General features: G+C 36.3%; 1 protein-coding gene across 3 annotated transcripts; it reads right to left on the reverse strand.

Moving 5' to 3' along the window:
* Positions 1 to 58,790: 58,790 nt before the first annotated feature.
* On the reverse strand, positions 58,791 to 115,584 carry Bche (butyrylcholinesterase). Of its 3 annotated transcripts, XM_090338484.1 has the most exons (5): positions 115,509 to 115,584; positions 106,413 to 107,940; positions 70,390 to 70,556; positions 68,765 to 68,869; positions 58,829 to 58,915 (listed from the first exon to the last, which is right to left on the reverse strand). In XM_090338484.1, exons 2-4 carry the CDS (start codon positions 107,930 to 107,932, stop codon positions 68,811 to 68,813), a joined length of 1,746 nt encoding a protein of 581 aa, XP_090194610.1. In that variant the 5' UTR covers positions 107,933 to 107,940; positions 115,509 to 115,584; the 3' UTR covers positions 58,829 to 58,915; positions 68,765 to 68,810. The 3 variants fall into 3 exon arrangements, with proteins under 3 accessions (XP_090194600.1, XP_090194619.1, XP_090194610.1); XM_090338474.1 differs by lacking the exon at positions 68,765 to 68,869 and having other exon boundaries at positions 58,791 to 58,915; XM_090338493.1 differs by lacking the exons at positions 68,765 to 68,869; positions 70,390 to 70,556 and having other exon boundaries at positions 58,823 to 58,915.
* Positions 115,585 to 144,179: the final 28,595 nt, after the last annotated feature.

Consider the following 144,179-nt stretch of genomic DNA (forward strand, 5'->3'; position numbering starts at 1 on the left):
TGATGAACGAATGATCAGGAAAGTGAATGCTTCCGATAGGCAGGAACAGGCGACTTGGGGCTGACACTGAGGAAGAGCAGAAACACTGGGGAGCCAGCCCATGGGCTGGGATGAAAGCTGGAATGAAGACCAACACAAGGCTTGACTTAGTTTCCCTAGAGTAAAGCTGTGCCACAAACAAAAATTCCCATCATGTTGTCTTCTGAAACAGTCATTACTTTCCTCACAGGGATCTTGGTCTTTATTTTCTAATAGTTAACAGCTTGAAAATAGAGGCTTAAATTATTAGGCTCTTTTTCTGCCATCAAATGAAAAAGAAATCCAATCCTTGTTATCCTTGTCTTAATGGAAAACTACAAGTATGACCTTGGATTACAGTGGATTTCCAGACTTACTTAACTACCAAATGCAATGTTCTTGAATTTTCAGGTTGTCAATAATTTCTAATTAACTTCAAAATGCACTTGTGTCTTTTCTCTCTTCCCTTTGGTGGCCATGGGGTATGAAAACAGGTGGAGGGGATGTGGCTAGGAGGGATCACTACTGCACTGTTGGTGGGAGTGCAAACTCATTCAACCACTATGGAAAGCAGTATGGCAGTTCCTCAAAAGACAACATAGACCTCCCCTATGACCCAGCAATTCCACTACTTGGCATGTACCCAATCATCCAGAAACAAGGACATACTAAACCCACCAGCACAACAATGTTCATTGCAGCACTATTTACCATAGCAAAGATATGGAACCAACCTAGATGTCCCTCAGTTGATGAGTGGATCAACAAGATGTGGTATTTGTACACAATGGAATTTTATGCTACTGTCAGAAAAAATGACATTGCCCCATTTGTTAGGAAATGGAAAGACTTAGAGAAAATCATATTAAGTGAAGTAAGCCAGACTCAAAGGAACTTAGGCTCAATGGTTTCCCTCATTTGTCATAATCAGTACAAACCCTGGGCTCTCCTAGGAGAGATTTGCAATAGAGCAAAACCTTGATACAAAAGGCCATATAGTAGGACGCTAAATGAAAGGATCTCTAGGATATAGAAACATAAGCCATATAATGAATGATTGTTATTCTTAAGGTACTAGGTTATCTTTCATCTCTTTTTGCTGTCCCTTAGTTAGCTCATATTGTTACAGTATCTCACTGTAACATATATCAGATATCAGATATATCAGATATATTTGTATTTGGTTATTTGAAATTGGATAAGGAAGGGGGGAAAACAAGATGAGGGTTGGGGGTGGGGGGAGGGAATTGGGGACCAAGACATGTGAAAGGGTATCAATGTATGGGAATTAATGCACCATCTATCTGGCAAATGTCATGTAACCCTTTTATTAATTACAATGAAAATATATGAAAAAAAATAAAAAAAAAAAGAAAACAGGGCCCTGTACTTCTAAGGTAGAGGCCCTGTCTTTGTAGCCATGATCCATATAACATCTCATATTCTTTTCCAAGACTTTTCACAGAATTCTACACCCCTTACATCTCTTTGAAAGCCGAGATTACATGTGTTCACCACAGTACCACATGAGATGGAGCTCTGTCCTTACAGTTGCCACCAGTTCTCTGTGTGTTTCTGAGTACTGGCTTCTCAAACACAGGGAGAGGGTATGCTGCTCCAGAATCCAATATGGGGATGCTTTTCCCTCACTGGGTCATTCATTCATGAATGGCCTCCATTTCTCTAGAATCGTTTTGATTTTAGCCTGTTTCTTATACTTGTTGTGCATTGGAAGGGATGTAGTATGAAAACTTTTAACTACAGAGAGAGAGAGAGAGAGAGAGAGAGAGAGAGAGAGAGAGAGAGAGAGAGAGAGAGAGAGAGAGAGAGAGAGAGAGAGAGATTGGGATTGTGGCTCACATTTTAGCATGACTCCATTGGACAAAGCTATCAACTGAGAGTGAATTTAATAGTGTAAAGAGGATCTACATAGTGTCAAGAGGAATGAAGAGTGTAACCAGTTCACATCACAGGGTAGAATGGGAGTCAAATGCCAGCATTTCATTACCTCGGTTAGGAAATGCAAAGTGGAGACTGGAATGTCTGTTTCTATGAAAAATTGAGAAGCAGGCACTGTGGCTTGTGTACACAGCTTCAGCATACTTTTAAAATTCAGTGACACTTCAGTAAAGGAGACATTTTCTGTATTTTAAGACATGGGAGGCACTTTGGAGTCTACAGATGATTTTCTTCTGGGGATTAGTGTTACATTTGACCTAGAATTCGTTAAGTGCTGATTTTTTTCAATGTTACAAAATGGTTGAAAATCCGTTAGCTCTTCTGAGCTTGTAATTATCACTCACTCAAGACTTGCTTTCTTGCCCTAATTGTGGAGACATAAAGATCTCACTTTCTAAAACTTCATTGAGGTAACTTGGGAAGAAATGTATGCAATTAAGGTCAACAAATATTACTGAGGGTCTTCTGAGTCTAAAGCTAATCATTTCTGCATATGGTATCAATTCCCATACTCCAGTTATAGTTCATTTATTTATCCGCATGTTTGGATTTTTTACAGTGTATGTGGTTGTGTAGATAGAATTTTGTCTTTCATTTGAAATATCAATAGATTTAGGGAACAATTTTCATCTTCACTATATTCTTAAGAGAGTTTTTTTCCTGATTTAAAAAAAATATAGAAATCACAGGGTGCTGATGGCCCACAACTATAATCCTAGCTACTCAACAGGCTGAGATATGAGAATCACAGTTTGGAGCCAGCCCTGGCAGGCAGATCTATGAGATAAGTACCTGCAAGTATCTAGCAAAAACCTGGAACTGGAGTAGAGAGGGCACAAACGGTAAAGCCAAAGGGGAGCAGGAAGCACTAAGTGTAGGCCTTACTATTATCAATGAAATAAGCATAGAATTCTTTCTGGACCAGACACCCATAGCATCAATTTTTGGCTCCACGGCCATGAAATGGATTTTAGGATGAGAACCATTCAACAAACATCTCTGCTTAACTTTTATCACAGCTTAAGGTCCCCTGACTCCCGAGATAATGGTTGTGATTGTTGGCTCCTTCTCCTATTACTTGTCTTCACTGAGAAAGACTCCTTCTCGCCTGAGTCCATCAACACTGGTCAATACCATCTTACAGATGATGAACCTGAAGGCCAAGGGATTAAATACTTGCCCGTGAATGACTTAGTTCATCTGAACATCAGCCAGAATTCATTCATATCTATTTGATACTAAAACCCTTGAGTTGGCCTTTCCTTTTAGATAAATATTCTTAATCTTTCTTAAGCTTTACTGCCTTCCATGGTGATCATTATAATTGAGGTTTGGTTGATTTGATCTGGATTAATTCATCCTTTCTTTGCTGTTTTAATAAGGACCATAACTCACCTTTTATATTTAATTCCTCAGAAGATTTAAGTTTCAACACTTCCTTGGTCTTCTTGTCTGATTTTTGAAGAAGCTGATAGCCCAATATTTGCATATTTACCAGGATGCAGGGTGGGGGGAAGGTCAAACTATGCAACCTAGGGCACTGCAGATGAAAGCATTCACTCAGCTACACCTCAGTCCCGACAAAGACCACATCCATCTTCTTTCTCTCTCTGCAGTATTTTCTGACCAGCTTGGCTGTCAGAAGTATGCTTCCCAGAAAGCTTCTAGGTGTTAGTAACAAATTTCTTCTGTCCCTCTGTGTGTGTGTGTGTGTGTGTGTGTGTGTGTGTGTGTGTTGTATGTGTGTTCACAGCTAGTCTTAGCAAAAGGAACTACATTTTGTGTATGCTTTCAAACCCACTGCAGCAATGCCTACAATATCTATTTTTAAATTAGGAACAGAAAAAGGATTTTGTTAGAAGGCTATGTTGTCATTTATTTTATTAGCCAAAGGCTGAAAAATAGGCTCAGAAAATTGGATGCTCACCAAAGAGCGTAGGTAGGGAAAAATAATGCCAAAGCCATGCATCAGGAATGGAAGCCATGCATCAGGAATGGTCGGATTGGGATATTACTCCTGGCACCAATGCCACTGTGTGCTCACAGCTGTCTCCAATGCAGAGCTGGCACAGTGCTGATTGTACAAAAAATATCTCTACAGAATGCAGTCACTTCATAATTCAATTCTAGGTGTATAGCACTATAGGATTAAAATCCAAGGGTCCACCTTCCAACCAGTGTATCCCTCTGGAGCATGTTCGACTGTCATCTGAAATTAGGCTATAAAGTGATTACCAAGAAAGGACAACACATCATTTCTCTTATTCTTATGAGCCCCCATGCAGCTCCCCCCCCCATAGCCCTGCCCACAGGTCTTACCCACACATGTAGCCAGGAACATGACATTTAGTGTTGATAGTGTGCCAACCTCAGTCAACAAAACTGCATTCCAAGTGGGCATCCATTCCCACAAACCCTGAAGCTGGCACTAAGAGACACACAGTCATAGTCAATGTTGATTACAGGTAAAGTATGTATATAGACAGTACACTAAAAAACAAAAGCTAGCTTCCCAATTGCCACACCTTATCAGACATCATTAATTTACTAGGAAAGCCACTTTATCAAGTTCTGCAACATATCTGTCAGATGTGCAAATATCAACACAATGTCACAAGAAGCATGAAGAAACCCAGTAAGCTAGCAAAATAGGCAAACATCTCTAAAGGAACCAATAACTCTCTAGTAATAAACCCAGACAAAAGGAAACCAATAAACTGCCTGGAAATGAGTTCAAAAGAAAGACTAAAGAAACAACAAAATAGAAAAAGATAGAGATAGAAAATTCCACAAAATAAAAATGACAACACAATAAACAAACGAAAACCTTAAAAATAGAGATGATAATAATAATACTAAAATCAACTAAACAGAAATCTTAGCTCAAAAGAACACAAAAAATGAAAGCTTAGAATGCAGCCAAGAGCCTCAATACTAGATTCAGGAACAATAAAAGTTTATGTGCTTTCAGTCTGACTTTTCAAAGTAACATCGTCAGCCAACAAAAAGAGGAAAGAAAGCCTATAAAACTTACAACACAGCATTTAGTGAACAAACTTGCACATTATGAGTGTCTCAAGGAAAGGACAAGAGAAAAATCATAGGAAAACTGAGAGATGCAATAACTGCTGAAACTCTCCCAGATTTTGAGGAATATACAGAAATCTATTTCCTGGTAGCTAAAAGGCCTTAAATATAGTTAACCAAAAGTTTTTTTTCCATTTTTTAAAAAGAGGGCAATTATAAAGAAACAGAAAGAAAATAATAAAGCTCTGTGTGAGGGTGGTTCTTTTAGAGTACCAGAAGAGTTCACATCTGAAAGCTTACACACAAATCAAGAGAGAATAGAAGATATAGTAAACTCTAGGAAAATAAAAACTGAAACAAAAACGGGATGATACTGCACCCAAAATAAACGTGCTCATTATCAGCCTTATGTAGCTGTAACTTCTCTGTACCTCACTTTCATAATAACAATATAAGTATATTTTTTAAAAGAAAGAAGATCCAAGCAATTGGAGATTTCTCAATGGTTACTGTCAAACTTCTAAGGGAAGTTTCAGGGAACATTTCATGATACTAGTATCTACAATCAAATGGGAAACCTAGCAAAAATAGGTACAATACTGGGGAAAATGACCCAACAAAATATATCATGAGGACATTAAAAAAACTGTGTCAGAATAATAAAAAATAATGAGAGTGAGACTGTGATAAAGGAATTCTAACAAAGAACAGAACAGGATGGCCTTACTGCCCAATAGTCTCTCTAGGTCTCTGTCTCTGTCTCTCTGTCTCTCTGTCTCTGTCTTTCTGTCTCTCTCTCGTCTGTCTCTCTGTCTCTGTCTCTGTCTCTGTCTCTGTCTCTGTCTCTGTCTCTCTCTCTCTCTCTCTCTCTCTCTCTCTCTCTCTCTCTCTCTCTCACACACACACACACACACACACACACACACACACACACACCAAATAAAACCCTTAAAAGATGGGGCAGGGAGTTTGGCCTAGTGGTAGAGTGCTTGCCTAGCATGCACAAAGACCTGGGTTCGATTCCTTGGTATCACATACATTGATAAAAGCTGGAAATGGTGCTGAGGCTCAAGTGGTAGAGTGCTAAGCCTTGAGAAAGTCCAAGGACAGTGCTCAAGCCCTGAGCCCAAGCCCAGGACTGGCAAAAAAAAAAAAAAAAGACAATGAACGGAAAGAATGGGGATAGGCCTCAAGGACTGAACCACTGTTGGTGCACAAGACTTTGAGTTTGATCTGTAAGTCTTTCTTTGTTCTCACTGCAATTAGTTCTTTCTAACCAATTTACATTGACAATAGCCTGAGAAAACTGACAAAAGTCATTTTGTGGTGGAGTAAGAATATTTATATATTGACAATGTATCTATAGTTTGCCTTCATATCTAATAGGCAGTTTGAATGGATATATATAATTATAGACATAACTGAACTTTCTTCATTATGTTAAAGGCTGTTTCCCTTCATGGTACTGGTATATGGAAGTCTCAGTCTCACAAACCATGAATTTGAGAATGAAGCAATTCTGAATGTCTGTCTTCATTCACCCTTCCTCTTCCTTAATGGGAAGATCAAATTAATTAGTTAATGAATTAATTAATGGAAAAAACCATTAATTAATGACTCTTGGTTTTTGCCACAGTCTTTGAAAGGCTCAGATAAAATACTCTGGGTGGTGACAGCTCTCTTGTCTTTTCTCTCCTTTCCCCGTCTATCTCACTTCACTTTCTTTTGCAGACCCGTTTTCATTTGCCAAGCCAGTACAAAATTGAATATCAGAGACCTCAAATTTCCTGAGAAAATGTAGCTGATGAGGTTGGAGGACATTTTATTGAAATCAAGATTTCCTACAAGCAGCACCTGGAGTTCAATATTTTCAAAGTTACCAAGACTGTTTCATGAGCAGTCTAACTGAATATTTAACAGCCAGCGTGAAAAGTCTATTATGTAAGACAGTAAAAGGAGATACTTTGTAGACTGCCATAACATATGCTGCCTTCATAGAGACGGGGGAAATTCTAAACAATTATATGTGGAATTTTTTATTGTTTACATGGAATATTCCAAGATCCTCTTCAGAAATCTCAGTACAAGTCACTACTTAATAAAAAGAGTAAAATTCATTGTGTGTGTGTGTGTGTGTGTGTGTGTGTGTGTATGTGTGTGTGTGTATGCATGCGCATATTTGGGCTGGGAATGTGGCTTAGTGGTAGAGTGCTTGCCTAGTATGTATGAAGCTGAGGACTCAATTCCTCTTTACCACATGTAGAGAAAAAGCCACAAATGGTGCTGTGGCTCAGGTGGTAGAGCCCTAGCCTTAAGCAAAAAGAAATTTAGGGACAGTGCCCAGGCTCTGAGATCAAGCCCCAGGACTGGCAAAGGAGAGGTTGTGGGGAGGGAAAGTGGGAGAAAAACATGAGAAGGGGTAACAATGTTAACGAAGTAATGTATTTACTACCTTTTGAATGTAACTAACTCCTCTACATATTATTTATTAATAAAATAAAATTTTAGGTGTTTACAGTGTGATTCAAAAGCATTTCATTCCTGATCCATCACAAAATTATATTCGCTTCTTTTTATAAACTACCTGCTAGTCCTTTAAAAATAGTGAAAGGAGCCAAGAACCTGTGCATTATAATATCAAATGTTAGGTTCAGTTGGTATTTTAAACATTTACAAACAGGTGGGATTTTTTTTTCTGACAAAATGAACTCATAAATTACAAAATGTGGTTTTTGCTTCTTATTTGTATTTCATTTAAAATTTGTTCCAGCCAGGAATTGGGGGCTTTAGGCCTATAAGAGGGACTATTCAGAAGACTGAAAATCTGAGCATGACAATTCAGAGCTTTTTATATTTATTTAACCAACAAAAAGCCAACATTGGAAGTATGGCTCACGTAGTGGAGTATTAGCCTTGAGTAAAAAGAGATAGGTGACAGTGTCCAGATTCCTGAGTTCAGGCCATATCATATACTCAGTTTGGAATCAAGTTCTTTTCTAAGCAACAGATTCACCCATCCTAGAAATTGAGCAAGTCCTGGAATTTGTGGCTGATATTCTACTTCTTGCTATATCTGCTAGTACTGAATGAAAGTAATTGATTCCAGAAGGGTAAAAACATTACTTAACATCGCTTCAGATTTCAGCTCAAAGCTACATATAATTCTTGAGTAAACAAAAATATGACTACATTGAAAATATTAGACCATTCAGATTTAATTACTTACTACTTAAAGGGTAGGGGAATTACAAAAAATTATCTGCTATCTTCAATTTTTAACATCACAGAGTTAATTTTAAATGATTATTCATGTTTAGGTCCTTATCAAATACTTTCAAGGATTTGTATGCATATGTATTTAAGTACATTTCTAACAAAGACTTAAAGCTTGAAGATGATAAACAAGGACACAAATGTAAAATTTTAAGGAGATAAGTTATTAGAAGAGAGAAAAATGATTGATGTATGTATGGTTAACTCCAACTAACTTAAAGCTAATTATTCATTGGGCATGCACGAGATTTATTTGAATTAACACAGTCACTTTTCAAAGCAACCATTAGACATGTTATTTTATTCATAATAGTAATAAAGATGAGAAGATGAGCATATTAAAGCACTGGCGTTTCATGCCTATAATCCTTACCATACAGAGGTAGCTGAGAACCCAAGATCACGGATTGAAGCCAGTCCTGATAGATAAACCAGCAAGCCTTTGATCTTCAATTGCCTAGCCAAAGGCTGGGAGATGTGGCTCAATTGCTAAGGGCCTATCTTTGAGCAAAGAACCAGGTAAGAGCATCATGTTCTCAGTTTAAGCCCTGGCATACAATATTGGTATGCATGCGTGCGCGCGCGCGCACACACACACACACACACACACACACACACACGTACTGAAGAACTTAGGAGACTTTGATTCAGTTGTGGTCTTGCTCAATTGTGGTCTTCTTGTTGGTCAAGCCTTTGTTCAAGCCTTTTACTGGTAAGATCAAGGAAGCTGAATTTGTCTTTCAGTTCTAAAGGGCTGTTACATTTGTATATTTTAAGATTTTGGATCTTATGCAGTTGATAAAATTTAAGTAGCTTTATTCAAGAATTTTTTTTATAATTGTGCAGCAGATTTTTCTTTAAAAATGACTTACAGTAATACAATCTGTTACATAAGGTTGATTGGAAAAGGTAATGAATTATTCTAATGGTTTAATGCAGATAAATATTTTTAAAGTGCCTAGTATATGGAAACTACTCAGGAAAAATTGAGCTAATGGTATTTGTGATGAATGATTTTTGCATTATTCAGTGAATTTTTAAATATATACTATACTCCCCAGCATAATCTGTTCTTAATGCTTTAAAGTAAAATAATATATTAAAATCGTGGATTTAATTATGAATTATATATGGATCTTAATCTAAGCTAAATATCTTGGCATTATGATAGTCCTCATTTTTTGTTTATCAATCTCAATGTCATTAACTGAAGTGGTTTTCACCTAGGACTTAAAAATAGTGTTTCTCCTAAATAACAGGCATCTTAACTCAGAATTCTGAACGTTGTGCTTTCTTGACATTTTTTTGAAATAGATAACTCTGAGTTCTTATAATATACTAATATTTTAAAACACATATTACTTTTTGCCAGTCCTGGGGCTTGAATTCAGGGCCTGATCATTGTCCTTGGGCTTTCTCAAGGGTAGAGCTCTACCACTTGAGCCCCAGCACCACTTCTGGCTTTGTGTATGTGGAACCTAGGAATACACTCAGGGCTCCGTGCATGCTAGGCAAGCACTCTACCACGAGGCCACATTACCAGCCCCATTTTCAAACTTTTCCACAATCGGATCTTACCACATTTTAAGTTTGCCTTTTTATTCCATTCCATTCCTCTCTGCTTTCTGTAAGCATTTATAGCTGTTCATCTCACAAATATTCAATCCTGTGAAAAATTCAAATCTATTTATGGCCAAATCCGTAAGCCCTGTTCCCCAGTGCCTCGGTTCTCCTTGTCACGAAGTCAGGCACACAAAGCATGCTCACTACCGTATCAAAAGTTAGAGAGATGAAAAGCAAATGCTTATTATCCTAGATATTTGAGAGGATGAGATGGGGAGGCTCTTGGTTCCAAGCCACGTGAGGCAGAAAAATTCTTGAGGCTCTACCTAAAATGCATGCTGCTGTGCATTGCTTCGCACAGCTGTGGTCTCAGCTCTGATAGGAATGACAAAGCCAGTGGGTTGAGCTCCCGGTATGTTCCTGCACAGGATTTAAGACCACATCAGCAGCCAGGTGCTGGTGGCTTAGGAGGTTGAAACCCGAGGATCGAGGTTCAGAGCCAGCTCAAGCTGGAAGTCTGTGTGATTCTGGCTTCAACTGACCACTGAAAAAACAGTAGTGAATCTGTGGCTCAAAGTGGTAGAGCACAAGCCTTGAGAGACATAACTTATGAACAGCACCTCGGACATTAGCACAGACCCCCAAGACCGACAAAAATAAAAATAGCCAATGCTGAAACGGGGAATAGAGCCTAGTGGTAGATTGCCTGCCGAGCATGAGCGAAACTCTGGGTTCAATTCCTTGGTACCACGTACATAGAAAAGGCCAGAAGTGGCGCTGTGGCTCAAGTGGTACAGCTAACCTTGAGAAAAAGCTCAAGGTCAGTGCCCAGGCCCTGAGTTCACATCCCAGGACTGGAAAACAAAAATCCAATGCAAAAATGAAAATGATGTCTGTCCCAGTCAGAAAACCAAATGGGCCCTCTATAATACAAAAATAAATCCTCAGATATGTTATCTGATAAAAAAAAAAACATTGTGTAAAATGTATTTCAGCAAGCCTTCCATATTCAGTGTTCTTCCTTCCCCCTCCCCCAGGGGTTGGGCACTGAAATATTCCAGAGTGAATAAAGTAAATCTTGAGGTCACCAGAAAGTTTCCTGGGCTCAATCCTAGATCCTGTGCCTCCTGCATCGAGCCTGACACTGAGACATTGTCACTGTGTGTGGGACCCTGATGTCAAAGCTTCCATTCTTTCATCTGTAACATGCTATTCTTTTTCCTTTAATGGCTGTGATGATTCTACAGCACAACTGGTAGAGTGGACATGGCATACTGGCTGGCAAAATGGAGGTACTGAGTGGGTATTAGTCCTCCTGATTGCTATTTTTATCAGAAGAGATAAGGAAAAGTGAAAATTCTATCCTCCTCTGTTGAAGAACTTGTACAGAGCTTTCTGAAGTCAGTGTTCTGGAATGAGTGACCCATGAGTGTTCGATAGACCATGAAAATAATTTGGAAAGTATGTCACTTGACTTAGAAGTCATTAGTAAGAATTTCTATTCATAGGACATATGAATCCAAGCCTAGATCATATAACTTTTGCTTCTTTTGTTTTAGATGTACATTTTGGGTGTTCCTTTAATATCTGCCTGCAAAAAGAAAGACTTTAAAGTCTAAATAAAAATAAATGATACACAGTACAATTTTCTTCACATTATATAGGTGTATCCATAAAGCCAAAAAAAGGAAAAACAACCCCCCCAAAAAAAACCCAAAGAAAATTCTAACACAACACCGTGTTGTAGGATAACAAAGTAGACTAGAATTTAGTAAATTCTATTTGTAGTAATATTATATACTGTGTAAATAAAAGAGGTAAAGGGTAGCATGAAATATGTGACTTAAGAGCATCAGTGTACATTGTTAACTGATATAATTTTATTTATGTACTATATTTATATCAACGTTAGATCAATTGATGCACAGCTATTTCCCTGCAATGGGCAATGTACCATACATGTCAGTAGGCATTGAGGATTGGCACATAATAATGAAATCTCAAGGCATCTGATAGAAGGGCCAGATATTATGTAACTAAAAGAAAAGAGAAGAGATGGGAAAACTAAAGGGCAGATGGGTGAAGGTTGTAGAAATGTTCACAAAAGGGTAAATTAAGAGCCTAAGAGATAATTCTGAGATATGAAGTATAAATCAGTATAAATGATAATAAGATAATTACAAGCCATGTGGAAGGAGAAGTTTATAAAGCATCTAAAACAGGTTTTTCAGAATGGTATTTGTTAAAATACAAAGAAAGAAACAAGACAATTTGACAAATGAAACTGGTTCTTTGGAATTGAGCATTTTGTCTATCTACCCACCTATCTTGTGCCATCTGTGTCAGTGGAAAAATTTTCAGTAAAATTTGAATGAACTTTTCTTTTATTTACTTTATAGATGGTATTTATGATATTTAGTCTCTAAAACCTTGTTATTTCTCTGCTCAAATATTCCTGTGGATTAGATTGTTCGTTTTCTGCTCCTTCTAGACTTTATCATGCCTGACATCTCATTTATTTCTCTTACTTGCCTCCATAATTGTAGAGAACATTTAGTACTTTCATCATTAAAAGGACTGGTAAAGATTTTGATGATTGTTGTGTTCACAGAAGTTCTTTTCTTTCTAAACCAATCATCTACAGTTCAAGCGTAACTCACATGATGGAGTTTTTATAACTTGGACCCATCGAGGTAATGTTTTTAGGTAGTAGCCAGTATGGTGTTAAAACCTGAGACATCTGGCAATATTTGTTGGTGACTGTTTTGTGAAGCATATCAATGGCCTGGGAGTGTGGGCTAGCAGTAGAGTGCTTGTCTAGCACACACAAATCCCTGGGCTGAATTCCAATGTACTAGACACACAGAAAAAGTGCAAATGGTGCTATGGCTCAAGTGAGAAAGAGTCTTTTAAAATAATAAATATGGTGACTGCATTTTCTGAAAAGTATGTTAGTTAGCTATTTTCTGCCACTATAACAAACATCTAGGATAATAAATTTTTAATGAAGATACGTTCTCCCCCCCATAGGTTTCTGTAAAAAGGTCAACTTTTAGAGATTGTGCTTTGTCATCACCTGAACCATATCCTGGGGTCTGTGGCCAAATATCATAGTAGAAGCTTGAATTAGAGCAAAACCACTCACTCTAGGACCTGGGTGTAACAGAGAGAAATAGGAAATTGTTAGGGTCCCAGGGCACTAGGGAAAGCCATTTCCCCAATGTCAAAGCCTCCTGCAGTGTCCATTTCATAGAGCTTCAATCACCTCCCTGTATGTGTGAGGCTGAGACCAAGCCTTAACTGGTCAAGGACCCTGTTCCTTATTGCAGGAATTGTGTGTTTACTGGAGAAAGGGGTTGGGTTAGCTGGATATGCATTACCTTATTTGACCTATGTCCGTCTGTGAAACTGATGTGGTACGTTCCCCTTGGAACAAGTGGAGAATTTCAGAGGTTTGCTTTTGAGATTTCAATGCCTTGAGATAAAAGTGAGACTATTTCCAACTGAAGCGGTTACCTTGATATCCTTTCCTAGCTAGGACTCAGTTCCCCCCACCTCACTGTCCTCTTCTCCTTTATAATTTATAACTGTAGGGGAAAAAAAAAGGAATCAGGATTGGAAGGCCAATATGACCTTCTGCAAAGATGCTCAGAGATTATTCTTCTCACACCAAGTGAAAAATAAGGTCCAATACACAGCAGCATTTCATAGAGAGTAATAGACATCAGAGAAAAGAAAAGGGAATCCCTGGTAAATAATGGGGGCAGTGCTACTGTTTCTTTCCATTCTTTGTTCTGTTCATGACATGAGTGTAGTCTCATGAATTACTTTCTAAAACTGTAGCTGTATCTTTTTTAAAGATATTCATCATTTATGATTCTGATTCCCTGTCCTGAAATGAATGGAATCAATCATATATCTTGTAACAATACTGACTAAAAATTACCTTTTTGAGATCGTAACCTGTCCCCAACAGTATAATAATGGAATGCTATTCTAGTATAAGGCAGTTCATGGACTCCCACATTCTCAACTTTCTGTGACACCTCTGGATCTCTTAGGGATACAGTGAATAAATAAGCTCAATTCGTCTACCTTATCATCCTGCCTTGGATTGGCTTAGCTATCTCCCTTATTGAGAGTCTCAGGAGCAATGTTTCATAAATGCTATCCAGTAATTTATATCAATAAATATATAAAAAGGTATAATCATATAATAAGGAACGGCATATAATAAAGGTAAACACACAGACATATATATACACATATATATTTATATATACACACACACATATATATATATATATATATATGCAGAACTCCTGTATGTGAGTCAGTGCACACACACTTTGCAAGAATCTGTCCATTAGGGTTCTAAATACTTTACACAACATATTCATCTGCCCAGTGCTGCAGTAGCTGAATCTCACAGACTATGTAACTCATAAGCCATAGGAGTTTCTTCTGGCTCTTCATTCCTAAAGTCCATAAAGTTCGGGATGAGCCGGTCTTTTGTTTGTGTGTTTGTTTCTGAATCTCCTTTCACATCATAATTGGCATCATTTAGTGAGAATTTATACTTGAGCAGTAAGGGAGTTAACCTGCAAGCCTACACCTTTTTGGATCACACATTAACCCAGGCATGGCCTAGACCATCTCTCATTACACAATGCTTGAAAACTATCATGTTGTGCTGGGGATTCAGTGCTTCAGTACTAACAGCAAGTTTATCAGGTGCCACATTTTAGATGAAGAGTCTGACATACCAATAAGTGGGCACTCAACTAAAATATAGTCAGGTAATGGAGGAGTCACTTTGAATCTAGGAATATTTCCTTTGGATTATTTTTATTTCTAAGTTACCTTTAAATGTCTTTTATAGATGTATATATTGAACATAAATATATATATTTTATATATACGTGTATCCAATATGAACACCTACTATAAAATTAATGAAGTTAGTCAAATTTAATGTTGGTTTAGTGTGTATTATAATGAATCATTTAGGGTTTTGAAATATATTTATTTAGAGACATAAAATGATGGAGCCAACGCATTTTTGCCAAGCTAAATGCTGATAGAGGAAAACTTGAAATCGACTATATCTCTTTCCCCCAATACCTTCCAATTTCTTCCAATGACTATTTTTTTTTTGCCAGTCCTGGGCTTGAGCTCAGGGCCTGAGCACTGTCCTTGGACTTTCTCAAGGCTAGAGCTCTACCACTTGAGCCTCAGCACCATTTCTGGCTTTTTTCTATGTATATGGTACCGAGGAATTGAACCCGGGTCTTCGTGCATGCTAGGCAAGCACTCTACCACTAGGCCAAACTCCCGGCCCCGTCCAATGACTAGTTTTAAGTATCCCTTTGAGCTTAATATGAAAAGACTAAGAACAAATAATACAGCTGGGCACCAGTGCCTCATGCTTGCATTCCTAGCTACTCAGAAGACTGAGATGTGAGGATCATGGTTCAAAGCCAGTCTGGGTAAAAATCAGTCCCCATGAGATATTTGTCCCCAAATAATCACTCAATGTTGTCCCTTGGTTCTCTCATATTGTTAAGATATCTTACCTTGTATTCTGGTATATTGTATATGTGTTTATTTTTTATTTGAAATAGGATAGGGAAGGGGGAAACACATGATTAGGGGAGGGGGTGGTGGGAGGGAAATGGAGACAAAAACATGAGAAGGGTTATCAATGTTTGTGATCTTTCTGAACAGAGTAACCCCATTCCTGTATGGAATTCTTTGCCGAATGTTGCCTGTCATGTAAGGGTGTGATTTTATTAAACCCACTTGGTGGAGGGGAATCTCATTTCCCCAAATTCAAGAATTATTATGAATTAGCAGTGAACACAGGTTTGGTGTGAAATCTGGAAGGTGGAAGAGGGTCTCCTGTCGATATTTCATATGTGGGTCTTTGGAACAAGGAACGGCATGGTTCCCTGCCAGTACTCTTTCACAGTGTTTATTTCTGTTCCACGAGCTCACTTTGCTGGATTGGAAAAGCTGGTGGGCCTTTGATTTTTTTTTTCAACTCTTGAACCAGATGCATATTTAGCTACACAGGAGTTTCAGGCTTGCTGAAAGTTTGTGTGAATCCTAGCAGTTTGTTGTTCTGAGTGGTGAGGATCAGGCTAATTTCCTTGCCCTGTGTCACAAATTCTGTGTTGTCTTTGTTCTGATCTCACACACATCTTCCCACTTTGCCTCCTACTGCACAGACACAAGCTTCACAGAGAAGGTTCATCCTCTCCCACACCCCTGTGAGCACCAATTCTCACCCCAGTGCCTAGGTAGCAACTTACCCATTGATTCGTGCAGGTTCTTCTTCAGTTTGCCTTCAACTTCAACATCTATCCTTTGATGTTTTCTACATAACATTGTCCAGATGCACTGTATCATATGCTCTTATTTACTATTTTCATAGAAAACTTGATTCACATCTGAATTTTTATTAGTCTTTGCTTTCCCTTTCCTTTGCTAATCTTGACCATTGCATAATCTATAAGCAAACCTTTCCTTTTCATCTCCAGTCCCTCTTACACTGTCAAAATGCTTCTCAAACATCACTGAGAAACATTTTAGAAATGGAGCTGTGAAAACCTGTGGGTCAGAGGATTTAAGAGGAGATGAGTAATTGGTTGACTGGAGAGGTTGCAATTAAATGTGATAAACCTGAGCTAGAGAAAAGTGGAAACTAAGAGGGAAAATGACAAGCTATGGACAATAAAGCAGGAAGTTGTAACCCATGCATGGTGTGGAACATAGTAAAAGGAAAGTCAAGATGATAGGTGATCACAGGTGAATGAGAAGCTGCTATGCTTCAAACACAGAAAATTTTGGCACTACTAGCTCACACCCAATCTAGCAACTTTGGAAGCTGAGATCTGGAGGATCAGAGTTCAAAGCGAGCCTAGTCAGATGTCTTTGCATTTCCCAAATAATTTGTAAAAAAAAAAAAATGAAGCTAGAGGCATGACTCCAATGGTGAAATGCCCACAGAACAAGACTTAACTCTGAGTTCCAGGAAGAAAAAAAAAAGGAAAGAAAAGTGTATTTTCGTATGATATTCAATGTAAACTTTTCTATTCAGATGGAAATTTCTAGATAAAAGTGAGGACTGATGACAGGCTAAAGCAGATGTATCAGATAGTGGTATTATTTGAAACTATTATAGTAGTTAAGATTATCCAGGCAGATTTCAAGAGTGAGTTCAGAAATCCAAGGGAACCTTAAGTATTTGTGATAGAAGCAAAAATATAAAGCCTATGAGATTGAGAAGATTGAAAAAGGATTTCCTCTTCTTTGAGTATAAAGTGAAATTGTTTCATATTGACAAACTGCATTAGCATGAGGAATAACAGAATCCCACACTCCATTTCTCTGATCCATGAGGCTCAGAAATCAGCCAGACAGTCCCAGAGCAGCTAACATCCTTATCATACTACCTGATTTCTCAGGTTTTCGGCCAAGTTTCTCCTTGTGAGCCACTGGTCTTTTTTGAGTAACTCCAAGCCTATATGAAAAATTATTTGTATTCTTTTCAAAAAGACTTACTTTGTATTAGTTTTAAGCTGAAGGATAGCTGCTGTTTTTATTTTTGTTTGTTTTGTTTTATGATTTGTATTTCCTATATATATGGGTGCATGTATCTATATAATACACTCTGCATGCATACATAGATTTATTAAATATATATATAGCTTTTTAAGACTGAGTTATTAAAAGGTCATTTATTTTCCCCATATTTTTATAACTTGGTAGCTATTTAATGTTTATCAGTGTATTCACTGATATAAATACATCAATATGTTCATTGAAATCGGGTTTTGTGAGTATAAAAGAAATTGCAAATTTTGTACTTGTTTGTTAGCTTGTTGAAGTACATGTGTTTTCTTTCAGCTACTAGAAATTATGTTTAAGTCACTATGAATATTTTGATGAAGATTTTTAAGTACAAGGAAATTTTCTAATCTATTGAATACCTGTAAGTACTTACTTGTAATATCACCATACAAACCATGTGTTGCATAGTAAGACTTTATTGAGCTTCTAAAGAAACTGACAGTTTAAAAATAATTGTACCAGCCAGTCCCAAGGGCTCATCCCTGTAATCCTAGCTACTCACTTGCTGGCCTCTGACAATCACAGTCCAAAGCCAGCCTAAGCAGGAAGGTCCAAGAGACTCCTATCTCCAATTAAGCATCAAAAAAGCCAGATGTGGAGGTATGGCTCAAGAGGTAGAGCAGTAATCTAAAACAAATGATTCTCAGGGACAATGCTCAGGCCTTCAGTTCAAGACCCAGGTGAGAATATATGTACACATAAGAAGTAGTTTAATCATTTTGCATTCCCACTAAGTTGCATGCCCATGGTGTCCGTAGTACACTTTTGGCAATGTTTGGAGTAAATTTTAACTGCTACAGAAATCAGATAAAAGTCAGGATTCTGTGGCCCATGTGACAATGCATGGGCAACAGCCCCCAACAAAGGAGCCTTTACCCAAATAGGAAGAGTATTAAGATTGAGAAACTTTAGGCAAATGACCCCTTTGCACAAGTCCCATGGACTATTATGAGATTTTGTGCAAGATAAATTATATGATATACATTATGTATATATATATATGTATACAATATATAACATATAATACATAATATATACATACACACATACTTAAACAGCTATGTGGTCAAATTGACTGCTAAAAGATTACATGTGTTTATTTACTCCAGCATTTGACAGAACCTTGAATACAGGAACAGATACTTTAAGTCCTTTTAATGATATACAGCATGCTCTGTTTCCCAAACTTAATTGACCTTAGAGCCTATTTCTGATGAAACACACCAAGAAACTAATGTTCTGCAAGGAAACTTTGGGGAACACTCTTTTAGAGTCTAAAAACAGAATTCTCTAAAATAAGAGACAGAGTTGTTGGAATAATTACTGGCTGAAAAGCTTACTCAGACATAGTCATAAACCTTCCCATCTGATTTCAGATGTCAGTGGTTATATAGAGTTTTATGTAGGCCTTCTAATTATCTGATGAATAACAGCATACAATTGTCAGAATACATTCAAATTTAATCACAAAGTGTATGCTGGAAGTTTTGCTGAACAGAAAACCAGGATACGAAATAGAAACTTTAAAAACTGAACCTGCTTTGACTTCCATATGCTACATACATGAATTTCCATATGATCATAAAATAAACAAATATTGTGTCTCAAAAACAATAAAACCATAAATTAATTAACCAAAATATTAATGAAAGAGGCAACCTCTGTCTGGAAGAGGTGGCCCATAACTATAACCTCAGGTACTTGAAGGTAGAAATTGAGCCCCACCTATGCAACTAACAAGACCAAACCTAAACAAATAAACTGAGTATAGTAATGCATGCTTGTGGTTCCAGCTACACAGGAGACCATAGCCAAGAGTATTAGGGACCTGAGTTGGGGGCAGAGCGGAGGGGAGGGGGGATGGGGGGCTAGTGGGAATGATGTGAATACCTCAACACTTGATCGAAAAATAACTAAAACAAAAATCCCCAGAGCGCTATGCCTCAGGAAGTCTATCACAGGCCTAGCAAGCAGGGAGATCAAATCTATTGTTGTGATAGTTGCTTTCTTTATATTTCAGCATAAGTATTTACTTAAAGGTAGGTTTGGGCTAGGTACTGGGGGTCATACCTGAATCCTAACTATTCAGCAGGCTGAGAACATAGCATCTGTGTTCCAAAGTAGCCAGGGAAAGGAAGTCTACCAGATTCTTATCTCCAAATAACCACCCAAAAACCAGAAATGGAGCTGAAGGTTACAGTGGTAGAATGCCAGCTTTGACAGGAAAAGCTCAGAGTGTGTAGGCCCTGAGTTCAAGCCCCATAACCAAAAACAAAACAAGTAGTTTCATAGATAGAAACAAACATACATAGATATATAGATACATAGATAAAGACAGATATACATATATCTCCAAGAATTGATTAAGTACAGCATTTCTAATATACATATTTATAGAGAGAATTAGTATATCTACTATAAAATGGTTATTGACTCAAAATAATATGCGAGCATTGTAGAATATAAAAGCTTAAGTGTATACCTTCCATGCATTTGACAGTTCTACGAAGGTCCTTCAAGCAGTCAATGCCCCAGATTTTGCTCATATTTCATTGTGTTTCAAATTCAGTACAAGATAAGAAGGAAAATAGAAATATCTCCTAATTAGCTTGCCCAATGTAGCTGTTGCACCCAGATCCTGACACTACTTTTTAAAAAAACTCAACGATTTCATTTGTTAAATAATTACCTTTCAGACTTCACTTTTATGAAGTGGTCCATTTCTTAACATGAATATGGCACACATGAGATCTTTCCTTTGTATCAAGTTTATATTCTCCTGAGGATTTTATATTATAAAGCTATAAAGAATCCAGACAGTACAGCAGTGAGTGATGATAATATTAAACAGTCTGGAAAATCAGATACATAAAGAAGGATGAAATGATGGTTGGCTTATAAAAGAGAATCCTCAGAAATGACATTCTGAAAATATTCTTTGAGCCAAAATAAGAACATATAAAAGTACACTCGAATTTTACCAAGAGAAAAGGTTAAACATAAAGCTGAACTATGTTATGATATGCTTGCATTACTTCGGAACTTCGTGTTTTTATAGCATCTTACAACCAAAGTCTAAACATGTGAAATTATATTTATTACTGGTTGGATGAGAAAAAAAGATACGTTATTTTTATGTATTCTCATTTTTGCAAAAAATTAATGAATTTTTTCTAAATAATATTGAGAAATGTGGCTAACCAAAAAACATGCATTGATGGCATAATGAAAACACAGCCCAAGGTTTTCTAGGGTTCTGATATGGGTGTTATGAGCAATTATCAGGAATAAATTGTGCAATGTATTGACAGAACCTCAGAACTTTAGACTGTGAAAGTTCATTTTAGGCTAGGAGTAATTATCGTGTTCAGGATTTATCTATAAAATCCTGCCACTATCATGTCAATTCATAGTGCACAGGACTCCATACATGCCTCCAATTTTCCTCTTGTCTTGATAAGTATAGTCATTTTAACTAGAAGCAAATCACATCCAATCTGTTTGTAAATATCAAAATATAAAAAGTGAGCCAGTCCATTGGGTAGATAGACCAGTTTATTAATATGATAATACACCCTAAAATTCCAGGGGTTTAGTATCGAAGGAATTAACTTCTTAAATAAGACCACCACCAGTTATAACTACATTGGAAATGAACTTTACAGTCTGGAGGAGGGTTGGAGGATGGAAGTGGCAGAAAAACATGAGAAGGGATAACAATGTTTGAGGAGAAATGAACTCACTATCGTACATATATAACTCTAATCCCTCTCTACATCACCCTGACATATGGCATTGCTAATTGAATATTTATTTAATGGAGGAGAGTAGAATAAGCTTCTGTAACAATGTGAATTTGACTAGTATTTGTCAATGATTCAACCAGATGTGAGATGAAGAGTACAAATGCTTCCACTTCTAAGAAAGCTTTAGAGTAGACATGGCTTACAATGGATATTCAAACTTTACCTGGTTCATTATTTAGTATCTGGTGACTATATTCACAATTTTATACTCTATTTTATATTTTCTTTTTGTTGTTGGTGGTGGTGATGGTGGTGGTTGTGGGACTTGAACTCAGAGCCTTACAGTTGTCTCTGAGCCTTTTTCACTTAAGGCTAGTGCTCTAAACTTTGAGCCATGATGCTATGTCCAGCTTTCTAGGGGTTAATGAGAGATATGAGTCTCAGAGACTTCTCAGATCTCAGTCTTCTGAGAAACTAGGATTATAGTTGTGAGCCACTGGCGACCCACTGTGCTTGCACTTAAATGCAATTTTCCCTATTATCCACTCTCTTTTAATGAAGAGTAACTTAGAGAAGTTCTGATTTTATTTATCACATGTTTACTTTAAGGCTAAACTAGATGAAAGTGTCCAGAATACAGACATGTAATAAATTAATCATAGATCCATTTAATATTTTAATGAAATTTTCAGTCAACTAATGTTTTATTATCAAAAAGAAGTACATGGCTTAGAAGACAATTTTTTAGAATATTACTAATGTATAGTATTGAGTTTATTAATTCAATGTCTACCTAAATAATGAATTTAATCAATCTACAAGGAAAATGACCAACTGAATTAATTTTGCATTGTTTTGAAGGCATAGCTTTAGAGTGCATTATTTTCTAAACAACTTCACTGATATACTATTAAAATACCTAGTAACCTTTGCAAAATACTTTCTAAGAAAGAAAAATAATCAGAATTAGCTAAAACACCCACAAAAAAGAAGGCTAAACAATACTTCATGTATACTACTAGAGTAGTATAATAGATTAAGTAACACTTTATGTATACTATTAGTATAGCAGTATATTTCCAGTAAAATAGGCAATTAGGAAAGAATGAGTCATCACTAAATCAACTATTCAATATATTTCCACACATACCAGGAAGTTTGAAAATAGCTCATACTCTATGATTTATTTTTTTAGAAAGCAAAATTAATTGCTACAGGACATGTCAATTGATTAACATTGTAAGCATGACACAATAGCTACCAAACACTGTGGTAAACCTATTAAGATACTGTGTAATACTTAAACTTTATACAAAAATATATACTAATATTAATATCAGGGAAGTTAGTCAACTAAGCAATATTTAAAGAGAAAGGCGATTGTCTCTGGATGAGGAGAAATTTTGTCAAATGAAAGTACATCTTCTTTTTGAAATGCACAATGGGAGAAACACTTGAGTTTCAAAGTCAAATATTTACAAAAAATTTGAACAAATCAAGCACATTTTTTCCATATATTTTTATTGTAATTAATAGAAGGGTTACATTATATTCACCAGATAGAAGGTGCATTACTTCACATACATTGATACCCTTTCTCATGTCTTGGTCCCTATTTCCCTCTCCCCCACTCCCACCCCTCATCTTATTTTCCCCCCTTCCCTATCCAATTTCAAATAACCAAATACGCATTTATCCAATATATCAGGTAACAAAGTGAAATACTGTAACAATATGAGATAACCAAGGGACATTAAGGACAACAATAACTCACTATATGGCTTTTGTTTTTATATCCTGGAGGTCCTTTCATTTACGTCATACTGTATGGCCTTTTGTATCTAGGTTTTGCTCTATTGCAAATCTCTGCTAGGAGAGCCTAAGGTTTCTACTGATTATGACAAATGAGGGAAACCTTTGAGCCTATGTTCCTTTGAGTCTGGCTTACTTCACTTAATATGATTTTTTCTAAGTTTTTCCATTTCCTTACAAATGGGGCGATGTCGTTCTTTCTGGCAGCAACATAGAATTCCATTGTGTATAAATACCACATCTTGTTGATCCACTCATCAACTGAGGGACATCTGGGTTGGTTCCATATCTTTGCTATGGTAAATAGTGCTGCAGTGAACATCATTGTAAAGCACACTTTTTAAACCTGTTATTCATTCTACATTCCATGTACTTATTCTATTGCTTCACACTAAATGATACAAACACTTAGCTTCAGCTTTTATTCCTTACTTATTTATTTTCTGGTTCATTGGGCTTGAACTCGGTCTGGGCGCTATCCCTGAGCTCTTCAGCTCAAGGCTACTGCCCAGTCCTTGAGCCAAGCCCCACATCCCATTTTCTTGAGGTTAATTTGAGATAAGAGTCTCAGATTGTTTTGTGCCCAGTCTGGCTTTAAACCTTGATCCTCAGATCTCAGCCTCCAGAGTAGCTAGGATTACAGGCATGAGCTACCATGCCTGCCTTAGCTTTTATTATTTTTATTTATTTGTTTATGTATTTATTGCTTTCCATAGTCTTTCTGTTGTTGTACACAGGGATTTTCAGTTGAACCTGTCATTTTGTGTTGCACTGTTCATCTTGATCACGGTTGCAGCATCATTTCTTACATGATAGTTTCTGCAAGTCAGCAATTTGGGGACAACCCCTCTGAAGAGTTCTCATTTCACAGGTCAAAACAAGCTGTGAGGTTGGACCACACTCTTCTGGAAACCCCAGCTGCGCACAGATCCACTTTTCAGCCCCGACATGCAACTGCTGGGAGGCTGAAGGGCTTTGCTGTCTCTTGAGGATTTCTGTTCCTGCCACTGGTCCCCTGGTTTAGCCTTCCATTCTGAATACATACCACCCATAGCTCAGGCCTTCAAAAGCCAGCCCAGCTGGAATCCTTTTACAATCTCATCTTGAATGTGACAGACAACACCTATCTTTCTGTATGGTATTACTACTCATTGTGTCCCATTATTTCTTTGAGTTTTGCAATGTATGGAACTAGTAAAATAAGAAATGACAGACGCCACACAAGGTGGTGAGGAACAGGAGACATAGGTGTGATCCTGGTGTTATGCACATCAACTGCTTAGCCTCTGCATCTATGGACATTCCCTCCGGAGCATGACAGTGCATCTCTTCTGTCACTCATGTCAAAAGCAGTATGGGACTAAGAGTAGGTGCTGACTAATGCCTCATGTACAACTAAATAAAGGAACCCTATGTCATTACAGTTCATTTTCAAGAGATTGCTTAGTAGCGGTCATTTTACAATGTCTATAAGCCGGATAGAGTCTACTCTTTCCATCATTTTCAATGACGTCCTTCACACAAAAGCTTTTATCTGTTGTCAGTGAATTCAGAGTCTGTTGTATGGAAAGGAAAAATAAGGAAAAATGATGAAGCAATCTGTAAAGTCTGTGAGGACAAAGAGCAAACTTTGACCAAGGATATCACACACTGAAAAATATGAACATCTTCCCAAGTAATCCCAGCATAGATAGAGCACCTTGAAAATCTATAATGCATTTCAAGAGTGCCAATACAGAAGCTATTATTTTGTGTGTGAAAGCAAGAGAAAACCATCTTCATATTTATTGGACCATGCATTTTCAGCCAAAGAGCAATTATACTTCTTAATATCACTAAGCACATTACAATGCTGAAAAGATATATTGGCAAAAATTGTAATTTAAATTAACAGTAAAGAGTCTGGAAAGTAAGCATTCTTAAAAAAAAACTGCTGAAAATTCAAGATCTAACTAGGTGACTACACAGCTGGCGGAGGGAAAGAATATAATGGCAGTCTAAATAAAGACAATACTGAATACCAATAATTTAATTCTTCACAGATAGCCTGGATTTTTCTTACACTTTTTGGAAGAAGTGAAAATAACTTGACATTGGGGAAAAAGTTGTCAAATATAGTAGATGTGGTCTAATTGGAGAGATTGATTCTATTCTTTATGATCTGCTTCTTAAATTTATTAGATATCACTTCTATTGGTATCTAGTAATTTATATTTAATAGATAGCAGTTACTTTGATCTTTTGCCTTCTTTTCATCTATATGAAGAACTTTAGTATGAGTATTTTATAATCCTTTATTAAAGCTCAAGTAATATCATGATATATTATTCCTTAAACTTTATTTCATATCGTTACTTATGGTTCTCTTCATCTGAAAACAATACACAGCCCTATCCATATTTGCTAAATGAAAAATGGCTTAATTTTGTAGCTTGTATCTCTTATTCTCTTTTATCTTTGCGTCCTGTGACTCTGGATAAATTTAGAATGATAGAAGTACTAAGTGTCCATTGCACTTACATGCAACAATAAAGATTAAATGAAGGCTTAGGATTTATTATTCATTTTTTAACTCATTAGAGCAACTTGCATGCTTTCTCACAGCCTTCTCTCTGACTTGAGTGACACATCTACCTGGTTTTTGGATGGTTAATTGGCAATTCAGTTTCATGGACTTTTCTTCCTTGGATGACTTTGATTTTCTCTAGATTTCAGCATTGTGAGTAGTGATGCTTACAAGCATAAAACACCAACATTCTGATTAGACTTTAAAAGAAAATGACTGATGAAGACAATAATTTTTCTCATTGAAATACTGGTTCCCTTGCCATGAATGGTTAGTACTCTGCATTGTGTGAAATACTGGTTCCATTTGTAATGTGAAAGTAATGTAGAGGTTATAAACGTGGTAAAACCTATGTAAGATCAACAGATGGTCACTTTCTATTTATTTATTTATACTTTGGATAAATCCATTTTTCAGTTATTACATATTTTATACAACCCACCTTGTCCACCTTCCTCGCAGTTTTCTTAATTTTGTGATCTATATGATGAATTCTTGGCTCTATTCGCACCCTCATCCCTTCTTCTCCTTCATTCATCTAGCCCTGTCTCCCTACCCCTCTCCTTGGATGTACACATTTCCTACTCTTGAATTTGTTGAGGTTTGACTTTTATATCATTCTATATTTCCCAGAGTCTCATATCTGTTTTTAAAGAGATTGTTTTATTTTTTTCTATATTTAGTTGAAATTTGATTACTGGGATATTATTTGTGCCCTTTAATTGTGTTAATTTGAGTCTTGTCTCTTTTTTTTTTTTTTTTTTTGCCAGTCCTGGGCTTGAGCTCAGGGCCTGAGCACTATCCTTGGACTTTCTCAAGGCTAGAGCTCTACCACTTGAGCCTCAGCACCATTTCCGGCTTTTTTTCTATGTATGTGGTACCGAGGAATCAAACCCGGGTATTTGTGCATGCTAGGCAAGCACTCTACCACTAGGCCAAACTCCCGGCTCATCTTGTCTCATTTTTGGGGGGTAGTTTAACTAATAATTGATCAATAATATTAATTTTGTTAATACCAAATCTATCTCATTGATGTTTTATATTATTTAAATTTTGATTTCACTAATTATATTTTTGATTGTTTCCTTTTTTTTTTACTTCTACCAATCAGGGAACTGTCCAGTTTTTATTTTCTAAGACTAAAAGGAATATAATTACATTACTTTTTTGAAATTTCACTGGGATTTTAGTGTCAGCCTTTGTATCTGGAAAAATTTCACAAAGATTCATTTTTATCATAAACCACGTGTAAATTTGTATCACTCTCCCTGATTTACTGAATGACATACAGGTCATTCAAAGTACTTTTTAATCTTCATATGTGTATGTATTTTCTGTAGATTTGATTGTTTAAGTTGTTTGTTGATTTTTATTTCTGTGCATTCTGATAAAACAAAAGTTATTTGAATTTTCTTATTTTAGTTAAGAACTTATGCCTAAAAATATAATTAACTTTCTGGAATGGTCTTATGAAGTTTATAAAAAGAAATTTTTAACTATGGGAATAAAATTTTGATATTTCATCGATATTTATTCAATTTGTGTGGTCTATAGTTCCATTAATTTTTATGTTTTATTCTTGAATTTTTTGGGCCTGGATATACTAGATACTGGTGAGAATTACCATTACTCTGTTTGGGTCTTCAGGTATTTTGATGTCATCTATGTCCAATAGCATTTCGTTGTGAAAGTGTCTTTACCAGCAATTGCTGCTACATTCTCTTGATTCTTTTATCAATATGAAGTGCCATTCTTTTCCTGTTCTGGTTAATTCTGTTTAATGTCTACTTTGTCAGATATAACTCCCCCCACTTGATTTTCATTTCTAGGTGTTTGAGCAATCATTTTCACTTTCAGGCTGTGTTGTATTTGACCTTACGTTTCATTCCTTGCAAGAATCAAAATATTATGTCTTATTTTATTTAAACTTAACCTCCAATTCAATGCTAGTGCTCTGTCACTTGAGTCACAGTGTCACTTCCGGTTTTCTGGTGTTTTAATCTGAGATAAGACTCTCATGGTCTTTCATGCCCTGCCTGACTTTGAATGTGATCCTTAGATCTCAGCCTGCTGAGTAGCTAGAATTACCATGCCTGGCTTTCCAGACTATATCTGAATACTAGTATAATTTACAATTATAATTAAACATCATATACTAAGATTGGTTCATTTTGTTTTTTTTTTAATAATAATTTATTCCTTCCTACTGGGTAATTTCCTTATTTTCCCTTGTGATGGCATTTATTTTTTACTGTATTCTGACTGTTGTTTGTCTTCCTTTTCTGTATATCAGATTTCTTTAAGAGTTTTTTTCAGTATTGGCCTAGTAGTCATGAATTCCTCAAATTTGTGTTGACCATGGTATTTTTTTTATTTCTCCTTCAATTATGAAGGTGAGCTTTGCTGGATACATTAATAAAGGTTGCCAGTTAATTTCTCTAGTGTTTGAAATATATCATTCCATGCTCCCATGGTTTTTAGATTTTCAGTCAATACATATTATTTTGTTGGATTGGCTTGAGAAAATTGGTGCATTCCTGTTGTAGCACTTGATGTTTTCATTTGTTCTGTACACTTAATATTTTAACAATTTTATATGTCATTATTGTTTCTACACCTCTTATCTGATATATTTTAAATGTTTTTTTGCTATAATTGTATTGCACTTTCTGTCTTTAGCTTGCAACTCTTCTATGCACATGATTAATGAAAGTCTACTATTAATAGTGTTTCAGAGGATTCCCCATGTTAACTTTAGCTTTTACTGTATGAATGTTCTAGTGAGTTAGCCCTATTGCTAAATCTGTGACTCTCTTTTCCAATAATAATTGGAGTCCTCCTAGCTATGAAATGAGGGTAGTAAGAGTTACCTCATTCACAATGTGAGTTGATACCTGGATTTATATACCATGAAATAGTGTGGGTGTAAATCAGCTGCACCTATTTTTTATAGCAATTCTGCCTCTAACTTTAGCCAAGTGGCTAAGATTCTTGACATTTATATTCCTACCTGAAAATTTTAAATTAGTAGCAATAATTTTCTCACAGACTAGGTATGAGTTTTAAATTAATTGAAAAAGTATACATCGTACTGCCAACCTACAGTGAATTCTCCATTAATGCTGTTTTTGTTATGTTTAATTCTCGTTTTGTCATAGATAAACCATTTTACCAATAGCATTTAGCAAAATAAATATTAAAACTGTTTTTATGATATTACATTTGTGTGTGTGTGTGTGTGTGTGTGTGTGTGTGTGTGTGTGTGTGTGTGTGTGTACGTTGTTTTTGTTCCACTTCTGGGCTTGAACCTCAGGCCTGGTCCCTGAGATTTTACTCAGTGTTTGCTGTGGCTCTGTTTACAACATTTGAGTAGTTAATTGCAGTCTCATAGCCTTTCTTGCCCTGGCTGGTTCTAAAACACTGATTCCCAGCGCTCAGCCTTCTGCTGAGAATTAGAGGTATGAGCTACCCATGTGTGAGTGCTACTTCCTTTCTCATTCTTTATTAAGGAATAACATGTTCATGATATAAATCCAATCACAAGAATAGCAATTTGCCTCATGATTAAGAGTTTTATGAATAACAAAATTATCTGTTAGGAGTTGTTTAGAATTATTTAAATATGTACACATTATGATCATAAAATACAGCTAATATCTTCTCCATCTGTATTATACCATCATTTCTAAAATAGTTGTCACTAGACATTTTCCACAGTGAAAATATTCAGTTTATCCAAGTGGAGCCCCTCCGTGTATGCAAAGATCTTTTACTAGAAAAAATAATAAAAAATGATATATTCTGTTGAGAGATTTAGCATTATATAACTCTTCTTCATGCATTTTCTCATTTATTATTCATAAGATACCTATCCCCTGGGCACTAAAGTTGAGAGACAAGTGGGAGCAGATGGGGTGCTTTTTCAAAATAATACGGCCGACAAGTATTTGAACCCAGTTGCCTGGAATGATTTCAACATTTTACTTAATTGACACTAAGTTTGTGACAATTTTAAGAATAATTTATCTTCAATGGGAGTGACATGTAATTTAAACAAGAGAAAATTTAACATTTTTTATCAAAGATCTTTCAAGTATCGTTCAGGTACATATGATGCTCTTCAAAAAAAAGAAACACTCAGTGATGGACACATATAGTGCCTAAGTCGTCAGCATCCCTAGGAGTGCAGCAGAAATGGGGGAAGTTGCAAATGGTATTTTTAGAAGTGCTCTTGTGGCAGAGCAGGTTCATGAAGATTAGAACGTGGCTGTCATAACACCTTATGGGAAGGTCCTTAAGTGATGACAAGTGTGGGACAGAAAATTGGTTAGCTTAACATAAATTATGGTGGAAACTGTACCAGAAAATGAAGTACTAGAGTGAAAGACAGAACTGCATCAGTCATATATTTGGTGAACATTTTCAGGTACAATGTGTACACTTCTGCAGGATCTATAGCAGTATTTATAGTTTCCCAAACAATCCATGTATTGCTGGTGTCTACTAGAGCCAGGGTAGAAATGACTAAATACAAAGAACCACATTTAGACTTGGGTCCATATATGCAATATCTTAGAAACACTCTATCTTTGCCTCTGTCTGTTCTAACTCTGTCAGGTCTGTGTCGGTGTCTATATCTGTAATTGCCTCTGTGTCTGTCTGTCTGTTCTCTCTCTCTCTGTCTCTGTCTCTCTGTCTCTCTCTGTCTCTCTGTCTCTGTCTCTCTGTCTCTCTCTCTCTGTCCTCTGTTCTCTCTCTCTCTGTCCTCTGTCTCTCTCTCTCTCTTTCTCTCTCCTGCATGCCCACACTATTCACTGGAATAATTCAGTGGAATCAACTTTCAAAGAGATGCTAGAAAAGGAAGGAAGCATACAGATAAAGTAATACATGAGTTTACTTAAAACTAAGTACAGTGACATCTAAGTGTGCATTTATACTCTATGAACCAGAGCAATTACAGGTTCAAGTTGTCATTTAAGGAGTAGGGAGAATGCCTGGAGCATCATTTTGTCATGAGGAATGATCATTGGAGGTTATGAATCTGTCTGTTAGGATAGGGGACCAGGGGAGTTTTCATGAAGCATTGATTTTAATTTTGCTGAAATTTGATGTGACTTTGAAGACACAAAACAATTCTCCTTACACAAATGAAGCAGTGCATCATTGTGCCTAGCCAAGACCTCAGGAACAAAAGATGACCATTTGATATGCATTTTAAGATGGATATGTTAATGCTACTAACCATGTAACAATGATTTGTTTTTCCAGTTGTAGGGCTTGAACTCAGGGCCTGGGCACTGTCCTTAGGTTCTCTCAAGGCTAGAACTCTACCACTCCAGCCACAGAACCACTTCTGGCCTTCTCTGTGTCTGTGGTACTGAGGAATTGAACCCAGGGCTTCATGCATGATAGGTGAGCACTCTACCACTAGGCCACATTTTCAGCACCTTATAGGATTTTTTTTGGGAGGGGGGTCATGGGGCTTGAACTCTCGTCTGGGCTTTGATCCTGAGCTCTTCAGCTCAAGGCTACTGCCCTACCCTTGAGCCATAGCCACACTTCCCATTTTCAAGAGATCAACTGGAGGTAAGGATGTCACAGCTTTGTTTTGGCCAGGCTGGCTTTGAACCTTGATCCTCAGATCTAAGCCTCCTGAGTAGCTAGGTTTACAGGCATGATCCACTACATTCAGCCCTTATAGGATTTTTAACCTATATCCAATAATGACTTTTTTCAATGTAGAAATAGGGTAAGAGTTGGGAAAATTTTTGTTAACACATAATGATGATTTTTCAAAAAAAAAAGACAACTAAAACAATATTTTGCAAATCACACAATTATTATGATTTAGTTAGAAAAAAAGATGCAAAAATGGTGTAAGACCCTAAAGTTACTTCAGCAATATCCAATCACCCTTGTTATGTGCACCCATCCTCCACAAGTGCAGACCCCTCAGACCCAAGATGTATCACCTAAAAGTGTGAATGACCTCTGGTCCATGCCCTCAGTCCTTTGAAGACTAGTCAATTATGTTTCATCATGACGTTTCAATCACAATGCAAACCACAGGAAATAAGCCAAACCAGGATGAACCAGTGATACCCTTCACACATTTCACAAAGCAATTTCATTAACTAGCATACTTTTTAAATCGGTGCTCTTATGGCAAAATAAGGCTTAAGACGCTAGCTAGTATTTCTTTTTTCAAAGAGACAAGGTGACTTCTGCACTTCACTGAACCCCAGACAGTCATGATTCTTGTTTGCATTTCTACACAAAGGGAAGGGAGGAAGGAGTAAGATTACACTCAGGAGGAAGACACACCTTCCAAAAGCTGTTCTTCGAGTCATCAATATGACTTTCCTCTCTGCGGGAAGAAGGAATTGCAAGGCAAGTTCTGTCATTGTGAGGGGAGGTATGGGAAGAAGGAGGGGGATGGAGAGAGGAGTAGAAAGTACCCAAGTTGTCTGACTCCAGCAGGACATAATAATTTTACATGCAGGAATCCCTGTTGTAGAACTAAGATTTCCAAACTAAGCCCTACTTCATGTACACTTGCTATAGTAAAAGTCACAGACAGAGCTGTGCTGCTGTGGGAAATGTATCAGAAACATTTGCACTCTTGTTTACATGTAGGAAAATCTTAAAGGCATCCACCAGGCACAATGACATTTAAGAAACAGCCAGTGTGATGGGGCTTGTCAGCACAGAAATTAGAGTCTTCTGAAGAAGCAAGAGGAGCCAGCCCTGACACATAAAGAGTTACTCTCCGGGGTGCTGGTTATTTTTAAGAAGGTTGTTTCTTTCTTGCCTGGCCCAGGTATGCATAATCAGCTAAGGCTGATACCCACCATAGTTGTGAGCACAAGAATGCACTGCAAAACCCAGCTATGGTTAAGAAGGTGTCTTGTGAAGTTTGCTGCAGCATGAGCCCGCCTCCAACTACAGAGAATCTCTGGCTCAGCAGCTCAGGTAGATAACTTATAGACAGAAGCCTCCAGTACCTGCTTCAAAGGTTCTGGGTTTACATTAATGTCTTCTAACCATTTTGGAATGTTCTTTTTAAATGGAATGAAGTATTAAAAATCTAGTGTGCATCTTTTACATATGAATTCCAGTTTTGCCTGCACCCATTGTTGAAGAGGTTTTCCTTTCCCCACGTACAATTTTTGACATCTTTGTCAAGAGTCAAATGTGAAAACTACATAGGTTTATTTTTTTGCACCCTCAATTCTGTTTTGTTGATCTATATGTTTGTTATTATATGTATTATAACATATAACTATAACATAAAATATGAATTATAAATATATAATTATCTATTAATTGTGTATTTTATATAATTATATATACTCTATATATAATTATATATACTATATATAGATATTTACTTTTTTTTGCCAGTCCTGGGGCTTGAAGTCAGGGCCTAAGCACTGTTCTTGGGTTTTCTCAAGGCTGGCGCTCTACCGCTTGAGCCACAGTACAATTTCCAGCATTCTTTTTCTATGTATGTAGTACTGAGGAATTGAACCTGGCTCTTTGTGCAAGCTAGTCAAGCACTCTATCACTAGGCCAAACTCCCAGCATATATATATGGGCTGACCTCAAATTTTGATTCCCTGACATCAGACTTCCAAGTAAACACAGAAAAAATTACAGACATGAATGATTGCCTGGACATAGCTTGTGTGTGTGTGTGTGTGTGTGTGTGTGTGTGTGTGTGTGTGTGTGTGTGCATTTGTCCTGGGACTTGAACTCAGGGCCTGGGCACTGTCCCTGAATTTCTTTGGCTCAAGGTTAGCACTCTCCTACTTGAGCCACAAGTCCACGTCTGGCTTTTTCTGAGAAGTTTACTAGAATTAAGAGTCTAGAGAACTTTCCTGACCAGGTTGTCTTGGAACCACAATCCTCAGATCTCAGCCTCCTGTGTGATGAAGGTCACCAGTGCCTGACAGTTCATAGATTTTAAATGGCAGCTTCAATGAGACTATCTTGGAGGCAGGTGACTCATGGACTCATGTATGGACTTGCAGGAGGGGGGAGTGAGCAACAGAATGCAGAATGCATCCTTAGCCTCCCAAGGAAATTTCATTCACACTGGAGAGATGGCAACAATGAAGAGCTGGTGGGAGTGTTTTAGAAATGTTTGGTTAGGCTACTCGGGAGGCTGAAATCTGAGGCTAATGATTCAAAGCCAGCCCGGGCAATACAAAGCCAAGAGACTCTTAACTGCAGTACATCATTAGAAAATGGGAAGTGGGGCTGTGGCTCAAGTGCAGGGTGGTAGCCTTGAGCTGAAGAGATCAGGGACAATGCCCAGTCTGAGTTCATGCACCCTGACACACACACACACACACACACACACACACACACACACACACACACACACACACACAAAGGAATGTTTGGTTCTGATCATTTTGCCAGTTTCACAATATTAAAGAGCATTCTTGGTATGGAATCATGGGTTGCAGACAAAAAGTATCCTCCTTCACCATGATGAATCTCCAGAACAGAGGATGAAAGTCCATTGATGTACACTGACGGAACAACTGTGCATTGGCACAGTATGATTTCACAGAATGACCCCTAGCACTTTCAGTACTTCATATATTAACAGGACAGACAGACAGACATATCAATTATGGATTCTTTCTCTAGACAGACAGATATATCAATTGTGGATTCTTTCTCCTCCAATCCACATCTATCCATAGTGTAGCCAGGGAAATGCAAAATATTGCTTTACATTTAAATTCAAAAGCAAAACGCTATAAATATGTTTAGATTTATCACATCATTTTCCAATGATGTGTCCATACTCATAGCAGAATTCCAACGGATATAGTACTGGAACACAATGAAAATTTGTGAATTCATATCCAATGCTAGGCACAAAATTCTGAGAAAAATCCCTATTTTCTAAACTAATTATTTGTGGTTTTCATATTTAAAGCGATTGTCACTCTACTTCCTTTTCTTCTCATTTATCAAGTGCTAATTTAAAGACACATACAACCTGTTATATAAAGTATAAAATAATGTAAATATAATTAGTGATTATAAAAGTAGCAATCTTAATTTTCTTTTTTTCTTTTTCTTTACTGTTTTTTATTTTTTATTTTTCATTGTGATTAATAGAAGGGTTACATTATATTCACCAGATAAAAGGTGCATAACTTCACCAATATTGATACCCTTTCTTATGAAATGGTCCCCATTTCCCTCCCACTCTCCCCCCGCTTATATTAATTTCCCCCCTTCCCTATCCAATTTCTAATAACCAATTAAGCACATATAAAATATATCAGACAACAAGGTGAAATAGTGTAAGAATATGAGAAAACCAAGGGATGGCAAAAGAGATGAGAGATAACATAGTACATTATGGACAACCGTCACTCATTATGTGGCTTTTGTTTTCTTCTCCTGGAGGTTCTTACATTTAGTGTCATATTATTTGGCCTAATGTCTCTAAATTTTATTCTATTGTAAATCTCTGCTAGGAGAGCCCAAGGTTTCTACTGATTATGACAAATGAGGGAAACCATTGAGCCTAAGCTCCTTTGAGTCTGGCTTACTTCACTTAATATGATTTTTTCTAAGTCTTTCCATTTCCTAACAAATGGGGCGATGTCGATCTTTCTGACAGCAGCGTAGAATTCCATTGTGTATAAATACCACATCTTGTTGATCCACTAATCAACTGAGGGACATCTGGGTTGGTTCCATATCTTTGCTATGGTAAATAGTGCTGCAATGAACATCGCTGTGCTAGTGGATTTAGTCTGTCTTTGTTCCTGGATGATTGGGTAAATGCCAAGTAGTGGAATTGCTGGGTCTTAGGGGAGCTCTATGTTTAGTATTCTGAGGAACTGCCACATTGCTGTCCATGGTGGCTGAACATGTTTGCACTCCCACCAACAGTGTAGTAGTGATCCTCCTGGCCACATCCCCTCCAGCATCTGTTGTTATTAGTTTTCTTGATCCTGGCCATTCTAACTGGAATGAAGTGGAATCTTAGAGTTGTTTTGATTTGCATTTCTTCATGTGTCTGTAGGACATTTTTGTTTCTTCTTCAGAGAAGACTCTTTTTAAATCTTTGGCTCATCTTTTAATGGGATGGTTGTTACTTTGGAGATTAGTTTTGGATTGATTCAATTTTTTGAGCTGTTGATATATGTTGGATATGAGGCCTTTGTCCATTATATGGTTAGTGAAGATCTTCTCCCATTCTATAGGCTTCCTAATTAATTTACCGGCTAGGTCCTTTGCCATACAGAAGCTCTGTGGTTTAATGCAGTCCCACTTATCCAGCTTTTCTCTGATTCGTTGTGTTTCTTGGTCCTTATTGAGAAAGTTTCGACCTGTGCCAAGGAGGTCTAGTGTATATCCTATTCCTTCTTGTAAAGTTTTCAGAGTGTCAGCTTTTACCTCGAGGTCTTAGATCCATTTGGAGTGACAAAGAAGGATCCAACTTTAGTTTTCTGCAGGTGCTTAACCAGTTCTGCAAGCACCACTTGTTGAAGAGGCTGTCTTTCTTCCATTCTATTTTTTTGGGGGCTCCCTTATCAAAGATTAGGTGGCCATAGTTCTGTGGTTTAATATCTGAGTCCTCAGTTCTAGTCCATTGATCTTCATGACCTTTTTGATGAAAACTTTAAAACCTTGAAAAAGGAAATTAAAGCAGAACTGAGGAAATGGAAAAACCTCCCATGCTCCTGGATTGGAAGAATCAACATTGTGAAAATGACAATCTTGCCAAGGGCTATCTACAAATTCAATGCAATACCCATCAATATCCCAAAGTCATTCTTTAAAGAAACAGAAGAGGCAATCCAAAATTTCGTATGGAATAATAAAAGATCCCGTATATCAAAAACACTTCTTAGCAGAAAGAACAGCGCAGGAGAAATTTCAATACCAAACTTTAGACTCTATTACAGAGCTATAATAATCAAAACAGCTTGGGACTGGCACAAGAACAGGCCTGAAGATCAATGGAATTTTCTTAATTAAGAATAGTTTCTGTTATTACCAGTAAATGAGTTTCAAAATAGTTACAGGCTTCTCAAAAAGAAAACAAAATGTATTAACGGACAGGCAGATGAATATTGTAATACGTACCAAATATGTGTTTGTATCTTTTAATTTTATTAAACTTTACATAGAATTTTGCATGTTAATAGTGTTGATATCTGAATATATCCCAACTTATTAATAGTCACTGCAGTTTCATATGTTTTTTAAAGCAAAGTTGCTCAAGCAGCAAATTCAAAGTAGCAAGGATCTTTTTTATCCTGTATGTGACATTATTAATTTTACAGCATCTCCAGGAGTTGGTCAAAGAAAACAGTGTCCTATAGTTGATATTGCTATGTACAGAAGTGGTTGACATCTTGTAAATATCGAAGTATGTGTCTAGGTATTATGCATGTATGCATGCATGTATGCACATTTCTATTTTCTATGCATGTGTTTATTTATCTTTCGTTCATCTATCAAACTATGGAGGTAGATTTTCTGGAAGTCAAAAGTACTGAAATGAATAAACAAAGTCACAGTGACTAAAAACAAGATACCTAAAATCAATGGGTCACCAGGAGGAAAATAGTCATACTAGTTAAGAATTATAAACTTTCAGAAAAATGTTAATGCATACATCTAAGGGAAAAATTGATATGCACAATGAAAATAAAAATAGGTGACAGCATTGTAAATGTGCCAAAAATAAACTGGATATAAGGAGAACAATATGAAAAAACAGTATAATCAAATAAAGAAATAAAAAGAGGGAGAAACAATGTAATCAATGAAGTAGAAAAGCAAAATCAAGATAGTGAATTTCTCAGCACAATATGACATTTGCTGATTCTTCATCAGAATAACCTACTTAGCTCTATATACCCTATTTAAATAACTTATTTATATGTGTTATACGTATTATATTTACATACAATATATAATAGATATTTTGTTGTATAAATTTATATTATATAATATATAAAATATCCATACATATCCATAAATAATGTATCCATAATATATCATATGTAGTAGGTATAATATACATTATATATCATATAATATGTAAAGTAATATTACATAATATATCTTATTATATATTATATATCTGTATATTTCTATACATATGAAAGTGACCTTCAACAAAGAGGCAGTTGTTTTTGTTTGATTGGTTGAGGGCCATGAACTCTGGGCCTGGGGAGGCAAATTTGTTTTTAAATCAGTGACCAGGAAGACAGGTCACTGACTAATTGCTATTATGCAGTCAGTACTGGAATTGGATCATATTGATAAAAACATGACCAAATGATATAGTTTTCCATGTCATGAAAAATGATATGGTAGTAATTCAAGTTACATAAAAAATGAAGGAAATGTCTGGCAATCCTTCAAATAATCACTGTAAAACTAATTCTATAATACATAGAATAAAATGCTTAAAAGGCATTTTTGTGTTTTAATTTTTATCAGTGAAGGAGAATTCCTGGAACAAAGAACAGTATTGAAAAATAGAACACACACAAGAACGTCTAATTATCCTCAAACACATCAATAGTGATGTTAAATATAGGTGAGCTTAATGATCCAATTTAGAGTCAGAGATTGTCAAATTGGATAAACACAGCAGACTCATTTATATTCAGTTTATATGACATGCATTTTCAACATGAAAACACAGGAAAGTTGAAAGGAAAAGCGTAAGAATGGGTGGGCAAACACACATCACACTAACGCTGAGTCGGCCGTACTTACATGCAGTCACATGGACTGGGGTCCTAGGAATATTAGGTTTTAGACCTGAAGATCACACCTGAATACAGAGCCTCACTAGAATTTAAAGCCATATGTGGCCAAAATAAGAAGTCAAGGAAGCTTATAGTTATCATGGTGGAACACACTGTATGATTTCCTCACATTAATTTTTGCCAGGCATTGGAGACTAAGTTCTGCCATCTCATAACGTGGTAGCTAAAAAAACTGGAGAATCAAGGTTCCAGGGCAGTCCGAATAGAAAAGTTTCCCGGAGCCATTTCTCATCCCAGCAATGGGCACACAGTGGTGCACCCTTGTTATACAAAGCTATATGGTAGGCTGAGCATGAGAGGTTTGTGGTTGGAGCCCAGCTTGGACAAAAATGTTCAAGAGGGCTGGAAGTGTGGCCTAGTGATAGAGTGCTTGCCTGGCATGCATGAAGCACTGGGTTCGATTCCTCAGTACCACATATGCAGAAAAAAGCTGGGAGTGGTGCTATGGCTCAAGTGGCAGAGCGCTAGCTTTGAGAAAAGTTCAAGGACAGTGCCCAGGCCCTGAGTTCAAGCCCAAGGACTGGCAAAATAAATTAGTAAATAAATATCTAAGCAATTCTCTCTGAATAGGGAACGTGGATGTACACAGGTACATACCTGTTTTCTCAGCAATGATGAGAGACACAAAATAGGAAGAGTCAACTGTCCACCATGGAAAAGAGACCACAAAAACAGGGCTGGAGTCAGACCTGGACTCAGGTCCTAAGTACAGATGCTAACTTCACACACACACACATATCTCTCTCTATAGAGAGAGAGATATTATTACAAAAATTATTATAAAACCATTACTATTATTATATACAATTATACATTGTTAAACATGTTATATAAATTACATATAAAATTATAAATATTATATGGAAATTTAAAAATATATAGATAAGATAATGTATATGAGTTATACATACATTTACTTTAGAAAGATCTTGTATCTTTGAGAATTTATGAACGGAATTTCCATTTTTCATGTCAGTTTATGAGTACAATATATCTGATCAATTCAGTCTGAGGGAACATTTTAATTACAATCTATTTTAACCTCAATAAAACATCAACTATTGTACATATATATGAGATGGTATTAAATATTTAAATAGGTGTGTATATATCTGTACATATACTATATAACATAAAATGCTTCCATGCATGTAAAAATTTTGTGGTGATCAAGTTGGAGTAAGCATATCTATCTCCTCAAATACATATGATATCTTTGTTAGGATGAAAATACTCAAGATCTACAACATCTTTTCTTCTATATTTTTGAAATATAAAATACACTATTATCTGCACCCTTTTGTGCAAGGGCACATGAGAACTTCTAGCTTCTGCCTAACTATAATTTAGTACATGGAAATCAACCTGAGGAGAAATCTTAATAATTGTTTTACTCCTGTGGGATTTTGACTGGAAAGGAACAAATGGTTATTTCCTCAGTACTGAAAATATGTATCATTTCCTTGATTGGGGTTGTGTTTTCATAGATACATGCATTCATAAAATTTCTTAGGCTAATCTTTTCTTCTATTTCTGGTGTGAACTGAAAACCTCATGTTTGCTGGAGCTGGTCCTCTATCATTTGAGCTATTCCTCTGGTGCTGTTTATGCTGATTATTTTTAAGTTAGGGTCTTGCTTCCTGCTTGGCATCAGTTTCAGCTGTGAACTGCCTCATTTAGTCTTCCTGGTATTGCTGAGTTCACAGGCATGTGCAACCACACCTAGCTTCTGGTCAGGGAGATAGAATCTTGTAATCTTCCTACTTAGCTCGTCTCAAACTATGATCCTGTCAATCTCAACCTTCTAAGTAACTACAAATTAGAAGCATGAGACACCGGTGCCCAATGTTTAATTGCTATTTTATGGAATGTAAATTCTATCTTATCAATACCTCCAGTTGCTGTTCATAGCTCTACAGTAACCCTCTCGTCACTCAGAGCATTGAGTATCAGACCACCTACATAATGATTTTGTAGGCAATATTTTCCCTATTGGAATTTTAGCAACTTTAGTTTCATTTAACTATGAAAGTCTTAACTCCTTGTCCAATTTACATAAATATGAAATATCAACTTAGCATCTACTATAAACTAAAAATATAGACTCTAATATGTGAAATATGAGAAACTTTATTTTATTTTGTAAATTAGGGCTTAAGTAAATGTGGGGTAAATAAACCCCACTGCTTTTATAAGGCACATGAGCTAAGAAGGATTTTTGCCTTTTATGTGATTAGAAGGAAAATTCACAAAAGAAGACAATTTTGTATGATGTGAAAAGAGTGAGGATATTCCAACTTCATTTCTATTAGAACACAGTAGTTGAAATTTCCTTGCTCATTGCTGATGCTCTACCACTTGAGCCATCCTTCCTTTTGGTCATTCTTTCTGCTGATTAATTGGATTAAAAAAAGAAAAGATTCCTGGACTTCTTTTTACCTGGATTTGTACTGAGCCACCATTTTCCAAATCTCAGCCTCTTGACTATCTGTGATAATAGACATGAGCCATTTGCATCTAGTTGAACACTTTATTCAAATGTGAAAATATATGCCATGCCCACATGACCTATGATTAATATGAAACAAATAAGGAGAATCTGTTAAGTAAAGCTCATTCTGCTGCTGCAAGACAACCACAAAATAAGGATCTACAAACTTTTCCCACTTCTTATAACTTAACTTGATTCCCAAGCCATATAAATAAATGATCAGTTATTTCATAAAATGTAGACCAATGGGGAAGGATCACATGATAGAATTAGGAAGAGGAGTAGAAGTGATTATCTAGGAGTAGATGTAATTTGGAAGGCTGTATGAAAAGGAGATAAGTGTCTCTGCCTACACAGTTTCAGCAGCTTTGCAAAAATGAGATTTATTAATACTTTATAAATTAAAGAAATTAACGACAGCATCACTAAACTGAAAGTACCACCTACACTACTTGCACAGTTTTCTATTAATAGTGATGGAAACATTAGCTGCCAAGGCCCTGGAATAAATTACTACAGAATTAGAGCTTACAGAGATGAGTTATTGCCTGTCACATGCACTGTTCTTGTAGCAAGAAAATGCCATATTTGGAGTCGATCTCTTGGAGAGTTCAAAAGCTGTTCACAGTTACAATTTCATAAGAACTCAGACTTAGATAGGGTCTAAGTTGGAGTGAAACAGGTTGGAGGAGAGAAAATGGATCGTAACTACGAAGAAGAGGAGATGAGTCTTCAAACTTCTTGCTCCCTTTTGGGTCTCAGGTCTGCTTTACAAAGCACACACAGAAATTCTAAGATGAACTCATTATGTGGTGATGATAGCTGGAAATGCAGAGGATTGGGTTTATTTAATCTTGATGGCTCTGTGTAAGACAAGGTAAAATAAGCTTGATATGAAGACCGTCCAATTAGTGTGTGGATTTTAACTTTTGCTGGCACATAAAAAAAAAACAACCTTGAGAATTATTACAAGAGGACAGTGCATCATTAGACTTGAGCAAGGCACCAAAATCAGCTTCTGGTGAGGGTGTCATGATAAAGAGTAGTAGCACATGATGTTAATATATATATGATATATGAAATATATATATATATATGAGAGGGAGAGTGAATGAGACAGTGAGACAGTGAGAGAGGTCATTGGATGAGAAAAAGAGACAGAAGGTCAGGAGAATAGAAGAGAGGAAGAGGGAGGGGTAAATGGGGAGTGGTTGAAGAAGAGTGACAGGGTGTCAAGAAAGTACTACTTGTTTTACAATCATTCAATCATGATGCTTCTGAATGTTTTACTGCTACATAATATTGTGTAAATAGTAGATGAATACGGTAAGTAATGTTTTCTAGACTTTTCATTGTAAATTTACATTGTATACAATGCCAAGTTAAATCCACTTGAGCCTAAGTATCTCCAGAAATATATGTTTTTTCTTCATAGTGGGAACTTTCAAAGTTATTTTTTCCAGCATTCTAAAGAGAATGTGATCTTATCATCCAATAGCACAGCAGACTTCCTGTTCCTTATGGTATTGTAGCTATTAGTAGCTATTTGTCAACTTTTCTCCATCCCTCCATCTTGGGTTCTGTCCTTGGCCTCTGGAAAACACTGCTATTCTTTCAACTTTTAAGACATTAATATTTTAGGCAGTTATTTCTAATTAAAGTGACTACTTTCCAACACAACTACAATGGTGCCCAAGGCTTAACAATAGTTTGGTGGAGATAAACCAACTAATCATCTATGTTGATGCTATATGTTCCCATCCCCTTGTCCAAGGAAGAGACAGAGAATGGGAAGGAAAAAAGGAAGAGAAGAAGGTAAGAGAGGATGGAAGGTGGGGAGAGGAAAGAGAGAGGAAGGAAAGTAAAGAGGGAGGGAGAAAAAGAAGGAGGGAAGAAAACTTGGAATTTCTTGAGGGATGGGACAATTAGCTTTGATATCTTCTCATTTGCTCCAGAAATAGTACTTCTAGTTATATTTCTAGTTAGGGAAGCTGGGAAAATGGTTTGTGCTAACATTTGGACTTTGATCCCAGTTTTCTACATAGAGATCTTAAACTCTGGAAGTTATTGGATATCAAGAATATCTTTTGTTCTGATAATGTAATATTTTGTAGACTCTGTTAGGGAATATTATTAGAAATATCAACCATGACTTTGATCTAGTCTTCAGAACGAGGAAAAGTAGAAATCAGCAAATAATTAATAATGTCCATGTTGAATCTTTTTAAAAAAGTATTTGAATCTTGGCACCTGCTGTAGTATTTCCAGACCCGAATATTAATCCATATTCAAAGAGGGGTTTCACATCCTTTTCTCCCTGGAGATAAAAATTTAGGATTCTTCCAGACCATGCACTTTGAACCATTCCATCTCCTTGTTCATCATCATTCTTTTTTGGGGGAGGTTTTTGCATTTTTAATAAAGTTTGTAATCCAATGGACACACGTAAATTTAAGCATTTCCAAATTCTATGCTCAGCCACAGGAAATAAATTAAACAAAAGGTAATATTTGTTCACATACTCTTTTTTTGTGCCAGTCCTAGGGACTGAACTCAGAGCACTGTCCTTGTTTTTTCTCAAGGCTAGAGCTCTACAGCTTGATCCATAGTACTACTTCCGGCTTTTTCTATGCACGCACAAGGACTTAATCCCATGTCTTTGTGCATGCTAGGTAAGCACTTTATCACTAGGCCATACTTTCATACTTTTCATTATGTTGTTTTAAAGACATTTATGTTTAGTTTCGAGCTCAGTATATACCCTTCTTCATTCATTGTGAATTATTTTAGATGTACCTTTCAAATCTTTAGCATCATAATGAATAGGCTTAAAATTTAGAAATTCAGAACATCACTGCAAAATACAATTTATGTGTATATTCATAATGTGGAAGTATGAGGTTAAATCCATCTAAAGTATATTTTAATAATCTCTTCTTTTAAAATTTGAACAGGCTAAAACAATTACATATGCATCCTGTACTATCTGTGTCATTTAATAGACCTGTCCAGAAATGCATCTTTTTAAAATCCAAATTTTTCATTTTCCAACTGAACTTTATCATGACAAATATTTGTTTTTATTCTTCATATTTCTCATTGACCTGTTCCATGGGTATTTTATGTTCTATTGATTTTTCCCTGCTGGTACAGAACTGTACACGAACTTCACAATATAGTATTATTGGATTGTTCTGGTTTCAATAGCTTAGAGACTGAGATGTTTATCAAGAACTGACTGATAGGTACCACTATGAATTGTGCCACTAAATTATATTAAGGAAATGAAACCACTTTTTAAAAATTTCCAAAAATTTTTTTTCTTTTTCTTGAACGTTATACTAAGAAACTTCTCTGAATCCAAGTTCTTAAAAAATTAAAACAAAATACTTGTAACTTCTCATCAGTGTATGACACAGACTCATTAAATTTAAGCGGAAATTCATTTTAGCATACAAATTTTGGTTTTCATGTTGCTTTATGAGTGACAGATCAAATGTAAAATCTTCTCAAAGTATATTTCATTATTTCCAACCAAATGTTTTTATATTGCAGACGCTTTTGTTAAGCCCTCTATTACACTGAATTTTAGTGAAATTTTCACAATCTTTTCCAGTTCCACTCAATGAACTCCATGTAATATCTTGCATTCTTTATTAAGATAACCTTCTTTTCCCTCATTACTAAACTAGTGACTTTGGCATTCCACTTATGTATCACTTTTTTTTTTTTAAGAAGAAAGGCTTTGTCATTCCAATTGTAGAAATCATTTGATTTTGGTTGTTTCTAAGTTTTTTTTTTTTTTCCCTATTGGAATTGAAGACTTTCCTTTGGTCGGCAAACAGTACTATGAACCTGATCTAATTAGGTATAAAGATTTTGCTTCCCATCAAGTGCTGTTCTATGGGATTAAATCACAGAGAACAAATGATGCATTAATTGTGCTGTCCTGGTTCTCTAGTGGAATTTCCCTCCCAACCCACTTTCTGTGAGTCAACTGACATGTGGTCCATAGCAGCCTCGCAGATGGGTCTCCAATGGTAATCACACGATTTCAGGGTTGGCCGCACAGGTGTTTGGATTGGCTTTACTAGCCTGCCAGCAACATACAGATTTTTGGCAAACCCCAGGGCAGTAAAAAAAGAGAAAAAAAAAGTAGAACGAGTGAGAACACATATTCATTCAGCTGGCATACATCCTTCTCTGCAATGGCTTTGACATTTGAGCCAGCCCAGAGGCACTTGCTGCTTTTTAGTCTCCAAATCAGTGTCAGGTTCCTGACCTATATCTACAAACTCAGAGGGAAGAAGCTATGCGGGTTTGAAGGATGAAGGAAGGGGGACCATTTGATCAAGATTCATTGTAAACATAAATGAACATTCTATATTGACACCATTTTGAACAACTATTTGAGATTAATAAAAATAATTCTGCAGCTGGGGTCAGCAATGGAAAAAATGCAAATCTAATATGGAAACAATTTTCCTCCATAGAATGCCTTCTGTCAAGAAAGGCGTTGGAAATGAGGAAACTAAGAATTTGCATTTGAACATACAATATAATACATTCTCTACATGAAACACAAAACTCATTGAAGCAAGTTGGTTAAGGGACATATTTTTTAAATTCATTTTAAGATTAGTTTGAATTATTTTTAACTTCATTTCCTGATGATACCTTTGTAGTTCCACTGTGAAGCTGCATCTAGAGAAAATGATTAGTTTTACATAGTATATATGTCTGAAAATCCCACTGTAAGTTATTTTTCTATATTAGTAAACAATGAACACAGTGAGCTATTGTCTACAAATCCTGGCATTTACCCTCGATGACCACATGGTAGAGTACATGAGAATATCAATATTCTGCCTTTTGCTATGAAGTATGGGAAAAGTGAGATAATTTATCTGGAGGCCAGTGGATGATACTGATAGGGGTTGGCAATAGTCACAGAGGGAAACTGAGATAGTTTTAGGACATGGCAATCCTTTAGAAAGAAAGAATAATGCTGCTGCTCAGTGGTAGAGAAATTATATGGCTCAATCCCCAGATCCTCTTTCACCCATCCAAAACTGTATAGTGTCTTGGTTTCTTTTTCTTTAAGTAGGATGTATATATGTGTGTGGAGATTAAGTAATGATTTGTTTGGAGACAGTCTTATTAGATTGGAACTGATTATTTATTATTTACCCCAAAGTGTATGGAATTTATTTTAACAGAAACAAATTTCAATTAACCGCATGTTAAGAGTAGAACATTTGAATTGGAAAAAATAATTTAAGTCCTGAACTTCACATCATAAAATAGAGTACAATATGCTGAATTAGTTAAACTAATTTAGTCTCATGCATCTGGTCCTTCTACCACAGTGATCAAGCTCAAAGGATCTAGAAATAACCCACAGGCCAATATCTGTGTCATAACCATAGTGTTTAAAGAGCTCTGTTCTGATGGGTTTATCTCCAAAGCATATTATCTGAACTTTTAATTTGACCATTAAAAATTCAAAGCAAACTGTATGTATATATGGAATTATAACAGTGAAGCCCTTATTAAATGTAAGTTAAATTTAAAAACAAACAGGCAAACAAGCAAAAACACTTACATGGCCAGAAGAGGCTAAGTGTTAGAAACAGTGATGTCATGTTGTTTTTATGAATAGAGTACATCAGTGTGTCAAAAACTGAAAAATAAATTCCAAAAGAAACCATAGAAAGTAAAAAACAAAAAGAAATTCAAAGCAAACATCATTGCTTATCTGGGCTATCTCACTAGCCTATTTAGTAGTCTCGTTTTTCTGCTAAAATGTCCTTTTTCAGCAATCTATCTGCCACATAGAAGCCATGACAACTGCTTATAACCTAAATCATAAGCTATGCTATTCTGTTTGGTATTCTCTTCACATTCCTCCACTGGAATAAGAATGAAGCACCAAGGTCTGATGCTCCTGATCAGATAGATAACTCTCAAGAACAGTGGGATCTGGTGTCTTAGAAGACCAGCAACTCAACCGATCCTTATAAACTCCACTGTATTTAATTCTAATATTTTTGGAGGTGGAGAGCTTGGAGAGTTTCCTCTTGCCTAGAATATTCTTTATCAGATCTTCACATAAATACCTCATTACTGTCATGTTTTTTCTCAGATTTAACTTTTACTGCCTGAAGAAAACCAAGCCAAAGATAAGCCCTTTTTTGTGTAATAGGGGATGGAAATAAGTGAGGAGAACCAGAATGTAAACCAAAGCACAATTTTCTTTACTAGAAAGTCTTTCTAATTAACAACAACAACAAAAGTCAGTTCTATTATTCTGTTTTTCTGATCACATTTGTTTTCTTCAGAGACTACCAAAGCCAACATGGTAAAAGAATTACAGAAAAGATCAGTTTGGGGCCAGGAGTTTAGCCTAATGGTAGAGTGCTTGCCTAGCATGCACAAAAACCAAGGTTGGATTCCTTGGTATTACACACAAAGAAGTGGTGCTGAGGCTCAAATTTTAGAGCTCTACCCTTGAGAATGCCCAAGAAAATACCAATTTCGATTCTAAAAGAGATCAAATAATCAAGTAAGTAATCTGAGCTTTTAAATCTAATTTTTTAGCTCTTCTCTTTTTTGGGGGGTAGGAGCTGGTCATTAATTGAAACGTTTTCCACCACTGTGAGCCACAGTACCACTTCCAGTTTTTGGTAGTTAATTGGAGATAAGAGTCTCAGGGACTTTTCTGCCCTGGCTGTCTTTGAACCATGATAAGCAGATTTCAGCCTCCTTCGTAGCTAGGATTATAGGATTGAGCTACCAGTGCCTGGCTGAATTTTTACGTTTTAAAATCCCTAACCTTACATTTATATCAATAAGAAAGAGAGGAATGTAGGTAACACAAAGTTTTCAGGAGTTTTGGTAGGGTATCCCTGGTATAGTTCTTTCCACATGCTCCCCCGTGCCCTTAATTTGATGAAAGGAAAACATTGTCATGAGTTTTAGGAATGTCCTGATGTTTACATGCATCATTGACTCAGATATTCACTGAAACTGTCCCTAAAGGAGAATTTTAATATACTTTATAGAGTGGAGATAATATAAATTGCATTTTTGTTGAGGAATCTGCCATTTTTGTCCCTTTAGAACACAATGAGGCCTTGGTTGAGATCCTCGAGATCTGTACTACAGCCCATACAATAATCATTTGAGCTGGAAATGTGAAGGGCAGATGTTAGAGTTGGCTCAAGTTCTGATCCCACCGGTGCTATTACTTTTGGGCAGATAGTGCTCAGTACTCTAAGGGATAATGATAAATAACTCTATCCAACATGTTAAGATGCCCATTACTTGGTATAGCGTTTTGAGCATTTTGCTTCTCTCTTACCCTGGGTGATGCATAAAGGGCCACTCAAAATTACCCAATTGGCAAAAGTCCTGTTAATGTTCTTCAGTAACTGTAACACCTGGTGGATTTTTGGTGGTTAATTGGAGATAAATGTCTCATGGGCTTTCCAGTTTTGGCTCACTTTGGATCACAATCTTCATATCTCAGCTTCAGGATTATTATAGCAGGAACCACAGGATCCAAGCCCTGAAAAATTACCTTTGACACTACAGCATTCCAAAGTTTCAGTGCCAGAAAGACAATATTTTTTGAGTAATAATCATTCATCCTTCAAGACAGGCATGGACATACGTTTGGGCAAATTTTGCAAATATCCAACCAAAAGAAATAAACTATGTGCAAAGAAGCAAACATCTAATTGCTTCTACCTATTATTCTGTAAAGAACTCGACAGAATTGAGGGAAGTAAATTAAAATATATTTAAAAATAGGGTTTTATTGTCAGGTGACAGTGGCTCATACCTGTAATCCTAGATACTTAAGAAACTGACATGTGGGGATAACAGTTCAAAACCAGCCTGGACAGGAAAGTCTATAAGACTCTTATCTCCAATTAACCACCAGAAAATCAGTTGTGGAATTGTGGCACACAGTGGTGGAGAACTATCCTTGAACAAAAGAGCTCAGGACAATGCCCAGGCCCCAAGCTCAATGCACCACTACCACCACCACCAACAACAAATATATATCTACACACACGTGCACACGCGCGCGTGCACACACACACACACACACATAAATTAAATAGCTGTACAAAGGAGTTTCCATTCAACTTAACAGTTGAATTCTTTCATCATTTCCTCCCCTCCCCTCCCCTACCTACCCTTACCATCATTTTTCTTAATTTTGTATTAATTTTTGTATACTATGAATGTTATAGGAAATATATTTTAATAGTGATAGATACTGAACTAAGTATTCTCTTACTTCATGAAATCAACCAACTGACAAATTGTTTACAAGTATAAAAAGACATTGGTCTGTCTTTCATGGGGGAAAATTAAACCTTAAAGGATGAATGAATGATAAGCTCATCAAGATTATGGGGTTGCTAACCAAGCTGATTTCTGAACAACTGGCAGAAAGCTCTGAAGGCTTTAACAAAGACATATCCATCACCAAATTGTGTCTCAGTCTTGGACTACTGGCTTTCTCTGGTACAGAATTATACTCATTCTTTGTTTCCTTTGATCTTAAGGCCTTATGTGATATCTTTCAGCTGGAACATACTTACTTCTCTATTTCTCTAATTCAACCCTTGTAGTATGTAGTATTTTATAGCTCTAATTTAATCATATATCTCCTTTTATAATCCCTCCTCCCCCTCCCATCAATTCCTTCTCAATTGGCAAAGGATTTTCCCATTATTAGATAGCAGTGACTATTGTTTTTCTGTTTATAGACTAGCTAAGCCATTGTATTTTGCTGTCTCTGAAGATAACTCCATTCATTTGGCTATTTTAAGTTGAAAATATTGCAAAAGCTGTCACTATCTATCTGGATACATGGTTCTAGTGGTTGCTTATAAAAGCAACAACACAATTCCCCCCTCCACAGTAACTGGCCAGTTCTGTTTTTGCCATCCATTCTTCCCTAGGCTAGCACAATAGTTTCATCAATATCTGTCCACAAGTTTCAATGGTTGTCTGTAATACAAAATGATTCTTCCCAAATAAACGTGATCACAGGCAATTCACGCTTCTACTCAGAGATATGCAATGACTACCAGTCTGCTTCTCTACTCATTTTCGAACCTCAGCTTTTATCACCTTTTTTATTTCTTTTTTTCCAAGGCCTCTCAGGCCTTCTTATGGGTGCCTTCTGCCTGAATTAATCTCTCATTTGCTTCGGACCTGGCTAAGGTATTATGAGCTAACATATCAGACAAGACTTTCCCGACTGTAAATCTTTGTTTGCTTACTCTGTTTGCTTATTCATGGCCTTGACATCATGTAATTGTACAGCTCTTGTTTTATTATTTCTTTGTATGTCTCATGCCATGTATGTAACTACCACAAGAATATATGTTCTGAATATGGTTCTTTAACCAGTAGCTAAAAGTGTGGATGAGAAAAAATAGTCCTTGCCACATGACATTTGAAAAATTTGTCCCAGTACACTCTGTGACATGCTTTGAAATATATATTTACATATATGTAGATAATTACATAGAAACACATATATGTATATGTATCTATTTTTATAAAATTAAAGGTAAAATAAGCCAGGCACGGGTAGATCAATATCTTATCATCCTAGATAGTTAAGAACGTAAGTTCTGAGACTTGCAGTTCAAAGCCAGCCCAGGCAGGAAAGTGAAAGAGACTCTTATTATCTCTAGTTAACTAAAAAAATAGCTAAAACTAGAGTTGTGGCTCAATTGGAAATATGTTAGCTTTGAGCAAAAATGCTTAGGGATAGTGCTCAGGCCTTGAGTTCAAGCCTCAGGACCAGCACAAACACACATAAAAACTAATAATATATTTATATGGGGATATAATTTAAAATACAGATGGATATATGTATCTGCTGAATGTATATATTTTTCAATATATTAATATATATAATATTGATTCAATACATTTATAATTGAAGCAAGTCTCATATTGCTAACATTTTTTACAGATAAACAATGAAGGAGAACAATTAATTGGGCTAAGGATATACCACCACCAAATTATTTAGAAGATAGAAAGTTCCAAAGTTTCTCCTGATACAGGCACAAAACAGTCCTCTATAGCAGCTCTCAAAATGTGTTTCATAGAAGTTCTGTGTCCCCAAAGATTCTAACACTGAGGAGTTTTGTTGAAAGGAGAACCACCCTGCAGGCATTTTATTGGAATGAACATTTTTTGCACTAGCAGAATATGATGAATCAAATAACACTAGGACCATAGAGTATAATAGAGCTTAAATCATTGTTCTTCTAAGTCTTGGTAAATGTTGAAAGTAGGGTGGAAAATAAAAAGCAATTGACAGAGTATTCAAGTCAAGATTAAACTATGTTTTAGGTACTGAGATGTGTGTGGGAATTTCTGGAATTCTATAACAGTGCCCAAATAATGGTCAAGGTCCGAGGAGTTTGAGATATCCAACTTTCCTTCACAGCATTCCTCCACCAGCAGTGAGATGAGGAAGTGGCCCCGCTCTGGTTGTCTCACTAGATAAATGTAGAGTAGGACACAGCACAGGTATCCTGTCTTTCGGGAGCTTTATAGTCAGAAAAGAAAGGAGGAATCCTGGCTTGGTAAAATTTTCACTCAATTTTTGCATATAACTACAAAGAGACACCTCTTAGGGAGATTCTTAAAGTTTTATCTTTTGTGATAATGTGAAAATGATAATTCATTTGCCAAAGAGAGTATTATTTATACATTTGTTTTGAAGGCAGAGAAGCCACTCAAAAATGCTTGCTTTGGGATTCTCATTTACTTATTTCCTTACCCAATGATACTATTTTTCAAAATTATCATCACAATATTATAAAAAAAGATAGTAAATTCCAAGTAAAGCAAACCAGGAAGAAATCTTTAAAAGCACAAGGAGAGAAGCATCTTCTAAAACCATGAAAATGTTATTTGTTGTGGGGGCAGTGAACCAATGGTACATTCACAGAGATATTGTGAAAGTCAGACAAACCAAATGTTGTACATGCTGGAACTCATAACCTTTGAGGAATACTCTTTAAGAGAAGTAATGTGAAATTTCAAGTATAAAATTCTATGCAGCACCTTCAAAAGTGTTTTGGCAAGTGAAAATTCCTAAAGTTAATTATACGAGCTTCCTGACAAATTTTTCTTTGGGATAATGCTGTTTTCTAGAACCTGTTCTCGGAGGCCTAAGAGTATGATGAAAATGTTCATTAGAGGTGTAAATATAATCTTGTAAATCACCAGGAGCTCCTAGACTGGTACCCATGGATCTTTAGCTATTCATTTGCATTAGAGAAGACAAACAGAAAAGAGGACAGAAAACAAAGGGGAGGAGAACTATGTGCAAAATTAAAGAACCCATATGTTCAAAGTAAATGAAACAGGAAAAATGTATGAACGGGGATAGCTAAATTTGAAATTTGATGCAGAAGGAAAAAGATTTCAAAAACTCTAAAACAAAATTGTTTGACATACAAATTATTTACCTGCAATTTAAAAGACATTCATAGATGTTCTTTATAAATTTTATATTTCAGAGCCTGGAGTTTGGCCTAGTGGTAAAGTGCTTGCCTAGCATGCACTAAGACACAAGTTCAATTCCTCGGTACCATATACATAGAAAAAATCGAAAAGTGGTAGAGCTTGAGAAAAGCCACGGACAGTGCTCAGGCCCTGTGTTCAAGGCCCAGAACTGGCAAAACAATTAGATAGTACTGACTACTTAAGAGCTGAGATTTGAAGGCTGTGGTTCAAAATCAGGCTAGGCAAAAACTCTCTGAGAGGCTTATCTTCAATTAAACCCCTAAAAAGCTATAAGGGGAACAGTGGCTTAAGTGGTGGGGAATGAGCTTTGACCATAAAAGCTTAAGGACAGTGCTCAGGTTCTAAGTTCAAGCCCCACATCAGGCAACAAAACAAAACAAATAAGCAAAAGCAATAGGTAGCCACCTTTCAGTTCTGCTACTGCCTTCCTCTGGTAGCCAAGAGAATTACTATTGCCGAACAAGTGTGCTACAAAAAATTCTACTTTAGTATTTTATGGGGTAATACACACCTGGTGAAATTGAACTACGGGCTAACCATTTCAAGAAATGTTCAGTGTTAGTTATTATCAAAGTAAAATTTGCACGAGAGATAAAAGTTAAAGAAGGCTTCATTCAATAGCACTGTGGAAGAGCCCATGGCACAGGGCTGGGTACAAACAGAATCAGAGAGGACTAAGAGGGAAGGAATGAGGAGGAGTATGAAAACCTAACAGTAAATTTGTCAAAGTTGTTTTAAGAAGCAAAGCACTTGGAGAGTGATCTGGGGATGAATTTGATCATATGTATGGATGGAAGTGATACAGTGAAAACCCCTTGTATAACTAATGTATGCGACTAATCACTGGAGCAATTAGAAGAGAAATAGAACTGAACTCCACTGGGCAAAGGACATGGGGCCTTAAACTGCCTTAAACTGGTGAAGAGCACCAGCCAGGGTGCTGGAAAGAGATAAACAAAAGACTGTTGACCAAAGAGCATGTTGACCCAAAGGGTTTTTGGAACACAGTGAGGTTTTACCAAATTTCCAAATATTTTCTCTGTGATTAGACAATCAAGAAATGAATGTCTGCTTGAACTCAAGGCCTCATTTTTGCACTGAGGTTTTTTGGCTCCTAGTTGCTGCTCTACACTTGATTTATGCCTTTACTTCTGGCTTTTTGCTGATTAAGTGGAGAAAAGAGATAAATTAAGTATACACATGTCTATTGCAGATGTAATGCTTTAAATGTGTGTTTTTATAAGATAATAAACATATGTTATCTTTACAAAATACATTCCATATTGTGTGTGTGTGTGTGTGTGTGTGTGTGTGTGTGTGTATGTGTGTATGTGTGTGTGTCTGTGTGTGCTGGTCCTGGGTCTTGAACTCAGGGGCTTTGTATTTTGTTTTCTTGATCCTGGCCATTCTAACTGGAGTGAGATGGAATCTTAGAGTTGTTTTTATTTGCATTTCTTTTATGACCAGAGATGCTGAGCATTTCTTCATGTGTCTATAGACCATTTTTGTTTCTTCTTCAGAGAAGACTCTCTTTAAGTCTTTGGCCCATTTTTTAATGGGATGGTTGTTACTTTGGAGATTAGTTTTGGAGTGATTCCATTTTTTGAGTTGTTGATATATTTTAGATATGAGGCCTTTGTCCGTTGTTTGGTTGGTGAAGATCTTCTCCCACTCTGTAGGCTTCCTAATTAATTTACTAGCTATGTCCTTTGCCATACAAAAGCTCTGCAGTTTAATGCAGTCCCACTTATCCAGCCTTTCTCTGATTTGTTGTGATTCTTGGTCCTTATTAAGAAAGTTTCGACCTGTGCCAAGGAGGTCTACTGTATCTCCTATTCCTTCTTGTAAAGTTTTCAGTGTTTCGGCTTTTACCTCGAGATCTTTGATCCATTTGGAGTTAATTCTAGTACAGGGTGACAAAGAAGGATCCAGCTTTAGTTTTCTGCATGTGCTTAACCAGTTCTACCAGCACCACTTGTTGAAGAGGCTATCTTTCTTCCATTCTATTTTTTTGGCTCCCTTGTCAAAAATTAGGTGGCCATAGGTCTGTGGTTTAATATCTGGGTCCTCAGTTCTATTCCATTGGTCTTCAGGCCTGTTCTTGTGCCAGTACCATGCTGTTTTGATAATTATAGCTCTGTAATAGAGTCTAAAGTTTGATATTGAAATTCCTCCATCGCTGTTCTTTCTGCTAAGAAGTGTTTTTGCTATACAGGGTCTTTTATTATTCCATATGAAATTTTGGATTGCCTCTTCTATTTCTTCAAAGAATGACACTGGGATATTGATGGGTATTGCGTTGAATTTGTAGATAGCCCTTGATAAGATTGTCATTTTCACGATATTGATTCTTCCAATCCAGGAGCATGGAGGTTTTTCCATTTCCTCTGTTCTAGTTTAATTTCCTTTTTCAGGGTTTTAAAGTTTTCATCAAAAAGGTCCTTTACATTCTTAGTTAAGCTAATTCCTAGGTACTTTATTTTCTTTAAGCCTATTGCAAAAGGAGTTGCTTTCCTGATTGTTGCCTCATTCCTCTCACTGTTAGCGTAGAGGAAGGCAGTTGATTTTTGAGGGTTAATTTTATACCCTGCTACCCTTTGAAAGTTTTGAATCAGCTCAAGGAGCTTGGGAGTAGAGTCTATAGGATTGTTTAAATACGGGATCATGTCATCTGAAAAGAGGGAAAGTTTTACTTCCTCTTTCCCTATTTGGATCCCATTTATGCTTACTTCTTGCCTTATTGCACTGGCTAGGAATTCTAATACTATGTTAAAGAGGAGTGGAGAGAGTGGGCATCCTTGTCTCGTTCCTGATTTTAGAGGGAATGGCTTTAGCTTTTCGCCCTTAAGTATAATACTAGCTGTGGGTTTGTCATACACAGCCTTTATTATATTGAGGAATGTTCCATGGATTTCTAGTTTCTCCAGAGCTTTTAACATAAAGGGGTGTTGGATCTATTCAAGTGCCTTTTCCGCGTCTATTGAGACAATCATGTGATTTTTGTCCTTGCTCCTGTTGATGTGTTGAATTATATTATTTGATTTGCATATGTTGAACCAGCTTTGCCTCCCTGTGATGAAACCTGTTTGATCATCCAGAAACCAGGACATACTAAATCCACTAGCATAACGATGTTCATTGCAGCACTATTTACCATAGCAAAGATACGGAACCAACCTAGATGTCCCTCAGTTGATGAGTGGATCAACAAGATGTGGTATTTGTACACAATGGAATTCTATGCTGCTGTCAGAAAGAATGACATTGCCCCCATTTGTTAGGAAATGGAAAGACTTAGAAAAAATTATATTAATTGAATTAAGCCAGACTCAAAGGAACATAGGCTCATAATTTGTCATAATAAGTAGAAACCTTGGGCTCTCCTAGCAGAGATTTGCAATAGAGCAAAACCTTGATACAAAAGGCCATATAATATGATGCTAAATGAAAGGATCTCTAGGATATAGAAACATAAGCCATATAATGAATGATTGTTGTTCTTAAGGTACTATGTTATCGCTCATCTCTTTTGCTGTCCCTTGGTTGTCTCATATTGTTACAGTATCTCACTTTGTTACCTGATATATTGGATATATTTGTATTTGGTTATTTGAAATTGGATAGGGAAGGGGGGAAAACAAGATGAGGGGTGGGAGTGCGGGGGAGGGAAATGGGGACCAAGACATGTGAAAGGGTATCAATGTATGGGAATTAATGCACCATCTATCTGGCAAATATCATGTAACCCTTCTATTAATTACAATAAAAATATATGAAAAAAAAAGAATCTCATGTGTCATGGGTTTTCCTGCCTGGTTTGACCTTGAACCACAAACCTCAGATGTTAGTATTCCTTGTAGCTGGGGCCACAAATGGAGCCACTAATACCTGCTTTTTACTAACTTTTAATGTATAATTAGATGATTGTCATAGGATGTTCCGCTTTTTTTCTGATTTTTGTTTTCCCTGACGGAGCTATTTTGTGAATTTCTTCACTTAACTCATATTCATGTAAGTAATGGACTGTTTGCATGAATAAAACTGTATATGTACATATTTTTGTGTGTGTTGGTGGTGGGCTACTATAGTAGTTGCACATTTTAAAATCTGGTCTTGCTTTATTCTTTGATAGACTGAGGAATAATAAATAACCCATCAGGTTTACATTTACACTAAGAACATTAATCAAAAAACTTGAATTTCTTGAATGATTGGAACAGCTACTTTCCCTAATAAACTTTTTAAAGTGAAAAATTCTGTTGAGCCTAGCTACCAGTGCCATAGGGAATTTGACTAATTGTTGAGTTTATAAGCTTTTTTTCTTTTCAAGATACAGAAGATTTCATTTGTTAGAACACTGTGAAGTTATGTTCTGATGTATCCATGAAATTGAGTTTCTGACTGACCTGGAATTAATTGCTTTACTTTTTAACTTAGACTCTTCATCCTGATAATAGTCAGCAATGAATTTTTAGAGTATTAATATTTTTAGGAATTGTGATTTGTTAGCCGAACTGTTATACTTTGAATATCAAACAAGAGAAACCATATTTTTCAACATATAAATAGTTGGTAAAACTAATATTTTAACTTTGGTTGGGTTTACTATATTTGCTTTGGTGTGATTTGAGGCATAATAATTACTGTCAAATATATTCTTAAAAGTTCACCAAAACAAGGTGATTGTGCCCATCACTTTGTATTTATGGTAAATATTTGTTCACAGCTTGCCTTCTAGAAAAACATTTCTGCCATTCCTTTTTTTTTTTTTTTTTTTTTGCCAGTCCTGAGGCTTTAACTCAGTACCTGAGCATTGTTCTGGGGCTTTCCCAAGGCTTGAGCTTTACTGCTTGAGCCACAGCACCACTTCTGACTTTTGGCTTTTTCTATGTATGTGGTATTGAGGAATCGAACTTAGGTCTTTGTGCTTGCTAGGCAAGCAATCTACCACTAGGCCAAACTTCTAGATCAATTTCTGACATTTCTGAGGTTTTGATACATATTCATTGTCAACATTCAACTTGATTCAAACCTTCTTTTCATCTATGTTCTGAACAAAGTGCAAATCTCTGAAGAAAACTCAGAGACCCTGATTACTCTGTCTTCCTTCTCATCATTCTGGCTTGGGTGTTTTTGACATAGAATTCCTCATAAAAAATGCCCTTCAATGACCATAATTCGAAGTCCTTCAGAATTCATAGTACTTGAGCTATAAAGGTGAGACGTGGCTGTTCAGATTTGCTAATTATAGTTTTAATATGCTCCAGTGAGTGGCCATTTTTGCTTTGTGGGTCCTCAGTTTAGAAAGATACAACCAGGCAAAGAGCGAGTGATTTGTCAGGGATTCTCTTCTGCTCTTAACTCTCGATATCAAAAGATTCTGCCAGGTTTCTAGTATGCATCTCTGTATCCTTTTGAGAGAGAGAGAGAGAGAGAGAGAGAGAGAGAGAGAGAGAGAGAGAGAGAGAGAGAGATCGTTCGGGTGTTTTTCCTTGTTTTAACATAGAATCATTTGCTACATGACACAAAATTGTGCCTTTTCAGCCTTATCAAAGAGAATTTACAAATCCATTTTTCAAGATGGGTAATCAGGGAAACTTAAGTAATTTAAGTAGGTAGAACTCCAGTAACTTAATTCAGGAAACAGGTTCTATTCATATGCATCAATATTATGATTCACTTTTGCCCACCTTGAAAAACCAATCAATTAAGTCTTGATTTGACAAACATACCAACATCGTGGCCCTATTGTATACAATTTTTATTAATCTGAATCCCTTATTTTAATATTCTCTCTTGCTTTCACATCCAAAAACAAAAAAGGAACCAATTATGTTTTTGTGCTTGCTTTAATATCTTACATTGACCTTTGACTGATAAATTGAGTAGAAGAAATTATCTGCAAATTATATTGTCCACTATTTCAAACATTAGTTGAGAGTAAAAATAAACTTTCATGTAAATAGTAATAAAAATACATGACTAAAAATTAGAATCCATATGTTGTAGGAAATCTATTGTAAAGTTATTTAAGAAAGAAATTGAAGCAAGACAGCATGTCTATACATGTGTGTGTATAATTAATTTTCAAATATTATACTATGTAATTTAACTAAACATCTTTCAGTGATTTCAGGTTTGAAATGCTGAGCAAAATAGTGACAGATGTCAAGAACAGTCATAATTCTTTCACTTGTACAGTAACATTCTTCTGAGGTATGTACAAAGCTGTTGATATTTATTCCTTCATCTATATGAAAATAAACCTTTCATAAGTCTAAACCTACTACTTAGAGACCCATGCAGTTATCCTTCTTGCTAGTGTAATCATTAAATTGATTTTTCCAGTGCATCATGTAATTGTTCCAGCGGTGAAACCCTGCCTTCCACTCTTGTTCTGCTTCCTCAATATTTCCTGCAAAATATGAGAGAAATAACATTAAATTTTAATCTCTCTGCTTACATTAAATGAAAAATAATTTTGGTCACTGTTGCCATTTTCTCCTTGTGTACTGCACAACAGTATTTTTATTCTTTCTTATGTGTTATCAGGTTCTGTTTCTACCTGAACCAACACCTAAAATTTTTTTACGGAGTAGATGGAAATATAAATAAAACATGTATAAATATATGAAGTGGTAAAAGACATAAACTGAAAATATAAATTTGCATATTACATTTCGCCGGAATTTGTTACACATTTTTCTTTAATCTCCAAATAAGTACGAACATTTTACTTTAACTGATTAATTCTCTGCAACATAAAAATACACACATGCAGTACATGTAATTTACATATTTATACAGATAATTATAGAGTATTATATTGAGTGCACATTTATTAATGCATAAGAAAAGCTTGTAATTATCACTTCATATGGATTTTATACTCACTACAGTTTATTTTAATTCCCAAATAGTTTTAGTTATTTCAGCTCCCTATCATATAAAATTAGTGTAATTTTTTTTTTGCTGGTCCTTTGGCTTGAACTCAGGGCCTGAGCACTGTCCTTGGGCTTTCTCAAGGCTAAAGCTCTACCACTTGAGCTACAGCACTACTTCTGGCTTTTTCTTTGTATGTGGTATTGAGGAATTGAACCCAGGTCTTTGTGCATGGTAGGCAAACACTCTTCCACTAGGCCAAACTCCCAGCTCCAAAAATAATGTAAATTTTGTATAAAACAGATGAATGAAAGAGTCTTTGCTTTCAAGTAGCTTTTATCTCCAATTAATCTGCAACAGGCAAGAATTGGGACCATGTGTCAAGTGGAAGATTTCTAGTCATGAGCAACAATGCCAGATGAGAATAGAAGACCCTGAGTTGAAGCCTTATTGTTAACACAAAAATAACATACGTTGAGGCCAGGAATTTGGCCTAGTGCTAGAGTTTTTTTGTCCAAAATGTGTGAAGACCTGGATTCGAGTACTTGTTATCACATTCATAGTTAAAGCTGGAAGTGGTGCTGTTTTTCTAGTGGTAGACCTCTAACCTTGAGAAAGCCCAAAGCCATTGCTCAGACCCTGAGCTCAAGCCCTGGACTGGGAAAATAATTAATAAATAAATAAATAAATAAATAAATAAATAATTGAATTGAATTGAATTGAATTAATGATAAAGCTCCAGTGAAGAGCAAAATTCTAAAATTACAGGCCACAGACTATTTGCTTCTTTTATTTTTTTCTTAAAGTTTAGGGATGAATATATGAAAAAAAAACTCATTTGTCATAATCAGTAGATCAGTAGAAACCTTGGGCTCTCCTAGCAGAGATTTGCAATAGAGCAAAACCTAGATACATAAGGCCATATAGTATGACGCTAAATGAAAGGACCTCTAGGATATAGAAACAAAAGCCATATAATGAGGGATTGTTGTTTTTAATGTACTATGTTGTTTCTCATCTCTTTTGCTGTACCTTGGTAATCTCATATTGTTACAGTATCTCACTTTGTTATCTGATATATTGGATATATTTGTATTTGGTTATTTGAAATTGGATACGGAAGTGGGAAAACAAGATGAGGGGTGGGGGTGGGTGGGAGGGAAATCAGGACCCAGAAATGAGAAAGGGTATCAATGTATGTGAATTAATGCACCTCCTATCTAGCAAATATAATGTAACCCTTCTATTAATTACAATAAAAATATATGAAAAAAAGTTTAGGGATGATAAATCGCAGGTATTACATTAAAATAAAATTGAGGCAATGGGAAGCATCTTTAAAATGGGGCTAAAAAAACTTAATATGTATTTCAAAGTTAGAAATCTAGGAAATCAAAATATAATTAAGTTGGAATAAAGAATCTAGTGACTTATTTTAAAGTTTATGTGAAATAAAAATATTTAAAATACTAATACCCCTTAAAATGCCAGAGGCAATGTATTAAGATAGATTTAACTTTAAAATGCTTGTGCAACATAAATATAGGACAAATATTCTAGAGTTTAAATAAAAAGTCCCAATTTTAATTACAATTGGTCTTTAAAAGGTTAATTACTATAATTTTTTGACAAATAATACAATTTTATTCTGAAAGGTCACAAATATTAAATATGAGAGCATATGTTAAGTAAAATACCAAATTATTAATCTTTCATATTCTTTTTAATGATAATTAAATGTTTTAAATGTTACATAAAATAAGAACTTTAAAGTTTAAAAGAAGAATAACATTTGGAATGTAATGAATCAATTATTGGCAATTTAGCATTTAGAACAGGAGTGAAGAACCTTTTTCTGTCAAGGGCCATTTGGTTACTATAATTTCACTTATGGGCCGTAGAGAAAATAAGTTTTTAACTTATAGAAAGGACTGGAGTCTGACTTCCTTTTCATGGGTATGGAACTCTATCAAGTCTATTTATTTACATAAATGCAAATTTATTTCCTTGTATGTCCTGGCTTAATACTTTCAATGCAATATACCTTTTAGTGCTTAATGTTTTCGTCAACATAGTTCTGTTTTCTGATTTTGTTTTGTTTTGTTTTTCATTTGTTTGTTTTCCCTCTCCTTTTTTTAAAAGTAGTTGGCATTAGGCTGGGGGTGTGGCTTAGTGCTAGAGTGCTTGTCTAGCATGCATGATTCCTCGGTACCACATATGTAGAGATAGCTGGAAATAGCGCTGTGCCTCAAGTGGTAGAACGCTAGCCATGAGTTTCGGCCCTGAGTACAAGCCCAAGTACTGCACAAAAAAATACTTGTCATTGATTGAGACCATAAAATGTGAAATATGTAGTAATTTTCTAACAAAACCTAGGGGAGGTAAATAAGACATAGGATAATAGAATTGTTGACTATTAGGGAAAACAATAGGAACTGAGATTACTTTTATGCTTCCTCTTCTTCTCTTATTGCTCCCTTCCTAATGTTAATTCCTTCCTTGGTTTACCTTAGCCCTCTCTAACATAGGTCCTTATCTGCAATAAGCTGATAAATCCCTGGAATTTAGCAGGCTCCAGTTCCACATAGGAATGAATTTATTTTCAATTTATGACATCTATTAGAACAGACAATAGTTTTGATGTTTATTTGATTTATTAAAACACAATTCAAGAAGGGGTTATAATGCAGTGAGGGAAAAATCTGAGGTTTTCTCAAAGTAGTAATTATTAATCACATTAAAATATTTATATAAAGCTATGCACCCGTTGTCTCTTGTCTATAATCCTAGCTACTCAGGAAGCTGAGATCTGAGGATTGCAGTTCAACGCCAACTAGGGCATGAAAGTCCTTGAAAAACTAATCTTCAATTAGCCACCAGAAAACTGGAAGTGGCCCTGTGGCTCACGTGGTAGAGCATTCTCCATTAGTACAACAACTCAAGGAATGTACCAGTCCTGGGCTTGAACTCAGGGCCTGAGCACAGTCCTTGGACTTCTCTCAAGGCTAGAGCTTTTTTCTGTGTATGTGGTACTGAGGAATTGAACCCGGGTCTTCGTGCATGCTAGGCAAGCACTCTACCACTAGGCCAAACTCCCAGCCCCAAGCGCTAATAATGTTTTACATGAATACCATCACCAAGAAAGAGTATTCCTGCTTTAAAATATCCCTTCTTATAAACTACATGTGCAAAAGTCTACAAATTCTACTAATAACAATTTCATAAATCTGAGAATCTTTGTAAGGAAGATAAAATTAGCACAATATTTTTTAATGTTTTCAAAGGAAAAACCCAAAGGTAGCAATACAGAAGAAAGGAGAGGCTTAGAACAAATTTTAAAGATGAAATGTTGATCAACATGTTTAAATACTTTAAATTCTTCTAAGTTAAGATTTGATGATCTGTTTTCATTTTGAAGAAGATATTAACATTTCAAAAGTTACTCTTATAAGTATTTTTACCATTCTTCCAGTAAAATACTTTCTGTTTTACATACTGTGCAAATATGACAATAATATGCTATAATTTAGTCAGTTTTTATAAAGAAACAAGAAGCAATTGATTGGCCTTCTCAAGTTTTTAGATACATATAAAAATTTCCTCTTCATTGATGTTACTCTACTTTACCACCACACATAAGAAAATGCTTCTTTCACATTCAAGATATTAAAATGCAGCATATGTTATATGTCCAATGTTTTCAACTTGTGCATTTAAATAACATGTAAAACAGAGAAACAGAAAATAGAAGGCAAAGGCATGGAGATGAATATCTATCTAAAAATTAAAGAAAGATAGACCAGACAATATGAACAAAAAGAAAAGAATCAATTTCAAAACCAAAATAAGTTTTTAAATTTAAAAATAGGTTCCCAAGAATCACAACAAATCAGAGAAAGGCTGGATAATTGGGACTGCATTAAACCGCAGAGCTTCTGTATGGCAAAGGACATAGCTGGTAAATTAATTAGGAAGCCTACAGAGTGGGAGAAGATCTTCACCCACCATACAACGGACAAAGGCCTCATATTTAAAATATATCAACAGCTCAAAAAATTGAATCACTCCAAAAGTAATCTCCAAAGTAACAACCATCCCATTAAAAAAAAATGGGCCAAAGACTTAAAGAGAGTCATCTGTGAAGAAGAAACAAAAATGGCCTATAGACACATGAAGAAATGCTCAGCATCTCTGGTCATAAAAGAAATGCAAATCAAAACAACTCTAAAATTCTACCTCACTCCAGTTAGAATGGCCAGGATCAGGAAAAGGAATAATAACAGATGCTGGAGGGGATGTGGCCAAGAGGGATCACTACTCCACTGTTGGTGGGAGTGCAAACTCGTTCAACCACTATGGAAAGCAGTATGGCAGTTCCTCAAAAGACTAAACATAGACCTCCCCTATGACCCAGCAATTCCACTACTTGTCATGTACCCAATCATCCAGAAACAAGGACATACTAAATCCACCAGCACAACAATGTTCATTGCAGCACTATCTACCATAGCAAAGATATGGAACCAATCCAGATGTCCCTCAGTTGATGAGTGGATCAACAAGGTGTGGTATTTGTACACAATGGAATTCTATGCTGCTGTCAGAAAGAATGACATCACCCCATTTGTTAGGAAATGGAAAGACTTAGAAAAAATCATATTAAATGAAGTAAGCCAGACTCAAAGGAACATAGCCTCAAGGGTTTCCCTCATTTGTCATAATCAATAGAAACCTTGGGCTCTCCTAGCAAAGATTTGCAGTAGAGCAAAACCTAGATACATAAGGCCATACAGTATGATACTAAATGAAAGGACCTTTAGGATATAGAAACAAAAGCCATATAATGAGTGATGGTTGTCCTTAATGTACTATGTTATCTCTCATCTCTTTTGCTGTCCCTTGGTTATCTTATATTGTTACAATATCTCACTTTGTTATCTGATATATTAGATATATTTGTATTTGGTTATTTGAAATTGGATAGGGAAGGGGGGAAAACAAGATGAGTGGTGGGGGTGGGGGGTGGGAAATGGGGACCAAGACATGAGAAGGATATCAATGTATGTGAAGTAATGCAGCTTCTATCTGGCAAATATAATGTAATCCTTCTATTAATTACAATAAAAATATATGAAAAAATTTAAAAAATAGGTTCTAAGTGATACATTCAATATTTATAAAACTGAAAAATTCATAGTTTAAAGATCACCTTGAAGCATGTGAAGTAAACGTACAACTGAATATCTAACATGCAGTAAAAGAAAATAATTGTTATAGAATTTAAGTCTTTGCTTGTTTTCTGAATAGTTTGTAATATAAGGCAAATTTAATATGAAGTACTGTCATAGAAAAACAACCAAAAAGTCATATATACTCATATATATGTAAAGATATAGATGTAAACAAATAGAATATGTATATCTGTGTGTGTGTTATAATTAAATAAATGAAATCAAGAGAAGCTGAGTAGCTAGCCTGTTCTTCCTGTAAACTAATGGAAGTGTTAACTGAAAAATTTATGTGAGTGATATTATGTTACATAGAAAATCTTTATGGATCCTGTGTACTGAGGTTACTTTTCCATCTCTAAGGAAACAAGGTAGAAAGATTCTTCTATGCAAAGAAAGCTAATACATTCCTGAATAAGTAACCAGCACGTGTCAGACTTCCATTTATCATTACAAAAGGGCTTTGCTGAAGATAGAATGTAATTTCCTTAGCATGACACACAACACTACAGCCTTGGTCTATGCTTATCTGGCTCTTCACTTCTTGGCACTCATTAAGACTCTGGTCCTGTTATCTTCCCTCAAAAGCTTCCTGGGTTCCTGGGTCCTGAGTCCTCTACTTCAAGAGGCAGAGAACAGTCCTTTTCTTTGCAGCAGCTCCCACAGCTGCTAGTATAGGGTGTCAAACACAGTGAGAGAGCATTAACACTGAAGTGTCACCACCAAACAGATGAGAAAAGAGAAGTCATGTTTCTACCAAGAATCTTGCTACCTATGGAATAAAATGCTCATGAAAGTGGCATTGTGGCTAGAGTGGTAGAGTGAGCTCAAAGCTCAAGGAGAACACCCAGGCCCAGAGTTCAAGTCCCATGACCCCCCCCCAAAAAAATATAATGCTTATGAACACAGTTACCTGCAAACCACAGAGGAGACACAATTCAATCAATCCACCAAACAGGTTGAGGTGCTTATTAATTAGATTCTCCTTTACACGTATGTAATATTTTCATGGCTATTTTATAGAAGAATTTCATATTAATAAATATTCTAAATTGTTTCTGCTAGATAAATCTTAAAATCAGGTTCATTTAAAATAAATGTCAAAGCCCAGTGCCAAGATTCATACCTGTAATCATAGCTACTCAGGAGGCTGAGATCTGAGGATCAAAGTTCAAAGCCAGCCTGAGCACAAAATGGGAAGTGGGGCTTGGCTCAAGGGTAGGGCAGTAGCCTTGAGTTGAAGAGCTCAGGGACAGCACCCAGGCCCAGGCTAGGGTGGTACCCTTGATCTGAAGAGCTCAGGGAGAGTGTCCAGGCTGAGTTCAAGCCCCAAGACCCACAAAAAATTAAAAAAAAAACATTAAAAATTAAAATAAATGACAAGTCATTCACCTTTCACCCACACCACACCCTTGAAAGCCTTCTACAAGGGACTTGGAAAAAAATGACAAGTGATATTTTTAGGAAGTTTATGCCAGCATATAGTTATATATAATTATAAATAGCAATATGAAATTGACAATATATACTTTCCTGGTACTTACACAAGTACATTTTATTCTCTGCATGTAAAGATACTAAAAATGTTATTTTATTTAAAGAAACAAAGAATCAATGGCAAGGCAAAAATAAAGCTACATTATACTACATAATATATAGTCATAAACTATAACTTGCAATAAGCAAAAAGAAATAAAGAATGTAAATTTTATTAAAACTGACTGATGGTAGGATGTCAATTTACTAATGGAAAAATGAATACTGGAAGTGGTGCTGTGGCTCAAGTGTGGTAGTGTGCTAGCTTTCAGTACAAAGAGGCTCAGTTGCCACACCCAAAAACTGAGTTCAAGCCCCACAACTGATGGGAAAAAAAGAATATTTTTGATATAACATGTATGCACTTCAATACATATATATATAACCCTGAGCTCTTCAACTCGGGGCCCACTTTCTGCTTTTTGGAGATTAATTGCAGGTCCTTTTGTACCCAGGCTGGCTTTGAACCTTGATCCTCATACCACACATACCTCAGTCTCCTGAGTAGCTAGGATGACTGGTGTGAGCCCACACACCTGACTACTTATAGTGTTGACTTGTAATTTAGGGGGAAAGAAATCTCTTTTATGTAATCTAGCAACTTTACTATGAATTTTAAGATCTATTAATAGGATTGATAGCTAATAGATACTTATAAATGTAAGTAAAAATACATTTCCCAAACTCTGGTGACTCAAACCTGTAATCCTAGCTAATCAGGAAGCTGAAATCTGCCCATGGGGTTCAAAGTCATACTGGGTAGGAAAATCTGTAAGCCTCTTTTCTCCAATTAATGACCAAAAGGCTGGAAGTGGAGCCTTGGCTTAAGTAGAGAATTAGCCTTGAGCAGAAAATCTCAGAGACAATACCCATTCGCTGGGACAAAGCCTAAGACCATAGATACCTATTTATTTGCTACTGTTTTATTTATTTACTATTGCTTTATTCAGCTTTCTTTTGCCTCCTATCAAATTATTTTCAGTTTGATTTTTAACTAACTCACTTAGGAGTGGATTAAAATGCTTTTTCAATTTTCTCAAGTTACACCACAATTTCGGTCAATGTGTTACAAGGATAATCTCTACTATGTGCCTGTGATTAGGGAATATGAAAGAAGAGAATCAACTTCTGTGTGGCTTTATGATACACAGAATAAGGAAGAGGATTGCCAGAGGACAAAACAAGGAAATAGTGAGGCCATCAATATAGTGACAGGACTTTCTCAATCCATGGTTCTGAGATTTCAGCTTAGGACCTTGAGCTCAGTAGGCAAGCCTCTTCTCCAGTGACACCCCAACTACTCATTTTCTAGTGACTTCTATTGTGCTGTATTACTTGAAAAAAAATAAGTGCTTTCTTCTGTATGATGGCAGTAACTATTAGTGTCAGTAAAAGCATCAGAGATTTCTGAGTGGAACTGAGAATACTTACATCAGACTGGAGAAACTAGGGGATATGTTGTAAGGCAGAACTGAGGGCAGAAGAAGCAGAAGTGATGTGCTCTGAACAGCTGGTTTCTCCTTCCTAAATGGCTTCCTAATGCTGATTCTAATACATAGAAACCGAGAAGTTGTCTTGGGACTTTTTCATAAGAGCATTAAGCCCACTGGTGGTGATTCAACCCTCAAGACCTCCTCAATTCTCAAGAACCCATCTACGAAGACCTCTACATTGAGGAACAGGATTTTAGCTCAGGAGTTTCAGTAGGATACAAACATTCACAGTAATGCAGAATATAGGAAAGGTGCATCAATCCCTAATAGTTAATACAGGAAAATTGAAAAAACCCTTAAACTAGTACTGATATTGGGTTGAGCATCAGGGTTAAAGAATAATTATTTGAGAGATAATTGTGACTAAGTCTTCCATTGCAGGTTTGGATCACTGTTGTCAGTCAGTTATAGAAATGATCAAGAACTGGTTTTGTAGAATATCACAATATATTGTTTGTAATAATTTGAGAGTGAATGAAATGATAGAGATATTGTGAAGACTTCATGTATTATTAAAGAGTTGTTTAGATTATCAGTTTACCCAACTATTATTTTAGCATTGTTGGATATTTTTAATGAGAAAAGTGAAAATTCAGGCATACTAAGTCTATCTCCACGCTCAATGTTGTGAAATCTCACTAATTACTGTAAATGTTTCTACAATGACCAACACAAAGTGGCATTTGAAACTCTTAAAATTTAGATGCCAGTTTCTTTAATTTGGACAAACAATTTTTTTCCATGACTTGTAAAATGGTCAGGATTGCAACAGCACTTTTTATTGAAGGATATGAAGATCAAAGCATTTTTCTCTTTATGTAATTTTAGTTTCAATATAACAACAACAAAACATCTCTACAGGTGATGGCAGTTCATAAGCCAACTGCTAATCTCACTCTCTTTTTTCTGATAAGTGAGGAATGTTATGCAGAGATGATCTTAGTGAAATAATGAACCTAATTACATTTAAGTCAAGTACTGTACTGTACATTTTATACTCTGCAGACGTTTCATAATAATAGCAAGTGAAGTGTTAGAAGTTATGTGTTTAAAGAAGTCTTAAGAACTATTTTATTTGAGGCCATTTATTCCTCAAATGTAAACAATGGCTAACGTGGTACTTACAAAGCTTATGGCCTCTCCATCTTAAGTGGAATAAACATTTCTCCTTTTAAGAAAGCCAGACAGTAGTGATTCTGTGGAGTTTCTCCTTGTTTGTAGAGCTACAATCTAAACAGCCAAGAAAAATCTCAGCACAAATCATGTAAACACTAAAAAGGAACATATTCAGTGTTGAAACTTAGAAATATAAAATTTACCAAAAATAGATATTTAACCTTTCTAATTCTTTTAAATTACTTATTTGTAGTGCTTAAAGCATGTGGTTTCAAATAGTGGTGGTAGCTCCAGTAGATTAATACTTTTTTTAGAGGGGGGTGGATTTTTGAGTGTTTTTGTTGATGCCTCCATCATCATGTATTTACTTTGTGTTTGCACAAGGACTTGGTTTACTTTATAATAGCCACTTCCATCTATCACTGCCTTTTCTCTTACTCTTCTCTCATTCAATAATATCTTAAATAACAATTCAGAACAAGTAGCCTGTGCTATGCTAAACACTCTTTGGATGCCTTGGCAGATGCAATGAATCATCTCATTGTTAATCACACTCTGAAGGCACAATGAACACTTGATACTCTGCAAGTGCTGTGGAGACCCAACTCTAGATCTGTATTACATCACAGAATATGTGGTAATATACAAGATTCTGGTACATCAGAAATATTCCCCAAGCAGTTTAAGGATATAATTATTATTTTAGTGAGTAATGTGTGATTATTAAAAACCATATTAAACCATTGAATACATCCTCGGATATTTATATTTATCAGAAAATGATCCCTAAATACTCTAAACAAAAAATAAAAGCAGACACTGTGATGACATATACAGTCTGAAAATTAGACTGTGTGAAAAATGAGGACAATATTGGTAACAATATCAGATCACTAAGTCAATTGCTTTCATTTGAAAAATAAGTTGGAAATAGTGAGTTATAAATAATTAGATATATCATAACTAGGCTGTAAGTTGAGTATGTATGTCATTTTTCTCAGTTAAAGTTAATATAGGGTAATGTATGTTTGATTAACTCATGTTGATTGATCCATATTCTTAATTATGAATATTGAGATAATCTAATAATTGGAATAATTTGCCAAGTATTTCTTTTTATACCTTTAAGTAATATCACACTAAAGATTAATTACCTAAATTACTATTTATATTATACAATATGTGCTTGGGTGTGTGTGTTCTTTCTTAAATATTTCCAAGTTCAAATTCTGGAAAATATTTGGGTTATGTTTTTCCATACAGAAATTGTATCAATATTTCTCATTTTGTTGCTAAGCATCACTATTTATTTAAAAAGATGCTTTCAAATTTTTCAGAAGTTATTTTTAGCTCTATTCAGGGTGAAAAACATTGCTTACATATGTAGAATGAATTTTACATTTTTCCATCTATTTTCCTTAATTAATTCTACAAGGATCAACGGAACAGCAGGTAGAGCCCCAGTAAATTTTATGATAATCGGGAAAGCATTCAAACTACAAGTAAACCTGTTGATATGTCCTTGTTGAAAAGTAAACTTGAAGTCATGGCAGCACAGACTGACACTCTCCCTTGAATAAACAGCCTTTTTCTCTTGCTTCACAATATGCAATCTATTAATTAAAAGCACACACCTGTCATTTCCAAGACTTTAGGAAAAAACAGTTTCCAGAATCGGCACTGTTGAGCTCGCAGCTTAGAATATATCCTTGGTGAGTCTGTGTTCAAGGTTAAGTATTTTTGTTCAGAGCTTCTGAAGAGTGGCCATCTTGTACTATTGTTCTGGGTCCCATTTGGATGCCTAAACAATTAGAGAAATCACAGTTCTTTTGAAATTTTGTTAGATGTGAATTGATAATACTTTTGAAACACAATAACAAAAATCTTTGAAAATAAGAATATGGATATATTATGAAGAAAGTAAGCATAAGTAACGTGATTAAGAATGTTTAGTAACTCAAAATACCATGCTTTAAAATTTTAGAAATTAGAATTTAAAGAGAGAGAGCTATTGCATGCATTCCTGTATAGTTTAGGAGTATAAAACGTCTTCAATTTCAATAAAATATTTCATGATGCACACTGAAACATAGTCAAATAAAGGCAATATGCTTTTCTGCCATTTTTTTCCCTCTTGGCCTAGACCCACTGTTTTCACAATAGATATTAGAACATCTACTGAATATAACTTATTCTATTTCATTCGATTCATTCTTGCCAATATTGCCTAAATAGGAAAGTGGTTGTACATCTTATTATACAATAAAGTCATTATTTTAGGAATTGGTCCTTTCAACTGAGATGATTATAATTGTATGGCTCCCTAATGAAAACTTCAATTGGAGACCTCCCATAATCAGATCAAGGTTAAAAAAGAAGGTTGCAGCCCTATTCTTGAACTCATTTTCAAATGTTCCACTAACAAACCTGTCAAAATAATGAGTGGGTTCTCTGTGACATCCTCTCCCCTGTTTCCTCTTTTCCTCCAAATATGAGCTCTTGAATTCCTTCCTTTCCCCAGCACAGTGGTCTAAATATATTAGGAAATGTTGTGTGGTGATCTACTTGATTCATACCTTTACAGTATTTCAAAATTATTACTGCAGTCATGAAAATGAAATGCACAAAGCCCTTTTTTCCTTCTTTCTTTTTCCTCAATGTTTACAGTTATAATAATTATTATTAATGTTATTATTATTGTTGAATTATATATTAATCTAGACCTATATGTATTAATACATTTGGGAGACACATAATTTCCACAGGGAAATTATAAGCAAGAACACTTAAGGAATTGTCACAAATTTTCAGAGAAGGGAACATTTCTCTGTCCTGATGAGAAACAAATTAGGAAGCTCTCTCAATTAAAATAACGATAATTAGTATTCTTGGTACTAAGTTTTAAAATCTCCTGTTCTATATTTACAACAATCTTTTCTTTATATGAGGGTCTTACAGCTTAGGACAATTGTTTGGTAGGATTGTATTAGCTTTGGGAATTTTTGTCATCAAAAGTATTGTGAATATATTATTTTAGAAATATTTATGTGAATGTGATTCTTAGAATAATATCTGCTTCATTGTGTTCATGAACACAATCCTGTGTGATTTAGTGATTCATTTCTTTTCCATTCATATGACCTTAAGAATTATCATATAAGGTAAACTAAAGTTTTCTAGGACATTTGTAGAAGTTTATCAGGCAAATTTTTCATGATTCCCCTAGCACCTGTATATTACTAATTGAATCCAATGTGAGAGAAGCTTTAGCATATACAACTTAGGGGGAAGCACTCCTTTGCATGCAGTAAGGTTTAGAAGGGAAACAGATAGCATGGTTATCTAGAAACAGACTTTACTGTCAAGAATTTGGTATTGAATTAGCCTCATAAATTAGTATTTTATCACATAAACAGGCACAGTCAACCATGAACTGAGGAGCATTAGAGATAAATACTATCCTGATAGAGCAGTTGGTTTTACATAGGAATTGGATGATTTAATAAGGATTATTAATAACCAGAGTCATTCAGGCTAAAGCAATATCATTGTAGGACTGATGGCTCCTGCTTTAGGGAATTATTTGAGAGGTCAAGAAGAAAATTCTTCTGATCACAGATGGTACCCTTTCCTAGGAGAAGGATGCATTCTCTCTCTCCACCTCCATTTAGCTATAGAAACTAAGAAGCACAGCTGCTGGAGGTTGGATATGAAACCATGAGAACCATTGGTTTGAATCAGTATAGCAACTCTTATTTCCTAATGCTCCAACTTTCCTTCAATTCTAGCTTAAATAAATTAGGGCATTATTCTAAGTGCTCAGTCATTTCTGCCTTCTGCAAATGGTGACTGAAAGAGAGATGACTTGTCCAAAACATACTTCTAACGGCACTGCCAGTGCTCATTTAACCAACTTTGTTTTATGAAATCTTATGACATTCTACACTGCAACTCATAGATTATAAAACTCCTCTGCCTGCAGAATTTTACCTATGCAAATGTACTTTTCAGAATACATGATTCAAGCAGCTAGTGGAGAGATACAACATTTTAATCTATCATTTGAAGAAATCTCCTTAGAATTTACCGCTTATAAGGAGATATATTTCTCTGCCTGTCCCTATGAATTAAAAACTTACAAAAGGGAGCATATTTCTCAGATATGTGATTCTGAAACATTTAAATTCTAATCTTAAATATAAAATATACAGAAAAACCTTTTGAATGTGCTGTTTTTCTAAAATGTGCTCTGTTCAAAATGCTTATGTACAAAATATTTCAAGAAATGCAGTTTATGTTTTATTTCTAGTTGTCTTTTTAAAATAATGCACTAAAGGATTGAAAAAATCACCTAATAACCTTTTTCCTTAAGTAGGCTGAGACAGCCTACTTAAATAAATAAGAGAAAAGTTATAACATCTTTGCTAATGTTAAATTCTTTGCCTGTCATTGATATGTGACATATAATTAACAATTCATTTTTAAGTAGATTCATGAAAAAGGACATGGATTTATTTAGCGTGCAGTGATAAATATACTGTGGATGGGAATGAGAGGAAAAAAACTGCAAGGGCATGGGAGACATGTTTCAAAAAGAATTGTGCTCCTTATCCAACTCATGTAACTACTACCCTCTGTTTATAACCTCCACAATAACAATAACATATACATTTAAAAATGTAAAATGCACAAATAAAATTGAGCACAGTATAAAACAAAATAAGTCTTCACTTAGTAAGGTTTTTAAGATAATAAGTCCGTCTTAACATGAGGATTAAGCTCATTTTTTATTAAGATTCTGGAGATGAGGATGGTGCTGGAGTGTTTATGATCCCAAGGAATGGGAGACTGAGCTCATGAGGGTCATTGAAATCTGCCAGGCAAAAAAAGTAAGTTATTTCAACTCAAGCTGGGTGTTGTAGTATGTGCCTGGGGTCCTAGCCACAGGAGAAGTACCAGGATCAATGTCCAAACAGACAAGGTAGCAGTGGGACATCAGACATTATATATATATATATATATATATATATATATATATATATAAAGTATAAGACAAGATCATATATACAAAGCATAATTGGATGTGGTATGATGGCTCAAGAGGTAACGCACTTACTTATCACTTGCAAGTATGCTGTGAGTTCAAACCCCAGTACACAAAAGGGATAAAGCAAGAATCCAAAGATATGTAATTTATTTATAAAATTAATTTATAACTTATTTTAATTATTTTCTAATTCTAGTTGCAATTATAGTACCACATCTAATGAAGTTATATAACTGGTTTCAAAGTAGATATATTTCTCTGTACTTAAAAATGTCACAAGAGTTAAACCACAGCCTGGTCATTCATTTTGAATTGAAAAATCCAGTTTAAATGTTCCATTTTTCCCAAGAGGGCTGACAGGAGATAGGAAGAATAATTATATATATGTATATATGAAAATATTTATGGTTCATAGTCCACTTATACCATGAATAAATACGTTGCTTATTTAAGAAAGAGAGGGTCTTTAAGAGAATTATTAGTTCAGCTAGTATTTATTGAGTACCTACTGTATCAAATTTTACTCATAGCTCAGGAAATTCAACCGATAAAATTTCCTTTATTTTTACATTTTCATTGTATGAGATTTATAGACAATGTACAACATCAGCAATGAAAATAAGTGCCATACGGTAACTACTTGATATGATAGAAATACAACAAAGATGATAGGAAGTTCAAACTCTTCGGTGTGTGAACTTTTGGTGAGATACAGCATATGTAATACAGACTTCGGCCTTTTTAACTTTATTTTGCCAGTCCTGGGGCTTGAACTCAGGGTCTGAGCACTGTCCTTGGGCTTTCTCAAGGCCAGAGCTCAACCACTTGAACCGCAGCACTACTTCTAGCTTTTTTCTATGTCTGTGGTACTGAGAAATTGAACCTGGGTTTTCGTGCATGCTAGGCAAGCACTCTACCACTAGGCCACACACCGGCGAGATTTTTTAATACTGAAGTGTAAGAAAAAAATACATTGATAGAGTAGAGTGGGATATTTCAATACAAACAATATAACTTAAATATCTGCCAGGATAAACATAGCTGGCTCTTCAAACTTCTGCTAGGTCTACATGGTAAAATAAAAAAATTGCTCTAGTTTGTGAGATTCACGAGATATAACTGTGATGTACAATCTCCGTCCTGTCTCACACCAAACCCTACCTTCTTAGTCCTGTGTAGCTATCATGTAGTACTGCTGGTACCCATCACCCAAATCCTCCCCACCCCCCTTTCACCGCACTGCCTCTGGTTAGTCCCATTCCACCATTAACCTCTGTTAGATGAATTCTACTGTTTTCACACATATTACTGGCTTTGGCCTTTAGTCTTTTCAATGTCACATTCTAGAAAGATTTATATCTAGGACTGGGAGTTTGGCCTAGCGGTAGAGTGCTTGCCTAGCATTCACGAAGAACCGGGTTCGATTTCTTGGTACCACATACATAGAAAAAGCCAGAAGTGGTGCTGTAGCTCAAGTGGTAGAGCTCTAGCCTTGAGAAACCCCATGGACAGTGCTCAGACCTGAGTTCAAGCCCCAGTACTGGGAAAAAAAAAGATTTATATTTCTATCCACAGTGAAGACTGAACTCGGGTCTTGTTCTTTCTAGGAATTTACTCCAGCACATAAATCAAGCCCTTTTTGCTTTGGTTGTTTTTGACACTGGGTCTTGCTTTGTTCCTGGGGCATCCTGACTTACTAATCTGTAGATGAGAGATTCTCACTGCCTTTCCCCAGGTATTGTTTGAAATGAAATCTCACAAGTTTTTACTTGAAGGGCTCTCTTACCTCTGCCATCTCCTCATCTCATCCTCCCTAGGTTAGGTTCTCTCTGAACATTTACTATCACATCACACCTGGTAGTTTCTCCTAAAGGGAACAGGGATGATTTTGTATTCACAGTAGTACTGCCCATCTGGTAACCTTAAGATCAGAATTGTCTCAACTAGAAAGAGTAATCATTAGCAACAAGGAGCTAAGCTTTCCAGCCATGTGCTAGTTTGATGCTTAGGCAAGAGTAGGAAGTGTGCAGAAGTCTGAGCATACTGTTGAGTGAGGCCTATCTCATAATAAATAGGCAAGAAATAGAACAGAAGCAGAATAGAAATGAGAATAAGAAAAAAATTGATGAAGATTGACTGTATCAATAAGCTGCCTTATTAAATGGTAAATCCTTTGTACAACTACGTAAAGTAGTTAAGTACACCTCCCAAATGTACACAACCTAAATGAAGTACACATCCTAAAATGAAGATAAGTAAGGGAAGTGGTAGATTTGGAGAGGTGAATGAGAATGTTGAAAAGGGTAATGATGGACAAGGTACACTATATTCATAAACTGCTTTGGCAAATGGCAACTTTTTTGTACAACCACAGAAAAGTAATATAAATATTGAAAAAAATTAATAAAAAGCACAAATGGAAATGCAGGTTTAATAGACAATTACTTTTCTCTTTTCATGAAAGTTGAGACCTATTCAAAGGTGTGGAATTTTGCTTTTAAACATTTTTTTTTACTGTGGGAATCAGATATCTGGGATAATTAATACAGATTTCCTATAGTTTTACCATAATTATTCCAATAAAACAATTAATAAAATAGTTTATACTCTGTGCCCAAAAATGCACATTGAAAAAGTGAAATGTGGAGATTTAGTGTTACTAGAAAAAAATCAGGAAGCCACTGAGTACAAACTGAATATAAAGAATTATGAGGCTTTTAGTTATTATCAGGATTGAAGTGGTATCCGCTAATGAAAATATTCACACATTTCTAGCTTTATTTTGACATATTTACATAAGGAACAGACAAAATAATTTTCACATAGTAAACAAATTCACACTTCGTATTTAGGGACACAATGAACTCATAGTATAATGTGTTTCAGGAAAATCTACTGACATACATAGCTGTGCTGGTGAGCTTTCTGATACTTTGATAAAATAAGAAAATAATTTAAAGGAGAAAAGGATATTTTTGGTTCCTGGTTCAACCTATGATCAGCTGGCTCCATTTGTTTGGGCCCAATTTAGGACAGGGCCTTGGTGGTAGTGTGTGTGGGGGGGGGTGGGGGGGGTGGGTGTGGGTGTTATAAGAGGCTGGTCACTTTATCTTGGTGAGAGCCAAGGAACAGGAAAGAGCACAATTCAGGAAGAAGAGTACTTAGTCTGAGCTCATGCTCATTGTTCAAAGCCTACTTCCTTTTCCCTACCCCTTCCTGACATCCTAGCTTCACCACTTCCACAAAATGGCAGCTCATTGTGGACCTTTCAGTGGATTAATCCACTGATGAGATTAGAGTTCTCATGGTCTAATCACTTCCCCCAAAACCTATCAGTTTACAAACAATCCTTTAACTCAGTAGCTTTAGAGGAATATTCAAAATTAAACCAGGTGAAACAATGTTCTCTAAAAATAGAAAATGACGAATAAAGTTCTATTGAGCCCAAGGTCATCTTCTCTTCCTTATTTTTTTTTTTTTTTGCCAGTCCTGGGCTTGATCTCAGGGCCTGAGCACTGTCCTTGGACTTTTCTCAAGGCTAGAGCTCTACCACTTGAGCCTCAGCACCACTTCCGGCTTTTTTTTTCTATGTATGTGGTACTGTGGAATCGAACCCGGGTCTTCGTGCATGCTAGACAAGCACTTTAAGCACTAGGCCAAACTCCAGGCCCCTCTTCCTTATTTTGTATAAGGAAATCATAGTAAAATAACTTTGCTCCTCAACTAAATTGGGTATCACCATTTGATTCTTTCTAGAGAAATTGCTTATCGCTAATATTTTATTACTTTACCAAGGATGACTATTGTTTTTAACTTACTTAAACGTTCAAGGATCTTTTCAGATTTGTAACTAACCAAAGATAACTGTTAAAATTAAATGAATTAATTATAACATTTTTTCTAATCATATAATCAGCTAAAATGCACTAGATACCATGACATTCTATCCAAGTGACAAAATTGTGACTGAAGTGCTGCCACCATTTGAGTCCACAGGCAATGCATTCAGCATGCCTATCTTCCCAAACTTCATGTATTGAAATTCATGTCCTTCTACAAGCTTCCACAATAATCTTTATAGTCAAATGGGGAATTCAAATATCTTTCTTCCTATACATATATGCATCTTGACACACACAATCTATTGTGTGTGCTATAGAATAGTCACATTACTCAAGTTACCTGTAAACAACAGAAATTTATTCCTCTCACTTTTGGAGACTGGGAACTACATTACTGCAGCAATAGAAGATTGATTTATTTTCTGGTAACCACCCACCCAGTCCCTGAGTCTTAGCCATCTTCTTCCCCTGTTCCCTGTTGGCAGACAGGGAAGATATCTGCTCTCTTACCCAGATTCAGGGAGCATAATTCCACTCTGGAAAGTTCTACCTTCAGGAGCGACTCATCGCTAAAAAGCACCATCCCCAGTAATTTCACATTGACAGTTATGATTTCAATGAGTCTATTTTTGGCAGATACAAAATCTCAATGCTTCAGACACAGATCACAAACACACAGGGAAATCTATGTAGGGAGATATATTTTACAGTTTGAATATTTGAAATCCCCTAAGCAATTAAAAATAACTTCCTAATACTATATAACTAATACTGTATCGCATTAAGATAACATACTACAACAATGCCAAGAAGATAACTGTATTTTGTGATTTGGAGAGGATCACAACTCTTTTCATATTCTCAGCAGCTATCACACATATACATTCATAAATGCTTTATTGAACAACTCCTTTGTACATCTATCTGAAGAAAATAAAACTATTTTTAAAAGCTGATTGAAAGGCCTTTAGAAATTTTGGTGAATGTTGGATCAGTTCAGTGTTAATCAAAAATTTATGTTTTCGCCAGGTGCCAGTGGATCACGCCTGTAATTCTAGCTACTCAGCAGGAGACAGAGATCTGTGGATTGTGGTTCAAAGCCAGCCCTGGCACAAAAGATCATGAGATTCTTTTTTTAAAGTATATTTTATTGTAATTAATAGAAGGGTTACATTATATTCACCAGAAAGAAAGTGCATTACTTCACAAACATGATACCCTTTCCATGCCTTGGTCCCCATTGCCCTCCCCCTACCCCTGCCCTTCATCTTGCTTTCCCCCTTCCCTATCCTATTTCAAATAATCAACTAAATATATATACAATATATCAGATAACAAGGTAAAATACTGTAACCATATGAGATAACCGAGGGACAGCAAAACAGATGAAAGATAACATAATTCAATAAGGTCAACAACCACTCATTATATTGCTTTTGTTTCTATATCCTGGAGGTCCTTTCATTTAGCATCATCCTATATGGCCTTATGTATCTGGATTTTGCTCTATTGTAAATCTCTGCTAGGAGAGCCAAAGGTTTCTACTGATTATGACAAATATGAGACTCTTACCTTTTATTAACCACCAGAAAACTGGAAATGGTGTTGTGGCTCAAGGGGTAGATTTGTAGTCTTGAGCTGAAGAGCTCTGGGACAGCACCCAGGCTCAGAGATCAAACCTCATGACCGACCAAAATAAAATCAAACTTTCTTAGGAATAAGTTGCAGAATAAAACTTCCCTTTAGTTTCACATACTGGGGAAGGGAAAGAGATGTGGAAGCATCATTATATTGACATTAATATCTTAAACAGTCATATGAATTGATTCATCAAGTGTCCTGCAATAGCTAACACTTGACCATAGTATCCCATAGAAAATAGGAAGGACTGAACATTAAAAACATTGATGTTGTTCTTAAACATGCTCTCAATGGAAATTAATTTAGTTTTCCAGGTCCCATGTCTGTCTTCATTCTTGACTCACTGATACGTTGGAATACAGTTAATGATGATTCAATTTTCCTCTGAATAAATAATGGCAGAATTATTAACTAAAGCAATATAGACCACATAAAAATGTAATTATTCAGAGACAGCATTTATAAATACATCATTTGCAATGTAAATCACCTGTTTTGCAAATATCTAAATTTAGTTCTCTGCTATGTGTTTCCTCATATGACCTGATATTTCTATTGCAAAATATGAAAAAAGAGAAATAATTGATGCAGGACAATACCCCAGAGTCATTAGTTTGTTAGCATTCTTGTTTAGTTGAAGATTAAGGCATGTTCTTTTATGCATGAATCTAGGTACACAGAAGGACAGAATTGTAAGAATGAATACCTAAGCAATTTTCCATTGTTCAGCAATGCACTATATATAAAATCTTAGATTTAAATATAACATGTGAGTACAGTTCATATTCAGGTTGTTTCTTAAAGTTTTATCATTTTATCTTTCCTAAATAACAGAATGGAATACATTCTTAATTTCATAGAGACACCATAAAACATCTTTTCCATGAGAGAGAGAGAAGGAAGAAAGCAAGAAAGGGAGATGGAAAGGGAAGGAAAAGAATGGCAAAGGAAGGAAGGGATGTGAGAAGACACTGATATCTCAAACGAAGGGAAAGATAAGAAAAGAAAGGGAAGGAAAGTGGAAGAGAAAGGTGAAGAGCAAGGAGATAAAGAAGAGTATTGAAAATATACCAATTTCTATGGCCATGTCAAAAACTTGGATCAAGCTGGGCTCTGGTGACTCATCCCTGTAATTTCAGATACTTAGGAGGCTGCGATCTGAAGATCATGGTTCAAAGTCAAGCTGGGCATGAAAGTCTCCTATTATCTACCAGAAAAGCAAAGTGGGGCTGTGGCTCAATTGGTAGCCTTGAGCTGAAGAGTTCAGGGACAGTGCCCAGGCCCAGAATTCAAGCCCCACAACTGACGGAAAAAAAAAAAAAGGATCAAATGTTAAATCACATCTACTTGTTAAGCTTTCTAAGAAAAATTGAGATAATTATTAGCTTTAGTTAGCTCTATGAGATTACACTTTAAGTCCTAGAAAGGCAAGACATATTTAACTGTATATAATCATGTAATTTAAGAATAATTAATAACAGTTTTAATGGAGACATGAGGAATCAAGATTTAGAAGTAACAATAAGCAAAGGCCTCTTATTGTAAAGTTTAACCAAGTGTTTTAGTGCTTTTTCTATTAAAAGGGGTGTTTTACATGGAAGAAAGAATTCATTTCAAGAGAGGAAAGCTGCACACAGGAAACCTAAACCTGCATAAAAGATTAAATTTCTGTTTGCTTGATTGTTGTTTTTATTTGCATTTTGTTTGCTGTGAGAGAGTGTGCTAGATCAGGCTATCCAGAAACTCATGATTTTCTTTCATTAGCTTCAGGATTGCTATGAATACTGTTGTGAATTTCAACTCCCTTAGTCCCTTTCAGTGTGACAAAACTTATTTTATTGCAATTCATTTTTTCTAATCCATCTTGTAATGTTGCCTAACTGAATTACATTTAAGAAAACAATAGATTAAAAAAAAGAAAGCCTGTAACAGACTCCAAAATGTTTCTCTTTTTAAACTAAATCAAAACCTTCCAACCTATTTCTTAGTTTTCTTTAATGTGTAACTAGATAATCTATGTCTATTCTGAAGCCCATTTTCTCTGATAATGTTTAAATTTTATTATATCAAACAGGTTTCTGCACTGTCATACATGCTTCACTAAAACAGCAAGATATGGTGGAAACAAGTTGATTACAATTTGATGGTTGACCCCATTCCTTTCTCCTGTAGCAAAGAGGCTGAAAGGAGCATCTTTTTGCCTATCCACCAGAGGGCTGAGGATTGCCAGAGAAAATATCTCTTAGTTCTTTAGTATGCTGCTGGTGTGGTGGATGAGAAAAGCTTTCAAGAACTGTACGTTTACTCTTTTTTCTTCCCTCCACAGTGTTCAAATAGAAGGCTTTGTGTAATTAGCTGGAGAGGCTGAGCGCATACCAGGCAATGTTCAGTTGCTCCAGCTCGCCAGAATATAAAATGGGCTGAATATCAGATCGATTTAAAAAGAAGCTAAAACTTTCCCTTTCATTATTCATTATTTTCCATCTCTCCACCCCTCTCCTTTCTTTCTTCCCTCCTTCACTCCCCTTTTCCCTCCTTTTCTTCTTTCTTTTCTTCCTTATTAGCTTGACAAGTTCTTGCTATGCCTCACCTAAATCTCTAAATGTGTGGATGCTGTAGATTTAGACCCAGTTTTGTTTTCTTGGGGCAGCAGAGGATCAGTCTGATTTGGAAGCAACCATGAATTCCAGGGCATCTCCCTCCAGTGATCTGGTTCGAATGGATTTTTACATAATAAGGTGAGCAGAGCACTTACTTCAAATGCCCTTCAGTAGAGGAATGGATCAAGAAGATGTGATAAATATACACAACAGAGTTCTATGCTTCCATCAGAAAGAATGGCATTATCCCATTCACAAGGAAATGGGAAGACCTGGAAAAAAAGCTATATTGAGTGAAATTCGCCTGGAGCAAGGAAAAGTAGATTTCATCATTTCTCTTATTTGTAATAACTAGATTATGCCTAAGATATTCTTTACAGGCGCTCTCAATATTTCAATTGCTGAGAGCATAGGAACCATGTATAATGAAGCACATCATCTTAAACTCCAAATTATGGAAACAAAGATTCTTATTACATTCTTTATGCAGCCCCTCTCTGTTTCCATCTACTGTACACTTTGTCTTATTAATAGGCATATCAGATTCGTGCAAGGGAACAGAAATAATAGAAACAGTAGGACAAAGGATGAATTAATGCAACAATGATACTCTCTTGACACTACATTGGAAACAAACTATGCAATTTGGGAGGGGGGTGAGGGTTGTAGCAAAAGGTGTATCTATACATCCCTGTGCAGAATGCCAACCAAATTGGTGCATCTATGGGCAGAATGCAAACCAAATTGGTTAAGTTTTCACAGTGATAACTTAATCACATTTAATTTATTTTAACAATCAATTCAGGATACTTTAATACTTTATAGTAAAGCTGGTAGAAACATTTGACTAAATAATGTTAAATCTGTAGTATGGAAACACAAGTAAATGGACCAAGTGCAATTATTTAGTATATATGTATGTAGCTATATATAGATATACATAATAGCTAGATAGAGATTTTGTATATAGACATATTAATATGACACATATATGAAGATACACATATACATAAATACTTGCCAATATACCTATATAAAATCTCTTATAAAAACACAATATAGGCATAAATACATGATATTTATATATGCATGTACAATGTATATATACAGAGAATTATAGATATAGAGTTTTGGTTGATAGATTTATGTTAATATAAATTGTTACTAATGTATATGTATGCATATATGTGATATACATATACAGATATAAAAGCTATATTATGAAAACATTCCTATAGGAACAAATGCATTTGTATATGCATAATATATATTTACATAAGTTTATAGTACATATATATATATATACACACATATATATCTTTCTCTCCCTATACAGAGAGCACTATGTCAATGTAATTATGTTTGTGTTAATTTATATCTAATTACTATTAAAAATATCATTCTATGTTTCAGTAGTTCTAGTTATTGGATGAATAATCAACTGAAATTAATCTATATTTTCTATTATTCAAAAATTTACAATGGCACATATCTAATTATCTCTCATCAAGTTATTCTATAACCATGTAAACAGGAAAGCATTTTAAAACAAAGTTGTCTAACTTTACCTTATTTCAGTTAACTATGCAGTTTTTCTTCATTTTATTATCATCATTTTAATGATTTTATTTTTCTTTTAGAAATAAATGTGATAGAAATTTCATGCCTTATGATTGTAATTGTAATCCAGATGGTCAGGATGCTGAGATCCAGGATCACAAGTCAGAACCATTGGAGAGGTTCCATTTCCAATGAACCAGCAAAATCCAAGGCTAGAGACATGGCTCAAGTGCTGTGGGTCCATTCAAGCAACAAGAGGCTCTTATGTCAAAACTTAGCATCAACACATAATGTGTGTGTGTGTGTGTGTGTGTGTGTGTGTGTGTGTGTGTGTGTGTGATTCCTAGGGCCTTGAATTCAGGGCTTGGATGCTATCTCTGAGAATTTTTTTCCTCAAGGCTAGCACTGTACCACTGTAGTCACAGATCCATTTTGGAATTTTCTTGTAATTAACTGAAGATACAAGCCTCATGAACCTTTCTCCCTGGGTTGGCCTCAAACCATGAGCAGTCTCCCTAGTAGCTAGGATTACAGACGTGAGCCACAAGCTCCCAGCCCAGCTTGGGTTTCATTCTCACTGGAGTATACACATGCATCCATTCTGAATTGATGTGTTGACATTTGGTAACAAAAGTCTGCACCTGCTGATGGTAGTACTTCTATTAGCTGAAATTATATTCATTACTAAATCTTTCCAGTAAGAAAAACCTGTATTTAAATGCATGAGAATTCTAGTTATTCATGTTATTTAACTTTTCAAACCAAAATATCCTTTTCAAATAGTAAGCTAAAAGTTTTCTCACTGAACATTTTACCCAGAAGGTAACTGCTCTGTACTAACCATGAAGTACCAAATTGCCTTTGAATAAATTATGTCAGTGATATACTTGAAACCTAATATATTTTTCTGTATTCCCCTAAACATACCAGTTCTACTCTACAGACTAAATTTCCCACTTCAACTCAAGAAAATGAAGTGATCTTTTTTGGTGATTTATGTCAGGATGGTTACGATCCTATTGCTGTTTATAAAGTCACAGCAGAACAATAAACTATTTTTTTCTGATGTTGTTTTTCATTCATTGGCTGAATTGTCTATCCCCAGCTGTACGAAGATCCTGTCTTTGCACATTGACGATGAATTCTCTTCATTCAGAGACTCATCAAATAAATGAATAGTGAGAACTGGTAAAAAAAATTCAGATATTATAAACATTGTCCATGAGAAAAGAAAAAGACAATGAAGATTACCAAATATCAATAAAGACATGAAGTCATTTGGAACTGGCAACAGAATGAGATCGGACTTGTGACCTGAAGCTAAGAAGGATGTTGAATGGCAGCTTTCCTTCCTGTCTATCCTGGCTGCTGTCTTCTGGTCTTTTACTTGGAAATGGAAATGTGAGATGGATGGACAATCTGACTTCCCTCCACCTGCAAGTGCTAAATAAAGCTCAGGCAATTCCTCAGGGCTCTTCGTTATCCACAGTGACAAATGGGATTTCTGAACAACTTGCTAATTGTAGCAAAGTCCAACACAAATCTTGCCTCTCACATCCAAGGATGATATGTTGAATAAAATTTTGCAGAATTATTTTATGCAATATATCATTCAATAACTGCAATAAGCTGCAACAAGGTATACCTTGGAAACGCATAAATTTTTGTCAAAAATATGATGAAATGCTACAAAAGCTTAATTTTAGTTATTTTTTGCATTGTTTTGTAATGAGAGAAACATAAATACTTCTCTGATAAGATACAACTTAATGTTTTAGGCCGGGCGTGGGCTTGTGATTTACACCTGTGATACCAGCCACACAGGAGGCTGAGATTTGAGGATCACAGTTCAAAGCCAGCCTGGGCAATGCAAAGCCAAGAGACTCTTATCTCCAGTTAATCACTAGAAAATGGGAAGTGGGGCTGTGGCTCTTGAGTAGGGTGGTAGCCTTGAGCTGAAGAGCTCAGGGACAGCACCCAGGCCCAGGGATAGGGTGGTAGCTTTGAGCTGAAGAGCTCAGAGACCATGCCTCGGCCAGAGTTCAAGCTCCATGACCAAAAAAAATAAACTAAATAAATGATACAACTTAATTTTTTATTTGAATATGTAATTGCAGAGATATGGATAAATTAGGAAAACAAACTATACAGTGGAAAAAAAGGTTTTGACATTAGAAAGCTTAAAATACATTCCATCAGAGAGGTGAGATCACAGAATCATCAAAGATAAAATGAAATCAATTTTATAATTAATATTCAAGATGGCCAAAGTATATGTTACAAATGACATGCATTGCTTTGCATTGAGAACATTTACCTACACTGCAATAATCTCCGGTTTTATTTCTACAACAGAGATAGCAATGCTTTTTTTCATCAAGTATTCACCAAGAAGGCATAAACATGTTGCAAACTATTTAAACTTCCTTGAATTTAAATAAGGCATTGGATAAATACAAACTACAATGGTAACAAGGAGAAAAGAGACAAGAACATGGAAACAGTGAATTACCCCTTTCAACTATAGCCTCCAATTCTAGTGACTACTTTCCTATATCTCTATGCACATTTTCATCACTATACTTAAAAGGACATACATATTACCAACTGGAAAAGTTTTCATGATGACATGTAGAATAGATTTTAATATGATTACAGATACACAGATTGATATATCTGGTACCATGAGCTTTAAACCAAAAGCATCTTCCTCTAATAATTTCCTCATAGTTCATTATAGTAAGCTGGAAATTTAAAAAAAGGGCTTTTCTTGGAAAAGCTAAAAGGAAATTTTAGGTTTCCTGGAAATAAGAGATCTATAAGTGTATGTTTAGATTCATACCTTCTAATGTGAATTATTTCCAGATTTTCAAACTTTAAAATTTCCTGGGGGCCGGGAGTTTGGTCTAGTGGTAGACCGTTTGCCTAGCATGCACCATGACCCGGTTCAATTCCTGGGTACCACATACATAGAAAAAAAAAACAAAAACAGAAGTGGTGCTATGTCTCAAGTGGTAGAGTTCTAGCTTTGAGAAAGCTCAAGGTCAGTGCTCAGGCCCTGAGCCCAAGCCCAGGACTGGCACAAAAAAAAAAAAATTCCTGGAATCTTGAAAAGGATTATTGGATTATTTTACCTGCCTTAATTTTTCTCATACATGGCGACTCACATGTCTCTTTTCATATTCTTTAACTCTGAGCATTTTGGGAAGCTCCACTTATGACATTCTGCTCATTCCACATATATTGTGTCATCTTCCCCTTCCAATTCACAGCACGGCCCATAACCCTCCCAGATTCCACAAAACCCTCTGCTCTCTGGTTCACAGAAGACCTGGGAACCCTTCATGTTACTGCACTACACTTAGAAAGTGGAGATGAATGATTCATGGCTTAACACTACCGAATTTGCAACCAGACTCTTACTTAAAAGCAATTGAACTGTAATGTAGTTATTTAAAATACACAGAGCTTGTTTATTCATTGCCATTTAATTTGTGGCCAAATTAAGAGGTCAAACCAGCAAGAACAGGGAGAGAATTTCAACCAAGGCCAACTGTCATCAGAATGGGCTCTTGTAAATAATAAGGTATTTAGAGTCTATTTTATTCAAAATGAGGCATCGCTGGAGAATTATTATACTGGCTAGGATAAGAATGAGTTTGCCATTTGAAAATATCATTCCAAAAATGAGGGAAATAAAACGTAGACAGTGAAAGGTGTCCCAAGGGGTAAAGACTATTGTGAAAAAGCAGAAAAGACTAAGACATGTGAAAGGGTATCAATGTATGTGAATTAATGCACCTTCTATATGGCAAATATCATGTAACCCTTTTATTAATTACAATAAAAAATAAAAAAGCAGAAAAGATTCCTTAACAGCTTACCTTAGATGCAGCACTTTGAAGATAGTAAGATCTAAATTATTATATTTTGAAGGTTTAACTGATAACATTAGCTGATATAGAATAGAACAAAAATTTAAATAGCAAACATTGGGCTTTTTGAGGAGGTATGAATGAAAGTGGACATTTGCAAAGACGGAAAAAATTCAAGAGTGTACACCTAGCACTTATGTTGTGGCAACAAACATGATGACTTAGCAAAAGAAAAGGGAAAGAGAAAGAAAGAAATCTAACCGTGAGATATGGAAACAGAGGAGAGGAAAATAATCTATTGATTATTTACTCATTTATTGAGCCATAACTTTTGGTGTACCTATTATGTACCCTTTTATGTTGCAGGGAATAGAAAAATAACTGTGGTAATAACACACAGGAAAATGATGATCATTCTGGATCTCACATTTTGGTAATGAGGAAGATCAATCAGTTGGTATACACAGGTTAAAGCCACAAAGAAACAGTGAAAGGATTTCCTACACATGGAGAATATTTTGGTATGTTTTTGTCATCTTATTTTAGATTTATGCTGCTATAAGAAACGATTGCATTGTACCATTAAGAAACTCATACTAATTTCAAAAAGTAGAAAATACATTGCTAATTAGCCCAAACTATAATATTGCCACATTTCACAGCAAAACATTACAATACAATATATTATACCTTGAAAAGATTCAATGTTTCTTTTTAATAAAAGAGTATATGTTAGGATCTGATTAGTTGAAGCCAAGGGAATCTAATCAAGGATCATTCCACAAATACAAATGAATAAACAAAAACAATATGGAATATAAACACAATAAAGACATAAACCTGGGCCAGTAGGTAGAGTGTTTACCTAGCACCCAAAGCCCTGGATTCGATTTCTGGGCACCAAATATTCAGCAAAAGTCAGAAGTGGCACTGTGGCTCAAGTGGCAGAGCAGTAGCCTTGAGAATGTATCCAAGGACAGTGCCCAGGCCCTGAGTTCAAGCCCCAGGACTGACAAAAAAAAACCTCTGACATAGTTCAATGAAATTTCATGAGAAAAGCTGAGAAGTACTAAGGAGTTGGAGAAACAAATTTCAGTCTAACAAAAAGTCTACATGGCAAGCCTGCTCCCAACAATGTCCTACCTGGGGACACACTGAAAATATTTCCTCCATGTTTGAACTGAGATGACCAGTCTCTCCATCACAACCAGTTTCTCTATCCTTCTTACACAACATAGAACTGCAATTCTTAACTAGAGTAATAAGGTAAGAGAAAGAAATAGAAAGGATACAAATAAAAGGGAAAAGTTAAATTAATCCTACTTGTAGATGATTAATATATATATAATATACTTACAAAAAAACTAAAGATTGGAAAAATAGTCTTTTAGATTGGACAAAACCTTCCAGTAGGAGGACTCAAAAGATCCTTCTAAAAGCAGTTGCTTTGAGTCTGGCTTACTTCATTTAATATGATTTTTTCTAAATCTTTCCATTTCCTTACAAATGGGGCAACGTTGTTCTTTCTGACAGCAGTATAGAATTCCATTGTGTATAAATACCACATCTTATTTATCCACTCATAAACTGAGGGACATCGGGGTTGGTTCCATATCTTTGCTATGGTAAATAGTGCTGCAATGAACATCATTGTGGTAGTGGATTTAGTATGTCCATGTTTCTGGATTACTGGGTAAATGCCAACTAGTGGAATTGCTGGGTCATAGGGGAGCTCTATGTTTAGTCTTTTGCCATACTGCTTTCCATACAATATTTCACCTTGTTATCTGATATATTTTATATATGCTTAATTAATTGGGTATTTGAAATAGGATAGGAAGGGGGAAATCAAGATAAGCAGGACGTGGAGGGAGGGAAATGGGGACTATGACATGAGAAAGGGTATCAATGTTTGTGAAGTAATGCACCTTCTATCTGGTGAATATAATGTAACCCTTCTATTAATTACAATAAAAATATATGAAGAAAAAAGCAAAAAAGCAGTTGCTTTACTTTATGTTAATTATAAATAGCTGGGTCATTTGCTTATTTATTTTATCCATAAGTTTTTGTACATAGGAGTTATAATAGAACATGTTCACTTAAGTGCCCACTACATCTTTGTCATTTTTCCTATCATTTGCTACTTATATTTTTCTTGTATGTTCACTGAGTATTGACTGTATTAATTCCTCACTGTTTTTCATTTGCTCATCCCCCCCTTTGTTATTCTCACACCCACTCAAGGCCTGTTTCAGCTTCCTCTTATTCATTTATAACACTGTCTGTTAAGTTCAAAGTGGTGACAGCATGACATTTCATCTTGTAGTCACTATACTTTAATCAGCTTGTTGGCCTGCGTGTGCGCTTAATTCACTAAGGATGCCCTGGCTTGTGATGAGATAGAAATCTGGAAAACATTCTTTAATTTTGTTTCTCCTCATTTTCTCCATATGTATCCAAGTCACAACAAGAACTGAGTGAGTTTATAGCCCAACTGGCCGTAGCCCTGGGTCTCATTCACCCATTCCATTGCTGGCCCTGTGTCCACCATCCTCACCAGTGCTCTGAATTCCACAGCTTATCTCCAAACTCTTCCCCATCACTTGCCATGCTCCTTTCCAGAGCATTTTCCTCTCTGTGAAAAGAATCGCCATTCCAAAATTTGAATTTGAGATCCCTTTATCTTGGCCCTAAAGTTGTCATGTCTATCAATCCTCTATGGCTTCCAGGACTTTGTAAGTTCCATTCATCTTTGGAAGGGAACACTGAGCTAGAACTTTCTAGGACTTGTGTGATATTTCTCAAGGTTTGTGGTTGGTCTGAGTGTAGTATAGTCTCTTTAGCCTGGAAACTTGTGCTTTCTGTGTCTTCCAGGAGTTAGGGGTAGGTGTCTATTTCACCCTGTACCCCATGCCTGCACAGCATTTAAGCCTACTGTCTGGCTTATAAATGGCATGGTATAAATATTTGTTAAATTAATGTGATTAGAAATATTATACAGAAGTGACTTACGTTGTAATAGAAAAATTTGATTTTAAACATGATTCATATTCATAATGCTGGATAAAAAAGAAACTACAAACAGATGCCCAAATAATAGTGCAATTAGATCTTTATTATAGTAATTATATAGTTTATTTTAATCTGGCTGAATAATAGTCAAAATGGATGAAATATGGTTCTGATTGTTTTAATTACTGAACTGGGTCTTTTTATGGCAGAACTGATTGATTAGGCAAAACTCAGTTGTTAAATTAGGGAGGAAAAATTTCCTGATTAGGATTCCAATTTTATAGAAATGACTGTGTATATACTGATTGTGTCATTGAGTGGGTATGCTAAATAAATTAACCCCAAAGCTTCTCTCCCCCCCTCTCTCCCTCCCTCCCTCCCTCCCTCCCTCCTTCCCTCCCTCTCTCTCCCTCCCTCCCTCCCTCCCTCCCTCCCTCCCTCCCTCCCTCCCTCTCTCCCTCCCTCTCTCTCTCTCTCTCTCTCTCTCTCTCTCTCTCTCTCTCTCTCTCTCTCTCTCTCTCTCTCTCTCTGTGACTATGACTAAGTGTGCACACCAGTCCTAGGGTTGAACTCAGGAATGGGTTGATGGGTTGCTGCTCCTGACACTCATGTTGCTTTACCACTTGATCCACAGACTTGCTTCAGCCTTTTTTGGCACTATTTAAGGGTAAGCATCTCAAGGACTTTCCTGCCTGGCCTAACTTTGAACCTCTGTCCTCAAATCTCAGCCTCTGGAGTTGCTAGGATTTCAGTTGTGAGCTTTGGGTGCCCAGCTCAAAAATCTCTGCTTTTAAAATAACTATGACTTTCCTTCAGATGTCAAATTTTGTATCTAGATACTAGAGTAAAGAATGAAAATACATATTTTATTTTCCTTTCCCATTTTGAACCAAAAGATTTCAAATCCAAATAAAATGATAAGATATTGAATCATTAGATTTCTCATATTAACTACAAATCATAAATTACTATATATTTTTAAGTTCAGAACGAAATTTTTAAGTGAGATAACAATTCAGTTGTCATGTTTGCATAAGTTTTTGGCACCATACAGGATTAATTTTTTTTTGCCAGTCCCGGGCAAGAGCTCAGGGCCGAGCACTGTCCCTGGATTTTCTCAAGGTTAGGGCTCTACCACTTGAGCCACAGCACCACTTCTGGCTTTTTTGTATGTATGTGGTACCGAGGAATCAAACCCAGGTCTTCGTGCATGCTAGGCAAGCACTCTACCACTAGGCCAAACGCCTGGCCCCAGGATTAATATTTTTACACTCTCAAATTATAAATGTCATTTTGAATTAATATTTATATTTTTCTAATATGTTTCCATACAACATAGACCTGTATCTCCTATTGGAGAATCATAATACTTTAATACTGAACACTTATAGCTGCTTTAAAAATGCATTATATTGCTGGATGGGTGACACACCTGTAATCCTAGCTACTCAGGAGGCTGAGATCTGAGGATGTCGGTTCAAAGCCAGCCTGAGCACAAAAAAACTGTGAGACTCTTATCTCCAATTAACCACTAGAAAATGGGAAGTGGCACTGAGGCACCAGGGGTAAGGCAGTAGCCTTGAGCTGAAGAACTCAGAGATAGCTCCCAGGCCTAGAGTTCAAACCTCATGACTAACCAAGAAAAATATATATAATGATTTGGTGATACAGGCACTTGAACTCAGGACCTTAAGCTTCCAGACAAGTATTCTATCACCTGTACCATGCCACCAGCCCTATGTTCACATTTAACAATAAGGATCAAATGGAGAAAATTGCTTTATTATTATTATTATTATTATTATTATTATTATTATTTTAACATTTTTCTTTTCATCCAAGTCTGATAAATATGTTCATACAAACACTATGGCCAGTTGAATTCTTTTAAAATAAATTATAATTTCACACAATAGTCTATAATTTAAATAATAATTATAATACCAGGCCAGATGGATTCACAGCTGAATTCTATAAGGTCTTCAAAGCAGAGCTCATACCAATACTTCTCAAGCTCTTCAACGAAATTGAAAATGAAGGCTCTTTGCCAAACTCAGTCTATGCAACCAGTATAAACCTCATCCCAAAACCAGACAGAAATTCATCAAAAAAGAGAACTATAGGCCAACCGTCTTCAGCAACTCATCAAAAAAATCATACACTATGATCAAACAGAATTCATTACAGGGATGCAAAGCTGGTTCAATATATGCAAATCAATTAATATAATTCAACACATCAACAGGAGCAAGGACAAAAATCACATGATTGTCTCAATAGATGCAGAAAAGGCATTTGACAAGATCCAACACCCCTTTATGCTAAAAGCTCTGGAGAAACTAGGAATCTATGGAACATTCCTCAGTATAATAAAGGCTGTGTATGACAAACCCACAGCTAGCATTAGACTTAATGGCGAAAAGCTAAAGCCATTCCCTCTAAAATCAGGAATGAGACAAGATGCCCACTCTCTCCACTTCTCTTTAACATAGTACTAGAATTCCTAGTCAGAGCAATAAGGCAAGAAGCAAGCATAAAGGGGATCCAAATAGGGAAAGAAGAAGTAAAACTTTCTGTCTTTGCAGATGACGTGATTCTGTATTTAAAGAATCCTATAGACTCTACTCCCAAGCTCCTTGAGCTGATTCAAAACTTTGGCAAGGTAGCAGGATATAAAATTAACCCTCAAAAATCAACTGCCTTCCTGTATGCCAACAGTGAGAGGAATGAGGAAACAATCAGGAAAGCGACTCCTTTTGCAAAAGCTTCAAAGAAAATAAAGTACCTAGGATTTAGCTTAACTAAGAATGTAAAGGACCTTTTTAATGAAAACTTTAAAACCCTGAAAAAAAGGAAATTAAAGCAGAACTAAGGAAATGGAAAAACCTCCCATGCTCCTGGATTGGAAGAATCAACATCGTGAAAATGATAATCTTGCCAAGGGCCATCTACAAATTCAACGCAATACCCATCAATATTCCAATGTTATTCTTCAAAGAAATAGAAGAGGCAATCCAAAATTTCATATGGAATAATAAAAGACCCTGTATAGCAAAAACACTTCTTAGCAGAAAGAACAGCGCAGGAGGAAATTCAATACCAAACTTTGGACTCTATTACAGAGCTATAATAATCAATACAGCTTGGTACTGGCACAAGAACAGGCCTGAAGACCAAAGGAATAGAACTGAGGACTCAGATATTAAACCACAGACCTATGGCCACCTATCTTTGATAAGAGAGAAAAAAATAGAATGGAAGAAAGCCTCTTCAACAAGTTGTGCTGGCAGAACTGGTTAAGCACCTGCAGAAAATTAATTTAGATCCTTCTTTGTCACCCTGCACTAGGAATAACTCCAAATGGATCAAAGACCTCGAGGTAAAAGCTGATACACTGAAAATTTTGTAAGAAGGAATAGGAGATACACTAGATCTCCTTGGCACAGGTTGAAACTTTCTCAATAAGGACCAAGAAACATAATAAACCAGAGAAAGGCTGGATAAGTGGGACTGCATTAAACTGCAGAGCTTCTATATGGCAAAGGACATTGCTAGCAAAATAACTACAAAGCCTACAGAGTGGGAGAAGATCTTCATTAACCATACAACCAACAAAGGCCTCATATCTGAAATATATCAACAGCTCAAAAAAATGAATCACTCCAAAACTAATGTCCATAGAAACAACCATCCCATTAAAAGATGGGCCACAGACAGAGAGTCTTCTCTGAAGAAGAAATAAGAATGGCCTATAGACACATGAAGAAATGTTTGACATCTCTTGCAAATCAAAACAACTCTAAGTTTCCACCTCACTCCAGTTAGAATGTCCAGGATCAAGAAATCTAATAACAACAGATGCTGGAGGGGATGTGTCCAGGAGGGATCACTACTACACTGTTGGTGGGAGTGCAAACTCATTCAACCACTATGGAAAGCAGTATGGCAGTTCCTCAAAAGACTAAACATAGAACTCCCCTATGACTCAGCAATTCCACTACTTGGCATTTAACCAATCATCCAGAAACAAGGACATACTAAATCCACTAGCACAACAATGTTCACTGCAGCATTATTTACCATAGCAAAGATATGGAACCAACCTCAGTTGATGAGTGGATCACAAGATGTGGTATTAATGCACAATGGAATTCTATGCTGCTGTCGGAAAGAATTACATCGCCCCATTTGTTAGGAAATGGAAAGACTTAGAAAAATCATATTAAGTGAAGTAAGCCAGACTCAAAGGAACATAGGCTCAATGGTTTCCCTCATTTGTCATAATCAGTAGAAATCTTGGGCTCTCCTAGCAGAGATTTACAATGGAACAAAACCTAGATACATAAGGCCATATAGTATGACGTAAATGAAAGGACCTCCAGGATATAGAAACAAAAACTATATAATGAGTGATTGCTGTCCTTAATGTACTATGTTATCTCTCATCTCTTTTGCTGTCCCTTTGTTATCTCATATAGTTACAGTATTTCACCTTGTTATCTGATATATTGTATATATGCTCTATTGGTTATTTGAAATTGGATAGGGAAAGGGGGAAAACAACAGGAGTGGTGGGCCATGGGGGAGGGAAATGGGGACCATGACATGAGAAAGTGTATTAATGTATGTGAAGTAATGCACCTTCTATCTGGTGAATATATATTAATATTTTCTATTAATTACAATAAATTATATGAAAATAATAAGTTTAGCAACTTCATGTCATGCACAAGGGTTGAAAGTTCTGACAGGTGTTGTTTATAAATTTACATGGTGTTTATGAATTTTAAACTTAGAAGACAAAGGTTTGTTTGATCTTATCAATAAACATTAAGTCCTCAGGACTGGGAAAAACAAACAAACAAAAAAACTTGTTTGTAAGTGCCATGTACAAATAAATAATGAAACATTTGTACTTTCCTCTGAGATGTGTAGTTGTAATACTCCAGTAATATTTTGTGAAGTAATGCTGCAAAATTGACTGGTTAATAATACATTATTCTTAAGATGTGGCTTCAGATTTCCCTTTATTCCTTTACAACTCTAGAATTCTGATTATTAATAGTGGTAAGATGGCTAAGAACGTACTTCTTAAATAACATTTACATCTTGAAAACAGACATCCTGAGGAAGATAATCTTATCTCTGAGTAAGTTAAGTATATTAAAATGTGATAAAAAAACTATCATCAATCATGTAGTGATGTATTGATTTATTCATTTTGATTTAATATATAATTTTTAGCTCAAACACTACAATAATCCCAAACTGTTTTTATCTTGTCTATTTATAAAGCAAATGCATACGTATTTTTCAAAACATTATGAAACAATTTTAAGTTTTAATTTATCATATCATCCAGTAATTATTCCTTGAAAGAGAGCGTTGCTGAGAACTTTCATGTTTCTCTGATGTAGAAATGTTTAAACTTGATTTCTTGTGGGCTTTGGGGAGATTGGTAAACAAGAAACCAATTTAAGCAAACTATCAAAACCTGAGTAGAACTCAGTATCTGGTCTCATTTTAAAAGCTAAACACATATGCAAGATTTCCAACTTTTATGCAAGACCTCACACAACTGCTATTGTGAGCATTTATGGGCCTCTCATGAGGTAAGCTAAGTACAGCATGACTACTTACTTACAAGGCATTTTTATGTTATTTTTCTACAAAGTAATAATCTAAGATGAAAAGGATTTTAAGAACTTTGTTGCACCGGAAGTGGCGCCATGGCTCAAGGCGTAGGGCATTAGTCTTGAGCTGAAGAACTCAGGGAAATAACCCAAGCCCAGAGTTCAACCTACATGAGCAATCCAGAAAAAGAACTGTTGCATCTAAGGTAATTCCCCATTATGTAACTGTCTATATTTATAATCCCATATTCAGAATGGTTTACCATATGTATATTTTTGCCTCATGACAGATAATGCATGGAAGCCAAATGAACATGAACAAAACCCCCTAAATTGTGAAGCAAACATCTTGCACCATTCCTCTTTCTTCCTTTGAAATTACGTTTCTGAAGTGTGTTGTCACAGTGGTGGAAAGCTGACAAACAGAACGGGCATGATCCCTAATGGGTTATAATAGAGGAACGTTTCAGAAATATACATTAAATGGGTAACTATTGTCTAGTCATTAATAATTTGGCTCTGCAGAATTTCAAAATAGCATTAGTTCTTGTAGATTTCATATTTCTAGACCCTTTGTTCTTTTGCCCATCCCTAGTGAAATACATTCAGTATATTTCAGAATAGAATAGGATTTCCAGGACATTCTAAGTGATTAAACTTTCCTTTCATTTCTGAAGATTCTATGAATGTTCTAGGTGTATATAGTCCAGACTTGCTCTAAGTATATGATCAAGATGTTGGCTTAATCATTTTTTGCAGAAAATAAAGTCTGATAAAGAATGAGGCTAGTGTTGGTCAAATGAAAATTTCAAATAATAATAAGCCAGTTTTCTATGACATGTGGTTAAACAATACACAAAATATTAATGACTCTTGAATATATAGGTCATTTTAAGGTTGAATTAATTTGTATATTTAATTTTAGTTCTTTATAAGTTTACATTAATATAAAAAATATATGACTTGGGGCCAGGAGTTTGGTCTAATGGTAAGAGTGCTTGCCTAGCATGAACGAAGACCCATGTTTGATTCCTTGAATATATATCCAGAAATGGAGCTGTGGCTCAAGTGGTAGAGCTCCTGTCTTGAGAAAGCCGGGGGAAAGTGCTCAGGACCTGAGTTCAAGCCCCAGATTGGGCAAAACCAGAAAAAAGTTACATGCCTTATATAACTACAACCCCTCTGTATAACACCTTTTCAATAAAAATGTGAAAAATAAAATAAAATAAATAATAGGACTGGACACAGTGGCACAGTTCTTATTCTCAGATATTTAGGGGTGAATTAGAAGGATCATGTCTTGGGAAACAAAAGTAAACAGTAGTTCATTGTGGCTCAAATTGTACAATACTTAATTGCCTACTAAATATGAGGCTTGAGTGAATGAATGAATGAATGAATGGTTACTCAATTATGCAATCATTCTGTAATTCAATAAGCAGCAAGTAGATATTGATGTTCAATCACTTTGAAAATTTTCTTGAGAGTGTTATTCTCTTTAAACTTACTCATTCTACTATTAGCATTCACTTACTTACAAAAATACATTTTCAGTCCAAAGCTAAAAGAAAAAGCACCATTCAAACACATTTCATGGTTTAAAACAAACTTCTGTTTCCAGTATAATAATGGAAATGAAAATAATCAATCTTACTATCATAGATCACAGTAACTGTCAAGTTTTACTGCATTATTGCAACTTTTCTGTTCCATATAAATGATCTCCTTTGTATTAAAGATAGAGAATAATTCAATTGAACAGAGAAATTACAGAAATCCACTGAAGTGGCCCTTTGCTATAAGGTAATGTCTAGATTACAAATTATATATATATGCATATATAGGCATATAGGCATGATTAGTTAGTGGAATATATTTTAAATCCAAATGGAAGAAGCCAAAAATAAGACTTGGACATCCTGACTATAACTATGAAGTTATGGTTTGAGTGGTAGAGCATTCTTCTTGCGTGAAAGATCCATGAACTCAAATCCAATATCAACCTACCCCCAAAGATTCTTATTTTCTGAGTGTTCAAGAATATGATTTAGTAGTACCTTTTAAAATGCATTTATACATTTTATGAAATATTCATTTCAGAAGGGTTCTCTTTTCCTAGGCAGAAAAGCCCTAAAACAAATAAGATGAGAGCTTTAAAGACAGGCAAAAGGAGAAGGAAATATTAGTTCTGTCATAATGTTAATAGTTTAGATTAACTTCTGTTCTTATCACACTAATCCTTTCTCTTTTCAGCTCACTAACCCTCCATGGGAATCTGAAAACATGCTAAGTTTTGGGTCACCTTCTAAAATGGAGCTGGTGTCATAGGAATATTTTGCTATCTCTAGATTCCCCATTCTCAAACCCTGTTAGCCAAATATGGGCAAGGAGAGTTCTCACTTCAGTGTCCTGATTTTTAGTGCCAGTCTTCCTACTGCTTCGTGCTCTGTGCTGGTTTTCCTTGCACCCTGCCCTCCAAAATCTTGTTCCTGTGCTCTATTTTCTCTTATCTGCATTATCTTGCATTAACGTGTATGTAGCATCACCAAAAAGCAAACTAAACTCTCAGTTACATGAAGGTCAAGTTTGAGACGTAGTTTATTGCATGTGTGAAGCTCTGCATTTAATGCCAGCAGAGAAAAAAGAAAACAAAAATAAAGAAAGAAGGACAGGGAAAAGATGAGAAGGGACAGAGGAGAAAAGATGAAAGGAAGGAAAGAAGGAAGGAAGGAAAGAAGGAAGGAAGGAAGGAAGGAAGGAAGGAAGGAAGGAAGGAAGGAAGGAAGGAAGGAAGGAAGGAAGGAAGGGAAAGGAAGGAAAGGAAGAAGTACCCAACAAAACAAAGACACATCATAATCCTAGCTGTGGTATTTCACATGTCTAATCCTAGCTACTCAGCAAGCTTGAGATGTGAGAATCTCTATTTGAAGCCAGCCCAGGCTGAATTGATGCCCTTTTTTCTCCAATTAATCACAAGAAAACTGAAAGTAGATCTGTGGCTCAAAGTGGCAGAGCACTAGTCTTGAGTAACATGATCTCAGGAACAGCACTCAGGTCCTGAATTCAAGCACCAAGATGGAAAAAAATAAATAAATAAACAAATAAACAAACAGAAAACAAAGCATTTCATGGAAAAGGTCAGAACAAACTACAAAAAAATAATTTTGTGGGGCTGGGAGTTTGGCCTAGTGGTAGAGTACTTGCTAGCATGCATGAAGACCGGGGTTCAATTCCTCAGTACCACATGCATAGAAAAAAAATAATTTTGCTAAAGGAAGTCCCATAGATATTCATAGGACCAACTACAGTTCTTTTCATAGCTGATTTCCATATCTAATTGGATGGCCTGTATATTATATTTGACCATTCTACATAGAGTATATCAATTTCAAAATGTGTTAGACAATGGAATTCTATGCTGCTGTCAGAAAGAATGACATCTCCCCATTTGTAAGGAAATGGAAAGACTTGGAAAATATCATATATCATATTAAGTGAAGTAAACCGGAATCAAAGGAACATAGGTTCAATGGTTTCCCTCATTTGTCATAATCAGTCGAAACCTTGGGCTCTCCTAGCAGAGATTTACAATAGAGCAAAACCTAGATACATAAGGCCATATAGTATGATGTTAAAGGAAAGGACCTCAAGGATATAGAAACAAAAGCTATATAATGAGTCATTGTTGTCCTTAATGTACTATGTTATCTCTCATCTCTTTGGCTGTCCCTTGGTTATCTCACATAGTTACAGTATTTCACCTTGTTATCTGATATATTGTATATATGCTTGATTGGTTATTTGAAATTAGATAGGGAAGGGGGGGAAACAAGATGAGAGGTGGGGGTGGGAGGAGGGAAATGGAGACCAAGACATGAGAAAGTGTATTAATGTTTGTGAAGAAATGCATCTTCTATCTGGTGGATATAATGTAACCCTTCTATTAATTACAATAAAATTATAAGAAAAAAGTGTTAGATACTTGATATATACTTACTCAAATGTCTGTTAAAAAATCATTAGGTAGGAAATTAGTACTCTCTTTTTAGAGAGGGAAAGTTAAGACAAATATGCTGAGATGATTTTTCCCCAAATTGTTGATGGTGAGGTGACAGAGTTTAAGGTAATGTACCTGTGTTCTTCCATTCCGTCTAGAATTCAGACCAGAGCTTCCATGGGGTTTATATTATAACTGTAGAACTAGGAGTCACTCTAGTTTATGTACTCTAGCTGCCTACCACCACCACTTAATGATGAAATATTTTAATTAAGAATGCTGTAGCCATGCTCACACCACTCAAGTACTAAGCAAGGTGTTCCCAGATGGGAGAAGTCCATGGATTTTAATTGTGGTTATTGATACTGACAATGCTTTAGGCTCAAAAGTATTGATTGAAAGGTAGCTTGTTTAGTATTTTCTTGACAGTGTTCTAAACATACTTTGGGCCTACATAATATTTGCCTATTTGTAACATGAAACATATATGCCTTAGGGGCAAAATTGCTCTTGTTGTAAATAAATCCATTTTATTTTTACAAATTAATTTTTAAGAATCATGATGTAGTACATGCCAGAATATTCAAAGGAGCTGAGAAGACAGTAGATGTCTCATGTTCCCAGGGTCACTAGTTTTCATAGTTTCTAGGTTTCCACTAGGATACATACAACAGGTTGCAGGTTTGCCCTCCTTCCCTTTCTTATTTTGCTGTCAGACAGAGATTTTCCAGTTCCCTCAAAACATCTTACATTCAACCAAACCTGCTTCAAAACTAATGTTTACTTTCCACTCATCTTACTTATAACTGAGAATGGCAGTGCACGTTTGTATTCACGATTACTCCAGAGTTTAAATGAGAGAATCATCAGCACTCAGGACTTTGAGATCAACCTCATCAATACAGCAAGACCTTACTCTACTTAAGAAGTCTCTGAATGCTGGTGGCTCATGCCTGTTATTCTATTCACTCAGGATCCGAGGTCTGAGGACTGCACCTCAAAGTCAGCCTGGACAGAAGTCCATGAGACTCCAGTTACCCACCAGAAACTGGAAGTGGAACCGTGACTCGAAGGGGTCACAATTTGGACAAAGAGCTAAGGGACAGCACACAGGCCTGAGTTCAAGCCCCACTACTGACCAAACCAAAAAGAAAAAGAAAGGAAGTAAGTAAAGCCAGGAAGATCACTATGGCATTGAAACAATGATTAAAACCCAATTCAAAAACCACTGAAAAGTCAATCAATCATTGGTTAACCAATCACTGATTAATACCTGTCAGCATGTAAATGTGTAGTCCCTTCTACACATTTGAGTTGATGAGAAGCAGCACCTCAAAACCACACAGCTGTTCCTGTCCCCATGCCCTGAGGTGACTTCCTTGCTCTCTATGGAAACGTGTGTGTGTGTGTGTGTGTGTGTGTGTGTGTGTAATTGAACTCGGAGCCTGGTCACTTTTGGGCTCTTTTACTGATGGCTACAGCCTCTACCTCTTTAGACACAGTCCCCTCTTCTGACATTTTGGTGGTAATTGGAGATTAGAATCTCAAGAGTTTTCTTGCCCAATCTGATTTTGAACCCTGATCCTTAGAACTGTCTCCTGACTAGTTAGGAGTATAGGTATGAGCCATTTCTCCCCAGCGTCATCACTATCATGACTTCAAAGCAAAACCTGAAGTTCTATTACTTTGTGATTACCAGTGACCATTCTGAGTATTCTTATGCTCTTTGATGAACTATGATACAAATGAATCTTCTCAATTCACAGCTTACTTGTCACAAAGCAAATGGCGTTTGACATCACATTTTAGGATCTGATCCTGATCCATGGAAAGTAATTCTATTAATTTGTAAAAATGTTCACTTGCTTGGGAGAAAAAGATGTTCAGTAATACCTTATACATAGTAACAGTTTAAAATGTCCAACATTACTCTTACTTGCCAGGTGCTACTATGAATGAACAGAAACAAAAATCAAACTAACTTTACACTTAGAAAGTGAAGGGATTGACTTTACCTTTATTATCTGTTCTGATCTACAGAACTGTTGACCAGGAGGTAAAATTGAAGCAAGAACAATTTCTTAGATTATACCAACTTGGAACAAACACATATCTGATTATGAAAAAACAAGAAAAATGTATTTTTTCAGTGAATATTTAAAATCACTTTTGGCTGTGGGATTTTGTTACTTCATATTATTTGAATTTGTGGCTTTGTACCTGATCTTTTGCTGTGCTGTGTGTCTATACTTGAAATTACTAATGTGATTTCTAAAAGATGGATTTATGATACTATTAATATGAAAAGTTATACAGTAGCCTGAACATTATAATTTGTCCAAATACAGAAAATATTTGAGTAAACATGAAACAATTCACATTAATATATTCTAAAGTAAGCAGATGCAATAAATGTGACTTAGGATAAGTTAGGCTGAAAACTCATATTTAAGCTGTACCCTTTCATACTAAGAAAATATTCAGTTTTCCCCATTGCACTGTTATTTAACAACTGGGAAAATTTGGCCAAACATTGACTTTATAGCTTTATTCATAAATTTTACCCTTTTGATGGGGGCTTACCTAATTTCTTTCTATAATTTTGTTCTTATTGATGGCAAACTACTGCTGTTTTCTGAAATAGTTTATAAAGTGATCTTATCCTTACTTTAAATTGTCTCATAATGTAATTCATCCTTTACAAATAAGTTATAATAATGTATTTTTTCTACCTAGATTTATATTCTGTTAAAGTCAATTCCCAGAATGCTGTAGTTAGCATTTATTGTTTTATTCATTTCTGAGTAATTCCTCACCCAGTCCCTCAAGGGAAAAGGGGGATTGGAATTAATAGGATATTGATGCTGTCATGATAGCAATAAAATAAATCCAAAGGGATTTAAGCCTGATCTTTTGCAAAGTCATCAAAGTGTTCCAGTGGGTTAATTATGGTAATGCACCACAAATAAGAATCAGAGTGTAAGGAACTTTTCCTCACTCAGGAAGCCACAAGAACTATTTTCTGTCAGAAAATCTAATTATAAATATGATAAAAATTGGAGAAGATGGCAAGATGGCAGTCCTTCCCAATCTTAAACTTTTCTCTATATCTCAGAGTGTCTAATTTTAGTGTATTCTTTGCCCTTATATCTGAAGTATTAATTGGGCAGGTTTTAGCATTCTAACAGGTTAGAGTTACAAGTTTACAATCAAATGTATCTTCTCAGAACACTTCCTGACTGCATTAATAATTCATGGCAAACGGAGTCTGGGGAGTGTGTAATGTAAGGAAGTTGACATTTGTAGGCTGAAGTCATAGTTAATTTTTGCTCTGTCACCTGTTGGCTGTGATTGTTATTCTTCTATAGACCATAATTTTTTCTTTAATCTTAAAAATATCAGGTGGGGACCTGGAGTTTGGCCTACTGGTAGAGTGCTTGTCTAGCATGGACAAAGGCCCAGGTTCGATTCCTCAGTACCACATACATAGAAAAAAGCCGGAATGGTGCTGAGGCTCAAGTGGTAGAGCTCTAGCCTTGAGAAAGTCCAAGGACAGTGCTCAGGCTCTGAGTTCAAGCCCAGGACTGGAAAAAAAAATCAGGTGGGCCAGAGAGTTTGGCCTAGGGGTAGAGTGCTTGCATAACATGCAAAAAGACCTGGGTTTGATTCTTTGGTACCACATACATAGAAACAGCTGGAAGTGGTACTATTGCTCAAGTGGTAGAGCTCTACCCTTAAGAAAGCCTAAGGGCAATGCTCAGGCCCTTAGTTTAAGCCCCGTGACTGGCAAAAATAAATAAATAAATCCAGCATCTTCACAATTTGAGCATGCTTTATTTTAATAATGCTTGTCAGTGGGATAATACTCATCAGACTCAAAGTACCTTTGCAGCATATGATTCTGGTATTTGAAGCATATTTCCTATGAAGAAGTGTCTTGTAGTAAGTCGATAGACTATGTAGTATGGTTGTATGTGCGTATGTGTTTGTGTTTGAACATACATACTTATTTGCCTGGACACCAGTCCATCTGTATGTGCCAGTCCTGGAGTTTGAACTCAGAGCCTGGGTGCTGTCCCTGAGTTGTTATATTCAATGCTAATACTCTACCACTTGAGCCGTAGCTCTTTATTTGGATGATTGGCAAAGAGAATCTAATAATCGTTCATGCCTCAGGCTGGCTTTGAACCATGATCCTTAAAAGAAGTCTCCTGAATACCTTAGAATTAATAAATAAAACAACTATAAAAAAGAAAATATTAGACTGAAATCTCAAATTAAAAAATAAGTAAAATAAACAATGAACTGGTCTAAGCCCAGGCACAGATTAGAGAGTGTCTGAAGTTGTTGAGCCATCAGTAAAGAATGATAATATGAGAAACAGAAATAAAACTGAAGATTGTATTTGTATTTGGTTATTTGAAATTGGATAGGGAATGGGGGAAAACAAGATGAGGGGTGGAGTGGGGGGGAGGAAAATGGAGACCAGGACATGTGAAAGGGTATCAATGTATGGGAACTAATGTACCATCTATCTGGCAAATATCATGTAACCCTTCTATTAATTACAATAAAAATATATGAAAAAAAACTGAAGAAACACAGAGTGGAAATGATCTTTGGAACAATGCTAACCAACTTAGTATAAGTGTAATTGGAGTATTAGAAGGAGATGTCAGTGATAATGGATCTGATGTCCATGGTGACAGCAAAATTATGTCACCAAATTATGACATAAAATATCAAATGCATGCAAGGCCTGAGTTAAATTCCCAACACCACAATAAAGCAAAAACAACAAACATACTAAAATAAAACACAGATAAGCACCTTATGACAGCGATAAGAAAAGTATGGAGAGGAATATGTGACTCTAGTTTGTTATTTTCTGACACCTTTGAAGAGTGAGAATGAAATAGGTAACTGAGTTGGGAAATGAGAAGTTTGGGGGAGGTAAGAAATGCTAACCTTTATGTAGAAGGATGCTAGGACTGACTCTAGGAATTCACCATATCTCTCAGTACTAGACTAAGCTAATCAGGACAAGGAGTTTAATTTTATTCTGCTCAAAAAGTCAGTCAGGAATGCAAAATCTAAAGTGCCCATAGAAGTAATAATATAGGTATAAAATATTCAAAAGGAAATCATTGCAAAATAAATAAGATCCCAATGCTGGGGGCAGTGGTTCATGCCTGCAATCCTATATACTCAGGAGGCTTAATGTCAACTTAATGTCAATAACCAAGCTGGTACTGTGGTGGGGGGAAAATACAGGTATAAAAGCAATTTCATTGTTGATTAATGAAGATGTAACTAGTTAAATGGGAACACATGGTCAGAAATATTTCTGTTTGGGCAGTGGATATAATAAATAAAATCCGAGAAGAGAAACCGTAGCATTACTAGAGTACAAGAAGCCAATGTAATCGTTGTGAGGAACAAATTAATAAGTCTTATATTTTACTGAGTGATTTTTATCTGATACATGAATTAACTAGCAACATCCTGAAAAAGTCTTGCTAAGTTGAGTGTATTGAAAATCCATTTGGCACTCTTATCCTGTGACCCTTGTAACAGTTTAACACAGTACAGCACAGGGAGTGTCAGTCTTGGCCCACTGCTCAGAGACATTGTCCTGAATGTGAAACAACACTGAACCTCATCTCTACATGTAGCTTGCCCAGAGAAGTCAGGATGAAAAATTTAAAATGTGGTATCTACTAAGAAATATTTATTTTTACACTGCGGTAAAGTTGAAAAGTCTTAATTAATTAAGCTGTAAGAAGAAAACTCTCCTGACGCTAAGGGCACAATATCACAATACTGATAAGTCAAGAGAGAAATTAGGATCTTTTATAAGGTCACTGTATAATGTCAGCCTTAAGACCTGATTAGTTGAGAAAGGCTTGGCTGGAGATGAAGAACCTCAGAGGTTCTGTCATATAGGTTAGTTCAGAATTATGCACAAACATCATTTTAGGGAGTAAATTGTGAAAATAGTGTTCTCTGCTTTAGTAATAACAAGGGGCAAATTCCATCACTATTAAAAGATTTACTTACCTGAGAAGGTGGATAGATAGCTAGTTAGGTGTCTGTGTCTGTGTGTGTGTGTGTGTGTGTGTGTGTGTGTGTGTGTGTGTGTGTGTGTATACTAAATGTTCAGGTTAAAAGCTTTGTGACATCAATTTTAATTCTTGTGGTAAGTAATCAGTACTATTGAAACTTCATCTAACATTAATAAATTACAACCTTGTAATATTTTGGAAGTGAATTTCAAAAGAATTTCCATGCGAGTTTCATAAGAATTGATCTTAAGAACTCCCCCCCCCCCAAAAAAAAGGAAATCACTGCATAATGAAGGTACAGAGAACAAATAACACTTGCCCACAGATCAATCCTGGCAGAAAGAAATCAGAGGAAAAACATGGGTGGAAAAACAGAACTTACCCATATTTCGCAAAATTCGCCCAGCGTTTCATGATAGATCGACTCAACGTCTCCTCAGGTTTTGTGTAATTAGCTCTTTTTTCCAAAGGCAAACCAAAGACGAATTCGATTTCGTAGCCATGCATGACTCCCATCCATTCTGGCCAAGGAAGTTTGGAGGATCGGTGCTCAAAATAGTAGAAAAAAACATGATTTCCCAGATCGGAGAACTTGTCGGCAAATTCCAGGGCTGGACACACAATGTTGTAATCACCGACCGCGTCGTCCAGGGCCTCCCTGTACTTCTCCGGCCTGGGGTCATCTACCCAGTCAACGTAGTGGAAGAGGATGGCTTCTTTTCCCAGCTCCCCCACTCCTGGGAAAAACATGTCCAACCCTTCTTCAAACTGACTCCTGGTGATGATACTATCATTGTCTTTGCTGAATCCGGGAGCCCCATACACTAGGAAAAACGAGCCTTCGTCTCTGTTCACACCCACCAGGATCTGGGTGTTTTTGAATTGCCCAGAGTGGAGCAGCGTGTCTGGCATGTCAGGAAGGAAATCCTTGTCCACGGTGGGGCCGAAGTGGACGGCCAAGAGGCTGCCCTGGGGATGGACCAGCACTTCGTTCAGGAGAATTTCCTGCGGCTCTTGGTGCTGAAGACATCGGATGAGCTCCGTGTCGTTGTCCCTGGAGCAGCCAGCCAGGGTGGCTAGCGTCAGGGTCCTGTTCCTGGCTTCCGAGGGAGCCATCACCGCCCATGCAGCATTGGCGGACCCACTTTGCAGAATGGCCCTGCTGAACAGGGGCTGGCTGCCAGGCGACAGCAAGTGCAGGCCCACGGACGCTGCCCCTGCGCTTTCTCCAAAGAGAGTCACGCTTTGGGGGTTCCCTCCAAAGGCTGCTATGTTTTCCTGGACCCACTGAAGGGCCAGCTGTTGATCCAACAAGCCTGCGTTCCCTGGGGCCTCGGGGTTTCCAGGCAGAGCTAAAAAGCCCAGCGCGCCCACCCTGTAGTTCATAGACACCACGACCACCCGTTCCAGCCGGGCCAGGAGTCGGCCATCGTACACGGGCAGGGAGGAGGCCCCCGTCTGGAAGCCTCCCCCGTAAATCCACACCAACACACTGGCATTTAGGGGCCTCGGGGCTGGAACCCAGACATTGAGGTACAAGCAGTCTTCGCTCAGGCGAGTGTTGGGGTTCCACATCTCTGATCCGGAGAAGCCCGGGAAACTTTGATCTATGTTCTGATAGCAGGAATTGGCATGTGTTGTGGCATTCCAGATGTCGGGCCACTTGCGTACAGCTCGTGGCTTTTGGAATCGAAGTCGACCCAGAGGTGGCTGAGCATAAGGGATGCCCAGAAAAGCTGTCACCGTGCCGCCAAGGACGGCCCAGTTCATCCCTCGGACTGTGCCCGTCTGGGTGGTCACCAGCGTGTCCCCTTCGGTGCTGTGTGACTTCTCCACGAACAAGCAGAGCAGAAGGGGACACAGGAGAACTGGGGTTCTCGTGATTGTGCGCTCGCCCCGCATGCTGATTTCTAAAAGAGAGGTAGGCAAAATGTGGATGTTAGCCTCGTTTATACAGATATCATGAAGAAACAAGGGCGCCAGTTGCACATGCCTGTAACTCTAGATGTTCAGAGGCTCAGATTTGAAGATCCCAGTTCCATGCTAGCCCCACAAAAGACAACAATAAGTAGAGCTGTGGCTCAAGCGACGGTGTGGGCATGAGCAAAAAAGGTAAGAACACCCTCAAGCCTCTGAGTTCAAGCCCTAGTACTGGTACAAAAACAAAACAAATAGCAAGACGTCTTTTTACCCCCATCAGTTATTGTGTTGATTTTTTTTTAACGGTAATGTTCCAGATTTTAATTTAGAAGGAAATAAGTCAAATGTAAAGACTGTTCTTGACTTGTGTTATTGCCAAGGGTCTGTGAAGATGCTTGACAGGTCTTTGCAGGGCTCTGTGGAGTGAAGGTTTCAGTACCTCGTAGTGGAAGCTTGGTCAGGCATCAATTGCAATAATTCTCTTCCACATACAGACACGTCACTGTCCACAACACAGCATGACAGCCCACTTCTGTCCTGTATAACTTGTACTGCAGAAATTAGATAGATAGATAGATAGATAGATAGATAGATAGATAGATAGATAGATAGGGGAGGAGGAGAAAGTAGAGAGAGAAAGAGATAGACAGAAGAAGAAATAAAGCTCTTTTATTTGGTGAAGTTTCACAGACGTTTGGCCCATGGTATACCTGTGAATTACTTTAAGAACATTAAGGACATATAGATTGTTATGAGCATTCATCTTGGTCTCAACCTCCCCTTTTTGATCATTGCTTCCTCTCTATCATGGTGGCCTATTATCAAAAGAGAAATCAAACAATTTATTCTCAAAATATTAAACAACAAAGTAGAGAAATGAAACCCATATTACAAATGAGAAAAACGGACATTTGCACTGTTGATACCGATGTTAAAAAAATGGGTAGGGTTATAAAGAAAATATCTATATAAAAGATTTAAGTTGCCTGGTGCCATTGGTTTGTGCCTATAATCCTAGCTCAGATCAGAGGATTCAAAACCAGTAGAAGCAGGCAAGTCTTTAAGGGTCTTATCTCTAACTGAACACCAAAAATCCTGAAGTGGAGAGCTAGCCTTGAGCATAAAAGCAGACACAGCATCCAGGCCTTTGATTTGAAGCCCAAGACTGGCACATATCCCCCCTCCCCCCTCTCTCTCTCTCTCTCTCTCTCTGTGTGTTTCTTTCTGTCTGTCTTTCTGTCTGTCTCTGTCTCTGTCTCTGTCTGTCTGTTTCTCTCTCTCTCTCTCTCTCTCTCTCTCTCTCTCTCTCTCACACACACACACACACACACACACACACACACACACACATACACACACACCACTGGTTTAAATTTACTTACTTTATTTTACTTAAGTAGGCAATACTCCTACAATTTAATAGCTGCATTGGGCTTCTTGGGTTGGATGCAGTCTTCATGGCAATAACTGTAGCTGTTATTTTGAATAGGAAATAATACTGACATAAAAGCAATTTCAAGGCCAGGAGTTTGGCCTAGTGGTAGAGTGCTTGCCTAGCATGCACAAAGACCCGGGTTCAATTCCTCAGTACCACATACACAGAAAAAAGCCAGAAGTGGTGCTGAGGCTCAAGTGGTAGAGGTCTAGCCTTGAGAAAGTCCAAGGATAGTGTTCAGGCCTTGAGCTCAAGCCCAGGACTGGCAAAAAAAAAAAAAAAAAGAAAAAAGCAATTTCACTGGAACACCTCTATTACCTTGGTAGTTGATCAAAGCAGATGCAAGTGGCTAATGGAGTAACATGTTCAGAAAAATGCTTCTGTTTGGATAATGACCATAATTACCGAAATCTGAGAAGTAAAACTGAGAAATGAATACACACAGTGCAAAAGCCAGTGTAATCTTTGTGAGTTACAAATTAATAGGTCTTTCATATTTTATTAAACAAAATAACTCTTGAGATTAGCTTTATTTTTAAAAAAATGATACAGGGCTGGATAGAGGTTAGAAAAGTAACCCCCAAGTCAGACACTAGGTCAATACTGAGCCATCTTAGAGACCCCCAAACAGGGCCTAGTGGGATGGGGCCACCTACTCAGCTGCTTCAGGTGGACCCTGCTCTGCTATCCAATAGCCTTCAGCTAGGCCCCAGCTACAACACCCAAGTCCCTAAGGAGGTTTTGCCTTCTAGGTTCCCCTTTGCACAACTTCATCCTTGCACCTGTTTTTGTTTTTGTTTCTTCCCCTAAGCCAAGGATTCCAGAAGGCTCTTGTTCCAAAAGTCAGCTCAGGACTCCACGATGGCATCTGACTTGTGCAGAAGTCACTGTGTTGGAGCCTCTACCTTCCCTCTCGGTGGATGTGGCTCTGCCCCAGCCCCATGTACTGGACAAAAGAGAAGGCAGAGAGGCATTTTCACCCTTCCCTTCATGGAGAAGTATTACTTTCTCAAAACCGTGACTGTTGCCAAGAAAAGAAGTGAGGTTTTCTTTATTCCCATCCCCTACTAGGCCTTCCGGAACTGCCATTTTTCTTTCCTTACGGTGGGGGGGAGGGGGGAGCAAGGGGCGTGATGTCTCTCCGGATGTCTAGTAAAGTCTTAAACTTTCCTAGCTGCCAGCCTGGAAGTGGTAATTATCTTCCTGGAATTTCTATTGCCCCCTTCCCCCTCTCTTCAAGCTCCTCCAAATAGCAGGATCCTTGCTGATAGGAAATTTTGTGAAGGAAACATCAAATCTTGTTTTTAAACAAGATTGTGCTCTGCAATGAGCTGTGCACTTTGCCCAGAGAGACGATCAGAACTGGGATTCAGGCCAGAGCACCCCTCCCCTGCTGGCCCCGCCACTCTGTCCCCATCACTGCACCTGTTCAGTCTTTGACAGCTGACCCTAGATGGGCCCAGCTGTTTGCATTAAGAACACACAACCTAAAGGATCGACCAAGAAGCTGTATTTCTTAAAAACTCTGAAATTGTGACTCTCTGAATATCTGCTCATTATGTGATGGACCCCCCAAAAAATCATAATGCAAAATATACTGTCTTTTAAATAAATAAAGATCTTCACACTGAATTGCTGTGAATAAAAAGAGGAAACATGGAAGGGAAAAGATCAGTAGAAAGAATGAATGTTTTCACAGAATTATGTGAAACACAAAATATTCATGTACCAGTTCTCACATACATAAATGTACAATATCTTTGCTTATGTTTTCTGATGCTGTAATTGTAAATGCAATTTGTATTTCAGAAAGCTAATCTTATTAGCACTGAGGATTTGTATTCATTTTCTGTTTGTTTCTTTAATTTAGAATATATTCAGAGCAGTCATGAGAGAACAATACCAGTCTGTGTATCCAAGCCTGGAGTACTTCTACTTTACATCAGCTTCCTTCACCACTGCTCTTACAAATAGTCTTTTATTCTAGTAGATAAAAGTAGATTTTATACTAGTAATGACAGAAAAAAATTAAAACATGGTCCATAACACTTAGATCAGAGCTCAAAAACCTTATGAATATATCTAGATGTATGTCATTCTATCAATCTTCTTGAGTATGTATAAATTTATTGTATATATGAGTATAGCTATCATAGGAATTTCAATTTCTAAAATAAAGGCACAGTCACTTTGGGCTTTGTTTTGATATGATTAGAGAAATTCTGGAATCAATGAAATATATTACTGCATTATACTTTTGTATAATATGATAATTAATTATGATAGTTAAATGTTATAATGATAGTAAATATGATTTGCTGTAATACGAAGAATAGCATGCAAATAAGATGCAATAATGATGTAGAGGTTCTGGTAAAATAAACATTTGTGAAATTATAGAGGACTTGGAGGCACTACTATGACTATCTTTTTCATTTTTCTGATTAAAAACACCTTCCTTCTCTTCAGCAAGTGGAGGTGGACATTAGGAGAAGAAAAAAATATCATGAGAATTCTTTTCCATTTTGGAAAACCTAGATCATCTAGGAGAGAAAGAATTGGTCACTGAAGTTTTGTTTCAATAAACTCCTTCGAGTATCATTAATTTTTTTTCATTTCTCTTCTTGAGAAGTCTCCTTCTGAGTCCATCACAAAACTAATATGAATGAGTTTCTTTGGCCTTATTTATATATTGGGTTGGGTCCTGTGGCTGGAACTCTGAACTCAGAGGCCTGGGCACTACCCCTGGGCTATTTTGCTCTAGGCTGGTCCTCTAATACTTGGACCACAGTTTCATTTCTGGCTTTTTGCTGGTGAATTGGGGATAAGTCTCTTGGACTTTTCTACCAGGTCTGGCTTCAAATTGCCTTTCTCACATTTTAGCTTCCTGAGTAAGAGTATAGGTGTGAGCCACTGTGTGCACAGTCTAAATATTGACATTATGTTAAAAAAAAACCTTACACCAAACACTAACAACTTTTATCTATACTAATGTTCATGTTTACAAAACTTTTTTTAACCTGTTAATTTTATTTCCAAGCAAGCATAAATCACTTCAATACATTTTGGAGGTGTAATTATTAAATATTGCAATTTTATTATTTATTTTTTAAAACAGAGAATGTTATAAGAGTTTGTGATCTTACCTGTGTTTCTACTTATATCTTTTTCCAAAAATAAGTCCCAATTTTATACACTACAATTACTATTATTGGGAAATGCTTTTAATGATTATATTTCCAATTTCTCACTTTGAAATAATGCAATTAGTAATGTTGAAAACAATCATTGTAAGAATACTCATTATCATGATAGCAATGTAGATCTAAATTAGCTGTTCTCTTTAAAGAACTCCATGACCCATAGTAGTAAATGTGTTACATATTAAAACTTGAAGATGCCCACATATTCAGTTTTGTCTAATATTCGTTAGTTGAAATATTTACATTTAAATAATTTTTGTTTATTATTATTTATAGGCGTGCATCTTTTCACAATATGAAATTCTTTATCTTTGTCATTTAGCTTTTTTTCACTAAAGGATATTTACACTTTAATATGTCCACATCATTTAGATGATTTAATAATCTAAACAGATGCAAATAAATGGAGACTAAAAATATTAATCTCTATGTCCAAGTCTTTATATTTTTTTCATAAAACAATGGATTCTTTTCCTGTAAATTCTAGTACAAACGGCAATGTAAAATGATTCAACTCCGAGTCCACAAATTCTTTAATATAAAGAAGGAACAAATATTTGCACCAATTGAAGTTACCAGGACTCAGCTCTTTTAATTCTTGAAAGTGTAGTTAATATTTGAAAAAGAGGTGGGTGTTTTGTTTAAAATGTCAAAAGTAAATGAATGACAGGTAGGGAGAAAGAAACCATGAGACTAATAGCTCTAAGTCCATCAGATGTTCTTGGATTCAAAATTTACAGGCAGTCTACTGAAAAATCTAAACTTTAAAAACTATAACTTGGAAGTAAAAGATAAAGTTTTTATTCATTTTGCATTTTTGATCCAGTTTTGAACATGCCATAACTCTCAGGCAATTTCAGTAAGAACTAGACAGTGATCTATAAAATATGGATGTCATTGAATGATTAAAATTATGAGCATTCTACTTACATCTGATTTTTCATAGCTGGATTTCAGCCAAATATTCAAAATAATTTGTTCACCAAGTACCACGTTAAAAAAAGGTAAAAAAATATTTGAAATAGACTGTTCTGGGAAGTAAGTAATTTTTCTGTCTAAAAAAGTCATAATAAAATATGTATTTTACTTGAGGAAGCCCTTGGAATGTTGGTAAAAATAGTTACTTTCAGAATTACTTTAATCATATCAGAATGATTGAGTTGTTGTCTCATTTAGGGGTTTATTTTGGTAGATTTAAAATAGTTGAAACAACTCAATCTTTTTCCCCAAACTGAAAAGATTATTTGATCCAAGCTAAGTGAATCGGAGAACTAAGGAAATGTGTTGGTAAACAGACTACCACAATAGTTTTCAGGAATCTGCAAGACTCCTAAATTTCTAGATATTAGTTGGGCTAAAGGAAGGAATTCACAGGTAGAAAATATTCATATCTCTCTTACACTCCTCAGTCAGAATGTATCACAAATTTGTCCTGTATAATTAATCTCAACAATTGATAACAAACTAATTGAGTGATATTTGGAAGTTGAAATAACCTATTTGCAAGCTGTTCAACTAAACTTTTCTAACAGGCACAGTCTATTTTGGTAAAAAAACGAACAGATTTTGGCAAAAGTATCAAAATGACATGAATATAATATTTAAATATATATTGTTATTACCAACAAATAAATCAAAGCAACGAGTATATTCGTAGATAAGGTGTGCCTTAGTAAGATATTCTTAGCTTATACTTATTAAAATGCAGTCAAGAGTAAATTCAAAAAGTTTTTTTTAACAATTAAAACTATAAGATTTTGCAAGTGAGTGCAAATAATAAGTCTACTAGGAAGAAAAGAGAAAACAGAAGTTTGAAAATCCAATTAGTAATCACACTGAGCACTGCAAACAGCAAGGTTATTTTATTGCAAAGAAACCTCAAGAGATTACCATTGCCATTTTTAACCATACTTTAAGCTTCCACGCTTATCTTCAAACTAAGCAATGCTTATATAAGGGAAGATTGGATGTGTTTATCATATATAAAACTTTGTATTAAGTAATGCTTTCATAAAATGTTGCTATAACTTCTATATAGATAATAAAAATATTGACTTCTTACCCTTGAAATGAGAATATATATACACATATATATACATATATGTATATATAGTAGAAATATAATGAAGTACTTTGTTTATAACTCAGGTTTCTTTCCAGCTTATGTATTTTATGCATGTTTAGTCTCCTGGTTAAACTGGATTTGTTGTATAACATATAAAGATAAGTTTCCAAATTGACAAGACAAACATTTGCTTGCCATATGTACAATGATTTTTTAAAGCACATAAATGTAAGATATCTTGCTCCTGTTTAAACACACACATGAGAAAATGATGGGCTGAGTAAAGAGAAAAGTTTGTAGAAAAGGCTAAGGAAACCCACGTTCCATCCCAGTAAAGGAAACTTTGACCTTCCACTTTCCAGTTGATATTACAAAAGTTTCATAATATGTTGACCAAAAAAAAGCAGTTGTTAAGCCATCAGTGAGAGAACAATTTGATGTTGAATTTCAAAAGGGAAAAAGAAGAAAAATTCTCAAGCCTGACCAAAGAGCAGGACTTGGGATGCTCTTTTAAGGAGAGCTTCTAACCAATGAATCTCATGATAGAGGAGGATACAATATTTTTTCCCCTTTAGGAAGCTGATAACGCAGATTCTGAGAATCCACAAGTGCTCTGACCTTTGATACAAAGCAGAAAGAAACTCATTTTCTCAGCAGTTAATGGGCTGAATGTGCAGTACTTCAAAAACTGAAAGATCTGATGCATGTGCCTATTGGATTCTTCACTGTAGCCCATTCAGCTATTACTTCTGACAGCCCCAAAGAGACACAGCACACAGTGAAGAACCAAACCACATGCCCCGGTCTTCAGAGAAACTGTCTCCATACAGAAGGTGTAAATTCAGAGCAACTTACCCCTCACACTCTGCAAGGCACGATGGCTAAGTTTTCGAGGAGTGGGGATCTGCTAATGCTTCAGGGAAAGGCAGGATGCAGCTGCTGCTCCAGCATTGGGCTGCACTGACATTCAAATCAACTGTTCCTGACAAAGCTCGCGAGAGTTGGCAGGGGCGGCTGGATCTACAGGCAGCCAAGGTCTGGACTTTCTGACATCTGTTCTGAGGCTAATTGCATGACTGCAGGAATGATTCATTTACAGGAGTATTATTGGATCAGGCCTGATCATCACAGATATTCTTCTGGGAAGAAGGAGAAAGGACAGAGAAGTTTCTTTTTTTCATGCATTTTTATTGCAATTAATAGAAGGGTTGCATTATATTCACTAGATAGAAGGCACATTAATTCACATACATTGATACCCTTTCTCATGTCTTGGTCCCCATTTCCCTCCCCCACCCCTCATTTTGTTTCTTAAAAAGAAAGCACACATGATTTTCTTTTACAATACACTTCAAATAATCTGAATTTTTTTCTGCTATGGATTTTTTTTCCTATACCTTATTCTAAGACTCAAAGATGTACACTGGGTTCTGAAGAAATAAATGAAATTCTTCATCCTATCAATCTGTGAAGACTGCGAAGTTACCGAGTATCAGAAATGAGAAAGCAGGAGCAAGCACATCGTTCTGCAGAGATAAGCTATGCAAATAAAAATAGTAGTTACAGGAACTGAGTGAGGCTTATCTTGTAAAACTAATACACATTGAAGTAGTGAAGTCTCACAATTCCTGGGAATTTACAGGGTCCCTGCAGGAAGCCTGCGCAGAGTTTACAGTCTAAGCCAACAAAAATACAAGAAAAGAAAGATGTCCTACAAACTTAACAGAAAAAGATTTGTCAGCCAGCATTGTACCTGCTCTGATGTAACTGTATGTCAACAATTCTCCTCTCAAAATAGCCACTTGTATCTTTCATTTGGCTTATTTGGATTTGAACTCAGGACTTCATACTTTCTTGGTTTTGCTTGCTCGCAGCTAGTGTTCTACCACTTGCACCACACTTCCAGTTTTGCATTTTGCTGGTGAGTTGTAGAGGGAGTCTCCCAGGTTTTTATACTGAAGCTAGCTTTTGGACCATCTTTTAAAGATCTCAGCCTCTTCAGTATCTAAGATTACATTGATGAGACATTATCAAATTATCTTTGCCATGAAAAGTGATCCCCAAGCAGTATTGATTAGTTAAAAGCATCACATTCCCAGTAACTGATATGAGCAGTTATACTCTAGTAGAGAGCATACGATTTGTCTAGGTAAAAAGATTTTTTTCTTTTAAGGAAAATACACTGACAAATTCATGAAGGCTTGTGCAATGCTAACATCTCCATTGTAAATGTTAATAGTACTGTGGCCCACAAGAGAGACCATCTTTTTAATGCATAATATCTGGAATCCAAATGTCAAAAGTTTTCCAACACAACTCCACTGTTTTTGGTGTTATGGTTGTAATTAGAACATACTTTAATCTTTTTAAATTTTATTTTATTGTCAGGGGAAATGTATAGAGGGGTTACAGTTGCATTCATCAGGTAGTGGGTGCATTGCTTCTCACACATTGATGCCTCTTCTTATGTTTTTGACTCCCTTTCCCTCCCCCCACACCCTCCCAAACATCTTGTTTTCCCTGCTTCCCTTCCCTATTTCAAATAAACAAATAAATGTACATATGATATACTAGGTAACAAAATCAGACACAGTAACCACATGAGATTAACCGTAAGGAGAGAAAAAATGGAAAAGAAACATAGTAAATTAAGAACAACAATCACAAAGATGAATCTCTTGTTTCCATAACTAGAGTTCATTTTGTTTAGTCTTATCCTGTATGACCATATGTACATAGAGTCTGAGCTACTGTGATCCTCTGCTAGGAGAATCCTAGATGTGCACTAATTATTACAAATGAGGTAAACCATGAGCCTATGTTCCTTTGAATCTGGCTTACATCACTTAATAAGATTTTCTCCAAGTCTTTCCATTTCTTTACAAATGGAGCAATGACATGCTTTCTGATGGCAGCACAGAATTCCATTGTGCGTACCATATCTTCTTGATCCATTCATCTACTGAGGGGCATCTGGGTTGGTTCCATATCTAGTGGCTTTAGACATACTTTAATCTTGTTTTCCAACCTAAAAATAATTATAAACTGCTTTTCACTGCAGCAAATTCAGAAAAAAAACAGTTAATATATTTCTGTTGTTCTCGAAATGATGTATAAAATATAGCACACACACACACACACACACAAAATTTATTGATTTACATGTTGATACTGCAGCTCTAATTTAGGGCCCTTGGCTCTATCTTTGAGCTGCTTTTGTTGAAGGCTGGTGCACTGTCACTTGAACCACAGCTCCCTTTCTGTCTTTTTTAGAGTAGTTTTTTATTGGAGATAAGAGTCCCATGAACATTCCTGTCATGATCCTCAGATCCCAGCCTCCACAGTAGCTGGGATCACATATGTGATCCACCAGCATCCAACCACCCAGTTTTAACTTTCGTCCTTATCAAACCATGCTACAATAAATTAATTGGTTTTGAGCAGGATTTTTAGTCCGTGGTTAAAGTGACTAACTACCAATATCAACAGAAGGCAGAACCTAACTCTTTTTATTCAGTTCAATGCTTTTTGCATCCAGGAAACCACTTGATTGCCTATTTAGGTGGCCTCATTGGGTACATTCCTTCACTGTATCCTTTGATTATCTCTTCTTCCTGTCCCACTTGAGCTCTTTCTTTTGTAGCTCCGTGCTCAGCAGTGGTTTTGCCTCTGTGCTGTCCTGCTTTGCTTGCTCTACTCACAGGAGGATGGAGGTCACGCACACTGAGCTTGATCTGGGTCTAGGAGACAGACAGTGTTCCATCACCTCACAGCCTGAGTCTAATGATATGCTGTGAAATGTTGAGAATGCCCTGTAAGCCACACTGATCAAATACCACAGGACTCTTGACAGCGCATTAGCATGGCTCAGATTTGCAGCTGTGTTTATGCAAGTTTGAGCAGCACATTGACTAAGAGAACCAAGTCTCTAAGCACTTCTACCCAGCATCTAGGGCCTTAACCATAAGTCAGTTAGCACTCCGCTAGCTGTTTGCGTGATCAAGGTTTTTAAGAAGATTTGAAACACCGTCTCAAACATCAGCCTTCACTTAGACATCGCTATTTTAGGCCATTCCTGAAAGGGTCATCTTTGCTTTCAATAATATATATATACTTTTTTAGCGAGGGTAATCTGTTTTAGGAGAAAGTGTGCATCACAAAGAAAATATACATTTACATTTTACATACACAGGACAGGAAAATATCATTTTGATGCCTTTTTAATTTTTAACATATATAGGTATTTATTCAGTTTTTAATCCAATTTTTAATATGTATAGGTACCTAAGACTGATCAAATGATTGTTGTACATTTCTTATTTGTTTCATGTTAATTATCTATTAAAATCTTTTAGTGACTCACAGCTAGTGATTCTTCACTTGAACCACACTGCCAGTCTAGTTCATGTTCGTTAATTGTAGATAAAAGTCACTCCACTGTCTGCCAAGGCTGACTTTGAACCTCAATGTGCTCAGCTGTCAGCATCCTGCAGCTAAGATTACAAGTGTGAACAACCTACACTGAGCTGAAAAAATAATATATATAAATATATATAAGCAGATATATAATATAATATAAAAATAATATATTTTATTTTGTGTTTTAAAGAACCAGGTAAAGGTACTGAAATTATTGTGGCAAATCAAGAGAAAGGCAATAGTAACGAAAGAAAAATACATATATGTGTCTATACAGGGGCTTTGTGTGTGTGTGTATATGTGTGTGTGTGCGCGCGCACATGTGTATGTAAATGCTTCGGAGAGCTTGGCTATAAAACTATGCAGAGAAAGGGGAGGTAAAAGGTCTAACCACAGTTGGAATAAAAGGAAATGATTAAGCTACTAGTCTTAAGCCAGAATTTTTACAACCTCTTATCACTTACCTAATTTGCAGTTTCCTAATTCACATAAAAGTTTAAATAAACTGAAATTCTAATGGAATCAAAGAAATCATGATTAGAGAAGAGCTAACTGTTTTATTGTGGTTTTCAAGGCAACGTTTTAAAAGTTGAAACACCCCTATTCCCCAGTGGGTGCCACCTCTAAGACTGGGGTGCCCTGCTCTGTCTTCCAGGTCTCCTCTCCTGTGATTGACTTTATCTTCTCCTATCTGCTTTCCTTCACAGTATTTCCAGATGAGTCTCATTCTATTGTTTTGTTGGACAGGGTTATAGTCTCAGAATGACTTTGGAAATGTCATCATTTAGATCTTGGGGGAAAATTGCGAGGAAGATTTGGGAGTCCTAGAGTCAAAAGGCCTAATACAAAAAAAAAATAAAAATAAAAAATAAAAAACAGAAACAAAAAATGGAAGCTACCCAGAGTCACCTTGGATTACAAACTGCATTACTAATGTAATACCAAAGAGCCTGACATTTAGCTGAGCAATGGATTGCTAGTGAATTACCACGGTTACTAAATATAATCAGGCAAATAATAATTAATCTTCCTCTGCCTTGGTACAAATTGTATCTTGACATTATTTTTGACTCTGTTCACATTTGGTGATTCCATTCATAGCATGCCTTTTATCTTGTGAAGGAGATTTGTACAAAGTATATTCCTGAACACAGAAGTTTATTATGCTAATATATTGCTTCCATGTCATGTGTGGTTTTTTTTTTACCTTTGAGGCTTTCTGTTTTACTTTATTTATTTATCTATTTATTGTTTATTGGTTTTGTTATGGCTTGAACTCAGGATCTCACTTTACTTAAGTTGTTGACTTGGCTGGCACTCTACCTCTTGAGTAACTCCAACAACCTGGCTTTGTGTTGATTGCAATTTACAATGTGTACTGTTTTGAAGCATCCATAAATAAAATGAAATTGTTCTTTTTACATTTATTAACACCATGGTCAAAACAAATGTATAAAATTTATATTTATAATATAGGTTCCTTAACCTTTTATTTTAATGCATCTCTCCTCTCTAACGAACAATAACTTGTAATAAGTGAAAATAAATGAGAAATATACTCTGATTCCTTTCCTTTTTACTGTACTAGAATTTGAACTCAGGGCTTCAGGCTTCCTATGTAAGCACGCTACCAATTGTGTTATGCCTCTCGTTCTTCCTGCTCTAGCTACTTGTGAGACAATGTTTTGGTTTTGCTCAGTCTAGCCTGAACTTCAAGTGTCCAGTTTATACTTTCCTTGTGTAACATTGGTTCACTCATTAGTTCTTCCATCTGAATGAGTAAATGAGAAATGTTCCTGCCTCTGTTGCAATAGGAAAGTTTTCAATGAACACATATAAAATGAAGATGTTGAGAAAGGATGGCCAAACCACCAAAACATGATGCCTTTAAAGCCTGGAAATGAAAACAGATGAATGCTCTATTTCAATGTTTACTTTTTTTCTTCCACACCGTACAAACATAGGTATTTTAAGGTGAAAATCATGCAGATTCTTACTTCAGTTAAGATATACACATAGTCCCATGAGTTGATGATTCACACAAGTAGTTCTAGATAATTGGGAGGCAGAGATTTGGAGGACTGTGCCTGAAGATTGAGCAAAAAAAAGTGCACATGAGATACTTCAATAGGCTATGGTGTGCCACACCTGTCCTTGCAGCTATGGAAAAAGGGATAGCAGGTAGATTGTGGATTTTGCAAGCTGGGAAGAGTTCACATCATTTCAACAAAAGAGCTAGGTATGGTGGAATGTGGAGATCTCACCCTATCCTGCAACCTTAAATAGGAGGATTGTGGTCCAGGCCTGCAGAAAACAGGAAGCAGTGCCATATCCCAAAGTGCAGCAGCTGTTTGAACACATGTGTGAATATGTAATATCTGCCTACCACTTTTCCTTGAAGTATATTGAAGGCATAGTCTGCATCTACCTCAAACGCTTTCATGATTGCAGAGAAAGTTCAACATTTACGTATTGCTGATATGAAAGATTTGATGTTGCAAGGTTGGTTAAAGATGGCTACCTTCTCTGCCAAGTTCTTAGTACCTGTTCCCAATCTGTTTGATCACCTAGTTTTATTTATTACAGCCACATCTGTGCAAAAACAATTTAATTGAAGGTTAGATATATGATTTGTTGTTGTAAGGCAATATTTAATAATATGTATGCCTGGGCATATCTCTACATGCACATACAAGTAATGTGACTATACAAGTAATATATATGATATATTTTACAGACACATAGTATATATGTATACATTATATACACAACACACATATACACATTATTTATGCATATATTGTCAGTTATGGGCCTTGAACTCAAGAACCTAAGCTCTTGCTTAGCTTGTTTTTCACTACTGGGGCTATAGCACTTGATTCATGCCACTTGTCAGGTCTTTCCACTGGCTAATTCTATAAAGAATAACAAGGACTTTTCTGCCCAGGCTAGCTTTCCAGTGAACTTATCAGATTCCAGGTATCCTCTTCCTGAGTATCTAGGATTACAGGCCTTAGGTACTGGCTCTCCTGGCTATAGGAAGGTTTTTTTTTAAATGGGCACATATCATCACCTCCACCAGCACAACCAGCAACCACTAAGTGGGGTCAGGCTGAGTACGTTGGTGTGAACATGAGAACAAACAACCACTTCATTCAGTTGCTGCAACTACAATGAACATCTGTGATGCTTCTTGGTGGAAAGTTAATGTAGAATCTTACCACATTCACACTTCACAACAGCAGATTAATTAAGTTTAGGCAATAAAACATCAGCAAGAGTTTGAAAGCTATTTTGTTCAGAAATGGACTTTTTCTTTTAATTTGACACCATTTAATAGGTCTTGATTTCTGGAATTGCCAAGCAGAGCTCGATTTTTCTAAGAACAGTATATCTGTATTCTTATTTTGTTTTTTCTTTTCATAACTATTATTAACATAAGCTTTTACTTTACACACACACAACTCAAAATAAAAATTGTTTGTAGGAAAAAAATGTTTGTAGGAACATGAGTCACTGAGAGAGAAAATATATTTCTAAAGGATGAGGAAGAAATATTAACTCAAAACCCTTAATAACACTTTTAATGCAATGACATACTGGAGTGATGTCTATCAATCCTGCAAGACAATTGCTTTTTGCAAGTCATCATGCCTGGAATTCTAACTAGTTGGGATAGTGAAATCTGAGAATTGAGGTTCAAAGTTCCTCCAAAATCCAGAGTGTAGGTGTGGTTTAAGTGGTAGGGTGCCAATCTTGAACACCATGTAAACAAGCCAAACAGGATGGGGAAGGATATGGCATCTGAAGTTTGGATGCAAAAGTTCACCCCATCAAGCTGATGCACAGAGGATTTTCTGAGTGTGGAGTGTGCCCTGCTATACAACCACCAGCTTCCTCGGGCTCAGACTTCTCCTTCCAGTGTTGCTGCTGTGCTTAGCAACCAGATGCCAGGTGGTAGACAGCCATCCATTGATTATTGCTCAAGAAAAATGTCACCTAACAGAAGAGACTGCAGACAAATTGCCACAGAGAGTGCTATCTCTGCAGGTCTGAATAAAGAAGCTCTTTAAATAGATTTATGTCTGTATTTTCAAAATGTGCACTGTTTAGAAACTTTTATCCAATGACCAGGCCCCAAAGTGAATTCTGTAACATTCACTTGTGCTGAAATCTTTCCCTAAACACTTATGATTTCTTCGCTTAGCATGCATGATGAAAGATGATACAACACACATATATTTAATTACAAATCCAGAACTCCTCAAAATCTGTTTTTAAAAATATATTCTTAGTGATCTTTCTTTGTGTGTATGTGCAATCATCATCATTTAACATTATAAACTTGCCCAAGAGAAAGCCCAGTAGAAAAACTGCCTGACGAATTTTGGAATCCACAAGCTGTCAGCCTGAGTTATCTGTCCACAAACAATCTCTTTTATGACTAAGTCGTGTTTTTATAGGAGGCATTTATTACCAAGTTTGGCACCATTTTCGGTAACAGACCTTGGATTGTTTGCACTCAAATCTTGGCTATATGCTATATCTGATGGTCTGAAATGGATGCCAACATTGGAAAGTCTTACATGACATTATAACGCTTAACTTTGGTAAAGAAGACCCACTGGGTTGTTAAAATACATTCTGTGGAAATGTGTTCAGTGTTGTAAGTTACTTTCTAGGTTACTTGAAGGGATTCTAGCATAAGAGCAGAAATTCCTTTTCAACAAATACAGATGACCACTGCTTTCATACAATGCAAGAATAGCCCACAGCTACTTTCTAATAAAGGGTGTGTGTATACTTAAGTGCAATTGTAACAGTGATTTGGATAATAATTGATCTACTCATCAGAGCTGTTACTGAAAAATTCCCTTGCTAAGAGGAGGGTTTTCCTTGGGAAACCTGAGATTACTGGGAAAGATAAATTTGTAAACTAATTCCTCACTGTTCAGTTGCACATTTAAACTCTGAAGTACATTTTTGTTTGATTTTACTGTCTTCTTGAATACACATTCCTGCCAATGGTGATGCCAGAGTTGGATACTATATTTGCTTCTTAAATAAAATTCGATTTCTTCTAGTGAAACATAAATATTTTCATAAATATTAAATAGTCTCTAAAGTTAAGATATCTCATCAGGACTAATTTCTTCTTCAGTTGGCATTTTCCTGACATAAATTATCAGCAGCAGAACATTCAAGTTTGCTTGCCCACCATTGGCCAAAAGCACTGGCATTCATTCCTTAATTGACTTATGTGTTGTTGACATCTTTCTGCTGATGTTTGTTTTTGTTAAATAATTTATTAACATTGATTTTTACATCATATTTCAAATGTCATGTTTAACAAACAAGTATTTAAGAAGGGAATCTCTGTATATAATCACTGGCACTTAGGTTTTAGAACATAATTAAAATTAAGCATTAATCTGCTGGCACTCACCTACTGTAATTATCTTCCTTTGCCCTGAGGTAGGTTAAAAGACATCCAGCTCTGCCCTTGCCTTGTTCCAACCTGGAGACTCAGTGAGCCACATGTGTCTTTGATTCTATGATATCAAGTACATAACAAAAACTTCACTGGCTGTAGCATATTTCCATCACCTCTGAGATGCCCTGGAGCTCACATTCACCAAAGCCTGTAAGCTATTTCTCCCCCTGGAGTTCTGTGCTCATCAATCATCTAGAGAGCAAGGATTTTCTTCTCTTCCAGCTTGTTCATTGCTTTACCTTGTTTCTCTGTTTGCATCCTTAGTTGAGAACTTGGGTTTGTTATCAGAGAACTCCATCAAATCTCCTCCAAATGTCCTTCCCGCATATTTGTATTTCTGTCCATGTGCAAACATAAAATATTTCCTAAATCATAGTAAAAATATCTTGATAAAGTTTCAGTACTATTTTCTATATTCACTCTATACGTCTACGTTACAGCTCCGACTCTCCAGTGTAAGCTTGTCATTTGAAACTAAGTTTCAAAAACATTCCATGGCATTTCACGATTAGCTCCATGTAAGGCTAAAACATCTAACTTGCAATTGCAAATTAATTGAACTTATGAATGCTTTATTTGAGTTGAATTCTAGCTTCTTTTGATACAATCCTATGTGGAATGGAACAAGTAAGATTAGTGGGCATAAATGTTCATGATTTAATCTGAGAAATATTGCCACCATTGTATCCTACCCCAGTGAAACTTGCTTTGCCTGGAAAAGACAATCTAACACAAGGATACTATTTAAACCTAGAGTTTGAAGGATGAATATTGTCAATGACGTAACAGAATAGGCTATGTAAAATCAGGGTGTCAGCTGTTATTCTCATATGTGAGCACTAGAGGACACTATGCCTTACTTGTCAAAGCATGCATCCAAATTAATAAAAGACAGATTTGGGGCACCCACCCAGGTTCTCCGATCTTATATTCTTTGAGTAATAACTTTTTCAATAATACAGGCCAAGCTCTCTCGAGGGAGTTGGGCATAATTATTTCAATATATTTTTCAATGTATTTCAAAGATCGTAGGTTTGACTGAATTAACTATTGTCATATCCTTCCTTCGGGCAAGACTCCATGAGCCCTGATTCTGCTGTGCCCAAACCTCTTTTTTTGAGTGTACACATCCAGCTGCAAAATGTCTTTCTAGATTAGGTGTGTGGCTCTATATTTTCCTATAAATCCTGAGCTTTTCAGAGGAACCACATTTAGAAATCAAGCTGTTAATACCGTGGACATTTTTTTTAGTGAAAATGAGCCTACATATTAAAATTTCTAATACCAAGAAAGAAAATTTATAGATTATTTTTCTTATTCTTTTCTTTTTTCCACTCTTATGTTTTATGAGTAACTTCCATCTTTCTTGGTGTGTGTGTGGTGTGTGAGTGTGTATGTGTGTGTGTGCGCGTGTACATGTGTGTGTGGTGTTTTCCACAAGGCTCAAATTCTGGGTTTCTACTGACTACATTTTATTCTAAACATTGACAATGTCTCTGTATTATGGATAATATTCCCAAGAGTAATGGTTATAGCCTGGATTCCAGGCTTCCACTTTCTCTGTTGATAGCTGTCTAATGAATTTGTAAATTCTTTGGTGCGAGGATTGTCATGCAACCTGTCAAATTCTATAATTAAAGTCATTCCTGGGCAAGGAAAGACAGAGGGTCTGGGTGTCTTGCGTCCTCTCCCCTCCCAACCTGGGCTCAGGCTTGACGGGGCAGCTGATGTGCTTCAAGCCTGGCAGGGGACCTAGGACACAGTTGCCCATATGCACCATACCTGGGCTCATGTCTTCCCTTCTGGATTTGTGGTCTCCTCTACGTGTGGCTCACCCATTAGGCAAGGCTAGATCGACTTCTAACTCCCGAGTTTACATGAGACGTTCATCTAGGCCTAAGGCCTCTCTCTGTCCACCACTATGACTTTCCATTTCTTGTGATGGAAGTGTATATCCTGCCATGTGCCTTCCCCTGTGCTTTTCAAGGCTATTTTACTCTATGGCTGGGTATGGTGGCTGTCCCCTGTACTGCTAGCTACTTTGAAGGGAGAGAGCGGAGGACTGGAATCTGAGAGCTGCGTGTGGAGCCCTGTCTGACATACCAGCTTCACAGAAAGTGCTAACAGGACTTTCAGCATAAATGTGGAACCGCTCAATCAAACAAACAGCAAAAACCAATGGGAGGAAGAGCTGGGAATGGCTCAAGTATTCAGTATCTGTCTAGCAAGCAAGAGGCTCTCAGTTCAAATCCTACTCTTGCCCAAGAAAGGGCAAATTTTGTTTTAAACATAACAAAACTGACTTTTATAAATCAAAGGCTGTTCAAAAGACCATAGAGAAGTCTAATTGACATGAATTTATTTTTCTTTTCTCTTTCATTCATAAGCTTATGAATTATGAATAATGTACTTCAAAAGCCTTAGGTATAGGAAAGCAGTCACACTGATTCATACTTACAATTCCATTGCTATAATTCCAAATAAAGTAAAGCTGAGACATAATAAGTGATCAAAATTGCAAAAAGTATTGTTTGGTAAACAACATTTTGTACCAAAAGCAATATCAAAAAAGAATTACCATAGGTGGGCTTGGTGGCTCACGCCTATAATTCTAGCTACTTGGGATGCTGAGATCTAAGCATCAGGGTTCAAAGCCAGGCTCGGCGCTAAAGGACCTGAGACTCTTATCTATAATTAACTTCTAGAAAATGGGAAGTGGGCCTTGGCTCAAGGGTAGGGTGATAGCCTTGAGCTGAAGAGCTCAGGGACAGTGCCTAGGCTGAGTTCAAGCACCATGATCAACAACAACAACAACAAAGAATAATGACATTTAGTGGTTAAAATCTATATGACTACAGAATGCTCTCTACCAATAGATAGAAGGGCTAATTAGTCCTAATACTTGGAATAGTTATATAAATATGAAAAGTATGAATCTATTTCCATAGAAAAATTAGCAGCAAAAGGAGATGTAGAGTCAAGAGACATCTGAGTATGAAGTTTCTAAACATATAGAAAACATGTCAGTAAACCCAGGAATCATGGTAAAAGTTTTCACCTCAGGACATTCTACAAGCTGAACCACATTTTCAGGCCAGATTTTTGCCAGTGATTTTGGGGATGGGAGTGTCTGTGACATTTCTTATTTATTTATTTATTTTTAATTTTATTTTATTGTCAGGATAATATATAGAGGGGTTACAGTTACATTCTTCAGATAATGGGTACATTACTTCTCGAATCTTGATACCCCTTCTCATGTTTTGTCCCCATTTCCCTACCCCCACCCCCTCCTAATCATCTTGTTTTCCCCACTTCCTTTTCCTATTTCAAAGAAACAAATAAGCAGATATATAATATACCAGGTAAGGTGAAGTCAGATACAGTAACCACATGAGATTATCTGTAAGTGAAAAGAGAAAAGAAATAACTTCACATCCTATATTAAGAACAACAATTACAAAGATAAGCCTCTTGTTTCCATAACCTAGGTTTCATCTTGTTTAATCTCATCCTGTATGACCATATATACATAGCTTTGGCCTGTAGACAAATGAAGAAATGCTTCATATCTCTGGCCATAAAAGAAATGCAAATCAAAACAACTTTGAGATTCCTACAAACTCCAGTTTTAATGGCCATTATCAAGAAATCTAATAACAACAGATCCTGGTGGAGATGTGACCAGGAGGGATCACTACTACACTGTTGGCGGGAGTGTAAATCACTCTGGAAAGCTAATCATAGAGCTCCCCTATCTCCCAGCAATCCCACTCTTTGGCATTTACCCAAATGTCCAGAAATAAAGGCATACTAAAGCCACTAGCACAACGATGTTCATTGTATCATTATTTACCAAAGCTAAAATATGGAATCAACCTAGATGCCTGTCTGTAGATGAATGGATCAAGAAGATTTGGTACTTATGCTCCAATGGATTTCTATGCTGCCATCAGAAAGAATGACATGGTCCCATTTGTAAGCAAATGGAAAGACTTGGAAATAAACATATGAAGTGAAGTAAGCCAGACCCAAAGGACCATAGCCTCCATGGCTTCCCTCATTAGTAATAACTAGTACACATCTAGGATGACCCTAGCAGAGGACAGCAATAGTTCAAAATCTATGTACATATGGTCATACAGGATGTCTGTGACATTTCTAAGGGGATGGCTTTAAACCTTGAACCTCCTGGGTAGCTAGGATTGTAATTGTGAGCCACTGGTGAACAGATCACATATTGTTTAATTGATTCAATGGAAAATTTTGTGTTGTTTTTAAATAAGAGAAAAGAATTGAGGACCTGTCTGCAAAGGTGAAGTCCTGATTTCCAGCCTCAGGACCACTAAAAAAAATTAAAAGAAAGAGGAGAAATAACAATTTGTATGGTTCAGAAAAAGGATCAGATACTTAGAACTGCAAATAACAGTGTGAATACTAGTGTATTTCACCTCAAGAAAATACTTTAATAGTATGATAATTTTTGTAATAATGAGATAAAATTTGATAGCTAGATAATTGATACATATATCCATTGATATCTGCCTATCTAAAGATTTGTAGATATATAGATAGATTTTATTCTTAGTTGTAGCAATACTTAGGTGCACAACTTAGGTGTAAAATGAAACAAAAAAGACAGAAGAGTACGAAGTCTGGTGCACAATTCATTATGTGTATTAGTTTATGAACTTAAGTTTAATAATTCTACCAAAATAATTATATACATACATGAGATTTATTTTTGCACTTACTAAAATTTAAATTCCAACTTATTCAGCAATATAATTTTAATATATTCCAAATAGTCTTATGTGTGCTTTCCTATGAACGTCTATGAAGAGTACTTGTATATGAATAGTTTTATATGATACTCAGCAGCCTAGTGTAATTTACAAATAAAATAGGGCCTAGATCATACTAAAATATTCTAGAACATACTAAAGCCTGATTGTTTTCCTCTATCCATAAATCAGAGAACATATGTATTTGCAATGAGAGTTCTGATTCAGCCAATCAAATGCTAAAAAATTAAAAATTTTAGTATTAAATACCATAAAGTATATAGTTAGGATCAGGGCTTTTCTTCTGGTAGTTGTAGTCATTGTATCTGCCTTCCTTGGGAATCACTCAACATTCTAAGTTACCAACTCCCTATTTATATTATCTTAAAGCCCTTTACAACTCATGTCTGATTAGCCTTGTGCCTCGGAATAAAAGCTTTTTGTTCTGAGTCGCTCATTTTATCCACGATTCTGTAACCCATTCTTCAAGGGGAACTGATCGAGCACATCAATATAAATCTTGATAACAGCATTTAGTTTGCACTTGAAATAATACTGTCTCCATATGGAAAAAAGAGGGAAGTTTTTTGCTACTTGCAGCCTGGAGAACTCTGCAACTGAGAATTTCTCTTCTTGCTCACACCTCTGCACACAAAATATTTTCAGCTCAATTGATCTGTTCTACGCAAATTTTTAGTCCTATTTTGTGCTACATATCCTAACCACAAAGTATAATATATAGATTCAACAGATCAGCAGGATGAAACATTAGTAAAGAAGACCTCAGCTTATAAATAATCGTTGCCGTAGAAGAGTCTGGCATTCTCTCCATGTGCATGTGGTAATTCCGAAGAGCCCCTTATCAGCACTGGGAAAAGTCTGCAGAAATCATGATTTCTCCAGATTGAATAACTTATCACAAGCCCATCTGTTAAAAAAAATAAAGAAAAACATAGTTGCCAATGTGGATGGATTATCAGGAAAATAATGCTTCATGTCTTTATAGAAATGCTTTTGATGACATATGTGTGACATTGTTTATAGTGCATTAGCATTTGAAAGCAAAATAAGGTAACAAAAAAGATCTAGAAAATGCACAACGAGGAGCAGATTGGGATAAATGAGTCATAATATTCAACATATATATGTGAAAATTGAGTCAGGAAAACTGAGGGGCGGAGCGGGGTTGGGAAAGAATGATGAAAGGGGTGACATTGATAAAGATGCATTTTATATATAACTCACATGTAGAATTGAAGCACCATTGTAGGTAGTTACCTAACAATAATAAAAATGATACTTTAAAAAGAATAACAAATTAAAGCTAATCAAAGAAATAATTCTAAGCAAAAGATAACCTAGTGTACACCTTTTTTCATTTTATTTTTTATTATGGAGATAATGTATAGGGGGTTAAAGTTACATCGCCAGTTACTTATCACACATTGATACCCTTCTCATGTTTTTGTCCCCATTTCCCTCCCCAGCCCCTCCCAATCATCTTGTTTGCCCCCCTTCCCTTTCCTATTTCAAATGAACAAATAAATGTGTATACAATATGACAGGTAACAAAGTCAGATATAGTAACGATATGAGATTAACCAAAGGTCAACAAAGGAGAAGAGAAAAAACATAGTCCACTAAGATTAACAATCACACAAGATAAAGCTCTTGTTTCCATATCTAGAGTTCATTTCCCTTAGTCTCATCCTACATGACTATATGTACATAGCTTTTGAGCTATTGTGATCTTCTCCTAGGAGAATCCTAGATGTGTACTAATTATTACAAATGAGGGAAACCATTGAGCCTATGTTCCTTTGGGTCTGGCTTACTTCACATAACATGATTTTTTTCCACATCTTTCCATTTTCTCACAAATGGATTCTTACAAATGTCATTCTTTCTGACCAGTGTCCATCTTATACTTGGTTTATGATGTGGCAAAACCACATCCTATGTATATGTTTCTTCATTCATGATTCTAACATACTGATATTAAATCATGTCACTAAAGCTTAATGTTCACAGGTGTTTATTTGATTTATATGTTACTTTTCATTTGTTAACAGCTGTACATTTACTATTATTCTTCATCACTGAATGTATTGAAATATGATCTCATCTAAAGGTACTACATAGTTTTTTTAAGAAAATTGTATTAAAATTATATTTCAGAGAAAGTCTAGCTATGAGAGATTTTCTATAGTATCTAGAATACTCTATTTTATGGAAAGACAACTTGTTTTCCAGTGTAATCAGGTGTCATTCCCTGTGACAGTCATACCCTTCAGAATTCTACAGAGAAATAGAAGTCATAGAAATAGAATCAGTATTAATCGTGTGTGTGTGTGTATGTGTGTGTGTGTGTGTGTGTGTGTGTGTGTGTGTGTTTGTAAGTACCAGTATATAAAACAGTCAAGCCACAAAGGTGAATATTCCTGATTGAAATAATACAAATATTTTGATATTTGTGGGAAAATGGCAAGGTATTAATGGATACTGGTTGGCAATAGAGGCCAACTGTTGAGCCCAGCAGTGGATGCACAGAGCTGAACTACTTGTCTTCAGCCACCATGCTGTTTCCACAGTGATGTTCCCTTTGGAACCAGAGAGCCATCAAGGGTCTCCTAGGGACTCAGGAAAGAGAAGGGACTGACTTACCTAGGTGTAGGTACAATCTCAACACCTGTGAAGTTTTTCTGAAGGCTTGACACCCAAGAATAATAGTTACAGACTTGAGTTCAAAGGCAGTGAGCATCATGATACCTTCTTGTGCAGATACATCAAGTCTTTTTCCCATAAAGGCATTCAACTTATAGAATGAGACCCACCCATACAGAGAAGGGAATCTGTTTTGCTCAAAGGTAAAATATAATGCTCATATGTGGTTCTTCAACTCATTTGTAATGCTTCTTTCTTTAATGGCTATCTAATTACTGTTGTCCTTTAGTGGTCATCACAATAGAGATAGCAAACTGGCCATCTAACTATTTCTACCTCACAGTTCTTTGATAAATAGTTAAAATTTTATTTCACAGGACAAAACAAACCAAAACAAAACAAACAAAAAGCAAGTATCTGGGTGACATCTATCAACTAAGTTGATACAAAAAGTCAAAAGTCAACTTCTGTTTGTGCTGTAGATTCTTAGCTTTTATTCAGTGTTTAGGGATTATCTGAGTATGTGCATATTTCCCTTCAAACTATATCTTTGCTATCTATCTATCTATCTATCTATCTATCTATCTATCTATCTATCTATCTATCTAATCTGTCTCAGTATACTGCTAGTATTTGAACTCAGGACCTCCTTATTTACTGTGCTGATGATCATATCATATGAGCTCTGTCTCTAGCCTTGTATTTTATGTGTTATTTTTGAGATAGGGTCTTCATTTGCCTTCCTCCCCTACCCCTCAGGCCTTGGCCTAAGTCACTGGAGTCACAATTCTCTTACTTTTTGGCTTCTGTCTCCATTGGAATGACAGGAATGCATCATCCTGCCTAGGGTCTTTCTGTGGGTGTGGGATCTCATGGTCTTTCCTGCCCAGACAGGCTTAGAACTGTGATCCTCTCAAACTTCAGCTCTCATATACCTTGGGGTGACAGGTGTAGGACACCATGCCAAAATCTAAATTGAGAAATGGTCTTACGAGTTTATTTACCTAGGCTGGCTGCAACAGATCTTGTTCTGAACCTTCTCATTAGGTAAGATCACAGGCATGAACCACTGCATTGGATGCTGAAAAGGATTTATTATATGATACTTTCTCTGTAACAGATTTAATAGAAAATCATTATTAAAAAATAGAGTGGATTCTCAGAGCTCGTAAGAGGGATTGCTTCTAAGACTGCTGGCAGTTACAGAAGGTTGAAGCTGCTCAAGGGCTTTATATTAAACGTCCTATAATTTAATTAATCCTTGAAATAATCTGTAGATTCTTATACTTCCCTAAAAAATACAAACAGAGTAGAAATAGTGTTAGTTTTTTTTGTCCCAACTATTGCTTGGGAAATGCTGACAAGAAAAATGTCTGCACGTGTTCAATAAGAGCATATGGGTTCTTTTTCGGCAAATATTTTCCATTGTTGTTTGGTTGAATCCATGGACATACAAGCATAGCAACAGAAGATGGCAGCTTATGTGCAATGAGTGCAGAACTCTCCTAATGACTGGACAAACGTGGTCATTTCAGTTGAACAACTGGTGTTAGATTGTGACGTAGATAGCTACTAGACAGCAAACTTGTGTAGAGATTTGAATAAAAAATCTTAAATTTAAAAAATAGCTCTGGTTCTGTTTTAAATGAAGCAATGGCATTGGTTTATCATAGTGAAAATAACTTCTAACAGTATTGCCCCCAAAAGTGAACGAAACATTCTGGAATAAATTTCATGGTGACATTTTTTAAGATTTTATTGCAGGGATAATATATAGAGGGGTTACAGTTACATTCCTCAGGTAGTAGGTACATTACTTCTCATACATTGATACCCCTTCTCACATTTTGTCTGTTTCCTACCTCACCCTCTCCCAATCATCTTGTTTCCCCCCCTTTCCTTCCTTATTTCAAATAAACAAATTAAATGTATAAGCAATGTCTTAATAAGCAATATTTTAATTATGAAATGTCTATGTAAGCCATTTATAGACTACTTTTCTACACATTGTATCTTTCTGGCTGGTATTGTTTCTGATTTCTCAAGTCATGTTTAGTCTCTAAAGCAACGTTAGCCATCAGCTTCCCTAACTGTTCTTTTTTAGTTTTCACAGTCAATTCTCCAAGCATAGCTTGTAGCAATTCTACTATGTCAATCTCCTACCATGTAAATTTCAAGTTTAAGCGAATCAATATTATTTTCTACAACAAAGTTTTCGCACACTAAATTCCCTCAATACCACTACTCACAAATTATGGTGGGAAAACTTTTCTGGAGCTACAGCAAGGAAACTTCTGGAGGTTGGCAAAATGTTTTGGGGTTGGCACTTGGCAACTTTATTTCTGATGTCAAATTAAACTTTGTGATGCTATTTGTCTCTATTATCTATGTTGCATTCACTATGGCAATTAGCATGGAGACATCTGTGAATGCTACTTTTTTTTCTTTGTTAAAAGAAACGTAATGCATGCTCCAGTCTTATATATTCAGAGTTAATGCCAAAATTTCTTTCCATTGAAATAGGTGCCTTTCCCTCTTAATGGCAAACACACTGATGACAGGGCAAAATCAAGAACATAAAGGACAGACAGTATTTCTACAGGTGTGAAATCCTTAATGAAAACATTTCCTCTTAGCTTTGTATCAGTGGTATCTGTCACTTTCAGTGGTAGGTACTATTCCCAATATTTTAAAACTATGAATTGATCAAGCACACTGTGAACCTGTTCATAAGAAAATCTACTTCTGGGTTTCCATCATGGATAGCCATCATTCAATTACACACTTATTGTTCCATAACTTTGACACCATTTTAAGATATCCATTTAGCTACTAAACATCTTTTCAGATTCACTAAATATACTGGTCCCTTATTATTTGTTTATTTCTATCAAACTATGCCAACTTTAGTGATGCTGTGGCTCAGAGTGGTAGAGTGCTAGCCTTGAGCTGAAGAACTCAGGGATAGCATCCAGGCCCAGAGTTGAAGTCTCATAACCAATGAGGAAAAAAAATGCCCCAAAATGCCAACTTTAAAACAAATCTCTCATCAATGTTAGTTTAATAATAAATGTTGAGATCACCAAAGCTATTTTTAAACTATGTGGTAGATATAATTTTATGTTTGCTATACAACACTATACTTTGACACTTATTTATCTTTTGTTTAGAAAATCATACTTATCTTGTATTTTGAAATTCATAATTACAACAGAATGCTAATACCTTATAGGTGGGTTAAGTTGCATATTGTATTTAAACACATTTGAGCACCCTGTCAAATTGAGTCCCAACTTCTTTTTGGCTTGTAGGAATCTTATCAGTCTCACAAAATAAATCTAAATTTCTGTAAAGAATATCTAATTGGTCCACCTCATTGTACAGGTAGAATCATTATGGTTCTGACAGACTTCTCTTAGTTAAGGACCAGGCAATAGCCAAATTCTAGTACAGTAAAATGTGGAAAGCAAAAAATCAAGGCTTATAATACAGCTCTTCATCTGATGGCATTTAAGATGTTTTGCTTGCTTCTTTGTTTTTGGTCTTGATTTTGTTTTTATCATGGAGAATTCCTCAGATCTTATTTATTGTTGTATAACAGACGACCATAAATAATGAATGTCAAGGCAATATAAATTTATTACCATCATTTATATTATCACCATTTTTCCTTGAGTCAGACTAGACTCTGTTAGGCCATCTATCTTGCTTAGGATCTAGGCCAGTCTAGGAGGAATTTTCATCTGGAGGCCTGACTGAGAACACATCTGCCTTCGGGATCTCCATGGTGTTTACAGTAATTCCTTTTCTTGTCATCATTTGACTGACTGCCCCAGTTCTGGCTGGCTAGGGGTTAAAGGTCACTCTCAGCTGCTAAAGTCTTCCTTGCTTCACACAGAAAGCCTATTAATTCAGCATATCTGTGGACTTCATCAAGACAGCAAATAGGATCTCTAGAGCAAGTCTGCTGTCAAGATGGAAAGCTATATAACAACCAAAGTGTTAGAAGTGACAACTTATTTCCTACTTTGGCCCAATTCTTTTCATTAGAAGCCAGTTACAGCACCAAGAAAGTCACAATGGAGAGGATTTTACAAAAGTATGTACATATGGATCCATGAAAATAAAAACCTGGCCTGAGTGTGGGAAGCTTGTAGAGAATCATTTGTATTCATCCCAAAATGCACATGGCAGAAGGAAAACGCTCACTCAAGTCTTAACACCAGCATCAAAATGATGACAGTTAAGACATAAAAATAAATCTTTCTTCCCAGATGTAAAACTGCAGTATGTTGACAAGTTTATATCTGGCTATTATTCTTGGCACATGGACTTCTACTGAACAATTCAGAAATATGAGCCAGTTCAGCCTGGCTTCCATCTTGCACCCAGTATCCTCCATGTAAGCCCTACCACATCGCTTTCTGAACTTCATGCATTTCGGGTGGCTTGTATTCCACACCTGCTCCTGAAATTGAACCTCATGGAGACAAAGGGCAAGGCATGGGCAATGGGCCCACAGGATACGGCAAGCCACTCCGCAGAGGCAAATCAACTGAAGAACACAGGAAATAAGATGATAAATTAGTAGTCCTAGGGAAGAAAATATACTTTTCCTATGCATTACAAGTAATGTTAAAAACATTACAGATATGGTTATAAGTACAAGATTGTAGGTGCTAAGTTGCTACCTGGAGGGCTGCATATTTTATGGATGCAAATGTGAATCTGGCTTTTGTCTGTGCTTTCTCCTCTAAGAAGGAGAGTGGAGGTGAGTCAGGATAGACCGCAGGCAAGAGTACATATAATAGAGGGAATTTTGAAGGAAGAGAAAAAAGGTTAAATATAACGGAAACCAATCCTCAAGGTGACATGACTAGAAATGTGGGTACAGAGTGAAGGGGGAGAGGCAGCGATGGGCAAGGCTCTGTAATATCAAGGGGGCATATCTTAGGAGGGGGTGGAGCCCGGAAATGGTGTCAGATGTGATGGTGATAGACTATGGTAGATAGAAGGGGATGGCTCTATCCTGAATCGGTAAGAGTCACACTGTGTACAGACACTCACTCATCTCCATTGCAGTGGACTAGAGAGACAAATTCCCACTCCTACAAAGATCAAATTCTAACTGGGGGCTCTTACTTGAACCTTATAAGTGTGGCATGGAATGAAAGGTGATAAATTGTATGGAAAAGAAAAGACAGGGTCAAGGAGGCCTGAAAGTGTTGGGCCTGCGTCTCCCCTGAGAAGTGATATGAAAACAGATTTTTCTTCCTCTTCCTCCTCCTCCTCCTCCTCCTCCTCCTCCTCCTCCTCCTCCTCCTCCTCCTCCTCCTCATTATAATCCTCTGCCTCCTCCTAATTATCCTCCTCCTGCATTTCATCCTCCTCCTCTTCCTCTTCCTCCTTGTCTTCTGTGTCCTCTTATTCCACCTTCTCCTCTTTCTTTTTCACTTACCTGAACAAGAGAAGAGAGTTTTCTTTCAATATTTCCACTAATGGATACAAAGTGTCTTGATCAGTCACCCTCTTCATCTTTCTCCCATATTCCCTTCCCCTCCCCTAACCAGTCTCATGGAGTTTTATTGTTGCATTTGTACAAATGGACTTAGATTATGATGACCCTATCCCTCCTCCTTTAACCTCTTTATTCATCCACCCACCTACCAGACCCATTTCATAGTCCAGACTCGTTTCATACTTATTCTTGGTAAATTGGATGTTAATTGCTCAAAGTGCTTTTACCAGGGTATCTCATGCCTGCATACACCATTCTTATATAGATATGTACATATACATATGGATATATACATATATGTAATCGTCTGGTATTCACTTACATGCATAAAAACTAATTTTTGAAAAAATCTTTAGGAATTGCAAGATGGAGTCATGTCTGCTGTTCATATATATGAGTCTATCCATACATGCTAGCCTGCATGCATGTATACATACATACATTCATATATGATATTATATTTGTTTACATGCACTAAAATCAATTCTTGAAGAAAGTGAAGGAGTGAGCTATGGAGGTGCAAGATGGAATAAGTTCTGTCTCTAAGCACAGGCAAGGAGGTAAATATATGTCTTGGATGTAGAATAAATAGTAGCAAATGAAGACCGAGGGACAAAGAGAGACCTTAGCTGTAAGAACTTATCATTTGGCTTTTTCAATTAGCAGAGGTCCGGTGGTCATGGTGAATGTGTTATCTGTTCTCTGTGCTCACACACAGATCTCAGTGTTTGCTGTCATGTATAGTTTCTGTCTCTACTCTCTCCTACCTTGAGGTAACACACATTCCATTCTATGAATCTTTCATATGCCTCATGGCCTTCTGTTTGCCCTTAATTCCAGCAACACATAAACAATTGTATTCCTTTAACAAAGTCTAGGAAATAATAGGGACGGACAAATACTCTTTTAAAGAAGTACTACCTAATAGATGTATTTTATAATTTTGTTTATTTCCCATGTAGGGGTTATTAAAATATTGAACACAAAAAAATAGTCCATCCAAAGACAAGTTTGACTCAGTGACTGTAATCTGAACTACATCAGGTTCGAGACTCTAATGCCCCATGTGTCCAGACATCTTATCTAGATTTGCCACCTTTTCAGTGTGTGCTTATTCATTCTTCCTCAAATACGCACAATGACCTGAGCTACAGTTCTTTTTTTTTTTTTTTTTTTGTTAGTCATGGGGCTTGAACTTGGCCTGAGCTCTTCAACTCAAGGCTACCACCCTACCCATCGGCCTGTGTTGGGGTTTTTAGTCCTTCTTGTCTTCTGACCCGCACTAAGAAGAGGCCGAGAAAGGTTAGGGCCAACTGGCTGCCCGCACCCAGCCCTCCCTCGCTAGAGGAAAGACACTTAGACACACCAAGGAGACTCGTCGAGGCAAGACTCGTTTATTGGGAAAATACAATGGGTTGATACGGGATGCAGGAGCCTATCAGCATAGAGGAGGGCAGGGCAGGGGGAGGTAGGTGCTGTTCGAGAGGGCGGCAGGGCCAATCCCAGAGGTAGAGGTAGCCTTGCTTTACATCACAAATCATAGCCAAGCCTTCCAACCAGGTGACAGGCAGGTTGGATACCAAGACCAGGAAATGAACCCATTTTCCTGATGTGAAATCCACAGGCCTGGATTTTTTTTCCCTGTGCTCTTCAGCTCAAGGTTACCGCCCTACCCTTGAGCCAAGCCCCACTTTCCATTTTCTAGGTGTTTGGAGATAAGGGTCTCAGGGTCCTTTTGTGCCCAGGCTGGCTTTGAACCTTGATCCTCAGATCTCAGCCTCCTCAGTAGCTAGGATTACAGGAGTGAGCCACCATACCTGGCAACATTTCTGACTTTAGTGTTCACTAAACAAACTTTTTCTCTGTATCTTATCTTTCATTGGTATTCATGCAGAAGTAAGCACTAATCTCATTATTAAGAAGAAACTATTGGTAGACATTTTCCTAACTGACAGAGCTTACCTGTCTGTTCTTCTATCTCCATTTCAAACTAGTGTACAACTGTGAGCAGAACAAGTGTTTGCTCTATGAACTTCAAGCCTTTCCAATGGGGCATTAACAGGCCTGGACTAGAGGTCAGGAGATAATAAACACACCTGGCTCAACTTAAATTGTATCTACAAAGGCGGCCTAATAAAGCTGACATTTTGTACATGGTGCTTTCTTTCATCAGTTTGCTAAAAATGCTAGGCTAGTGAGAAGTGCTTTCAAGACCTTTCATTAAGTCAGACATTGGTCTCTGGATAATACATGAAATCTGAAATTATGATGACCCAAAGGAAGGCAAGTCATTGTAAAGCATTAGTTCCCAATTCTCGTCTTTGGGCCAGATATTTGCTGGTAAATTTTATACTAGAACCATCTTCTAGATTTCAAGCTTAGTTCATTTGTAAGGAGCTAGAAGGAAGCTCTATTTCTGGTTATTCTTTTGTTCAAAGAAATAGAGCTTCCTTCTAATGCTTTACAATGACATGCCTTCCTTTGGGTCATCAGAGTTTCAGGTGCTAAATGCAAATAAAAGGTACATATAAATATTTCTTTTCTAGGAGCTAGAGGAAATTGTGCATGAAGCATAGGTCAAATATTTCTTTGTATAATCACAAGACTTTGAACCACTATAAACAGTATCAACCCAACATGCAATTAAGATGGAAAACATTTTCATTATTTCAAGATGGTTCTTCTAATTTGCAAAAAGTATGATCCTCCAGGGGATTGGGAAGGGATATGAGTGAGAAAGCATGTCCTTTATGAGAATATCAGTATATCTAGGCTGAGTAATAGTGAAATACACCTCATCTCCAATTTTCTTGGGTAGTGTTAACTTTCAATGTGTTACTTATGAGAATTTGCTGATCGAGTGAAGCTGGAAGACAGGGAACAGACAGTGAAGACAAGACCTGTGGATGATATCAGGCAGTACAGGAAAGGAGAAAACATCATTTTTAGGAATATCGTTCTATACCCTTTGTGAAAACAGTCTTCAATGCTCATCCAGCCACTGGTGGTTTAAAGGCAAAAGGATTCCCTGGAACTTAGGCTGAAGTATGGTGATTATGACATATTCTGCATTGTTATCAAAACTGCTAGAGTTAAATAAATATAGTATGTACATAGGTATGCACAAATATGTGTGTGCCTGGGTATATATGTACAGATTTCCTTGAATGCATATAGATTCATGTATACAGATATATATGTGCATACATGCATCTCCATATGTTCATATTTATGTACACATATATAATATCTATATTTCAGAAATGTGGCCAAGATGAACTCCAAATTTTCAGTTCACCCATTTGTGGCATAAGAGATAATAAACAACTAACTGTCCTCTCATGTACCAGAAATGGGATTCATAATTTTACCTTGAAGAAATGAATATGACTTCTCTATTGAATATAAATAAACTGTTATACTTCCCTGTATATTGTAGCTGGATTTTGCAGGTAGATATTATTTATAGTTTTAATCTTATTCCCTCAAATAGCAGTCTTCAATATTTCTTAAAAAAGAAAGAAAATGGCCTTAGTCAAATAATTCTAAAGATTTTATTTCTTAGGAAAACAAAACAATTTAATAAAATATTCAAAACATTAAATGCAATTTTATTCAGCATATTGTCAGTATAAATAATGAATAATGAGGAAAGCTTCTTCAAAATATGCTCATTAATGTTTATTCCAGCATGATGATGATGATGATGATGATGATGACGATGATGGTGATGTTGATGATGATGGTGATGAGAACAAAGATGTTGATTATACTTGCAGAAATTAATAGATCCCTTCTCCTAGCAGCATTTGGCTTAATGTTTTTCCTGCCTTACTTCATTGAATTCTTACCGGAATTCTAACTTATCAGAATGGTATTATTTCTGTCATACAGCAGTGTTAACTGGGACTTAGAATATCTTTAGTAATGCCTGAGGTGTCTCAGCTGGTTACATGGTAGACCTAGGGTTCAAAATCAAAGGGTTCTAATCCAATATTTTTCCATGTGTGAGCTGAGAAACTCTGCCAACAATGTGGGAGGAAATACGAGCTCTAGATCTCAGACCAATGTGTGTGTGTGTGTGTGTGTGTGTGTGTGTGCGTGTGTGTGTTTCTAATGCTAATACTTACATGGTTCCTTGAAATGTGATTCCAATGTGAATGTTTTCTCAATGGTCAAGTAAACATACCTACAAAAGCAAACAAACCTCTATGCACTGGCTTATAGGGAGGAATTTTAATAATGTGTTTTGCTAGTTATTTTCTGTGAAAATTGTTTAGGGTAAAGAAAAAAGCATGAATTGTTATTTCTTTACTAAATATGGAGTTTGTTAATGTTATAAAAAGAAAAAACAAATATTCTCCATTTTCTAGCTGGTCCAAAAAGCAAATAATAAAACACTCTCATCATTAAGAATAATAATAAACTAAATTAGTAATCTAAAAAAGGAGGAAAGGGGGCTTTATGAAAGACACTGTTCACCAGATGCTGGTGGCTCATGACTGTAACCATAGCTACTCAAAAGCTGAAATCTGAGGATTATGGTACACAGTCAGCCTGAGCTAGAAAGGCCATGAGACTCTTACCTACAATTAACCACCAGAAATCGAGAAGTGGTCCTGTGGCTCAAAGTTGTAGAGTGCTAGCCTTGAGTGAAAAAGCTTAGGGACAGTGCCCCCATGACAGAGTTCAAGTCCCATTGGTCTACCAAAAAAAAGAAAGAAAGAAAAGAAAGAGAAAGGAAAGAGAAGGGAAAGGGAAGAAAAGGAGAAAGAAGAAAAGGAGAGAGAAGGAGAGGGGAAGGAACAGGAAGGGAGAGACAAAGAATCAAAAAGAAAAGAAAAAAGAAAGTACTGCTAATGGGTGGAATTAATTACAAGACTTTTATTTCTGGTCTGCTAGAGAATCCAGGAAGACATTTTGGGAATCTTTGATGTTGCTTTTTATCACCTATTGTTACTGATGCCATGGGTTACAAACTTAAAACTTGCAGGGGGAGGGGAATGTCACAGAATATATTATTGGTGATTCATATAAAAATATTTATTTCTAAGCCAAACACTGTAGATAGAATAACAGAAACAGAAGATTTTCAAAATCTGGCCAGGAGGCAAATCCATTTTGTTCTATTTTACTGAAAAGGGAGATAAATATCACTTGCAATTAAATAAGTAGAAAAGTATACACCCTTTTTTTAACAACAAAATGTAAGTAATATATTTTATTGGTTGGCCTATATGGAAAATGTTTCAAATACACTTTTCATACTAATATAGAATCTTTTTCTATAAATAGGTAATTTAAAGAACAATGGTAGAATGTTCCCAAGATTATTTTCTATCTCATCACCAGAAGTTCAATTGTTTGTTGGTGGTCAGGGTACTTTAATACATGATGTGGATCTTGTCCCTGAAGTTCTGTGCTCAAGGCTAGTGCCCTACCACTTTGAACCACAGGGCCATATCTAGTTTTCAGGTGGTTCATTGTAGATAAGAGTCTCAGGGACTTTCTTGCCTGGACTGAACCATGGTCCTCTCAGTCTTCTGAGCAGCTCAGATTACAAGAGTGAGCCACCAGCTTACAATTCCTAACATTGAAAAAGAAATCAATAATTCCTTCTGAATGAGACTGACAGGTGTCTCCCAATTAAGATATCAGATATGTGATTTATTCATTCTGAATAAAAACCACAGTGCCAAATGTTACCATCAAGTATAATTCTCACATCAATTAAAATGAAACCACTAATAATCCAAATGTTTCAAAGCCATCATTTTGAAGGCCACGTCATTACTTTAGAACTTGAGTTAGCTGTTTTCATGAACACATCACTGATATATTAACAATTGCTTTCTCTATCTGTAGATATAGTGACATAAAGGAATACAAAACATTTGTATATGAAATTCCCAGTATATTTTGTTTAAATACACTTAGTTTTGATTGATACCCCACATGTCCTCCCATACTCATGCCTCTACAGCAAATGCACAGTTTTGAATTCTTCTACTTTGTGAATATTTTCTAGCACTCCCTTGAAGTATTGTCTACATTACAGTTCACTGCATGCCCCTCAGTAGGAATATTTTCCTCTTTCTTTAGAATTTTAAGAATCTTCACAATAGTTAAAAAATTAAGCTTCCTTTATTTTACATAGAATACAGAATTATCGTGGTATATTTCCAGTTAAAAATATGCTTTTCTGCAGTGTATGCTGGCTCATGCCTGAAATCCTAGCTACTTAGGAGACTGAGATCTGAGGATCAAGTTTCAAAGGTAGCCCGGGCACAAAATTGGAGACTCTTATCTCCAATTGACCTCTAGAAGGGGAAGTTGGGCTTGGCTCAAGGTAGGGTGGTAGCCTTGAGCTGAAGAGCTCAGGGACAGTTCATGCCCCATCACCCACCATATGTGTGTGTGTGTGTGTGTATATATATATATATATATATATATATATATATATGCTTTTCTTCTACTGTTCCTCTCATCAATGACTCAAAAGCAAGGAGTTAATGAAGCAACTATTCCATTTCCTTGAGACATTCATGGGATAATCAATGCTTACAAGAGCTAGGCTATTCATAGTTATTGTAAGTGTTTGTGTTGTCAATAGAAAAAAAATGTAAGAAATATCTTTGTGTGTGACT

Source organism: Megascapheus bottae, chromosome 1 (genome assembly GCF_031878675.1).
Source record: "Megascapheus bottae isolate mThoBot1 chromosome 1, mThoBot2.hap1, whole genome shotgun sequence".
Lineage (NCBI taxonomy): Eukaryota > Metazoa > Chordata > Mammalia > Rodentia > Geomyidae > Megascapheus > Megascapheus bottae.

Excerpts from the sequence above, each read along its gene's own strand:
- Bche (XM_090338474.1), bottom strand. The coding sequence starts at position 107,932 with ATGCGGGGCGAGCGCACAATCACGAGAACCCCAGTTCTCCTGTGTCCC. Across the intron at positions 70,557-106,412 it reads GCGAATTTTGCGAAATATGG|GCATCCAAATGGGACCCAGA; the intron begins GTAAGTTCTGTT and ends CTAATTGTTTAG. Across the intron at positions 58,916-70,389 it reads TAAAGTCTTGGAAATGACAG|GAAATATTGAGGAAGCAGAA; the intron begins GTGTGTGCTTTT and ends CATATTTTGCAG.